The 144,179-nt window shown below is 45.4% G+C and overlaps 1 long non-coding RNA gene and 1 pseudogene across 1 annotated transcript; one reads left to right on the top strand and one right to left on the bottom strand.

Annotated features, from left to right (window-relative positions):
* Positions 1–38,866: 38,866 nt before the first annotated feature.
* LOC121491974 lies at positions 38,867–117,941 on the bottom strand. The gene is made up of 4 exons (XR_005988087.1): positions 117,823–117,941; positions 103,138–103,347; positions 102,859–103,018; positions 38,867–39,168 (listed from the first exon to the last, which is right to left on the bottom strand). It is a non-coding gene; the product is annotated as an uncharacterized LOC121491974 (long non-coding RNA).
* Positions 117,942–139,612: 21,671 nt separating this feature from the next.
* Positions 139,613–140,207, top strand: LOC121490622 (annotated as a pseudogene).
* Positions 140,208–144,179: the final 3,972 nt, after the last annotated feature.

The raw sequence follows: 144,179 nt of genomic DNA, 5'->3' as shown, positions 1-144,179 counted from the left end.
TTCCATTATATGGATGTGCTACTATCTATTTACCTATTTACCTGCACTGCACCTCTAGATTCTTTCCAGTTTTGAGTTATGAAAAATAAAGCTGCTATTAGCATTCATGTGGGAGTCTTTTTGTGGACATATGCTTTCACTTCTCTTGCATAAATACCTAGGAATGAATGTCTGGGTCATATGGTAAGTGCATGCTTTACTTTGGAGAAACTGCCCATCCATTTTTCAGGATGGTTGTACCATGTTACATTCCCACCACATTGTATAAGATTCTAGTTCTTGCCTATTTCAGCATGGTTAGTATTTTTAATTTTAGACATTTCAGTCGGTGTTTGCTGCTATCTCACTATTGTTTCCATTTGCATTTCCCTAATTACTAATGGCTTTGTGTTTATTTACCATTCCTACTGCTGTTCTTGTGAAATACATGCCCAATTCCTTTCCCCACTTATAAAACTGGGTTGTGTGCTTTCTCCTTATTGATTTTGAGAATTTTTAAAAAAATATTCTGCGTTCAAGTCTGTTATCACCTATGTGATCTGCAGATTTCTCCTAGTCTGTGGCTTACCTATTCCCCTCTATGGTATCCTCCATAGAGCAAAAGTTCTAAACATCTATGAAGTTCTATCAAACTTTTTATAGGCCATGCTTTTGCTGTCTCATCTTAAAAGTCTTTCCCTAACTCGGGAGTTGCAGATTCAGTTTCCGAGTCTCTTGGATTCGCCCATCTGCTTAGAATTTTCTTCTGTATTTTCATGTTGGGCTTATACCATTATAGGCTTTTTTTTTATTTAAGATTTTATTTATTCGTTCATGAGAGACACAGACAGAGAGAGAGAGACAGAGACACAGGCAGAGGGAGAAGCTGGCTCCATGCAGGGAGCCCAATGTGGGATTCGATCCCAGGACTCTCAGATCACACCCCAGGCTGAAGGTAGGCGCTAAACCGCTGAGCCACCCAGGGACACCCAGTTATAGGTTTTAAAAATGGGTCCCTGTGATCTATTTTGAGTTAATTTTTGTATATGGTGTGAGGTGTTCATCAAAGTCCAGTTTTTCATGCTGATAAATATTCAGTTGTTCCCCTAGCATTTACTGAAAGAGTATTTTATTCCCTATGGAGATGACTTTGAATCTTCTCTGAAGATCAGTTGTCCATATACATATGTTGGTTTATTTCTGAAATATATATTTTGTTCTATTCATCTGTTTGCCCATGTGTATGCCAACATACCCTGCTTCATTCCAATAACTTTAATATAAGACCTGAAATCGGTTAGTGCTAGTCCTCAAAGTTGTTCTTCTTTTTCAGAATCCTCTTGGCTCTCCCAGATCTATTGTTTTCTTTTGAATCTTAGGGTCAGTTTATTGATTTTGACAAACACAAAAGGGTTTAGGGTGTTTGTTTTTTTTTTTAAAGGTTTTATTCATCCATTCATGAGAGACACAGAGAAAAAGAGTCAGAGACACAGGCAGAGGGAGAAGCAGGCTCCATGCAGGGAGCTTGATGGGGGACTCGATCCCAGAACCTCAGGATCACATCCCAAGCCAAAGGCAGATGCTCAACCGCTGAGCGACCTAAGCATCCTGGTTTAGGGGTTTTTGACTGGCATTGTGTTGAAGCTACATATCAATTTGGAGAAAATTAACAATGTAGAGTCTTCTGGCTCAAAACAAGGTATGTCTTTCTATTTACTTATGTTTAAATCAATTCCTCTCAGCAATATTTGATAGTTTTCAGTATGCAGACCTTTCTCATCTTTGTCAGATTTATCTATCCCTAAGTAGTTCTGAGTTTTAGGTTATTAGAAATAGTATTTTTTTAAATTTCAATTTCGGATTACCCATTGCTCGTACACAGACATGCGGGTGATTTTCCTGTATTGATCCTATTTGCACCCTTCTAATCTCACTGATTCCTTTTAGTGGCTTATTATACATTCATGTATTTTTGCCATTTCTGTTTGTTTCATGTGAGAGACTAAATCTAGTCTCTAGTCTCTCTACCCATTTGACTGTAATGGAAGCTTGAAGGATTTGCTTTTAGAAAGTGTATCTACTAAGGTGATAGTAGAATCACCATTAGGGCACAGTGTCACCGAGCCCCATATACATGGGAAATAATGAGAGTAGTCTGCTCTCACTGTTGCCCATGAATACAGAGGGTAATTCTTAGAACACTTCCCCAGTAAATGATAAGATATATGAGTACATGTTTTGGGAGCCTCATCTGCAAAAGAGCATGCTAGACCCAATGATTTTGTGTGCATCACTAAAGGATGTTCACCAAAGTATGGACATCTTTGGAGTACAATACTCTGCAGCCACTGAAACAGACGTCAAGTAAGTTCACTGGCATGAAAACGCTTGTGGTTTATTACTGTACTCATTATCTAATGCTGCATAACAATTTAGCACAGACTTCAGCAGCTTAAAATACAGTTTGGAAGTCAGGAGTCCAGGTAGGCTCCGCTTGGTATCTGCTTGGAGTCTCATAGGCTGAAATCAGGTGGCAGCTAGTTTTATGCTCTGGAGGCTCTGGGTGAGGGTCCACTTGCAGGTTCATTAAAATTGTTGGCAGAAGTCAGTTTCCTGATTGTAGGGTGGAAAACCCCATCTCCTTGCTGGCTGTCAGCCAGGCATCATTCTCAGCATCCAGAGGCTTCTTGCGTTTCCTCGGCTTGTGGACCCATCTTCAAAGACAGCTATGGTACACCAAATTCCTTTTATGCTTCTCGACTCCCTTTTAGGGCTCACAGGATTCCCTTAGGCCAATCCAGATAATCAAAGGTAATCTCTCTGAATTACAGTCAACTAACTAATAAGTTTAATTAAATCTACCAAGTTCTTTTTGCCATGGAAGATAACATATTCATGGGCAAGATAGCTCATCATAATCCTGTGTTCTGGGGATTAGGCACAGAATCCTGAGGGGGCATATTTTGAATTCGGCCTTATACAATTAGCAAATAAAACTAGAAATTACACAAAACAGTATGTGCAATATGATAATATTTTTATAAGAAAAAAATAAAAGCAGTACAAAATCATGGGTAATGTTTGCTTTCTTCTTTATCCTCTAAGTTTGTTTTTAAAAAAATTAACATTTGTCATTAGGACACTATGAAGAATTTACATAAATCCCAAACCCATAAAAATTCATTTACAAGACAGAACTCAAGGTGCATTTTCCCATAGACACATGTTTTGGGGTGATTAGAATCCTCTGATGTTCCACAAAAGACTTAATCCTAAAGCTCTGTGCCCCATGAGCTATTTCTAGTGGGCAGTAAATTCCAAGTTTTAATTCAAGAAGCCAAGAATAGATGGCTTTTCTCTCCTCATCCCCTGACGAAGCACCAGTGGGCAAGGGGGCTGGTGACCAGGAGCTATGGTTAGGCCTACAAGAAAAGACCACCCCTGCATTAGGAGAGGAGGCAATGGAGTCCCTCACAGCACTGGCACCCTGGGACTGACTCCTGCACACGCATGTATGTACACCCGTGCAGAAGTATCTGTGCAGGAGCAAGCAGGGGAGTGTGTGACCACGCAGGTGTGCATGCATGGCCGGGGATCTGCAGCAAGTTATGCTGCCTCTTCCCAAAAGAAGAGTCCACTAAAAAACTTTTTGTCCAAGAATATAGTAAGCAATCTGTGGGGTATGATTATATACTTTATAATCTTCCCATTTTTTTTGTTTTCTCTTCTTCCCCAGTGTTCTCTCCCAGAGGCACCTGTCCCCTGTCCCCTGTCCCTCTCTCCACCTTCCTTCTCTGCACAGGCTTGCTCTCTCTGTCTCTCTCTTTCTCTCTCTCAGACTCCCATTCCATCCCTTCTTGGACCACTTTCTCCTGGATCTCCCCACCCCCAGCTAGAACTGCCCAAATGTCGTTCAGTGATGAATGGTGAAGCAAACAAACCAAGGCACATTTAAGCCTTGGGTGCTACTCAGCAATCAAGAGGACGTTGGGTCTCCATACACCGGGTGCATGAATGGATGAATCTCAGGACAGTCATATTGAGCAAAAAATGTATACATGCTATGATTCCATTTATATATTATTCTTAAAATGACAAAATTATGAAAGCAGAGAACAGACTATTGGTTGCCAGGAGTTTGGAAGGGGAAAAAGTGGAAAGGACAGAGGGACGGCCATAAAATGGCAACATGAGAGATCCTGTCAGTCGCAGAAGTCAAGTGTATCTTTTTCTTTTTAAGATTTATTCACTTATTTTAGAGAGAGAGCATGTGCACATGAGTCAAGGGAAGAGGAGGGGGAGAGAGAGAGAGAACCTGAAGCAGACTCTCCACTGAACAGGGAGCCCTACTCGGGGCTTGATCTCAGGACCCTAAGATCATGACCTGAGTTGAACATTTAACCATCTGAGCCACCCAGGTGCCCCAGAGGCAAACCATATCTTGACTATGGTGATGGACACCAAATCTACACCTTGGGTAAAACTGCATGTGATGGAATGCACACACACACACACACACACACACACAGACACTAATGGGTATACATAAAAGTTATCAGTGTCAATATTCTGGCTATGACATTATATCATGGTTCTGCCAGTTGTCACTTTCAAAGGAAACTGAGTAAAGGGCACACAGGATTTCTTTGATTTATTTCTTACACCACCTCTGACTTTACAAAGATCTCAAAAAGTTTAAATGAAAAAAGTGAAGGAGAAGTAACAATTTTCTCAAACAAAATCAGATGGTATTCATTGCCAGATATCTGCCCTGTAGAACATGTGACAAGAAATTTTTCAGGTAGAAACTCGGGTCTGCATAAAGCAGGGATGAGTGTTGGAGAAGGAAGAAATGAAAATAAAATAAAATCTTTCGTTTTTCTTGGCCTTAATTGATTTAAATTATCAGTTGTGGTTTTATAGCTTTCTTCTTATATTTTAGAGTTAATTTTTTGTTCAAATGTCAAACATGGTATTTTTGGAAAGCTTCAGACCTCTGGCAGGCCTGTGGGCCGATGGCTGGAAGGAACTTGAAGGCACCAGGTTCTCCTGAAGGTACCCCAGTCTCATCCTGCCATGATCCCAGGACCCTGAGATCATGACCTGATCAAAGGTGTCTCTCAACCAACTGAGCCACCCAGGCATCCCAGGTCTCATGTTTAATAGTACTTTTCAGGACAGCTGTGGCAGTAATAGGATTTAACACATGGGACAGTGACAGCCACATGGCGGGTGCTAAAATACATTAATTTTTTTCCTTATTAGGATGTTTATGGCTGTCCCTCCTACTGAATAAATAATTGACACATTCATACAGAAGACTCCATTCCTTAATTCACATGTGAGATCTACACAGCCTTGTTCTTGCCTAAAAGTTTATTCTCTGCAGGGAGGCAAACCCAACTATCACTTTTCAGTTCTCCTTAGGTCTTGGGCTGCAGAAAAGGTATGTAGGAGGCCTTGCAGCTTGAGGAAACAGCTCTTGATCCAACAACCTGAAAGAAACAGCAATCCCACTTTGTCCCTTCTCCCAAATCTCCTTGGGAGTTGAAGCTTCCTGCCGCCTTTCTGAGGCTCCAAATGCTGGGTACTTTTTAAATACAATTCTATAGTCTGTTTTTCTACAAGTCAAAATGTCTTTAAAAGGAAATCAGTTCCTGTCAGGCCTCGACTTCCTAAATCCACTCAGTGGCTCACTTACACTTGAACTAGGAGCTATTAATTAGAAAAGCTCACAAAGGGCTCCCTGGGTGGCTCAGCAGTTTGGTGCCTGCCTTTGACCCAGGGCATGATCCTGGAGTCCTGGGACCGAGTCCCATATCGGGCTCCCTGCATGGAGCCTGCGTCTTCCTCTGCCTGTGTTTCTGCCCCCACCCCCCACCGCCTCTCTGTGTCTCTCATGAATGAATAGATAAAATCTTTAAAAAAAGAAAAGAAAAGCTCACAAAGCCCCCAGACCTGTTCCAGCCTTATCTTTTTCTGCTCCCCTGGTGGATCACACCACTCAACCACACTTACTTTCTTTCGGTTTCTCAACAACTTGAGTGCATTTGGCCTCAGGGCCTTTGCACTTGCTAGTCTCTGGCTGGAATGCTCTTCCCTGAACTGAGCATGCTGGCCTCCCATCTTCTTGCCCTGACTCCAGTATCATCTTAGCACGCAGCCTTTCCTGACCATAGTCTAAGGAGGAGGGACTTCGTCTCCCTTAGCAGTCCTCTTTTCTCTGTCCACAATCTGAAATCTTCACATTCATTTACAAGTTTACTTGATTTTTGACTGTTTCCTCCTTGAAGAACATCAGCTCCATGGGACAAGGGACCATGACTCTGAAATCCCTGGTGTCCAGATCTGGGTTGGGCATAAAGTTTGGGTGGTTCCCAATATCTATTTGTAAATGAATAATCATTCATTTCCATCTTGGCACAAGTACTCAAGCCCTGAAAAAGCAACCATGGCTCCTGACCCCTGGAAAACCATTTGCTCCCAACCCCTGAAAAGCCATCCCCAGACCACACTTGGTGAAGCTCACCCAAGAGAAATGTGCCAGTGACCTCAGATGGTCACACATGGTGCAGGGCCCAAGAATACAGGCTTTTGAGCCTAGGCTGGGGAGCCAGGATGGGAAGCACTGGAGAGGGGGCAACCCAGTGGGCCACTAACCATGTAGGCGCAGTCACATAGGTGGGTTGCTTGCGATTAGGGAATGGTGCTAATTCAGCTGACACGAAGGCAAAGGGATTGTACCTGAGGAAGATTTACGTCTCCTCTTCCCTATCTCATGCTGCCCCCACTCCCCCGGCGGTCATAACATTGCAATAATAACCAGCTCAGCGGCCGCCACTCCGCCTGCTGAGCCCCAGCCAAGACGAGAGGGGCTGCCCCCACTCCTCGCCAATATATAGATATGTATATATATCCACAGAGGAGCATTTGTCAGGAGACTCCAGGAGAGAAATGACTATTCCATAAAGATTTCATTTTTGTTGGAGTCTATCCACGTTTCTATATTGTCATAAAAATTCAATAGGCAACTTCCATAAAAAAAAAAAAAAAAAAAGGAGGCACAATTAAAAAGAAATAGGGACCGCTCCAGGAGAGGTTGGAGATTAAAGACTAAGAGGCCCAGTTCAGGCGGGGGGATTTTATGAGCTACCAAAGAAAGAAAAACACACCACCCAGAAAAAAATGCCCAGGAGGAACCGTTCTGGCTGCTTGAGGGGAGGCAAGCCATCCATTCTGGGGTTGTCTTCTCTGAAGACTAGGTGGCAGCACCCATGGCCTCTGCGAGGCACAGTGGCCAGCCTGCTGGGTATGAGACTGTGTGCGTGGGTGCGGGCTGGCCAGGGGCCTGGACCCCAGGGAACACTGCAACTACAGCTGTCAGGGAAGCCAGAGAAACATCAAGTCTCCAAAGCACGAGAGCCAGGCCCGTGCAGGAGCCACAGCTCCGGACAAGATAATCCGCTGCATTCCAGACCTGGGGGACTGGGTAAGGAGGGGGAAAGGGCTTTAAGTAAACCTTCAGGAAGTCAGATCCCTCTTTTTTTTTTTAATATTTTATTTATTTATTCATGAGAGACACACAGAGAGAGGCAGAGACATAGGCAGAGGGAGAAGCAGGCTCCATGCAGGGAGCCTGATGTGGGACTCAATCCCAGGACCCGGGGATCATGACCTGAGCCAAAGGCAGATGCTCAACGACTGAGTCACCCAGGCATGCCAGGGAAGTCAAATCCTTAACCAACATTGGATCAGAATATTCAACCTCGAGGCCCCCATTCCCTTTTAGTGGACCGTTTTCCTGATTACACACGCAATAGGCGTTCATTGTAGAAATTTTGGAAATACAGAAAACAAAAAGATTAAAGCTGACCATCATCCTTTGACCTAACCACACGTATCTCTCATCCTGATGTTATTTCCCAATCTTTGGCAAGATGCAGTTTGTAAAGAAGAAAATCATAGGGAAAGCTTGGGTGTTGAAAATAGGCTGGGAGGGGAGAACCACCACCCAAAGTAGCCCAGGGGGGCACAGTGACCCGGTTCCTTGGGGAGAGAGCCGAACATGGAGAAAGCAATCCTGTGCATCGGAATCCTGCGTAGCTCAAAGGAGCAACCAGATGTTTACAAAATGAGGGTTGGAGGAAGAGAGAAGTGGGGGAACCCTCAGGGTTTTACCACCCAAAAGAAGCAGTAAGATTTGATTGCCCGTCTCGACATGGATGGTCTCTTTGCAGAGATCATGGATGCGCTAAGCTTTGCTATGCTACCCCCAAGTTACATGAAGTTTGTGGTGATGTTTGGTCCTGATGCAGACACCCTCTAATCTGTGACCGTGGTGGCTAGACCTGAATTTCTAGAGATACAGACACAATAAGGCAGGATCCTTGTCACTGAGCTACCCGTAGCTGTGGGGGTCCCTAGGGACCACTTTTCAGACAGCAGTGAGCCTCAGATATCTGCAAACATAATTCGAAGTTTGCAGGGAGGCAACTCTTATTACTGATACTTTTTTTGGTTCCGTCGCCATCATCATCATCATCGATATGCTGTTGCAGATCGCGGACAGGAAGTAACCCTTGCCTTACGACAGGCCTGAGCCAGGTCTTCCTGCCTGAGATCACTTAGAAAACAATAAAGTGCTTTTGAGTGACTTTTTTTTTCCTATCAAAATGAAAATAGCTATATTGAGTCCTTGTTTCAGTTTTTGGATAGAGAATCATCTCTGGAGGCTTGGCACAGCTTTCCAGACGTGGCAGTTGGTTGGAAGCTGAGAAGCAGCTCTGGGTGGCCACTGGCCTCCCTTCCAATTAGTTCAGGGCCTGCCTTGGCACTGACCCTTCACAGGGCCGAAAGGGCACCTGCCACCAGGGGCAAGGGAAACCACTAGATGTGAGGTAGACAAGGGACAGATCCGGAGTGCCTTTCCCAAACCTGCCATCTATTCCTCTTCTACTGGATATGAGCTCCGTGGGGCTAGATGGGTTTTTGTTTACCCATATCCCTGCTTCTACTATAGCCATGCGCACACTGCTGTACATTTATACCCATAGGTATTTAAAATATGTTTACTGAGATGGATTCTGAGTAAAAAAAAGAACTCTGAAGAAGATGCAGGTGAACCCCCTCCTTCCCCATTTTTCAAATGAGGAGACCAAGGCCAGGGTCCATAGGGAGGCCCACAGTCACCTGGCAATCATCTGCAGAGGCCACAGATAGCATAGGGTCATGCTGCCTCACCAGCTGTTGCCAGGGAGAGGGAGTCTTCCTGGGCAGAGTGTGAAGCCCACAGAATCAGAGGCAGGAGATGGGGTCACGTCAGTGGGTCCAGCAAGGGTGCTGGCTGAGGAGCCCAGTGATCCGAGAGACAAGGGAGACCAGACACATGGGGCCAGGCTGGGGCTGCACAGGGTCAGCCCTGGAGTCTTATGTGAGTTTCTGGGGAGCCCAGTTCTTGGCAGGCCTGGAGGTAAAAGGGAGAACTCCTGCAAAAAGTCTCAGGTTGCGGCACCTGGGTGACCCTGTTGGGCAGGTCATGATCCCAGGGTTCTGGGATGGAGCCCCGCATGGTCTCTCTGCTCAGTAGGGGTGTCTGCTTCTCCCTCTCCCTCTGCCTGCTGCTCCCCCTGCTTGTGCTTTCTTTCTCTCTCTCTCTCTCTGTCAAATAAATAAATAAAATCTTAAAAAAAAAAAAAAAAAGTCTTGGGTCAAAGAGCCAGGCTCATAGAAAGAGTCTGGAGGGATTCAGACACCAGGCCTGGAGTATCAGACCAAAGGGTGAGGGTGGTTTTTAGAACCATGCTACAAGGTCAGCCTGGGCCCTATGGAAAAATGACCTTGATGTCAGGATGTTCAACCCACTGAGCGGGCTCTTGAATTCCTTTGGGTGAAGAAAGGCCCAGCTCTGGGGTTTGCAGCCTTGGTGACCTGATGGCCTTAACTCAGAGGCCATTCTCACTCAGGCCTATGCACACAGATTCATTCACACAGCTGAACCAAAGGTGTCTATTGGAAAGTCAGAGAAGGCATTGAAAAAATAAGGGCTGTTCTAGAAGAAGCCTGGAAGTATATTAGGAAACTCTTAGTAGCAATTACCTCGAGGGAAGGAAATCAACCTTCAGCAAGAGTTGGGGGCTTTTCGTACTTGAAGTTTTTTACAATGTGCACATATCTTTTTTCTTACCATGGGCATACATCAATTGTAAAAAAAAGTTATGACAAAAGCAACTCTTGTTAATGATGTTGAAAAAAATTACACAGATACTTTCTTAAGTTGAAAGACAAGACAGGGCCCAAACCACAGTCTAGTAAATATACCTTCTCTGCTTCAACACCCCTAGTTGGGCACAGGGACAAGAACTGTGTGTGTCTTTGGCCCCAGCCAGTAAAAACAAGGGCGAGGGGTGTGAACAGGCCAGGGCTGGGGAGGTGAGAGGTAGCTAGGCTTTCCTTCCACTTGAATAATAAAGCAATTGAGATGTCTTTTAGAAATTAGTCATGTGAAATTAACAGAAGGAAATGAAGCAAAATAAGAGTTATAAAAACAGTGATACATCACACTTAAATAGTACTTCCTATATGCCAGGAGTTGTTTAAGAATTTCATGTGTAATAGTTAATATAATCTGAATAACAACACTATCATTATAGTGTAGGTACGATCATTGTCTCTATTTGAAGAAATAAAGGCCCAGGAAGTAACTTGCCCAAGGTCAGACAGCTAGTACCTGTTGGAGCTAGGGTCATACTGGTGGTCTAGTGTCAGAGTCCACACATACCTCTACATTTCCACACTATATGTCCAAAGCATTCAGCTTCTCAAATCCTTTTATTTGACGAGGAGAGAAAATACAACTCACAGATCCAAATAGACAGGCTTGAAGCCTAAAGTGTCCCATGGTCATGTTCTCACCACACAGAATTCCTTCAATTGTCACAAATGGTGACAAGGACAAAGCAGGGGCAAAAAGCGAGATTCCCCTCAGGTCAAGCTTCAGAAAAGCTGTGAAGGGGCAAGAAGGAGACTCAGATGGAGTGATGGGATCTAAGGTTCCCAGCTGGAAGCATTCAGCTTTGCTAAGAGTGCTGCAGGGTCTGGAGGAGGAACAGACCCCTTTTCACATCTTATCTGCAAGAAGCAGTATTCCGTGTTTATCTCAGCCTGGCCTTGCCCCGAGATTAGCCAGGCATAACTGGAGGAGACCCTGGCCTGGCCAGGTCTGCTCCCCACTGTGTGTGCTGGGCTTTCCATCAAAGATGGCTAAGCCTCCCCTTTCAGCCCCTCCTCAGGAGAGCCTTTCCTGCCATCTCCTTCTGTAAGCCAGTCTCTGCAGAACTGTTTTCTCTTTGCTGTGTCCTGTCACCGTTCCTGGTGTCTTTTTGCACAAGAGTCCTGGCTGTGCTGCCAGGATGTGGGATCCTTGAGGTCTTCCCTCTCTGCTAAGCTGCCAGACTGACTGGATGGAAAAATAGTAGGAAGGGGTTTTCTCTTGAGAAGAGGGGAAAAAAGCCTATGGACTGTCCTGGAGGTTAGAGGCCTCTGCACTCCCCAGGGGTTGACTGGCTTCTCCTTCCCATGTAGCAGCTGCCTTGCCTCGTAAAGGAGCTGGTCCTCCCAATCTCAGACCTCTGAGATGAGTCTGAACAAATCTGAACTGTGTCCTGGCTTCCTGAGACAAGCTGCATGCAGACCCCAGGTGGGTGTGCCCTGCATGGCCGGTCAGCCTTCTAGAGCACAATTAGAAGTGAAATGTTGGAGAGGAGGTGGAGGAGATACATGGCCAACTCATACACGCATGTTCCCTCTTAGGTAGCTAACTTCATGAATGCACACATGGGCCCTTGCACACTCACACACTCAATCTCACGTACACACACAGCAAGACAGCAAGTGTCTCCAGGTGGAGGTAATTAAATGTTGACCTAAGTTCCTTCAAACAATAAGGCTTTGCTAAAGTCTCCATGGTGTCATGATTGCTGCCTGAAATAAGAACCCTGACTTTTCTGGAAAAAATGTGGTAGAATAAACCTAAGTTTTGCAGAAAATATATACTAAGGAATATGTAGCAGTGGCCTGGGTACTGGAGAAGTTATTTTTTTTAAAAAGCAGGCTGTGTGTTTACCTTACTCTGGTCATTTCTACATGACTATAAAAAGTGGGAAGCTTTGGCTTTGGAAATTGAGGAGATATGAATCTGTACACATGACTCCAGATCTAGCATCAAAATATAAGAAACAAATCTCATAGACAAAGGAAAACCTGGCAATAGACAACAGATCTGCATTCAGCTAAAATCCATTCACCTGGATTGTGTTTGGTTCTTCTTTGCCTCTGAAAGTTAATGACTTGGAAATCCCAGGCACTGCAAGGAACATGACTATCCACCCAATCGTTAACATGCTCCCAGGATAGCTCTCTCAAATACTCTTCTCTAGGTTTTGTCTTTTATATTTTTCTCTCTGAACCATAGTAGATATCAGAATTATTCCTTCCCAGTTAAAATATGCTGCTGTGTTCAGAACGAAGTCTGAACCATAGTAGATATCAGAATTACTCCTTCCCAGTTAAAATATGCTGCTGTGTTTGGAACAAAGTCTGATCTTGGGTTTTGATCTCTGTACCCACAGTGGGAGTAAGTCTGTGTGACTCCAGGCAAGTTCTTTCATCTCTTTGGGCCTCAGTAAATAAAGGGGCTAACACCATCACTGACAAAGCTATATGAACGAAGATAAATCCAATGATGAAGAACAAATTCATCTGTGAGAAACTCCCATCACTGTACCCAGGGCCCACGGCCACCAATATTTCCTCTGATTAAATTTCTTCCCTAGGTTGCCATGTCCTAAAAGCCACACTTCATTTATCAATAATAATGTATTTTGCCACTTTGGGTTGGCCAAAAACATGCTTAACTCTCAAGCGGAAGTCCTGACCACCAAGAGACACCAATGTCTCCATGAAAAATACATTGTAGGGATCCCTGGGTGGCGCAGCGGTTTGGCGCCTGCCTTTGGCCCAGGGCGCGATCCTGGAGACCCGAGATCGAATCCCACGTCGGGCTCCCGGTGCATGGAGCCTGCTTCTCCCTCTGCCTGTGTCTCTGCCTCTCTCTCTCTCTCTGTGACTATCATAAATAAATAAAAATTAAAAAAAAATACATTGTAATTCTAATCCAAAGTAATAGCAGTTAAGGGTTTAGTTATGGGTACTTGTATATTTTAAGTTTGGAAACAGTGTTTATAACTTCTAGAGATTGCCCTTCAACCCGTTACAACCTTCATGAATCGTTTTGGAATCCAGGGACTTTAAATGAGAATTACTGTCTCTGGCAGTCTCTAAGGTTCTGGAATTCCAGGACATTTAGCTTAAAAATTCTGATTGCAAAATGGGAAGAATATCAAGGACTCTCATCTGCTGCCAGTGAGAATGTAACTTGGTATAGTCTTTGTGGAGGTCAATTTTGCAGTATGTTTTAAAAACCTTAAACTAGGTATAGAGGAAATTCTAGTTCTGATGATGGTAGAGTAGCTCCTACTGGGTCAACCTTCCTGCAGATAACAATGATAAACTCTGAACAAAATGTTTAAAAGCCAACTATTTTTAAGTATTGGGGAGCAAACAGAAACAGACACTGGAGAGACTTTGACCTTTGAAAGAAGGAACCACACTGAGTGAAATCTATCTTTAGACAGTTTTCTGCTGAGGGCTTTCCTCAGCCAGCCAGGCAGAAAGCTTATTGCTCGAGGTGTCTGAGGACAGAGTTCAGGGCTACCAGAGTGGTGGGAAATGGAGGGAATAGATCCTGAAAGGAGCTAAAAGTTTAAAAAACTGAGCAGAGAGTTAAAGTGCTGCCCATTTACTGAGAGACAGAGTTTGGAGTTTGAATCATGCCACTTTTTCCAAGAGACATTTCATAAATACCTTGGGTATTCCATAGAAATCCTGAGCTTGGGGAGGGGGGATCCTACCTAGGAGCAGAGACTATGTATCAGGATTAAAGACTGCCCTCAGGCTAAAGAAAAATCAAAACAGACCCATCTTAAACAGTATAAAAGCAAGCTTCTAAAATGTCAAAGTAATATGCCAGAATTAATTGCCTGCTGTTGTCAAAGGAAGATAACAGAATACAGAATCTCTAAACCTATTGTCCACAGAGATCAGTATACAAATAAAAAATTCCTAGACATGCAAGGAAACAAAAATGTGACTTTACTCAAGAAAAGAAATCATTCAATAGACACACTCCCAGGGAACCCACATGTTGGAGTTAGCAGAGGAAAACTTCATAGTAGCTATTGTAAATACATTCAAGGCCTTAAAGGAAAACATTGCCAAAATGAACGAATAGGTGAATCAAGTGGGAGTTGTGGAACTGACAAGACTCAGAAATGAAAAATTTGGGGTGTGTGGATGGCTCAGTGGTAGAGCATCTGCCTTCGACTCAGGTCATGATCCTGGAGTCCTGGAATTGAGTCCCGCATCAGGATCCCCACAGGGAGCCTGCTTCTCCCTCTGCCTGTGTCTCTGCCTCTCTCTGTGTGTCTCTCATGAATAAATAAATAAAATCTTAAAAAAAAAAGAAGTGAAAAATTTATTAGATAGGTCTAAGATCAAGTTGCGGGCAACAGAAGAAAGGGTCAGTGAACTAGAAGACAGGCCAATGTAAATTATCTAATCTTAAGAACACAGGATGAAAAAGACATACATACATTTATTTATTTATTTATTTATTTATTTATTTATTTATTTATTTAAAGATTTTATTTATTCATTCATGAGAGACAGAGAGAGAGAGAGACAGAGACAGAGACACAGGCAGAGGGAGAAGCAGGCTCCATGCAGGGAGCCCGATGTGGGACTTGATCCTGGGATTCCAGGATAATGCCCTGGACCGAAGGCATGTGGTAAACCACTGAGCCACCCAGGGATCCCCCTGAAAAAGATTTTTAAAAATGAAAGAGCTTCAGTGACATTTCGTAGAATATCCAACATTTTAATATATGTGTAATTGGACTCTCAGAAGGAGAAGAGGGTGAGAGTGGGCAGAATAAAACTATTTGAAAGAATATGGCTGAAAATGTCCTAAATTTGTTTTTTTTTTAAAGATTTTATTTATTTATTCATGAATAAATAAATGAACCATAGTACACACACATACACACACACACACACACACACACACAGAGGCAGAGACACAGGCAGAGGGAGAAGCAGGCTCCATGCAGGGAGCCTGACATGGGACTTGATCCCGGGTCTCTAGGATCAGGCCCAGGGGTGATGGTGGCACTAAACCACTGAGCCACCCGGGCTGCCCATGAAAATGTCCTAAATTTGATAAAAGAACATTACATATAAACCCAAGAATCACAAAAAACTCCAAGGAAGATGAACATGTATACACACCCGAAAAGCAAGATCATAGGTAAACTATTGAAAAATAAAGAGAATAAATAAAGAGAATAAAGAGAATCCTAGAGCAGCCAGAGAGGAAAATAACACAAATAATAAGAGATGAATGATATGAATTACCCCTGACTGTTTTTCAGAAGCAATGAGAAATTATGAGAGAAGCTCATGGAATAATAAATGCTGAAATTCTACATCCGGTAAAACACATCCTCCAAAAAATGAAGGTGACATAGACATTGTCAGTTGAAGGAAGCTGAGAGAATTCTTCCTCAGGAAATGTGAAAGGAAGTTATTCAGGGTGAAGAAAAATTATATCTGATGGACACTGGTGCCTTCAACATGGGAAGAAGATATCCCAAGTGGCAAATACACAGGCAAAATAAAGACGACTTTTTTTTTTGGTTCTGCGTAATTTATTTAAAAGATAACTGCCAATTGCTTTTGCAATTTTGTAGTTTATATGACATCATGCAGAGCTTATCTCTGACCCCATAGATAGGAGAAATCAACAAAATATCTAGAAAATCTTCAAATAAAAATTTAGCCACACATACGCAGGCTTTTCAACTGTAAACTTAAAGATTAAACCCTACAATTGTAAATCCCATGGAAGAAAACAGAAGGTCTTTGCAACCTTGGGGGTAGGCAAGGATCTCGTAAGACATGAAAAGCCCTACTCATAACATTTAAAAATGATAAATTGGTCTTCATAAAATTCTTCTCTCTGATGGAAAGGAAATGAAAGTGACCACGAGACAAGCTAGAGACTGGCAGAAAACATTCACAACCCATTTATCTGGCACAGGACTTGTATCCAGAATATATAAAGAATTCCTATATATCCATAATAAAAGACACAGAGTCTGGTATAAAAAATAGGCTAAAGACAAAAATGGACACTACAAGTAGCCAATAAGCACATGTAAAAGTGCTCAACATAATTAGTAATTAGAGAAACACAAATTAAAACCACAATGAGATATGATTCTCATGCACTAGAAAGCTTAAAATTTTTTCAGGACTGACCGCACCAAATGTCAGCAGACATGAAGCAGTTGCAACTCTCATACTTTGCTGGTGGGAACTCACTATTACCTCAAAAAGCTATTTGGCAGCTACTTATAAAGTCAATATTCACTTACAGTATGACCTGGCCATCTTTCTCCTAGGTAATTTTCCAAGAGAAAAAACATTTGTCCACAAAATGACATGTGCATGCTCTTCCCAGCTTTATTCATAATACTCCAAAATTGGAAAAAACTCAAATGGCCATGAACAGGTGAATGAATGCACAAAGTTTTGTATAACCATTGTCCTATTGGTTACTTCTCGGCCATTCTGAGGACAGACACAAGTCACAGCAGACCTTAATGCAGGAGCCATGGTGAGGATGGGCTGAGAATAAGCCTAGACAGAGACACCACAGCTGGGGGAACACGGTGAAGCCAGAGGTCAACACAGGAAGAGTAGGAGAGAGGAACTGTGCTTCCTTGTGAAGCTAGACCTCTTCTCTGAATGCCACAGGGCATATTGCTCCACTTTTGGCACCTGGCCTGCATCTTGGAAAAGGAAAAGGGGAAAAGAAACCTAGGACAGCATCAGAAACCTAGACCACATGCAGTCTAAATTTTAAAACAATAGAAATCGAGAAATCTCCAGTGAGTAGAGTGAAATATTTTGTTGCTACCAATAGGAAAGGGGCCTTTAGTTTAAGATGAGATTAGATATATTTTTTAAAAAATATGTAAGTTGTATTTTTTCCCACTTCTGACACACAGTTGAGCTATTCGTGTATTTCTAGAGGATCTAAAAACTGTGGCCCGACACCGCAGGGACTCCAAATCTCGATTTCGGGGTTCCTTTGCACTACCCCAGTCATAGAACATGCTAGAATGGGCTTCACTGAGCTGTGTTACCTTAAAATAAACTGTTGTTCCTTTGAGATTTAAATGAACGCCAGGGCAGTTTCTCTTCTAGAGAAAGAATATTTTCCACACTGACTCAGTACCAACTCTAAGAAACAGGTCTGCATTTTGTCAAATATGAAAATTGATTGTTGAAATAAAATCTTAGAGTTCTCATGAAATCCTAAAGGTATTTAAGTGTCCACCTTCCACTTCAGAGTCCAAAGTTCTGGAAAAAACCTTGCTTCTCCTCCAAGAGGGAATGGTGGGAGGATCTTTTCCTGCATCCTCCATACCTGCCACACGCAGGCATAACCAGTGGATGAGAGGGGTATCTCAGTGGCCTCGGGACTGAGATTCTTTCATCACTAGAAAATTCTAGAGACAGGTTGGAACTTGAGTGACCAAGCTTCCTCATTTGCTCGGTACTATCCCAGCTTTGATATTGAAGTCCCACATAGTAGGATATTTCTCAGTTCCATGCAAATAATGCTTTGGTCACCCCACCAGAAGGTCAAGAGTTGTGGATTAGGGGCTCTCCCCCACGCAGAGCTGCCTCCTGTCCCAGAGACTTCTGTTTGAAAGGCTTCCTGAGGCTGATGCTTTCATCTGTGCCCTCTTTGCAGCCTATTCTCCTGGCTTTGAGTTCTTTTGTTATCGACCCCATGCCACTCCACACCTCCTTGGATCTTAGCTACAACCTGTCTGTCTTGACTCTTCTTGGCAGTCTCATCCAGCGATGCCATTGTAGTTCTCAAGAGGACCCAGAGTTTAGAAAGGTTTTTTTTTCTTTTTAAACACCTGTGGTTTATCCATACATTTACCTCGCTACCAAGTCTGATGATAAAAAGTCTTTTGTCTTTCATTTGTTGTTGTTGTTTTATTTAGAGCTATGTAATTCCAAAATGCTTTAAAATTATATGGCACCAATGCTCACAATACTGTTTTGAGTGCTCCTATGCTCGAGTAAAAGCCCAGTTTGGGGACTGGAGTTTTTGTTTTGTATTTGGATGCCGTGAATCCTGGCAAGATGGAACATAGTAACAGAGAGAAGAAAATGAGGAGTGCTTGCTGCTCTTCAGCTGTGTTCAGAGGCCTGTCTCCCAGCTCTGAGGTGTGGCCACAGCTCTAGGTGGACTTGTCAGGCCACCAGCAGGAAGGATAATGCAGACTGTGGCATTCATTCATTCATTCATTCATCATTCAACAACTCGTGCCCAGTTTCGTCCCCTCCATGTCCTGCAAACATGAGCAACTGTAGGGCTGTAGGGAAGGAAACACTTTTTTTCCCTCAACCATCTTGGGGTCCTTGGCTGGGTCTGAACATTAAACTAAGATTGATGAACAGGAAAAAAGCATAGTAACTGGTGTGATCTAACTTCCACATGACACAGGAGCCTCCATAAGGAGATGAGGAACCAAAGGAACAGTTGGACCTGAGTGTTTTATGCTATGTTTGATAAAGAGTTGAGGGGTATGATAGATTAAGGGGTCTGAGGCAAGAGCTGTGAACGTGGTGGGCGTAGAAGGGGATGTAGCAAGGCCTGTTTGTAGGAATCTTCTTGACATCTATTTGTCTCTGGAGATTCGAATGCTCCTTTCCTCTGATTGTGGGGGGTGCACCTCTCCCACTTGTGTTTCATAACCAGTTTCAGGGAAGAAGGGCAAATGGGGGAAGAGCTCTGAGTCGTCTTCCAGCTGCCATTTTCTCAAACCTCATCAGCTTAAAATATTCAGAATGTCAAGCAAAGTGCCATATTTTGGGATGGTGTGTCTTGAACCCCATCAGGGCTCTGGCAGTAACAATGCCATCTCATGGCTCTCATAGAAGAGGCTGTTGTGCGATGGACAACTGGGGGCAGAAATTGGTGAACCCAACACCGTTCTTTATTACCCCCCTTCCCCCAATACACCGCAGGCACACCCCTCAGTGACAGAAGACAGGGTTTTGATGCCAGGACTGTGTTACCAAGACACCAACCCATTTGTAAGATGGCATTAAAAAAAAAAAAAGAATCTTCAAGTCTTCCATTCGTTTGGCACAGCAGACAATCCCAGAGTCACTGATCTGAGCGCAAGCACCAGAATCTGCATCTGCGAATTCTATCACAAAGGGCCAAGAGAATGACAGTCCACCAGCTCCTGGGGAAGGCTAGGTCATCCGGTTTGGGGAGGGGTGGGCCCCAAGGCCTGCCTGGTGGGGTCAGAGACTAGGAATGGCAGAAAGAGGCACAGAGCAGGAGTAACATGGTCAGGGGGTCACTGCTGGGCCGAACAACAATGTGGTTTCAAGTCTCAAGCAACAGCACTCAAGGGCAGAGCTTGGTGGCGTGTCCACCCGTGGCTGCACCACCAAGACAAGAGAGGAAGAGCTGGCACCCCTGACCCCCATGTATCCACTCCTCCCCATGATATCACGCAATGAAAGGAAGGCGCACAGCTCCAGAGGAAGCTGGGAGTTGCAGAGATGGGCAAAAAGTGCTAAGTGGCCCCCAGCATGCCGCAGCTCTCTTCCCAAGGTTTCACTGTTGCTTTGTTTTTTTGTTTTTTTTTTTTAAGATTTTATTTATTCATGACAGACACAGAGAGAGAGAGAGAGAGAGAGAGGCAGAGGGAGAAGCAGGCTCCATGCAGGGAGCCCGACGTGGGACTCGATCCCGGGTCTCCAGGATCACACCCTGGGCTGAAGGCGGCGCTAACCTCTGGGCCACCAGGGCTGCCCTCACTGTTGCTTTGTGACCAGGCTTCTCCAAGCACTCCTCAGAAATGCGGGCAGCTGCTCACGGGTCTTCACCTCCACTTTCTGTGCTATGTTGAGTAATGGCCTCCCCCAAATACCCATGGGCTAATCCTTAGACATTCTGAATGTTACTCTGTATGGTGAAAAGGACTTTGTCGACAGGATTAAAGATCTTGAGCTGGGAGCTCCCCCTGGATTATCTGAATGGACCCTGAGAGTAATTATTAGGGTCCTTTTAAGAGTGAGGCAAGAAGGTCAAAGGAGAGAAGGCCATGGATGATGGGTGACAGATGTCAGAGTGACATATTTTCAGACAGAGGAGGAGGCCACAAGGCATGGAACCCCGGAGACCTCCAGAAGCTGGAGCAGCCGAAATGGCCCCAGAGCCTCCAAGAAGAACCACCCTTGGGCTTGAGCCCAGCAACACTGATTTTGGGCTTCTGGCCTCCAGAACTGTCGGAAAATACATTTGTGTTGTTTTAAGCTATGAAGGGTGTTTCGGCAGCTGTAAGAAACTAGAACACAGGGACGCCTGGGTAGCTCAGTGGTTAAGCAACCGTCTTCCGCTCTGGACTTGATCCTGGGGTCCCGGGATCCAGTCCCACATCGGGCCCCCCTCAGGGAACCTGCTTCTCCCTCTGCCTGTCTCTGCCTCTCTCTCTGTGTCTCTCATAAATAAATAAATAAATAAATAAATAAATCTAAAAAAAAAAAAACAAAATAGAAACCAGAACACTTTGGGAGAGAGGCAAGGAGCAGGAGGACGAAGAGGGACCAAAGGGCTGACTTGTCACATCCAGGCCCCCAGACCTCTGCCTCCCTGCCGGGAAACACCTTCCTGGCCTCCGCCCCAAATACCTCCCTAAAATCCTCAGGAAGGAAGCACCAGGTCCTCCGGGATTCAGCAGAACGCTGGGACCAGCTGTGATCCCTCATGGGCTCCAAGTGGTTCCCGGCCGCCCCGGGCCTCCAGCCTGCCCTCCCGCGGGCAGGGCACCCGATGACCCTGTCCGAATCCCAGCCGGCGGCTCGGCCTCCGGATGGAGCGGGGCGCGAGCCCCTGAGCCTGGACGGCTTATCCATCGTCCCAGCGTGCACGTATTGGCAACATCCGATCCGAGGAGGAGGCTCGGCAGCACTGCCCTCTCAGCTGCCCCTGTGCTCCGGCCGGTGGATCACAGAGCATCAGGGACACCGGGCTGGGCCACGGGGATCTTTCAAAAGATGCACAAGCAGACCCAGGTGAAAACCAAAGGTTTCCTGCTGGCTCATTTCATCCGGGCCTCAGCCCCAGTGTATTGACCTCAACATTTCTCAGCACAGCGGGGTGTGGAGAGGGGGAGGGGAGATGCTGGAGTCACTCACTGTGGGGGCAGGTAGTTTGGGCAGAGTCCCTATTTACTGAAATGGCTTTCTTCTGACACAGAAAAAGTCCCGAAATAAAGGGACCTGCAATTGTTTGCTTCCTTTTGCTTTTTTGGTTACAACAGTAAAAACTGTCCTTCAAACGAAGTCCCAAAGGACATCAGAGCTTGACAATGACGAATGGGGAACAGATGTTTCTGGGCCATCAGAATGGCAGCTTCCTCCTCGCCACGTGGGCTCCAGGACACAGGGAGTAGGTTACTGTCCGGCCTTGGAGGCCAGACGGACGTGCCCTGGTGGCCACCGCCGAGGATGCGAGGGCATGCGGCACCCGGTGCGCCCAGCTTTCCCTGCCTGGGTTGGGCAATGCCAGGCTTTGAAACTGCTTTGGGAAGGAGAGTGTGCCTTGAATGAGGAACTAGGACAAGCCCTGATTTCCCAGCAGGGGATGGCTCAGCCGGCAGTGTTTTCTTTCCCCACTGGCCCGAGAAGCAGGTCTCAGGACCTGTGAGCCAGCTCAGCAATTCTGTGCCACTGTGGCAGGGGCCCTGCTCACTTTCCTGTGTCACTGGGCTCCCCACCCAACTGTGTGGCCGGTGTGTGGAGACTGGCAAAGGGAATGGGAGATGGGGCTAATAACCAGGGTGGTCTCCTCCTCCAGGCCTCCCCTGCCCTATTTAGCACCTGCCTCATCTCCTTGAGACCCCCAGCTTCTCTTTGCACCCTGCATCCTTGGGCTCCTGCTCCTCCTGCCACTGCACTGGAGCATTCAGTCAGGGGCTCTGGGGAGCTGGAGGGTCCAAGTGGGAGCAGTGGCCAGGTGTACTCCCAGGGCTTTGGGGGCATCCCATAGGGAGCCAGAGGAGCCAGAGGAGCCCTGCCATGGAGTCTGAGTTTCCCCTACACTCAAAAGCACTCCCTTGCTGCCAGCGAAGCAGCAGAGGGGGCTGAAGATGCCCCACACATGAACTTCCCCTCCACACTCACAACATCCCATGTGTGGCCAGTGGACTCTGGCTGCTCTGGACTCTGATTAGGAAGTGCTGAGATCTACCATGTGACAGGTTCTAGATGTGAGTTGGTAGGAGGCAGCCTCTGGAGGACAACCCCCAAGGTTCACATCCCAGCTCCAGGACTCAACCTTCATGTGCTAGAGCGTTTCACAACTTCTGGGTGCCTTGGTTTCCCCATCCTTAAATGGTGAGAAGTTTAGGACTTTCTTGTAAAGCTCTTTGTGAGGATATAGGGCCTGTCAGGTGCTCGGTGCTGGCCTGAAACAAGGGAGTGCCAGGTACAGATGAGGAAAAGAGGCTCAGAGAGCTGAGCCCCTGGCCTGAGGGATGGAGCAAAATGTGAGCCCACGTGGTTGGGCAGTCTGTCCGCTGACCCAAGGCCCCCCATACCCATCAGCCTTCAGTGGACCATGGGGGCACACACATGGGCCTTGCTGTCCACAATGCTGACACGCACCAGCTGACGTCAGATGGGGAGGCTGCTGGGAGCAACGTCATTGCACCATGGATTCTGTGCAGAGGGCAGGGGGACGAGGGGGTGGCTGAAGCCCAGTTTGCTCTTGCGAAGCACTTCCTGAACTGCACATTCGGTTACCACAAAATGAGTCAAGGTCCCTTTCAAGTGGCTTGCTGAGCTTCCCTCTGATCTGGCATAGCCGCCCCGGGATGGACAGGCAGCTAGCCTTTCCTGATGAGCTGTCAGGTCCCGCTTGGAAGCCCCTTTACTGGGCACCAGCACTAGGCCCTAGGCAGGCATTGATTCACTTTCCCTACAACAACCCCACGGGGCGAGGTCCACTCTTTTACAAATGGGGACACAGGCTCAGAGAGGGTTGGACGAGTTGCTTTGGATCATGCAGCTGGTGGGGGGGGGGGGGTCAGGGCTGGGGTTTGAACTTGCTCCTGTCTGGCCCTTACCTGCCCCGTTCTTCTGCCTGACTCACTGTGGTAAGAGGAGGCCATACTCACCTCCCCTGGCTATGTCAGGGAGAGGCCAGGAAGCTCTCTCTGGTCTCTTTTGCAAGTCAGGGCTGGAGAGGCAAGATGGTGGAGAGGGAAGGATTAGAACCAATCTCCCACAGGGGCGGTGATCTCTAAATACAGGAGCCCCACGGATGGGCCAATGTCCCCCCTGTGGACTGAGTCCCACAAAGAAAGGGGTCAGTTTGCCCGCCAAAGAATCTCATCTGAAAGATTGAGGTTTCCTGGATGAGGGAAAAGCCATGAAAGGCTTTCACTAAAACCTGGCTTCAGGACCAGGCAGACGCCTGAGTGGAGGGGAAGTGGGGAAGGGTCTTTCAGCCCCGAATGGGGGCAAGGGGCAAGAAGGGTGGCAGTTCTGCGTAAATGTACTGCCCAAGACTAGTGTGGGTCCTGCCCCAAGGGGTCCTTTTGGGTCCCTAGACAAGAAGGAGGGATTCTCAGTGGCACTTGGGAAATGAGAGAGAAAAAAGGAAGCAGGTGCATTTTGAAATAAACACAGCCTGTGGAAAACCAACCCTCGCCAAGAGGGTCTGAATTGTGCTGGTGGGGATTCGGTTCTTTGTGTTTTGCTTTGTCATTGATGTTTTGATTCAGTTTAGGAGTTTTCTTCATAATCACTACTAGGAAACTCAGAAGGCCATTGAAACAACAACAGCAAAACAAAAGGGAACAATAGCAACAGCTCAACAAATCTGACATTTTTAGCCAACTCACCCATCTGTTCAAATGGAAATGAGTTCCAACCTAAAGTCACATCTTTTTTCCTGCTGCCCTCTCTACACAACTAAGGATTGCACATAAAAGCCCAACAAGCTTGGAAGGCTTGAGATTAAGAATGTTCATCAGCATATTAAACATCCTGAGAAGCCTTAGGATGAACCCTGAGAAGGTTAAGTGTGCCCCTGTAGTCATAGAAATAGTTCCACTACCGAACCCAAGATTTCCCAGACTTACTAGTCCAGAAAACTTTTTCCTGGCAAAATGACTATGTTATCTCCCTATGGAACACATATTGAGACCTGCTGGCCTGGCCATCTGGGGGTAGGAGAAATGTTGGTCCCAGTGCTTATTAAGGCTGACGTGAACTTCTGCTGCCTAACTGTTAAGGGCTTTGACACCTAGTCTTGCACCTGAGAGTTTAGCCAGACCCAATGTTTAGAACTCTAAGGTGTTGGTAACACTTTTAATCATGGCTTAGGTTCAGACTAATGGGATCGCAAACTGAGGCCCATGGACCAAATCTGGCTCACTGCTTGTCTTTGTCAGTAAAGTTTTAATGTAACATAACCACTCCCATTCCTTTACAGACTGCCTATGGCTACTTCTCATTACAGTGGTAGAGTGGATAGTTGTGATAGAGACCCTAAAAGCCCAAAAAGCCTAAAATATTTATTACCTAACCCTTCAGAGAAGAAGTTTGCTGAACCCTTGCTTAGAAAAAAAAAATCAATTTTAGTATATGTGCTGCTGAAGCAAGCACTTAGAAAAAAAAATCAAAACTCACCTGAAATATTAATACTACAAAGCTTAAACATCGTGGAAATTCTAGATTCTAAATCCCTGTAATTTGGACCAGTTCAGGTTCTGTGGTTAAGTTGTTGATGTAAGTGGCCCACGCAAGGGTTCAAGTGTAAAGGTGTGTGTGTGTGTGTGTGTGTGTGTGTGTGTGTGTGTGTGTGTGAATGAAGAGGATGTAAGTAGGAACAGAGGTGGAGGAAGAAGAGAAGTTTTATTGCTTAAGAATATTGAATTTGGACTTAGAACAGGGCTCAGATTCCAGCTCCATCACTGGGCAAGTTATGTCACCCAATAAGCCTGGATGATTATGTGTGAGAAACATGGAGATAATGTCTTTGGCTGGACAGGGTTGTGGTGGACAGTGAATGAGACTGTATATGCAGAGCTCCCTCTGCCACTTCACAGAGGACTCAGCCTTCCTGGTTAAGTGTGCCCCTTGTGCATTAATTGCTCAACAAATATGAGTTTTATCCAGGAATTATTCAAGAGTGCAGTATTCAGGGGGCAGGCAATATCTGGGGGAGACAAAATCCCCTTTCTTTCCTGGTTGGATGTTAGGTGCTACTATGGGTCACCTCCCAAGGGTGACCGTCGGCCCCATTCCCAAATGCCATGTGAGGGCACTGATGATCTCACGTATAAGGAGAACATATCCCACCACTAGTGTACAAACCACATCACCACCCAGGAAGCAGACGGTCTGGTAAGTGTAACCCACAGACTGAAGATGGCCCATGGGCAAATGGCAAGGTGCGAATGGCTTTCACGCTGGGATTCAGGATGAAACATTTGGGATTCCAGGGGGCAAACTTGAACAGACCTGCTCTCTGTCAGCCGCCAAGGTCTGCCCGGAGAGACGCTAGTGTTTATCTGCCACAACCTTTAGTTTTTATTGCACTCAGTTGCCTTGTATAGTTAATGGGGAAATTTGCTGAAGTGGTTACTAAGCCACGAGGAGAAAAAGGAAGGGAGCGGGGCCCCCCTCTCCGACCCTGAAGTTGGCAAAGTTGCCTCATTAATCAGACCTGTGCTAGGATACAACGTTATTCATGTTTAGGGCATTAAAACTTGAAGCTAAAATTGTAGCAGGAGGTAATTTGAGTACATGCAGCCTGTCTCTCTGCAATAGATTTATGATGTTTACTCAACAATGGATGGGAACTTTCGGGGAAAGGAGGATTTTCCCCTCCTCCTTTTCAAAATACATCGTCAGCCCACAGTGATCAAGTTCCCAATTTTTGTGTGAGTGTGAACAGCCTTAAAAAAAAAAAACAGTCTATAGGGGTGACAAGAGCAAATCCTGTCTTTCTGTATTTTATCTCCACCATTCTGAGCTCAGCTGAAGGACAGACTGGAATGAGCTGTCTGTGAGACAAGTGGTTCTCACGGCACCCTCAGACTGCATTGCTCGGCCTGACATGTTCTATGCAGAGTACCACCCACCCAGGCCCTGATGCTGAATCAGGGGCATCCGGCACAGTGCCGCCCTACAAGGGACTCAGAGAATCCCCAGCAAGAATCTCCGGGTTCCCTGCTGAGGGGTTGCTTTCAGGTGCCTCATGGTTATAGTTCTTGGAGCTGATTGCCAGTGACTTCAACAGAGTGAGACCTCACATTTCCCAGGCTTTCACCTCCTTTCTATGTGCTGAATCTCAGAAAGCACGAGAGGCCTCTCACTGAGAGAAGGGAGAGTCAAGGCTGCCACTTCCTAACTGGGTCACTTTGGGCAAGTTGCTTGGCCACTCTGAGTCGTCCTTTCTCTACCTTAAAATGAGATAAAGCTATTAACAGTCCCCCAGGGCCATGGATGAGTGCATGGAAGAGCTTTGTAGGACAATATATGCTCATAGATTTTCAATAAATATTAGATTCCTGTCTCAATCTGATAGAAAGATGCATTTCTTTCTGAATTTAGGGTGAGGGGTGGGAATTAGAGATTGTATTTTATGTCAAAGTCACAAATACTGGCATAAAGCTAAAAATCCACTACACAGACACTGAGGGGATCCACATGACACTTCAACATGTTACCCTTAGATAAACGATCAGAAAGCCTGCCTAAAGTGAACACTGCAATTTCACAACATTTTCCTTCCTGGGGTCTCTGGCTTTCTAGTACTTGGGTGTTTGCTTGTTTCATCATTTAAACCAGTGTGGTGCAACAGATTTAAAGTAGGTGCTACTTTTGGCTCCCAGTAAACACTAGAATTTCCCTGTATGTACTAAATATAAAAAATCATGTAGTTAGATTCAAAGACACGACCCCCCCTCAACTACACTAAGGAAGCCCTTTTCTAATGGGGTTGGAGGTGGTGAGAAGAGGGAAACTGAGGTAGTTTTAAATGTGACCAGGAGTTGTAATGATGAAGTACTGGGGAAGATTTATTTACTGACAGAAGGGATACTTTCAAATCTACCTTTTTTATGATGGGACACATTCACATGGATATCGCAACTCACATATAAAGATTTATGAAATTTTGCAAAGAACTTTTTTTAAAGATCTTATTTACTTATTCATGAGAGATACATAGAGGCAGAGACATAGGCAGAGGGAAAAGCAGGCTCCCCATAGGGAGCCCGATGTAGGACTCGATCCTGGACCCTCAAATCACGCCCTGAACCAAAGGCAGATGCTCAACCGCTGAGCCACCTAGGTGTCCCTGCAAAGAACTTTCAATGTAGAAACACACACACACAGAGGCACGGGAATTATATTCAGCAACACTACCCAGACAGTCTTTGCCTTAAAAACACCTACTCTACTGTCTGGCTGGAGAACCACTGGCCTGATCATTATCTAGGAGCCCAGAGACGAGGGAGCCTCATAGAGACTAGAACCAGCCAGCCAACAAGAACAGTGACAACAAGCACCACTGCAACACAATGACTTTTTTAACACTCTCAAGTGCATTTGAAAATAGCCCCCAACTTTCCAATTTATATAGTCGACATGAATCAAGGGGAAGAAAAGACAGTGTTAACCACACACAACTGAATTTCTCAAAAATATCTCATTAACACAGCCTTCCCAACAAATCCTCAAACTTACCAGTCTCAACAAACTTTGCATTGACTGATGCTCTTGTCAACTAGAAATGATACAGATGGGGAAATGAATGACATTTCCATTCTTAAGTATTTACCTGATGTCCCACCCTGTTTGCCTTGAGAGAGTGGCTGTTTGCAGAGTTATTGGAATGTGTGGAACAGTTTGCTGGGAATGCCAGCTCAGGCCTTCCAGAACTAAACCTCCAAATGAATTGCAGAGGACAAAGACCTTGAGTTCTGTTTTTCTGCAGAGTTGACTCATATGTGTGTGTGTTCATAACATTTAAAGAAGTAATGTGCCTGGAGAACAGGAAGGGAGCTGCTTTACAAGCAAAGATAAGATGTGATTAGAGTATGAGGTTGATCAGATAAAGATACCACACACATAATTTGGATTTTAGCCGGTTCTTTAATTTATTCTGAAAGGAAAAGGAGGGGAGAAAGATGGGGACGAAGAGCGTTAGAAATTGGCTTCCCACGAGCTGCCTCTCTTAGACACACTTTGTGGTTTGTTTCGATCCCATCTTTAAAAAGAAGTGGCCATTCGTTTCCTCTTCTCGGCCTCCCTGTCCTCCCCTTCATCCTTCTTCTAGGAAGTCTGGTGGAAACTTCCTTAAAAGTCCTATCTATGTGCACCACCCTATCTTAGAAGACTTGCAACATTTATTCTCAATGTCCTCGGTTTACCTTCCAATGGAAGTATTACTGGAAAGAGATTCCACAGCATTCGACTAAGAGTCACAAATATTGTAGGTATAAATGGCAAGGAGTGGGAGAGTCACCCCGAGACTGGGTCTCCATTGAGTCTTTAGGAATCCAAAAGATGTGCCATCATCTGTTACAATGTTGGTGAGACCCCATCACCACTGGGCACAGAGGGGGTTTCTTTTTTCCCTCTAACCACTTCAAAGCACATTATGGATCTTGTGGTCTTTTTTTTTTTAATTAAGTTTTTAATTTTAATTCCAGTGTAGTTAACATACAGTGTAATATTAGTTTCAGGTGTACAATATAACGATTCAGAAATTCCATCCATCATCCAGTACTCATCACGACAAGCACACTCCTTGATCCCATCACCTATTTCACTCCTCCCCTCTCCCCCATCTCTGGTAACCATGAGTTTATTCTCTATATTGTTAAGAGTCTGTTTATTGGTTTGTCTCTGCCTCTTTTTCCCCCTTAACTCATTTGTTTTGTTTCTTAAATTCCACGTATGAGGAGATCATATGGTATTCATCTTTCTCTGACTGACTTATTTTGCTTAGCATTATACTCTCTAGCTTCATGTCATTGGAAAAGGCAAGATTTCATTCTTTCTTATGGCTGAATAATATCCTGTTGTGTATATATACCACATCTTTATCCATTTATCTATCGATAGACACTTGGCTACTATAGATGATGCTGCTATAAATATTGGGGTGTGCATATCTCTTTGAATCAGATCTGGTGTTTTGACAACACCTTCATGGGGCTTGAAAGCCAAAAAGTCTTATATCTTCATTTAATAGTTAAGGAAATCACAGGGCAGAGGTTGAATGACACTTGCAGGTGGAAAGCCTGTGCTAGAATCCGGGTCTTCTTTGTTCCGGTTGGTTCCCTCTCCTTGTTCTCATTGATCACAAAATATTTTTAGGCAATCCACTGGCAGGGACAGTATTTGTAAACAAAACAGCTGTCAGCCACCTGCCTGGAGAGAGAAAGGTAGCACCTCGAATATTGCCAATCTATCTTACGGCTCGCTCTGAGGCCAGGACCTCAGATGTCCGTTGACTTCCATTCCAAGACCTCGGAGGTTACAACCAGATGGAAATGGAGAAGAGGACCAGAGTCCACAGGGAAATGAAGGATGGTAAGTTTCTAATTAGAAACAACTCGGACTTTGGTTGGATTATTCTTCTTGTCTCAGAAACCTTCCACAGAATGACTTCCCTCCCTCCATTGTCTTTGTATGTTTCGCTATTTTTGAATTGGCATATTTACACATTTTAAAATTTTCTTTTTTGTCAAATAAAGTAAAGCAATTTTGAGTGGCCAAATATCTCCTGAAGCAGATTTTGAGAAGCAGAATAATGAGGTTTTCAATCATGCACATGACTGACAATTAGCTAATAAAAATCCTTTTTCCCCCCTATTTCCTCAACAGTCAGTTCTCAGAAAAACAATCATTTACTGTACATACCCTATTTACCAGCAAGGTTAAAAGTTCAGGCAAAGAAAGACATCAAAATATTTACATTAAAGCAAATCAGTGTTTCTATACCGTGTCTGGCTCTGCAGATTCAGAATCGAGCCCTGTCACGCTTTGGAGAGCACAGGAAGCTCTGGAAGGCTGGCCCTACGCTTCTCAGGCTCTTTCCCTTGAAGACTGTTCTCTTTTTCTGAGACTGCTGTCTTGGCTACCCCTGCTTTTTAGAGCTTTCCTTTCTTTTGATGTTTTACGCGTTATAGCTTGGGTCTTTAGGACACCACCAGAATGTTTTTACTGATGGCATGTTTCTATTATTTCCTTGATACATTTATTTGTTTTCTATCCTCAACTTTTATGGGTTAAGATAAGGAGGATAGTCACCATTACTGAATCTGTCCTTTGTGCTTTCATACAGTATTGCAAATATCCTCTTGCATCGATATGGTGAATTTGGAAACTGAAGTTCAGGGAGCTTCAAGAACTTCAAGTTCAAGAGCTTGCTGGAGACCATGCGGGCCAGAATTGGGGCACATCTGACTGGGTTCTGTTATTTCTGGAGGCTCCATTGCTCTGACTCTAAAGGAAGGGCCCCAGCAATGACCATGTCTTTAGAAATATTTTCCTGGGTCACTCTTGTCTCAAGAAGAGACAGGTCAAGGAAAGGCAGATGGTCTTTACCTAACACGAACAGCGCCCTCCCCGAGGAATGGCACATGAGGGCTGGAGCAGAGGCCACGTGAGCAGCAGGCCAGGTACCCATGCTCTGGGGACCAGTGAGCCACCCTCACCTGTTGTCATCATTCTGCCGCCCAGCAGATCCCTGTAGAGCTCTGGCTGTCACTGAGACAAGGACCCCAGCATCGTTGGCCTTGGCCATCTGGGCAAGACAAGGCATTGCTATGGGTGCCAGCAGGAGACACTGCGTTGGAAGCAGCTCATCTGTCCACCAGCACGGACCCCAGAGGTGAAACTTGGAGCCCAAAGCACTCCTCAACTGCCCCTATGTCAGCAAGCAGGGCAGAAGGAAGGGGCTTCTGTTCAGGTGATTCTGCCCTGGGCCCATCCTTTCTGGGGTCCTGCCCCGCCCCAGTAACTAGCTGGGTGTGAACCACCCAGCTTAGTCCTGTCCTCAGGGGCTCCAGGCATGAGTGGTTCAGAGCCGGGACTCACCAGGCCCAGATGGTATCCCCTTTCCACCCACCCCCTGTGGGAGTGGGGTCCCCTTTCGGGGGGCACAGGCCTCCCCTTCTACTAGTGTCATGAAGCTCTATGTGGGTCTGAAGAGACCCTGCCAATCACTGCTGGGGGCACACACATTTGCTGTTCCTCACATGCTCAAGAAGCACACCCCTCACACCCACTGCACACACAAACACACCCACCCACAACCTGCACACATCCCAGACACTCACATACCTATCTGCACACACCAGGGACACCCACAGGTATACACATGTGCTCCACAGGTGTACACACATATCATAGACTTCCCCCCCACCACAACCCACTCCACACGTGCACACTGCACAGATACCCACCACACACACCCCTGCAGATATGCAGGTGCTCATGTACTACAGATACCCACAGCCAGTCACACATGACACACACATACCACACATGCACACAGTGAACACACACAAACACGAGCTATAGACAACCTACACCCAGACCACACATGTGCTATACCTACAACCAGTCACATACACACCACACGTGTACTTACCATATACACCATACACAGCAAGACACATACTCAACAACCCACACCACACTCACATGCACACACCCACATGGCAGACACATGTACAAGAGATGGCCACGCTCACATCCACGCCCTACAGACACATAAGCACACATACACATACACCATAGATACACATACCACATATACACATCCCCCACATGCACACATGCACCCCCACACAATACTCACACGACCATACCACACACCCCCTTATTACACACACGTGCGTGTGCACACACTCATTCTCACATCCCCGTTATTGACTCTGATAATTCTAGGGCAGCCTGCCAGAACCATAGATGAACTGCCAAACACCTGTACTTCTCAAAGAGATAGATGACAGGTATGTGGAGGAGTTACTCTTTGTGAAGTAACTTCTTGAGGAAATAAAAATGCAGATACAAGGTAACCTAACAGAGCTGTGTTCTGCTGCCTCTAGAGGTTCCAAAAATAAAAATAATGGAATAAGGATTGTTAAAGGGCTGCCGGTGGAATACCAGTAGTTTGGGATGATACATTTCCCTCCTTTTTGCTCTTCTTCCTCAAATGGCAGCAACCACCCCTGCTACTGCTGTACCTCTTTTCATGTTTCCTTAGCCCAATCCCCTTCTCCAACCCATTGACTCTCAAACAGCCTCCCTGTTAGCTGGGACCCCTGGGCACCTCTGACGGATTCCTTCCGGATCCCCCAACTAGCTTCTCAGAAGAGCAAAGACCAAATTCACTTTACCAACATTTACTCACCACCTACGTAAGGCAGGCATATGTTGGGCTTTGGAGGTAAAAGGTGTTACCACAGAGCTCTGACCTCAAGGGGCCCAGAGAGCAAAGCTAGCAGCTGTGCTCACCAGTCTTCTGGGATCTTGTCAAATGCAGATTCTGGTGCCAGGGGGGCCGGGGGCAGGGGGGCTCTACCTTTTTGACCCTCCAACCGCACTTTGCGTAGTAGACAGTTTTCAGAAACAAAGTCTGCCCACATCCCGGCGCCTCTTGCAAGGACCCTCACATGATTGTGGCACAGGCCAATGCCAACAGGACCAGTGTTTACAGAGAGGTAGGGGCTCAGGACCACATCTGCCCGCAGTTGTGCGGTAGCCGTAAAGGGGACCCTGGGAATAGGCGTGGATCACTTGACTTCCAGTCGCCCTCTGTTTTCAGTTATGCTCTGGTGCTTTCTTCCAATTGTCCCTTACTGGTCACACTCCTTTTTAAGGGAAAATGGCTTAGCTTTTACATATTTATAAAATATGGAGAAGCAGCATGGTAGGAGAGTGGGGGGGACCAGACCACTCTGGATTTAAATCCAGGATGCACTAATTTTATGATTTAGAGCAAATGGAAACTCAGTTTTCTTTTCTTTTCTTTTCTTTTTTATTGGGGTTCAATTTGCCAACATATAGCATAACACCCAGTGCTCATCCCATCAAGTGCCCCCCTCAGTGCCTGTCACCCAGTCACCCCCTACCCCCGCCCACCTCCCTTTCCACCATCCCTTGTTTGTTTCCCAGGAAACTCAGTTTTCTTAACCAAAACCAAAGAACAATCATCCCATCTCTGGAGCCTGTTACGGGGACTGGAAATATAGCTGACCCCATGGGTTTGAATGGAGCAGGTCCACTTATACGTGGACTTTCTGTGGTATACTACTGCAATGTGTTTTCCCTTCTTTATAATTATCCCAATAAGATTTTTTTCTCTAGTTTGCTTTATGGGAAGAACAGAATGTATAATACACATAATATATAAAGGATGTGTGAATCCACTGTCATGTTATCGGAAACACTTCTGGTCAATAGCAGTCTATTAGTAGTTAAGTTTGGGGAGTGGCAAAGCTAGACCCAGATTTTCAATTGTGTGCATGTGGGGGGGAGGAGTTGGGGCCCCTACCCCCATTTGGTTCAAGAGTCAACTGTAATATGTGAACTATCAAAAGTTGTGTCCTAAGCAAATGAAATCCTCAGATGGTAGCTGGAATTATTCTAAAGACACGTTTATTAACCCATATACTTATATCACTGGAAATGCAGTACCTGTAGATTTGGGGAAAGTGAGGCAGGGACACTAGGCTGAAGGAGTCCCCTTCCAGTCATGAGGACTCAGAATGGCTTTTGAGGTCCTGCTAAGTTATGTAAAAAGGGAGACAGAGCCATGATTACAGAAGTGAGAGCATAAGGCATAGGCAGATCTTTAAGGGGTGACCCAAAACTCATTATTTGGTGACATCGGTCCTCCCTGGACACCCATGAGTCAAAGCTAGACATTCCCCAGGTTGACTCTCTTCTGTTGGATAAAAGCAAAAGTGACTCAAAAGTATCTCAGTACTGACAAGAAGACATTTAGATCCAGAAATCTCGAGTTGAACCATTTGTCAGAAAGCCTCAGCAGAGAGACAAGCATGTTGCAGCTTGCCCAGACTATGAAACCCTCACTGCTGTTGAAAACTGAATCAAAGAACCCAATGTGGGGATTCACGTGAAGGAAGCCAGGCCCAGCTGTTTTGATTATAGTGCCTTCCTGAGCCAGGTGCCCACACGTGGAGCAGGGCAGGAAAGTGGATTGCTTTCACTCAGTTTTTATCTCCACTGGATGCGTGTCTCTTACTGGCACACCTGATGGAAAGGAACCATGTGGGCCAAGAAGCCTGAGAAGGTAGCTACTTCACGTCCATGTGTGATCACCTAACCCCAGGCACGAGGACGGGGCCAGGTTTTGGCCGGGCTTGAAGTCTGCGCACCCTTAATTTCAGAGCCACTTGCAAACATCTTAGAGATACTGGCGTGAAAGGGAGAGGATCTGGAAGGCCGGGAAATAACATCACCATTTTCCAGAGGAATGGGTTCTAAAAACTACAGAAGAGCAGACTCACTCTAATTTCCCAACAAACCCAGAAGAGGCATTTGACAAGGCTCTTAAGCATTTGGGAAGAAAGTGGTGGTCTCTAAGAGGCAACACGAGTTCTCTAAGAGAAAGTCATTCCATGCTAACCTCATTTCCTGTTTTGACGAGCTTCACCAGAACAGTCGATTAGGGGAATGCCCCAGAAAGTGTGTCTTGCTTTCAGTAAAGCATCTGAAAACCTCTCATTGTATCCTATGTACATAAGATACACAAGCTGGGCCAGTTGATGGTATAACCGGGACAATTCACAGTGGCGGGGGTGACTTTCCCAAAGAGGTCAGGCCATGGCATGCTGTTGGTCCTGCTACGCCTACTCCCATGCCCACTGCCAGAGATGACCAGGCTGGCCAAGCCATCCACTTGATCTCAGCTCAGACTAGCCAGTGTTTTCTCCCCACTGGCAGGTGAGGTTTGAAATGATTTTCTGCAGCTCTACACAGAGAAGGTTGAAGGCTCCAAGGTGACAGGAGGGGATCTATAGCTTCTTCAGTTCCAGTCACATCCTTTAGAGGGAAGCAGGGATATTGCTTCCATGGAGACCAACGGGGTCCTGTCCCACATTCCATTTTAAAACTAACTTGGAGGGAGACACTGACGGCACATTGGTCACATGTGCAAATCACACAAACCTCTCAGGACAAAATGAACTCACAGCATCAACTCACAAGAGTGAGAAGGCAGGAATGAAACGAGACAGGAGCAACGGTGAAGCCTAGGTTTTTCTGAAAAAACACAGTTCACTGGAAGAGTCCAAAATTCAATTCTAGCTATGCTGCTACATACTTGAATGTGACCAGAGATGACAAAGTAGAACACTTGAGAGTCTTCACCTTTACTTTTTAATTCTTTCCATAATATTGAACTCTTTCTTGGGGTGTTAGACAGGCACTAAAAATCCTTTCCCTACTTCTGATATGGCCTTGTTGTGAGGACAAAATAAGTCAGAGGTGGTAAAGTGCTTTGAAAAAGGGAAAGCTCCGAAATTCAAAATAGTATTATTATTTGTTGTAAGGTGCTTTCCCTCCAAAAAAAGAAAAACCTCTGACAGCCTGTGAGTGATAAGCAGAAAATGATTCAGCTTTGGCTTCTGTTTCTCCAGCTGTAACCCCAGATTGGCTGAGCTTGCGGAGTGGCCCCAATGAGCCCATTTCAAATCGTGAACTCACAAAATTCCAAACTCCTCCTTTGGCCATCTGCTTTTCCAAAAGTTCTTCCTGGACAGTTCTTCCCACTGTCCTAAACTCTGGTAATTAAATCATCATTCAGACAGCTCCCTTTCCAGGGCTAGGGATGCAAAGATGCAAATCGAGTAAATAGCCAGAGTGAATGCCAAGTGACTTGGGTCAGAGTGCTGGACTTTTGTAGGTATTTTCAGTTCTTTCAGATCCTACCATGCAGTCCTTGGAAAGCATGTCACTCTTGCTACTGCATATCCCTGGCTCAAAAGGTAAATGAAAAATACACTGCAGGAGAGCAGGCCCTGGTCAAATTAACTTACTGAGATAACCACCTTATACTTCTCTTGCATTCAGTGTGATTTCACTTGGCAGTTACAGGCACCAGAGTTCACCTAGACAGAGCTCTCTGGTAGACTTTCTGTGATGACACATGTGTTTTATATCTGCACTGCCCAATATGCCAACCATAGCCACGTGTGGATACTATATTTAACTTAACGAGAGTAAAAAGGAATTAAAAATGTAGTTCCTCAGTCACACAGCCATGTTTTAAGTTTTCATGAGACATGTGTAGCTAGTGGCTACCATATTGGACAATACAACCCCAGACCAACAGTTCTTAATCTTGGCTACATGATAGAATTACCTGGGGAGTCTCAAAAAAATACTAATGTCTGCCCTTGCATCCCAAATTCTGTTGTTATTGGTCCTAGGGGTGCCTGGGCATTGGATTTATTAAAATTCCTGGGTAATTCTAACATCTGGCCAGAATTCAGAACCATTGCCCCAGCCGCCGAGAACTGTGTGTTCCATTCTTGCTTGTTCCTCTTGTTATCCTTGTGAACTAATTATCCTGCAAATACCACATGAGTTATTTCTGCTTCTCCCTGAGCCTGTGACTTCCACCTTTTCCAGGTCATAAATACCCTTAGTGGGTTAATTTCTGATAAATGGGCAGAGGGTATAATTTAGTTCTGCTCAAAAGCACAGGTGAGAGGAGATCTTCTTCCCAACAAGATCCCCTGGTTCTGGGATAGGGGGATGTGTCTTAAGGGGCTGACTTAAGTCTGTGTGAGCAACCCATGAGGCACATCCACAAACCCACAACTGGGCCTATGCTCCATGTACTCTCAGGGGCTTTGTCTCTGCTTCCCCATGACACATTTCTGTACTACCTCCTCCTCTTCTAGAACTCTGAGAAACAGATCCAGCTGAGAGGAGGGAAAAGAACCTCAGGGCAGGGTGAGATCTTTGGGATCATCCAGTCTTCTTGGTGTTCTGCAGAGGAAAGCAGCATCCAGAGAAGTTAGGCGATTCACCCAAGCAAGAGTTGGCAGAGCGAGGATGAGGGTCTCATACTCCAGACTCATCATTGAGGACACATTTCTCTGCTACTTGGTTGCCTTTAATCTTCCAGGACCATATGCAAATGTAATTTAATTTAAGGACATTGATTAGCAAGTCAAAGCTTGGTTTCAGGTGAGAATCTGATTATTTAGACAGCAGACAGTTTATGATCAACTTTCCTGCTGGGTAGTATATTGACAGAGAGCCTGTGTCCTCACCTTAACTACTCCATTTACCTCCTCACATCATCAGAGGTAAATGGGCTCACAATTTCCTCATCCACCAAACATTGGTTTGGATACTGGACTATTCAACATCACAGTGTCACTATGAGAAGTGATAAGGCAATGGATCCAGTCAATATGTAACTATTGAGTAAAGTGTTAGGTGCTGGGATGGACTGGGAAATAAGACCGACTAGAATTTTCCTCCATAGAGCTGAAATTTGGAAGGCAAGTGAGAGGAACACAGCTAATTAATAAATGAACAAACAGGATAATTGTTGCTATTGGCAAGTTCCATGAGGAAAATAAAATAGGGTCATGAAATAGAAATAGCGGGGGTAAGGGGTTGTCTCAGGACAGGTGGTCAGAGAGAGCCTCCCCGAGGAGGAGGCATTGCAGGACACACTGTACCATGCTCTAGAGAGGGTTGAGATTATCATCGTGGTTGACTGAGAAATTAATTCTGAGAAGCATGAAACAGTACAACACCATCATTTTAAATCATTCGTGGACATCCGCTAAGCTTAAAAGTGAAGGCTGACAAAAGCGATGAAGGCAGCTACCATCGGCCTCTCTGACCAGGTCCCCAGGAGGACTGAGTTGTTCCATTAAGGGTTGGGGACGAGGGTAGTACTCCACTGAAGGAATGCTTCGACATTTACACCCATTCTATAGAATGTTTGGTTGCCATCCCAGAGGCTCAGATTTGAAGGGTGAATTGAAGAAACCAGGGCATCTACATGAAATGAGTAGGCTGTACATCCATGATGACTGCATGATGCCACCCTACACCTTGTGAGCAAAGCCCCAACATTAGGCTAGAGGCACTGGGAAGACCAGGGTAGAGTTGGTCCTATCCAAATTATCTCTAGAACATGGCACACAGTATGCCCCAAAGAAACCTTGTGGAATGAAGAAATGAATGGGTGACTGATGGGTGGGGGCAGAGGAGGCAGCTGAGAAGACAGAGGCCTCTAGCAGAAAGCTCAAGGTTGGTGATGGTTTTGGGGTCACCATTTGCAGACCATGATCAGAATATGAGTGAAAAGAGAGTTCCAAATGTCTTCCAGGGTTTTCCTCAAATGTCACACGGGCCAATACTGACTCTAGAGAGGTCTTCTAGAGCTGTGGAAGAAAAAGGCAGGGCAAACAAGGCTGAGTAATAAGAGATTCAAGTTGAACGCTCTTCTAAAGATGTCATCGTGATCTGGGTGGTTACGGCAGGGTTTACCCGTGGTGCTATAGAAATTAATCTCAAATACTATTTGTTGTTCTTCCAGCTAATGCTCGAGTATAGCTAATAAGCAAACAATTCATTTTTCTTGAGTTTTGCTTTTAATGAAGGAAAAGGGATTAAGACACACAGGGACTGGTCAGATCAATAGGAAACTGGCTAGACGAGACTGTGACCACGACATCACAAACACATCATCGTGGATGTGGAGGACCTTGGAGTCCACAGCAGTTAGGATCAGGCCCCAGGGGAAACCCTTCACCTGCACTCCGGCTGTGGGCAGCAGGTAGAGGCACTGGAGGGGGCCGAGTCCTGATTTTTCTGTGTCTGTGTCATTTTCGATCAACTGTGTCATACAGCTTCCTGTTTCATCTCCCAGTTATTCTGAAACAAAAACATGCATGAAAAACACAGGTCACTGCCAACCGCATTGAGAGACAGTCACTCCAGTACATGGAAACCGAAAAGGGAAAGACAGATCATAAATGCCACAGTAAGCTGGGGAATCAAATTTATCAGCATCTATTCAAATAGTGATAATCAACGAAAATTGCGGGTGGCAATGGGGAGGGGGGCAGGGCATTCGTTTAAAAATAATTCACAAGAGACTGAAAAGGCAGATGTTCCCAGAAGCCCACTACCTGTTTACTGAAAATTGAAGTTAGTTCTGACCGTCCGGGTCAGGGTCTACTGCTGGAACACACTGAGGCTTTCCCCCTACTTGTTTCTGTTGGTCTCCCTAAAGGGTCACACAGGACTTTCAGGACAACTCCGATGTTTGTCCAGGTGATGCACGAGCACCAGTCTCCAATGGTCCAAAGGGATGTGAGAGAGAATTGTAGAATTGTAGCCCAATGAGGATGGACCAGGAGGATGGTGGTTGAACTTCCACTCCCCTATTATTTCCCCATCTCAGGAGCATGAGCCTCCCAGGTACATGGAAGCATCGTGAACAGATGGGCTTCCACCAAGAAGCCTTAGTGAGTTGGAGGGAAGAAAAGAGAAGGGCAGCTCGTGATCAGATAAAGGAGTGGGGAGGGTGGCTGGCCAAACAAAAACCTTGACATGGCTCAGACAGCTCTAAGGACTATGGTTCTAATAAAAACAACTTTGCTACTTGAGACCAGTACGATGTGGCTCCTAAGCAGCACATTGTTTGTGGAAGCTTATTCTCAGTTCCCAAACAAGTGAAAGGATGATTCCAAAGACAGGCAGAGGTCCGGGTCAATTCAGAAATACAGACAGTGTCACCTCCCCCAAAGATGGTGGCCCTACAAGCCAGCTTTGTGCTTACATTTGTGGCTCAGACATGTGGGGGTGGAAGACAAGGCAGGAGACAGAAATGCCATGGGAGGGAGGTCAAACCTCACACCTGCCTACACTTTCCAGCCATCTTCTCTGACCAGGTAGTATTTATCACTGGTTAGGGAAGGAACAGGCTCTGTCTGTCTACTCAAAGCCCCCGTGGGTACTGCTGTCCCCTCCACATGCGACATGCCCAAGATGCAACCCTGAGTTCACCAGGAAAACCAGCAGCCCTTCCCCATTTCCTGACTTTTGTTAATGGCACAAAATTCTCTGTAAAAAGGGAGGAAGGGGCACATGATTTTGGAACAACCCCATCCTCCCCCTAGAGACTCATTCACAATGCACATACAAAAGACCCTGAGAATTTAGGAAATAAAGAAAGCTGTTGAAATTCATTTATTGTGTGCTTCCCAAACATATCTGGAGCAGAACCCTTTTCACACTAGCAGCCTTTGCCAGCGGGGTTCTGCTGAGTGGCAGAGGTCAAAGCTTCTCTTACCCACTCTTCGTTCCTGCTGTCCCGACACTTCACATGGCAGTTGTGATAGTCTGTATTTATTTCTTGAGACTCTGTATTGTTTTTCCTTATATCTTTCCCCTAAACCTTCTGTACAAGTGAGTTAGCTTATTCCCATCAACCCCTGCAGCCTTAGTTTTTTCCTCAGGAGCCCCATTTGCCAGTGGCATTCGGGCTTTCTGAGAGGTGATAAGTTTGGCTCTGTGGTTATCTAACATTCTAGGAAGAATGCTGCCCAGATGAGTCTGCTGGGAAAACCAGCTTCCTGATTTGTGTCCTATGAGCTAGCATTTTCTAACATGACTTAAAGTCTGGAAACTGGACATAAGATGTCTTATGTGGTGCCTCTCTGGGTGGGCAAAGAGAAACAGGAACGAAGAAATGCATCAGTGATGGGCATGGGTACAAGGGAAAACCTGGTTCCTTTAGTTTCACCATTGAAATAGAGAGGTGGCTAAGGAACTTGCGCTCTCTGGAAGAGATTCCCCACTTTTGAGGGATTAAAAAAAAAAATAGTACAACAGCCCAGGCAGATGTTAGCAACAAACACTCAACCACGCAGGTCTTGACCTATATCACAAAGAGTGAGACATGGCCGGGCCTTAAGGATCATCTGGTCAACCTTCATTGTACAAGCACCCACATGGAGGAATTCAGCAATCTTCCTAAGGTCACACTGGAAGCTGACACTGCTGGGACTGAGACCTGGGGTCCCTCCTACTTAGATTCTGAATTCCAGCTTCCCCTATAAGACCTGAGCTAGCTCATTTAGGAGCTTTTGCATGGATAAGTAAAATCCATAATGACTCCATTTTGGCCTGGCTGTCTAGCTATCATTGAAAAAACTTAAGATAACCCATTCAGGAACTTTAAAAGATTTGTCCCTCATTCAGAGCCAATCACACATTTGGCTTCCCGTTTGCTGGCATCCACTGGGAGTGGGTGGAAACTGCCAGCCCGGTGTTGGACAGTCCCAGAGGAGCTTCAGGTCACATGTTACCCCTTTGCTCTTACTCCCCGTTTGGCTGAATTACACTATTCCTGCCTATCTCTAATATGCAAGGGGCCCCAATTAGTTCTCCCCATTGTGTACACAACTTCCCTCTCCCTCAGATCCAAAGGATGGCCTCAGGGTCAGACACATCACACCGCAAATACAAGCCCTCATCAGGGACTTGATTTTCTGGATGTTCCCTGAGCTAGCTCCCAAACCTTGGCCTTTCTGCTCCTAATGGCAGAGGAACAGCTCTAGACATGGGAAACTGAGAAGGAGTGACAAAACAGTAGCTCAGACACCCACTCCCAGACTGGAGGGTTCCCTGGATGGCTTCACCCAGGCCTCTTTCCCAGGCAGTAAGTATGAGGGCACAGGGCTGGGGAAGCAAAGCCATAGACTTCAACTGGCTGTAACATTCACGGCACTGCCAATCCCTCACTGCTGAAAGGCCAGACCAGTGCCCCCAGTCACCAATGTGTAAAACGCATTATTCTACACTGAAGTCTTTTCAACGCTTGGGAAAATGACAAGCCAGGCACTCACATCCTGTTCATGCTGACTCACGGTGGATTCTGACAGTGTTGGGAGCCAACTTTTTAAGATTTCGAAACAGCTGCCCAGGAGGATAGGATGTATTCAACAGCACCAAGGTGTCCAGCTCTCAGAAGCCCACTGTTTTTATTTTTCAAGAAGTTAAAACTGAGAGGGCACAGCCAGGAAACGTTCGTTGCTTATCACAGACTAATTTCAGAGATAAGTGATATGGGTCCCTTGTGTAAATTATTAGGGTTCTATGCTGCCAGACGTATCAGGGCAGAGGAGAGAGAAATCTACTCTTGAGGGGCCCCCCTTCCCTTGTTTCTGAGGGGGGCTCCCATTTCTCAAGCTAAAGCCACGTAACTCTGAGCAGACTTAGAGCCTTTCCTGAGGGGATCTCCCTTGAGCAGCAGTTTTCGCAAAGTGTTCCACACATCATTACAGACCTACACGTGGTTCAGAAACACTCTGTGTCCTTCAAAATCCCTGCAGCAGAACATGAGCCTATCCCAGGGAGGCCCCAGAACACACCCAGATTCTCTTGACCATCACTTATCAAGCACATTCCATATGCCAGACACCATCCCAGAAGTGCTCTCTCCCTTTGGCATGACATTGGCCTCTCAGGTTGGTGCCATGAGGCTCATCCCTCCCACCTGGAAGGCCAGGGAGGGCACCACAACTAGTTGGTAAACAGTGGCACCCGGATTCCCACCTAGCATCCTGATCAAGATGTTCTGGCCCTCTTCTGAGAGGAACAGGAGCTCACAGGTGATTCACATACCTTGTCCCCCTGTGGATCCTGGGAGTTTGTCCACCTTCTGGTACAGAGAGGTGCCTATTAAACATCTCCCCCCAACTCATACCAAAGGTGGGAAGAGAGACCAGAGTGGGCAACCCAAGGATGGCCCTCACTGGATTATTGCCTGTGGCAGTCAGGCCATCGCCCCCTCACCCTGGCCACTTTCTCTAGCCTTAACATAAAACCCACTTTTCAAAGAATTAAACCTCAAAACACTTTTAGCAGACCTATAGTCTGGTTAGCACTGTGAAAGCTCCAAATTACAGGTAAAGTTGTCTAGTTACCAAGGGATGCAAAGTTCTGAAGGGCTGGATTTCCCGCTATGGCTCAGCTGTGCAGGGCACATGAAGGCACCAGGTACTAGAGGGAAGATGGATGCAACCAACACGTTCCATCAGACGTGGCCCTTTAGGTATTGCAATCACCCATGGCTTATGGCCCTCACCAGGGCTTTTCAACACTGGCCTCTGAGCCAGCAGCATCACATCACATGAGAATGTGTCAGAAATACAAATTCCCAGGCCCTTTCCCAGATCTTCTAGACTGGAAACGCTGGCCGTGGCACCCAGGGATGTCTGTTTTCATAAGCGCCCAGGTGGGTCAGGTGCACACCCAAGAATCACCAGTGGTGACTGAAGTTCAGAAGACCCAGTGAAGCTCTTGGACATGGGGCCATGGGCTTGGTCCCTGGTGACTGTGGGTCACCACAGGTTGACCACATACTGATGTTCTCTGTTTAGTTAACTGTTTGCAAGTCCCTCACCAGATGGTTCTCTCCTGAGGTCCCCACAGTGGCAGGAAAGAGCCAGCAGAGGCCATCTGAGACTTTCAACAAGTTCTTGGGGTGACTTGGGGAGAAATGTTGACATGATGGGTCCCTTAATCTCTTTTTCTGGATGCTGCTCTTCTGCACAGCATGGGCTGAGCACTGTGGGATACTAAATCGGCTTGAGTCACTCCCCCAGCTCATCCTTTTCTCTTCCAGCCAACCCGCCCGCTCCCTGACCTGCCCTGACATCTGGTGGCATTTCTCCCCAATAAAAGAGTAGGAGCTGTTTTCACCAGCTTGACCCTCCTCACCACCACCCTGGAAGGAGAAGTGGGGGCAAAGCCCCCGGTGCTTCCGAGCTCTGCTCACGCTGACAACACGCTGGTGGTGGGCACCTGCACCAGGCCCACGGGCGGACAGGTAGGCGGCAACATACAACCAGCTACCCTTCCCCCCAAAAAAACATTAAAAAGGTTTATTATTTAAAAAAAACTAACCTCATACAGGAAGTAAGAAAAGAAGAAGAAAGAGGAGGAGGAGGAGGAAGACAAACCCAGGCTACGACACTGAAAGTGGCAGAGATGGAGGTGCACACAGATACCACGACATTCCTCAGTTTCCACTGTCCCCGTAGTAGGGGCGGTGGGAAAGGGCAGGGGGGACCCCGGGGAGGGGGAGGCGAGGACTTACAAGGCTGGAGGCGGCAGAGTAAAGAAAGGGACTATGAGTCACGCCGAGGCACAGCCTCGCCAGACGCAGGGCAGGGCATGCGGTGGGACCACGTCCCATTCAGGGCCCTCTCTGCAGGTGTGGCCACGCCAGCCAGACTTGGAGGAGACACCTAAAATGGAAACTGCCATTCGAGATTGTCCCACGCACCGGCTGCCTCTCCTGTCCCACGCTCTGCCCTCCTGTGTGTTTCAGGTGAAGACACAGGAGTTGCCAGGTCACGATCAACTCCCCGCCCGCCCCCTCCCAAGGTGCAAGCCTGGCAGCAGCCAGCTAGAGAGGCGCCCCCACGCCGGGCCCTACAAGCCGGCCCGCGGCCGTGCAGCCCTTCTGGACCGCAAGCCCAAACAGGCCTGACCTGCTTTGGTTCCATGGACACTGACACGAGGCCACTCCAAGACAGGCAGCAGGAGGCAGGCCAGATGCTTAACCCAGAGTCACCGGCCCTCGCCGAAACGTAGCCCAAGTGGATTTTTAAAAAGAGGGGTATGGGACTCACAGTATCCACTCAAGGATCAGAAGGAGGAAAACCAGTGACACTAAAGAACATTTCCTCTTTCACAGCACCAGACAGTAGGAGAACAGGAAATAGGAGCCCTCCCTCCCCGTGATCAAAAATAAATACAAACACTGTAAAATATGCACGCGTTGAAAAGATATCAATCAAGAGGATTTCAAGTCATTGCTATCGCTGTCAAAGAAAGCCCTTGGTCTTAAAAAAAAAAAAAAGAAGAAGAAGAAGAAAGAAAGAAAAGAAAAAGAAAGACAGAAAGAAAGAAAAAGAAAAAACTGTACAACAAAAATCTCAAAATAGAACCAAAACCTGCAAATCATCCTCAAGAGTGTATTAGGAACCCATGTCTTAGCAGGCTGTTGAAAGGTTAATAATTTTCCTACCGAAACTGAATGTGGGTTGTGAAAGAACATTAAAATGAAGAAAATTTCCCCGTGGCTGCTATTTTATTATCACCAAAGCCATCAAGTTTCAGTTTGAGTTATTTGTATTTATTTGTGAAAACAAAGATTAGATAAGTAGAAACATAAACCTCATCCTAATTATTGCCCAGGAGTATCTGATTTTTAAGACAAAAAAATAAGACCACCCCCCCACCACACACACACACAGTCGAGGCAGAAGTCAAAACAACGGAGATCAGAGACTGTACTGCTGTCTCCTTTTATCACTTGAAAAAATGTATTGTCTCGTGTCAAACATTAACATTTCTGTACAGTCTGAGAAGATAATTTGAGAGTCTGTGTGTCCAACTGATGGCTGAAATTTTTCTCAACTGCATGCTCGGGTAGAGAGCTTTTTTTAAATTACAAACAGTGATTTTTGTTTGACTCTTGCAAAAAAAAAAAAAAAGGAATAAGAGCCACACCATTTAATGTTGCAGGCCTGAAACAATGCCATTTAAGTGCTGCCTTCAAAGATCAAATTCTCAGCTTTGAGACATTTATGACCAGGTGGAGCCTGGATGAGACATGGGGTTTAGGGGCAAAAGCTGGATTTCAATTCAGATGTGTGTCTCAGATGCCAGGTGAGCAAGCTTTGTTTTCTGAGGTTTTAAAAGAAATTCACTAGATGAAATGGTTAAATCAAAATCTATGGGTGAGCAAAAACTTCTCTTCACATACTTCCAGCACAACATAAACATCAGAATGAAAAAAAAAAAAATAACATGCAAAAAGACCTTCAGTGGTCTCACATCACCGAACAAACTGTTTTTCTACCTATTTTGTGTTGCTGGCTTTTGTTATCAGCCCAATCGGCAAATTGTGGCCAATTTTGTCATGGTTTAAGCAGACATTTTGTTCCCAAACTGCTTTCAACATTTGAGCTACCAAATACAGTTTATGAGAAATTGAACAAGCCACAATACAAACAGAAAAGGTATCTATTCTTGCTAAATTAACCCCTTTTAAGGTTAAAATGACACACACATAAAAGATTAAAAAAAAAAAAGAATTCTAGTAAATCCAAATTTGAAACAACCAAATAAGACTTTCCTGGAAAAAAAGAATAATTAATGATTAACCCACTGATTGGATTTTGAAACCAACTACATGACATTCCCCAATTCTGATCACCATTACACCATAAACTTGCTTTTAATGAGGCAACATGTCATTTTTACTTTACACACACACACATCAAATATTGTCTGAATATGCAGAGCAAAACCCTAAAGGAATCGATTGAATTTTGCTAAGGTAAAATAATCGGTTAAGCAGTTATTTACTACTGAAAATAAATGACGCCCACGTAGTTCATCTTATATATTAATATTGAAACCAAATGGCAGTCTTATACCACAAATCATTTCATAAAAAAAATAGTGAAACTAGTTAAAATGAAAACATAGGGTTTTAATTTTATGAAACATTAAATATTGAAATCAAAATAATAGAAAACTGACTTGGCTTTTTAAATTTTGTTTTTGCTGATTTACAACAACAAATTGAAAATGAAAAAAGAATGAAAGAACCCTTGCTAAAAATTCGAGAATCACTACTTGGAAGAAAAGCAGAATGTCAGAGAGAAGACTGAAGAAAACTTCTGTTTGCAATCCTACCTCGTATTTGAAGGCACAGCAATATGTACACCATTTTTAGCCTTTTAAAATACCAGCATGCCCACACACCATCTCAGATTAAACCAAGGAGAAAATGACACATTCTGAAACCATTTTCTAAAGCTTCTTTTCCTGATAACACTCAGACGCTTACAATCAAATTAATGAGTTTCTAAAAAGCCCAAACAACTCTCCATAAAGAGACAGAACTGTTCACAACAGCCTGCAGACATTTCTAAATTTTTTCAGGCAATCCTGAGAGCATTAGTCCTGGCTATTTATATTTAGAAAAAGCTAAGCTGTTTGTAACATCTATATTAGAAAGAAAAGCTACTCAGTGCTTTGACTAATTAAATTGAGACACCATTGGAAAAACACCAGTAGATTGAGCCCCGGATCCCCCTCATTTCAAACAACTGAAAAGTTAGTTCACTCTTTTTCTCCACCTTCTTTGCACCAATTTGTATTCTCACAATCTCTTCAAACTTGAAAATTCTTTAAGTAGTAAAGAAAGGAAACACCCACAGCAGAAAGCAAGTCATTATTTCTTCTGAAAGTGGATTTCTTCCTAAATCATCGACCAACAAATAAACAGTAAAAAGAACTAAAAAGAAGAAATCACAAAACTCAGAAGGACACTGAGACTATACCCTGGCTGACAAAAGTTTAGCATGAGGAATTTTAAATCACTGGACACATTTGTGGACCCTTTACAATAAGCTTCTTGGTGAGAGGCAGGCATTGCTTTTGGGGAGCTTGAACCCAGGACAGGATCAGGGTAATAATATCTTCTGGCAAGGTCAGGGGTTACGTCGCTTCACTCCAGACCTAAAACATGTGATTCAGACTTGACCCTTTATGTTTTTCTGTTCCAAGTCTTTCAGCGCTTGGTGCTTTAAAGCAAATAGCCTGACTGAGGCAAGACGAGAGCATTTAAGAACAAACAAACCAAGATCCCTTGAGGGAACACGACAATTTAATTGGGACAGGGAATGAGAAGGCTGGGGCAAGCACCTGAATCTGTGACCTTAAGAGATTTTTCTGTCTGAGGAATTTACCCTAGAATCTCTGCCCTTACCCTCAGCCAGCATCATCGAATGCTCACAGGCAGGAAGAGTCTGACCTTAGCTAATACTTGCCCACTCTCTTTAAACCACACGCATCCCCTGCCCCCGATGTCAGACCTGGGAAATGATGGCGATTTTAGTCATCTGGAAAGAGTGAAACATGACATGGTCCTGAAGCACTTTCTTCATGACGGCTGTCATTTTGACTCTGTTTTTACCACAACTAAAAAGGCCGAGCTCACGGAACAGATTCAGGTTCGCCCTCGACTCTCTCTGCAACCCGGGAATTTCTTAAGAGCGGAGGGGCACCGTATAGAAGCTTTCATTGGAGAAACAATCACAGCATTAAAGAAAGAAATCCCCCACTTTGTTTTTGCAAGTGGATAAATCAAAATGTGAACTCTTCCATATTAAAAATAGTTTGCAGCCTAATTACTGCACAGGCAATCAGCTAACCTGTTCTTCCTTTTTTTGCTTTTCACAAAATGATTTGTTAACAGCAAGATTTTAAAACACCCTTATGATCTTCAGAGGCATTCCCAAGTGGAAGTGAAATCATTACCCCCACCCCCACCCCCATTTACTAGATATACCTTTTATTTGAAGCCATCTATCATGTATGAAATGAAGACACTTTGGTAAAGCAACCTGGCTTTAAGGGTTAGGGAAGGTTCAGCTGTAAAATTAGAAGACCAGGCTTTTAATTTTTTTAAAAAGTAAGTAATAGTTTTCCAGAGTCTAGAAATAACTGCAACTGGGGAAAAGAAGAAGAAGAAGAAGAAAAAGAAAAAGCTACATAGACAAGGATGAGAGAAGCCTGGTAACTCAGAATTCTTGACCTAGAAATAAGTGTCTCTCACATTTTATTTTCTATTTTTCACAAAGCAAACACAAATAGCTTTCCAGTCACAAACTGAAATGTGTTACACGAGTAAGAAATCTAAAATATGTTAAACACCATTGTCTCTAAGTGAACACAGAAACAGGAATTGCATGTCTTGCTAGTGTGAATCTAGTACACCGTGCTGCTGGCACAGAGAGTGAACAAAAAGGCAGAACAGACCATCGAGAACAGGATAATTTTGGTCGTCAGCTCAGGCTACAGCTAAAGAATTCTCCTCTGACAGGGTCTGTTAGCACAATTAAAAAGCATTGTGGATACCCTTGGACTATGAAGAGCAGAGTATGTTTCTGAGTCTAAAACTTTTCATTGATGTTGGCTTAAAAGCTGTTTAATTAGCTGTAGGATGCCAACCAATCTCTTTATCAAAGCCAGCTGAAAACAAAACTGAGAGAAACAGCTTGTGGTTTCACAAAAATGTATTTACATGAATATATTTTAAAGGGAGTTCGATCATTAGGTACGATGTCATCTGTGATGTGTGGTGGATTTGACATTTAAAGATGTCAGGGGTTGTCAGATTTATCTCTAGTCTATACTTAGTTTAGAAGTCACCGCTTTTGTGAGCAGACCTTGTTTTGCTAAATTCCAGCCCAGAAATCCGAAAAGACTTAATGCTTATTTACTGCACACAAATCCTCCTCATGTCCTCTCACTTCCTTACCTAAGACCTACTAAACAGAAAGTGGAGCCTCGGGTGACAAGTGGAATATAAGCCCACTTTCACACCTCGTCACAAGGATGGTGACAGAGGCGAACAAACCACAGTGAACAGAGCGGCCAGGGAGAGTTATTGATAAGCACAGTGTTTCCTGAAATAGAGAAGGGTCCGAGTCCTTTAGCCCACTTCTTCACGGAGACTTGTCTTGGAAAGAACATTCTGATAAGACGGGCTTTCCTTCCCTTCACACTTAAAATTGTCAACGGTGAGGAAAACCCAGAGCGACACCGAACGCTTTACCACGATTCTAGCTGCTTCGATAGAAGTCATATCAAAGGAGCCGAGCAAGATCTTGGATAAACACCCGCCCTCGGGTACCTTCAGCCAGGGCCAGGGGTCAGTAGATTTGGTCTGTTGGTTTAGCAAACCAAGAAGTGGTGCTTTACATTTTACCGAGAGATAGGCAAGTGAATCACCACCACTTCACTATCACAAGAACGAGGTTTGGCGAATGTATCAGACACTCGTCCACTCCTTTCCGAATGTCACTTTCCATTTTGCCTCATCTTTTGGGAGTGGAAATTAAGCCCTAAGACAAACGAAGCCGAAGACAGGCTGTAGCAGCCCCAAGTGAAATCACCACACTGTAGCCAACACCACCCCTGAACCACAGAACCTCATGCAGGGGACTGTGCAGATCTCTCAGAAAGGGAAATGGTTGTTGGTATGATGTGACAAAAATGTATATTCAAATGGGAAACTCTGTTCCCTACCGCGCTTCCACCTTCATTCACACCCTGTGGACCTCAAGGGGTATCTTGGGATAGTGCAGCTGGCAACGTTGTTTTCAGAGGGTTACAGAAACAAATGTTTTCTAAAACTGCACTATTCATCAAGTTACTTTCTATAGTTTGTTTTAAAGAAAAGGGTTTCTCCCCAAACCCAACTCTTTCATTGTGAATCATTTTGTTAAAAAAAAAAAATGAAGCAGCAAACTTATTGTGATGACAGAAAAATTAAACAAGATGACAAAAAAAAAAAAAAATGGAGCATTAAAATCTGCCCACATAGGTTGCCGTTCAACCCCAGGAGAGCCAGGCCAGAGGAAATCCCCACCCGGGCTCTGACAGAGCAGCTAGAAAAGGAAGCAGCACAGGGGCCCCGGGGAACAGGCCGGGGACGGTCATGATTGTAACCTGTCCCCTGCTCTGCAACTGTCTTCTTCGTGGGAGAAGGCAACCTCGATTTATTCTATAAACCCAGAGCCCCTGGATTTCGTTTATTGGGAGCTCTCTTCTTGCCTGTGCCATGGCATTCATCTGAGAAGTCACAAAAACGAGGGCACGAAGAACAGGAAAGCTGCTCTCCGAGGAGGAGAAGTTTCTTTCTCCCTTGGGCGCCAGGGAGCTCCACTTCTAGATTCTGAAAGGGCCCGTTCTATCAGCTTCTTGGAGCACCAGGCTGAGGTTCGGAGCCAGCACACAGAGGTCCCAGGGACGGCTTTAGGGGCTGGTTTGGAGAAGGACAAGTAGAGAAAAAGAGTCACGATGCAGGGCCCCAGCACTCCTGATGGAACTGCTCCAGAATGGCCAGGCTAGCCTGCAAACTAAAATGTGAAGTCTTCCATTTCAGCAAATCAAAGGGACTTCCCAGCTTGCCGGGACCTCCTTCCCACCTGCCCACGGCCACGGGCAGGGACACGGAGCCAGTGAGGCAATGCGCGCTCTGCCTCCATAGTTTCTCCCTCCGTGGCGGCCTTTGCTGTAGACGCAGTCCCCACGGCGTCTGTGAGGCGACACCCCTCACAGAACCTTCTCTCTGCTGCTGCCCGTTGCTAGGGGATGAGCCCTAACGCTCCTCCTGGAGAACAACAGCAGCGATCCTCACTTGGCGAGTGAGTGAGCAAGCACCAACATTTCCCTTTGGTGGAAATAATCCTTAAAAACATCCTCATTTACATTTCCTCTCAGAAAGATGGCAACATCCGTCCCATTCTGAAATGTAGATTTTCTTCATCCGAACGAGCATTGGAGTTGATGCCTTCGGGATGGATCTCATGTCCCTATTGGATTTCTGTCCTCGCTCTCCAACCGCCTTGCCCTAGGTGACTGTGGGCTCTTAGAATACTTGGCTGTGATCTCACTCAGTTGTCAGCCTTTATTTACTTTTTTTTTTCTTTCTTTCTTTTTTTTCTTGGAGAGAAACAAACCACATTGTCAAAGCATTTGAAAACACAAACCAAAGGAAACTTGCTTTCCAGGCTTTAGCAAATGGTATTTGCCCACAATTTACTTCCAAGAAGTAACTTGGAATCCATTGCCGTTTTTCATTCGAATTCATTTAGAGGCACAGCATCATGATTGTACCAAGCATCTGGATTTGCTTTTTTGCCAGGGATAAGTGAAGAGCATATTCTTGTCCTCAGACCCAGATTCACCTCTATTCTTGGGATGCGGTTTCCCCAACCTTATTATGTGCCTTTTGGGGAGGTGGCCAGAGTCTGGCCCCTGCTGGCCACTGTGACTCAGGAGTTGGTGGAGATGGTGAGAGTTGTTCTCTCTCTAGCCGCTACCACCCCACACGTAATGGAAGTTCAAATGTCACTCTGTGGGTCGAGAGCACCTATTTCTACTTCTCCTTGGGAGGATGGACCTTGTCACCAGGCAACCTGTAGGCATCTGGGCTTCAGGCCTCCCTTGTGTGGTTCCCAGGTCCCACGTGTCTAGACTGGCTCCTTCAGGCTCTTGGGGCAAGAGGGCAGGGCATCCCTGAGTCCCTTCCCAGAGCACGTTTGATGCAGAGTTGGCACCAGGTGAGAAACCCCTGAATGGCTTATGAGTGGTGGATGGATGTAGCTGGTCAGGTAGCATGAGCTCAGGACCCAGCTGCAGTCGTGGGGTTGACACAAGATGACTGGCATAGTGAGATGAAGAAAGTTGACAACTACCATTTGCCGAGGTGCAGTCTTGGGTGTGCTGTGTCAATTAGAAAATTTCCCCCCACCCCACGCCCCACCCCCAGAGACAGATGAAGAGTATCTGGCTTATTATCTTTGTTTAGAGAGAAGCAAGCTGGCAGAAGTATGGTTAACCTGCTGCAGATGCCAGTGGAGACTTGGTCTTTGCGGGAGCCATCCCGCAACCCACGGAGCCCATTCCACAGAGGCTTTCTGTCTGTATCTCCATGTGTCTGGCTGGACTGAGGCTTCTCCGGGACAGATTCTGTGGCTGGCTGACCCTGTCTCGCCAGCACCAAGCCCCCTGGGTGGAGAAGCATGTGTCTCCCCCTGGGCGGAGGGCCCGTGTGAGAGAAGTGGCTTGCCATCTCCTGCACACGAGATCTTCTGGGGCAAAGAGGAAGCTGTGTTCAGTACTGCGTGTTTGAGTGTATGCTACAAGCAAAACATCAGCGGGCCTGGAGAGAGCTCATCACTTCCACTACGCATGTTGGTGAGCCTCAGGCTTCGCTCTGTAAAAAAGACAGAGCACTTTATGGAGGGGCCAAGTCCACCTGCCCCATGGTGAGAATAGAGGATGGATCAGGCTTGTTCCATCGTGGTAGGGTGCACCCAGGAGAGGAGAGGGACTTGCTCCTAGAAAGTCATGAAGAGGACTCACTCAAGGGGGCAGGATGGGAAGATGGCCCTGGTTGAAGCATCAGACTATACCTCTACCAGGCTCTCTAACCCTACCTTGCAATCAACATCATCCTGGGGGCTTGCCTTTTCACGGTCATCCCTGAATATGCATGCATTAACTCATTCTTTCATTTACCCATTCCACAGCCCGTCCAGGTGACTACTAGGATGCGCCAGGATGAAGCCTTTCACACCGAGGCAGACTCAAAAATCATCTCAAAAATTGCCCCGTTAACCATGTCAGCAGTACCTTGAAATAAAACAGAGAGGAAAAACTACACAAAGGTTGTTTATCCAGTTAAATAACATTTATCTTTGGGGGTTTGTATGTGTATAATCTTCATAATCAAGGCTAGAACATGTTTGGCATACCTAATCTAATGTTCTGCTAAAAATTCTCATGGGCAGCGGTCAGGGCGCACATGAGGGGAGGGCGCCTGTCGGTAAAGCAGGAGGAACCGCTTCTCTATTCCACACCGCATCTATTCTCAGATACAATAACTTTGTGCCACATGCAGCCGGGCTGTGGTGGAGGAAACATAGGCTTTCATGCCAAGGAAGGGATCCAGGGTGTCTTTCATAGAGATGAGAAGCTTATTAGGTTGATCATTCCAATACCACTCTTATTTTCCCTTTGGGTTTGCAAAGTAGCTCCCTGCTCACAGGGGCTTTTGTAGATATGATTGCATCTGAACTTCAAAACTGCACAGAGAGGCAGGCAGGGCAAATGGACTCGGGCCTATTCATTTGTTTATTTAACTCATGCTGGTTTTTAGAGACAGAAGGACCCAGGGAAAAAGTGGCTTAGACAAATCACAATAAGAAGACTCAGGGGGGATCCCTGATGGCGCAGCAGTTTGGCGCCTGCCTTTGGCCCAGGCGCGATCCTTGGAGACCCAGGATCAAATCCCACGTCGGGCTCCCGGTACATGGAGCCTGCTTCTCCCTCTGCCTGTGTCTCTGCCTCTCTCTCTCTCTCTCTGTGACTATCATAAATAAATTTAAAAAAAAAAAAAAAGAAGAAGAAGAAGACTCAGGGCCAGGCCCCCTGACTCCCACATCTGTGCACCATGGCCTCCCAAGGCCATACAGTGGTGCTGTCCGGGTAATCTGGGCGGAGCTCTGGTCCTGTAAAATACACAGAGGCCTAAGGGCAGAAGGAGAAGTGGGCACAGAATCTGGTTCAGGGTCAAGGTGCTGGTTCCTGGCGTTAGGTCTTGATTACCTCCAAGATGCCATTCATGCATCTGGTCTGTTCCACAACAGATGTCCCTGAGCTGGGCACTGTGCTTGGCCTGCCGTGGGCATTCCACATGTGCAAACTGAATTCACCACTCCTGTGTGCTAAGTGGGACCCAAGATGGTGTATCCCTATGGATTTTAAAGACACACAGGTCGTGATCCCAGGTCAGGCTCCCCACAGGGAGCCTGCTTCTCCATCTGCCTATGTCTCTGACTCTCTCTCTGTGTATCTCATGAATAAATAAATAAAATCTTAAAAAAAAAAAAGACACACCAAAATAATATCAATCACCATAAAGATTTGGAAATTATTAGCAGGGTAATTCACATGAATAAAAATCATACCATTTAAACACACACACACACACACACACACGCACACACAGGTAATCAGGTTTCTGGGCCCCCTCTCCCACAGTATCACAGTAGTACTGAACCAGACAAACTGGAAGCTGAGAGTGAAATACTTTGTATAGCAGGAATAGAAGGAAAGGGGAAAAGGACAGAACCTACTTTCCCTTCCCTGATAAAGGCAAGCCTGGGTCCAGCCCACTTTAGATTTCCTTTGTCCCTGAGTTTTCCCCCAGGGATCCCTCCCACCCGATGCCTGCTCCAACTCCTAAAATTACCTAGAGTGGTTCCTTTCCCGTCTGCCACCACCCCCCTGCCGCCCCTGCTTCCCTCCTCCTGCCTCTGCCATTCCCTGGAAAGACTGGGGAGGTGGAGTGTGGGCACTGGGTCACTGAGCTCAGCCTCTGGACCAGTGGTTAGCACACTCCCAAAGGAGAGGCTCGGAGCATGTTCACAAAACCCTAACAGGGGGATTTCAGGTTTCATTTCAGGCCAAACTGTGGGGGTGGAGGTTAGGGAAGTGATGTTTGCAGATAGGCCCATTCCATCAGCAGACAAGACTTCTCCCAGCGGAACCCTTGGACTGTTTCTCCTTAACCAGGCTTCTCCTTAACCAGGCTTCTCCTACTTGGAGGGAACAGATAACTACTGTCACCAGGAAGGCCAGTGGGCCCCAGGTGGCACCTCCTCTCAGACCACCCTGGGCATTGTGGCTTCTTTATTCCTTCCACCTGCTGGTGTTCTGATATACCTCACTCCTGGGGGTACCCTAACGCAGACCATGTATCGTCCACTTGGAGGAGTACAACCCTCTCCGAGTCACTTCCACAACTGAAAAAAATGATAAAATCATCGTTGTTTCTGTTGTTTGCTGCTTACCTTGGCCTTCTTTTCTTTCTGTAGACTAGTATAATAAGGAGTAGTTCCACTGTTAATTCATGTTCTTTTCTTTAAGAAAAAATATAAAAATAACTCTTTTCTTGTTTTTTAAAGCAATGTATGTACATTGTTTAAAAAAAAAAAAAGTAGAGAAAAGAGAAGGTGGGGACCCAGAAAGAAAAGCAAGAGGAAAAGCAGAGGAGAAAGAGAATTTTGGAAAGGAAGGAAGGAAGCAGGAAAGAAGGAAGGAAGGAAGGAAGGAAGGAAGGAAGGAAGGAAGGAAGGAAGGAAGGAGAAGAAATCACCCTGAAGACTAACCCTAACCAGACAGAGCCTGGAGGAAGCCATAGCCTCCTTTTCTTTTCTTTTCTTTTTTCTTTTCTTTTCTTTTCTTTTCTTTTCTTTTCTTTTCTTTTCTTTTCTTTTCTTCTTTTCTTTTCTTTTTTTAATATTTTTATTTATTTATTTATTAATGAGAGAAGAGAGAGAGAGAGGCAGAGACACAGGCAGAGGGAGAAGCAGGCTCCATGCAGGGAGCTCAATCCCAGGACCCCAGGATCCCGCCCTGGGCCGAATCAGGAGCTAAACCGCTGAGCCACCCAGGCATCCCCATAGCCTCTTTTTCAATTCGGATACTCATTCCACACAGTTTTAAATAAACAGTTGTAGAAGTTCAGGAGAAACAGAGATTGGGGTGCCACACACTCTCTGTTCTATGGAGCACTGTCCTTTCACATTGGGGAAAGTTGCTCTTATGCTGTTATAAAAATATGACTTTGCCTACCTAGCATCGTGATAGAACTATTTTAAAAACAGGTCAGTCAGTACATGAAGCCAGCAAGAAGTATCGCTAGTCTGTAAACATGACACTGGAAACCCCTGCTATGGAAATAAATCTCTTTGCCTGCAGGGGAAGAACGCATCCTGACTCCGGGAGGTGGCGGGGGGCATCTCTAGGCACCTGTTAATAAACTAGAGTTTTAATAGGCACTGTTTCAGTATTAATAACAATTCCACACCTTATGTAGAAAGCCAAAAGATTTTAAATAAAATGCAATAAAATAAAAGCCACACCCATTATGACTGTCTATGCATTTCCTGGTGCAATCCCATATCACTGCCTCATAGTAACAAAGAAGCTTGCAGAGAAACACTGACTGCCTAGGTGGGGAAACCATGGTCTTCCCAAACCAGGGGCAGATCTGTGGGGTGTCACTTCCTCTGCCCCTAACCATCTGCCTGTTTGGATGTAAAAAAAAAAAAAAAAAATCCATCACTGTCCCTCGAGCCAGCAGCCTGGGCTGGGCCTAAATGCTCCGCCAATACACACCCCATTTGCTAGTGCTTCCTGTTCATTAGGTTTTTATTCGAACCTTCTTTGCAATGTCACTGGAACTAGTCTGCCCGTTGTTGTCGTTGTGGGTTTTTTTTTTTTTCTTCTGATAAGCCCATTTCACACTCTGATGGACATGCCCCTGTTTGGAACTTTATTTCTCATATTAAATTCCAGGACGTCCTCCCTTGGTTTCGCCCCATTACTCTGGTTACCCTTTGTACCGTGCTAAACACTTCTTTTACCTCCCGGGTATCAGTAACCTTCACATATGTCAGAGTTATATTCCTTTCCCTGCTCAAGCTCCATTCACACAAGCTCAACATGTGTAATTCTGGGGAGCCACTAGATTGTTCTCGGCAACTCTCCTTCAGTGAGTGACTTCAGATTCTCTGCCTTCCTCATTCCTCCATGTCAGTGTCCCCAAATGCATGTGGTCCACTTCTGAAGGAGCTCAGGATCAGAAAAACACTTATCAGAGAAAGAGACCTTAGCCTAAAATTCCCACACTTAATGGGATTACAAAATGAACCCCAGAAATAGCCTGGACCAGCCTGACCTGGAAAGGGATGTTTAAGGCTTCCCATTGGGATGGCGCTTGATCTCCAGTGATAAAACCACCAGAAGGATTATCCTTTGTGCTCGTTTTTCTGAACAGCGCTTACATGAGCAATGGATGAGATTGACCAACCATTTTATTCAGCAAGATGCATTTTGAAAAGCAAAAGGACCGCCTCACTTGGAAAGAAATAGTATATCATGCCTGTCTCACACATGAATGCTTTCTAGTCCCTTGATCAGGCAATTTCTTCATTTTGCTGCAGCCTCCACCCAGAATTATGAATGCTGATGTCAAGCACAAATGTGTAACCATCAAATGCTGTGCTGGTAGGGTATTTGCTGCCAGGAAGTAGGTAAGTCGTCTACAGCTCGGACTTGAGTGGAACTAATATAGTTAGTGTTCATTCCACAGAGGTGGAATTTTTAAGAGAGATCAAGTGTGGCTCAAGCTTTTTTCTTTTTCTTTTTTCTTTTCTTTCTTTCTTTCTTTTTTTTTTTTGATGGTAGGGGATACAAATTGGAGTTTAAAAAAAGAGGTAAAATAAAGGTATATCATAGAAAAGGCTAGGGACAGTATATTCCAAGGCCATAGAGCATTTATTGAAATTTGTTTCATGAGGGTTTAGCTCCCTGGCTAATTTAAACCATTTCTAAAAATCTCATGAATAGTTCTCACATGCCTACTTCCTTTAGTAAACACAGAACATTTAAGAATAGGAGCTGTAAACTAAGCATGAATTAAGGTGGTAAAAGCATGGGAATACCCTGTCAAATCCAAAGCTCACATAAAAGCAACAGCAGGGAGAAGCCTCACATTGCCCACTTGGAGAATCAGTGGGCTGAAGGCTGCCACCAGGGAGCCACTTTGGTTTCAAACATGATTTTCCTGTGAAATAAAAGCCCCTGGTCTAATGGCACTTTGAGGTCACAGGGTGTCGTGGAGTCAGCCTCCGGTCTGGGAGCCTTCCCCTAGAGACACACCCGTCTAACTCAAGAACCGTCCAGATTAAAGGCTGTAGGATTAAAACACCCTTGCTGCAGGTCTTTATCACAAAGCTAATCTAATCAACGGCACGTTTGCTAGAATGAGAAGGAATGACTGGTCTAGGGAGAGGCAGCAAAGGGTCAGCAAAGAGCCGTGGCCTGGCTTCGGGGGAGGGCCTGGGGTACATGGTCCCTCAGGGCCTCAGCTCCCAGACCTGTGAAACTAGAGGTCTGGACTCACTGGAGCCTCTTGAGATCTTTTCCCCCTGTAATTTCTTGCAAATCACATCTAGCATCTACTTTTATTATACAAAGTAATTCAAACACCTTGTTTCCATTCCTTGCATGTGTTTTGTTTTGTTTTTACTGTGGCAAAACACACATAAATTTTAAAACATTTTTAAGCATACAGCTTAGTGGTATGAAGCCCATTTACATGGTTTTGCAACTATTACCACTATCTGTCTCTAGAACATTTTTCTCTTCCCAAACAGAAACTCTGTACCTCCTAAACACTAACCCCCAGGCTTCCACCCCAGCCCGGGCTAACCTCAAGTCTATTCTGAGTTGTACAATTCTAGGTATATCTCATGTGAGTGGAATCATAACAATACTTTTTATATCCACAAACAGCTTCAGCATCATAAGAGCTGAGCAGGGTTAGAGATTATTTTCTCCCGCGTCTCTTTTATGTTCTGCTGCATGTAAATTACACTACAACAGAGTGACCCTCCCTAGGGCTGTTGGCAGGAGCAATTCTTTCACAGATTTGCAAAGTGGAAGTTGAGTCCAAACATCTAATTGCATAGAAAGCATCCCTGCAGGGAGAACATCCAGCGAGAAACATCAGGGACACACTGTTTTGGTTTGGTAAAATACACTTTTAAACTGATATTTTAAAAGTCATTTCAGAAGTAAAATAAACCAGGCTGCTATCTCATACCCACTCTGAGCACCCTGTACACAAACTCTCACCACTGAGGAAAGCTTTGCCAAATAACAGGAAGCTCATCGTGAATTCTGACAGTAGCCCCCTGTGACCTGATTGTAAGCAGAAAATTCTGTGAGTAATTCCCCCAAAGATGGGAAGGCTGGGTTGATAATTTGTTTAGATTTTTTTTTTATGTTTAGAAATTTTAAAGAACCAACAAAAAGGAGAGGGAGGAGAGAAAAAGAAGTTTCTCTTGTTGATAGAAAAGGCAAATTTTATTTTTAAAATTCATCTGTTAGTACCAAATTGTTGATAAAGGCAGAATGTGTCATTTGTTCTGTACAATAAGGAACGACAGGCATCTTGCTAATTTTCTTGATTCATACACTACAAGATGAGCTGCAGCATTGCAGAAAAATTAATTGCCTAGGCAGGCAAATATGAAGTATGAATTTCATAGGTAAGCTTATATAAAACATTAATTTAATAGATAAACAATGAAATATTAATGTCACGAAATACAGATGAAGATGGAGATAAAAGTCACTGATCCGGGATGTAAATTATTGATTAAAGAGCATTGTTTACTGTATCATAACAATGGCAAAACATGTGAGTGGCCATATGACAGCTCTAATTTGAAGCATAATTCCAAATCACATTTACCTTAGATCTGAAAAGGCCTGACGTCATGCAAAAACTATGAAGGCTTGACAGAAAAAAAAAAAAAATGAAAGCCAAATGTTGCATTTTAATTCAGAACTGGGTACATGTCAACTTGTTTTAACTTCTGAAGCTTCTCCTGCTGGGGTTATTACCCAGTGCCTTTTTTGACATGGAAAAGAAACTGAGATTCATCAAAAAACACACTCTCTCTAAAAAAGCCTCATGTAGTTTATGTGTCATCATGTGTGTGTGTGTATATATGATATCTGAACTGTTACAATAACCACGAAGATTTATTAACAAGCTTGGTAGAAAAAAAGGGAAGAATCTTGCAGAAAAGCAAAGTCTCCATGCGACACAGTTAATTGTAGGCTCTGTTAATTATCTGGGGGAGAGGTTAGAGAGGGTATGTATTTATAGATATTTATAGGACAGAATGGATCTTAGGAACCAACCACCAAACACCAAGGCTCTAAGGCTATACCACTCGGGGCCTCCACCGTCTGGACCCCGTGCCCGCCGAGCGTGCTGTCTGCTGCACGGGCAGGCTGCCCGACGGCCCAAGGAGCAGCCCCGCCGGACCTGACCCAGGCTCCACAACCAAGTCCGCGGCACCGTAGGATTCTGGAATCACCGAGTCACTAGACCACACACCAGGCAAGGAGCGATCACTGAACAGAGAGAAAATAGCTACGTGTAAAATGAAAGCATTACCAACGTAGCTCTAGAGCTTTGGTAAAATGACCTTTGGGGGAAATTCCAAACTGAAACAGATCAGATTCATGTCCAATGCCTCCTAAAATATAAAAATGTCAAAAATACAAATCTGCTGATTAGGCTCAGTGCACTGATGTTTTTAAAAGACTAAAATAGCATTCATTGTGGAAATCCCTACAAATTCACAGCAGGGCCATGGAGAATTTGTGTATAGTCACATTGCCTTTTTTTTTTTTTTTTTTAAATAATCGTGTCCAAACATTCACGTCCCGATGACAGAATCCAAGGGTGTGTGACCTTCACAGGACTCTGGGGTGGATGTTTTATCTCACACACACCCCGAGTGGGGATGAACATGCTCCGAAAATACCACTCACCAATGACTGCAAGTCAACTCACATTTGACTGTGAAAGCCACAGGGGGGGGCCGGGGGGGGGGGGAGGTCTAAAATGTCTACTGGAGAAGGTAGAGCGGTTGTATTCTGGAACCCCTGGCATCTGTGGGTGAGCAGATTATTTTCTAATGAGTAAGACTGAAATCAGTGAAAACACTCAGCATTAAAGAGAAAAATAACTTATCTGCTCTCTAACCACGGAGCTCAGTCATCTAAGAAAAGACTTAATAATTCATGAAATCTGAGCCCAAATATCTTCTGTTCACAGACATGGCGGGGTTATTTAGATGCTTTAGTGCTGGAACCTTTTCATTTCCTGACAGGGGCTGACTTAGGTGGGTACAATTCTTGACTCTGAACAGAGAATAAAATATCAGAAATAGTAACAAGAGTACTGAATACCTCCCTCCTCAACCCTAGAATGTGCGATGTGCTAATGAAAAAAACACCGCTCACTGTCTCCAGAACAATGGCTGCTGCGCTCCTAAAGGAAGCATGGTTAATCCTGTAAAAACCAGGCTTCTTTACAGCGATGCCATAAAAGGTCCTGGAAACACAAAACTCAATACAGAAACCCTTTCCCCTCTGGACCCTTTCCCCCGAACCTTGGTGACTGTTCACACACTTACACAGATCCCACTTCTTCCCCAAAGAGGGCTAAACTCAGGAATGAGCTCGTGGGATGTCTGATTGGTGAAATCCTAGTATGCCCAGGAGGTTTGCTTTTCTCCAGGTGCAGAGTAACAGAGGAGACATTTATTTAGTCCCTCCTATTTTTTGACATTAACAACAATTTTTTTTACAACAATTTTTTTTTTTTTTTTTAAATGGCCTTGTCGCTCAGAGCTGTGGGATCTCTGGAGGCAGGTCCATAACACTTGGCCACAGGTTTCTCCCTTTGGTTCCTACCCGGCCTCCCGCCCCTGGGATGGCATCTCTACCTTTTTCTTCTAGTTTTTAACATTAGTTTTGCTTAATAATAAACACAAAAACAAAAAGACAGAAGGGCAGGCCAGGGACAGGCAACAGTCTGAGGTTGTACACGCTTGACTGGAGCAGGTGGGGGAGTTTAGATGAGGCCGGGTGGGAGTAAATGAGAAGACCCACTCGGTGGTTGGTGGAAGGAGAGTTCTGGGGGCTCCTGGAGAGGGGTGGCTCTCTCTGTCTCCATCTCCCTGTCGGGGTCCCTGGCTCCCTCCCTGAAATTCTTATTTCCTTAGCTCTCCCTTCCTGCAACTCTGCACCCCCATTTCCTGCCTGTCTTCTGTAGCCATGGGAAACCCAGAGGTGGCATCCCAGTAAGCAGCAAAAGGCAAAGACTAGAGGGTCCAGGATTCCAGGCCTGGGTCTACAAGTCCTCACGCAGAGGTGGGAGGCTGAGGGAGACATAAAACCCCACAAGTGCAGTGTTACAACAGCCGAGGTGGCATTACACTGGGAATGACAACTGCTCCCCAACAATGAGCACATCCCTGTGCTTCCCCAGTCTGGCTTCTGGTGGCTCCGGAGGCTGGAGCTTCCAAGCCCAGGTCCCCCAGGCTGGGATTTGCTACAGGCAGAGGGCTTGGGGAGGTGAGAGTTACTCTTAGGGGTGTCTATTCTTGCCCATAATTCTGTCATAGCTCGTGCCACTGACTAACTGTTGCTATGAGTATTAAAGTCATTCTTTTTAAAAAAGGGAACAAGATTCGGGTTTTCTTACCAACTTGTTCAAATGACAACAGACCAGGGTTGTAGCTAATTAACTGTCTTAAAGATAAACAAAGGTTGCACATTCTTATTTTGTATTGTTCCTGGCTTTTACACACACACACACACACACACACACACACACACTCACACACACACCATTCAAGGGAAATAAAATCTCATGAACTCAGCATGATGAGTAAAGAAGAAAAATATCTTTCCCATAGGAATGGCCTAACTTTCACCTCCTTAAAATTCTGCAACTTGGTTCAGGACAAATAAAGAGGAAACTGCTGGAATGTCTGAACAGCCCCATTAGTCCTGAAGACTGAGGCCTCAGTGGGAGGCTTTCAGCTGCAGAGCAAGCTCCGAGCAAGCTTGGCTGTTTCATTTCTTTATTAACACCACCACCTACAGGGACTGCTTTGAATAGGACGGTGTGGCGTGGCCCATAAAGCCTCTCTAGAAAAACAACATTCAGAACAATTGCACCACATTTTTTTTCAACTTCCTGTTTATTAGTATTTTATCTAAGAGCAGAACAAAAGTCTGTATAAATGGGGGAAAAGAAAACAAAAGCGTTCACTATAAAGTCTTACAATACACACAAAAAACACCTTTTCAAGTGCTGTTTCATTTGGCTTTTTTTTAACTGAACCCACATCAAGTCTTCAAATATCTCAGAGGACAAAGATTAAGATGAAATAAATGGAATTCATGATTTTACAAAAATTATACATTATTAAAGATTTTTTTAAGTGGGCTTGCTTTCTGCACATCTGTATGACAAGTATTCATTTCTGTGGGAAAAGTCCACATTTTATCAGTAAGACTTTGCATTTTGCCAGATATACCCATAAATGTAACGAACACATGAATGTCTCCTATAACCTTTGTGGCAAAGCTCGATGTGTGGGAGAAGGATGGGGGCAAGTGATCAAATGGCAGGGTCTCCTCTGAGGTTCGCAGGCTCAGAGATGGACAGAGGGGCTGAGACACCCGTATTTCTCCTTGTAAGAACAGGGCCCAGCTAAATGTCGTTCCAGCTAAGACTGAGATCATTACCAAATCATCAGCAACTTCTGTGAATCCTCCCTTTCTCTCTTAATTTGGCCACCACATTGTTCCTCAGGACCCTTCCTCGCCCACGTCCACACAAGGATCAGGGCCAATGAGATGGAAAGAACAGAGAATGAATGACCAGAGGTTGACCTGACGTGATGGCCACCTTACTCTTGAAAACAGCCTGAAGGGAGCAGTTTATCTTTGTGTGCAGGTGTTGGCCCATTTCCCTGGAATTTTCCTTAACATCTCTTGTCCTAAACCCCGTGGAGTCTCATTTACTTTGAATAGTTTCAGTATCATGTTTTCCCAATTCAAGAAGGACATCAAAACATCAAGATTCTCAACTCAGGGAGTTGCCTGTATTTTTTTTTCTATGCCCCAGCAATCAGGAATTTTATTATTTACCCTCCACATCCTGCTCTCTCGTGATACTAGCATGCGTGGCATTGCGAGGTATTCCTGATACCAATTACCTTGTTCACATGAAAATGAGAAGGAGCAAATGAGAAGAGGCCTCTCCTGTATGGGGTAACGAGGAACATATCTGCAGATAGGGAAGGCATAAATCAAGGCTGAAATGTGAACTTAGCACCGATCAAGACCAGTTTAATCAGAAACAGACTCTGAGGGCTCTAGCAGAACAAGTAAGTGTCTTTCTAAAAAGCGCAGCAAGGGACTGAAAGTGAAGTAAATAATCATGTTAAACAGTAAAATCTACCAAATAATACAGCAGTCAGCATCTGCTTGCTGCTGGTAATCATTGGGAACTCACTGGATATGCCTGGAGCATGATGACTACGAAATGCGGGGTTGTTTTGTTTGCCCAGGGGCCTTGGTCAATACTCTTAGTAGTCACCTCCGGGAAAGGGGGCTGCTGCTGGAAAGAACATCCCTGTGGCGTTCTTGACTAGCAAACATAGATGAACTCGTAGGTGATACTTTCTGTTAAGGGAGGGCTTGCCCCTTGGCCGTAAGAGTGGACAAAACATTTCATCAGCATTGCTAAGTACTTTTAAAGCAACTCACTGCCTCTAGCTAAATGACACAAAGAAAAAAATTAGAAAGACAAAGCTCCTGTGTTTTCTTCACAGGAAATAAACAAAACAAAAAACTGTGGATGCATAAAATAAATCCTCCTCAGACACCAAAGACAACATTTTATGCCAATAAGGAAGGAGCTTAGGCGCCTGGCACCAGGAGCTGGGGTTTGCTGGGAGGGAGGCAGGAGAAATGATGAAAATAGTCTGTGAACAGGAACTGTCCTGCCGCTGATTTCACACTGGGTTTAGGAATAATGGATATGATGCTCAATTATTAAAAGGCTATCTTGTAGGCGACCAAAAGGCTATCTTGTAGGCGACTTCCAGCCAGCTGGTCCAATCAGAGGGAACCATAGCATTTTTGCAGGGGATGCTGGGACAAAAGCTCTTTCCTGTTGCATCTGGATCTTGAAGGACAGTTAAATGGACACCACCCTGAGACCATGAGAGTTGAGTCTGTTTGAGAAGGGAGCCCACACATGGGAAACTGAGCCAAAAGAGGAGAAAAAGAAGACCAAATGTCCTGACCTCATTTGAGCAGTGCCTATGCCAACCAACCCTGCTCTGAGATGCCTTACTTATGTGAGCTGGTAAATTATAGATTTTGCCACAACCACTTTGAGTTGGGTTTTCTGACACTTTTAACCGAAACACTTAATTAAATCAGAAAGGACTCTGCGGTTGAATACTATCCACTCTTAAAGCAGAGGGCTTCCAAGTACCAGTTCTTCCTTCGTGAAGTATTTCAGCATTATTCAATAGTCTGTCTCATTTAACTAAAAACACAGAAGCGTATACTGAGAGATCCAATGAAATCCAATGGAATGCAGCTCGTATCCTAACATGATGACAAATCCTACTCTGGGAGATGTCACCTCAGGCTTCCCAGGTGTGTCCCTCTGAGACTCCTTTTTATGTTTTTATAAAGGAAATTGGAAGTCAAAACATACAGAAAATAACAGAAACCCAAGTTAAACAGTGGGTTGACTAAGTAATGACTGGGGACTACATGATTTAATTATTAGAATTCCTCCAATTTTCAAATTTATTTCTCATCCAGCCATTTTACAAAACACCAGTTCCCTCTTCCCCAGGGACTTTATTTTGGGGCTCCCAATATTCTTTGCTGTAGAATCTGACTGAGTAGGATAGAATGATGTTTGAAGAGCTTAACATACAAAGGCTCTTGATTTTCGTATTAGAACAAATAACGCTTATGGTTTTCCTGACGTTACTGGTTTCTTGTTTAGATTCAGAAGAGCTCAGTATAACAAGGGCTTTCAAAAGGTGTTCACAGAGACTAACTCTGAAATAACAAGAAATATGAATCCAACTTTGATCAAAGTGTACTCTTTAACAATGTTCTTGATACTACAAGCTTTGATTCACTTTGTAGAAACAACTCTAATTATAAGGGCATCTGCTGAGATTTGACATTTGATCTGCCCTGATCTTTCCTTCATTCATCACTGTGCAGCTCTGACTACAAACAAAAAGTGCCATGACATTGAACCAGGAATTTAATGTGAAACCAAGATCCGCCTAAACTAAGGACCAGGGAGGGAACCCCAACCAGCCTCCCACCCCCAGTGGCTGAAGACCAAAGAAAGCTAGTGGCATTTGAACACCAGAGGCCAGGACACCTGGGTGGCTCAGCAGTTCGGCTAAGCCTTCGGCTCAGGGCATGATCCCGGGATCTGGGATTGAGTCCCACATGGGGCTCCTTGCAGGAAGTCTGCTTCTCCCTCTGCTTGTGGCTTCTGCCTCTCTCTCTCTGTGCCTCTCATGAATAAATAAATAAAATCTTTAGGAAAAAAAAAAAAAAAAAAAACACCAGGCGCCAAGCCATGCCAGGGAATCCATCAGGCTGAGAGGGGATTTGCTGCTCATGCACCTCCCCCTTCGTGGCCTCTTTGGTCTATGAATGGATTCTGATCATAAATACCCACCCCCACATCAGCCACTCTTTGCTTTCCAGAGTGAAAAGCCTGTCTGGGAACACACTGGATCCACCTAAAATTTTACCTACAGATAAAATGAAGGTGAGTATTCTGAATTCCTTAGAGAACAGCTTATTCACTTTCATTTGACAAGTGACGGGAGCTGGTCTCTGTCCAATTCGATCAGAGCCTTTGTGGGCTTGTCTCCAGGTAGAGTTCTAATTTTCTGGTCCATCACAGGTCCTTGTCTGCCCCTCCCGGGAGAGCACTAACATAAAAGGAAGGCAAGAACTCTCTTCATTTCCTCATTGCCCATCAGTGACCCACTAGCCCCTCGTCAAGACTTCTTGTGGTTCCCAGGCCTGGTTCCTCTCACTAGCTCAGAGCTCCAAAGCCAGTGTTCCTACAAGGTCAGTTTGGTCGTGGGATTCCCCAGTTCAAGGACCTCCAGTGTGCCCTACTGCCTCCAACACTGAATTTAAATTCTCTGCCCAGGTTGAGAAAGACCTGTCTGGTTTGCTCTTACCCTAGCTATGAAACATTTCCTTCCATCCATCTATCCTTGCTTTAATTCAACAAATATACATCGAGCACTTGTATGGGTTTGCTCAGGCTGCCACTACAAAGTACCACACACAGGGTGGGGGTGCGGGTTTAAACACAGAAGTTTATGTTCTCACAATTCTGAAGTCTAGAAGTCTGAGATCAAAGTGTTGGTAAGTTTAGCTTCTTCTGAGGCCTCTCTCCTTGGCTTACAAATGGCTGCCTTTTCCCTCCATCCTCACGTGGTCTTTCTTGTCCCGTGTTTGTGTCCCAACCTCCTTCTCTTATAAGGACACCAGTCACAATGGACTGGCGTCCACCTGAATGATCTCATTTTAATGTAATCATTAAATCCTCTATAGAGATCCCCCCATCTCCAAATATAGTCGCGTTCCGGGGTGGGTCAGGACTTCAACACAGGAATTTGGAGTGGGACACAGTTTGGCCTATAACAGCACCAACAAGATAGCAAGTGATGGGGTAGGGAAGGAGAGGACAGGCCAGAGATGGGGACAAAGATGGATGCACATGGTCACTGCTCTCACGCAGATGGAATCTCCCTGGTCCTGCAGGAGGTCAGCCCAACGTTCTCCTGGCTCACACCTGCCCCAGCCCCCTGCCTTCACTTGGCAGCCTCTGAAGCTCCCTCACTTCCCTCCATCTACTCAGGCTTTTAAGGTTCAACTGCAGCTTTCCTTTCTGTGGAGCCCTGACTGCCTTCCCCCCAAGTCTTCACTGCTCTGAATTTCCTCCCCATGCCCACTCCTTTCTGCCTTTCAGGCATGGAACTGCCCAGGAGGAGCCAGCGCAGGGCTGGACGCTGCAGGCACTGCAGCCTTAGTTCTCATGGGATGAGATTCTTCTCTGGCGTCTGCCATCTAACTTGCAAATACCACCAAAGGACAGGAGGGACACCTGGCTTCTCCACAACCTGTCCCTGCGTCTTTCGGGTGATTGCTGTCTATGTCAGAGCATTCCAAAAAGCACGTTTTTCATGACTTAAGGGAAGGGTTTCCAGTGCCAATAAGTGAAATTCCTAGGCAGCATATCTTGATGAAATATTCTCTTTAGCATTATATTTTTACCCGCTTTATGCCCCAAACTGTGTGCATGAGAAGTCACATCTCACAATGTAGGAAGGGAATGCCAGCCTCAACAACGCTGACCTTATAACACTGGATGAGACCTAAGAAGATTGCAAATAACCAGGGTCCTTCAAAATATGATGTGTCTTTAGGTGTGAGTAAATGGCCCTGGTTTACACTATTTTTCTACTGTCAGTGGCAGAAGAAGCCACCAACCAACACTGAAGCCCCAATCCTCCCTGGCTTCCTAAACATCAACTCCTTTTCGAACATGCTGGGGATGCCAGCAGACAGAAGCCACAGAATTAGCATCTTTGCTCCCAGAGTGCTTCATTCATAGTGTGGCTTTGTGACTTGGCCATTGATCCTACGCACTCTGGGATCCAACAATCTGGCTTCAAATCCAGGCCCTGCCATCTACTTGCTGTGTGACCTTGGACAAGTTACTTAACCTCTCTGTGCCTCATTTTCTTCATCCCTAAAATAAGGATCAAAATAGGACCTCTCTCATGGATTATGTGAGGATGAAATGAGATCATTCCCCCATGAACCTGGTCCAGAGCCTTGGCCCTGGGGAAACATGAGCATCAATATTACATTATCTTTCACAACTGCCTATCCTTCCAAACTGTGAACTTCTCAAGGACAAGAGCACTATTTGCTAGGGTGGCATGGTACCTGGGACTTAATAATCATTCAGGTAATGTTTGTGGAAATAAGCATACAAAATAGCCCGATTCCAGTTTTAAAATGGTTCTTTCCTCCTTCTTCCAAAATGTAACAAGAAGAGTTAATACAAACCAGTTAAAAATGTAAGTTAGCTACATAAAGCCCTCCTGCTCTTATCTTTTGGCCTCATCCATAAGGTTTCAGTGCAAACACCCCACAAATGCCGATAGGAATTGGATGTACCTGTATTATCCTCTTTTCAGTGTTGCATAAAACCAATTACTTTTAAGTAAGCAGTTCATGGGAAAAGCTATACCCATTATGAAAGAATGAAAAGTTAGTACCATGATGTTCATTCTGGGGTCAAATGGACAATGATTTAAATTTATAACTGAAGGTTCCCAGAGAGCACCTTTCTTGTTACCACCACCTCCCTGCAGCCCTCCTGCCCATGCCAAAGCCCATCTAAGGGCTGTCATGCTGGTGCTCTGCACCCGACTTAGACCATCCCCCATGCCCCACGTCATGATAGTAGTTATATTTTTATTATCTGGAAATTAAAAAAATAGGAATTTAGGTACACATACAAAGGAATTTGTATAATTTATATTGAGAGAGCACCTCTGTCACAGAATACATAACACCAAAGCCATCTGTTATTTCGCTGTTTGTGATGGCTGACATGCAGGTGGACTTGAGTCCCTGAGAACATCCCGGGGTCCGAGGCCTCCAGGGTGGGGACCCGCTCCTCCATCTAGCAGCAAGGGTGCGGGCCAACCACCTGCTCAAGACAGAGCCAAAAAGAAAAACGGCTAGGAAAGCCTTCTCTTCCTACAACTCTATAAGGAGTATGTATATCTTCGCATGGAAAATCTGGTACTTAGAGTAAATCACTCCTGTGTCAAACACATTCTGGTATTATGCCCCCAACTCACTCTGCCACTTGAGAGACATGAGCGACAGCAACTGTAAGATGGGGTGACTGGGTGACGGGCACTGAGGGGGGCACTTGACCGGATGAGCACTGGGTCTTATACCATATGTTGGCAAACTGAATGCCAATAAAAAAAATATACCAAAAAAAGAAAGAAAGAAAGAAAAAAAAGAAAGAAAGAAAGAAAGAAAGAAAGAAAGAAAGAAAGAAAGAAAGAAAGAAAAAAGAAACTGTGAGGTGGGGTTAACAGTCAAGTTACTGCTAACCCCCAACGGGTTGCAGGGGGATCAAGCCGGTCAGAGCTGCAGGTCCAGGGAGACCCCCCCTTTAAAGGGAGGCCCTTGGGGTGCTGAGCCCTTCTGTCCAGCCAAGGGTGGGCCAGGAGCACACGGACCCTCGGGCATCAAACACTCAAGCTGAGTCAGAAACTGCCTGGGGGGGGGGGGGTTGGTGGTTAAGGAAACAGCAAACAAACAAAAAAAAGCAGCAGAAGCAGCAAAGTCTTTAAAAATGATTTCTCCCCCTTATCAAGACGCGTCCTGCCTGCCAGGCCGAGAGCCCAGGGAGCCGGGCTCCAGGGCGCTCAGGCAGCGCGGCGGGGTCCCCTCCCAGGCTGCGGGGGCAGGGCCGCGCGCTCCAGGTGTCCCTCGGGTTTCACACCCGGTGCCCCGGGCACCGGCCTGGCCGCGCCTCCGCCCCTGCGGGCGGCCCGAGGGCCATGTGCGCGGGGGCGTCCGTGGGCGGCGGCGCTGACGTTAGGAAACGAGGCCCCACCCACGCAGCCTGGGTTTCAGTTTCGCCGGGGCGGCAAACACCATTATGCAAATCACCTCCTCGCCCCCAGCCCCTCCCCAGCCCCCCCAGGCAGCCTGACAGCTCGGATCTCCCCTCCGGAGGGTGAAGGCGCCCGGGAGGGGGAGGCCAGGAGGCCCGCGAGGTATCTGCCTTCATGCTTAACCCTAACATGCCCAGGTGCGATTCTCCTCTCCAAGGGCCACTGGGCCTGTGAAGTCATGAATTCCTGGTGGGGGTGGTGGGGGTGTCGGAGAGTAGAGCCCCCCGGGCGGTCCTGGGCGCACGAAATGAAGGAAGGGGGGCTGGGGGGGTGCTGGCCCCTTAGAGTTGGTTCAAGGTGGGGGGGCAGGCCCCCATCAAGAGTGGGCTCCCCCCACCCTACCCACCCCACCCCGGCCCTTCTTTTTTGTTGTTGTTGTTGCTTTTGTTGTTTTAAAGATTTATTTATTTATTCATGAGACAGAGAGAGCGGGAGAGCGAGAGGCAGAGACACAGGCAGAGGGAGAAGCAGGCTCCATGCCGGGAGCCTAACGTGGGACTCGATCCCGGGTCTCCAGGATCACGCCCTGGGCCGAAGGCAGGCGCTCAACTGCGGAGCCACCCAGGGATCCCTTTCTTGTTGTTTTTGTTTATATTTTTTATTTATTCATGAGAGACACAGAGAGAGAAACACAGGCAGAGGGAGAGGCAGGCTCCCTGCAAGGAGCCCGACGTGGGACTCAATCCGGTTCCCAGGATCACGCTCTGAGCCAAAGGCAGACGCTCAACCACTGAGCCACCCCGGCGTCCCAACCCCTGGCCCTTCTGGGCGCCCCTGCCCGCTTCTAGAATCCCGTGAGGTTTGGGAAAACAAAATGTCTGGTTCGCATTCGAGTCACGTTTTTGAATTCGGGCAGCACACGTGTGCGTTCCGTGTGGTTCATTTCGCAGGTTAGCTCAAGTGACCTGAGCTGACCTCCGTGCACACACACAAAATGTCCCAACCGGAGAAGACAGGGTTGGTGCAATCTGGAGGGCAAAGGGGTGCCACAAAGGCATGCTTTCCTTTGCCCTTCTTGTGACATAAACTATTTAGGGACATCCTCCTGTGGCTTCTAGACCGAGTAATGCTTTGCCGCCAAAATCATTATGGTTTCGTTTATGAGGTTCACAGAGGCTTAGTGAAAAATTTTGGATGTCTTTCTAGAGGGCGGCCTGGGCTCCCATGGCCGGACACGCAGGAGCCATTCACAGGACAGTCACTTCTTCCCTCAGAGCCCGTCTCCCTTGCTCCCAGTGGTAGCTGGTTTCACTTTCAAGGTGCACCGCGGCTCTGGCAGGGCTCACAGCTGCAGTGAAGTGACTGATGACTCTGTAAATTATCCCGAGTGCAAAGGAAATCTAGCTCATGTATAAAAAGCTCTTAGAATAATTATAAACTAAAACTGCAGGTGGGAAACTTTTATAAGACCAAAACTACTGAAGCACAGACGCTTTTCGGAAAGCCCCGAATAGTAAGAAATCCTCAAGTGACTTGTCACTCCAACTTCAAGCGACCCGCCTTTGAGTGTGGCGTTCTCATGCCTTCACCGTAAGATCAATCACATGTAAGGCCAGACAAAGCCCACACTTCCTTGCGAGGGATTCTGAGCAAAGGCAGAGGCTGCTGGTGCCTCCGCGAAAGGTCACGGGCACGAAGCCAGGTTGCCGAAGCCTATGGCTGTAGCTCGGGGCTGCCGGCTAATTCCCTGCCTGGGGCGTTGGCCTGAGCACTGGTCCCCGCAGGAGGTATGGAACCCGAGATGGGTTCTGTCTCCATTTCTAGGTGATAAAACCCAGGCTTTAGAGAGGTTAGGTAACTTGGCTGGGGTTCTGAAAAAGCCAGAACTTAAGGCATTTAGTTTTGACCCTTCTGCACTATTGTATCTATGGGCGAACAAAACGACCAGATGTACGCATTCGGCCCAACCCCGGAAAGGTATTTACTCAAGGATGGTCATCCAGCCCTTCCTGGTCTGCAGGGACACCGCTGGCTAGTTCTGGGGGGTGGCAGGAGGGACCCCTGTGCTTTCAACACACCAAAATCATGTTCTCCAACATAACTGTCAATAAAAATAGCTGATGTCGGAGGGGGTCGTTGATCTTGGCACGGGAGTCTCTCCAGTGTCCTGCCCTGCCGAGAACCCCTTTCCCTTTCTTACTCTGGGATGGAGTCTGAGAATCTGGGTCTCCTTCCCACTCTACAAAAGACTCTTGTCCTCTCCCTTCTCTTCCTTCTTTCCTTTGAAGCTTTGAGAGTGCCACTCTGCAGCTGCGGGCCGATGCAGAAAAGTGAGAAGGGTCTCTGAATCCCTGGCGGAAATACCAATGGAACTCACATTGACTTGCATGAAATGGTACATACTGGTGTTCACAGTTACGAGACGGTCAGATCTACTAGTCTCAGAGTTGCTCCCAGGGGAGAGTGAATAAGCTTTCACTGGATGCCCTGGGGACCTTCCCTGGGACCTGCCTTCTGTGAGAGTGTCTGAGGTTCAAATAGCTCTCCCCTGGGCCTGGCCAACAACCTGTTCTCAAGGTAGAAAACACCTTCACCGGGACTTACATCAACCCATCCGCTCAGGGTAAACTGGGACAGAGGTTTGAAAGGATCAAACAACTCAGGTATAGTTAGCAAATAACTCTGATGCTTCTGGACCTTACTGCTATTGATCCAACAGAGAAAGACTGAACCCCATCAAATAAGTGGAACTTCATTCTTTGTGGTAGGAAAGATTTATTAGAATTTCACACTAACGATTTTCGGAAAAAAATCAATCACTGAAAACATAAAGAATTAAATTGAGTCGTATAAAATCCCCCTGCTCATCCCTTCCAACGAAGGTGGATTCTGAAGATGTCAGGGGTAACCATCAGTAAATTTTGGAATGAGGAAGAAATAAGTTGGAGCAAAGCAAAGACACCTCCCCAGACATCTGCCTAGGAAAAGGGACAGGGGTCCAGAGGGTAGGACCCCAAGTTGGAGTGAGGAACAGGGAGACATGGAGGTGAAGCAGAGTGGACCAGAAGAGAGGTATGCTGGGATAGATGGTAAAAGACAAGGGTGCCTCAGAGAGCAGAGGTGCAGGAGGAGAAAGGTGGCCAAGGGAAGTTTTCGAGAGGCTCTGCCAGGCAGGTGTGATGTCACCTTCTCCAACACAGTAAGGAAAATGCAGTGAATGCTCTTCTCAGTGCACTCAGGGGGGCTTTGAATCCAGCTCAGGGTCAAGCCCTAGACTGGATACTTGGCTGTAGTGTTTCTCTGGCCATTTTCCAATTATAGCCAATATGAGTAGATTAGGCAATTTCACTGCCTGCCCCACATCCCTGTTTTTAATAAGAAGTTAAACTGGAGCATTGAAAAGATTTCCCTCAAATAACTCTTTAGGAATCTAAATATGTTTCTATTCATATATACATTTTTTTTAAGATTTTATTTATTCATGAGAGACACACACATACAGAGGCAAAGGCAGACACTCAACCACTGAGCCACTCAGGCATCCCACATGTATACATTTATGTAAATACATTCATAATAACAAATGCTACTTATATACTACAGAGGTAAGGATGGTATTGGCTACATGATTTTAGATAGTCGTGATTAAGGAGGGTATCGGTCAGAGCAGGCTAGGCTGTGCTGCAGTAACAAACACTACCTCCTATAGCTTATCCCAACAAAAATGTATTTCCTCCATACAAATATATCCTGGATTCCATACAAATGTATGTTGGAAGAAAAATGTATTTTTTCGACAAAAATGTCCAACACTCATTTCTTTTGCCAAAGCAAGTCCCATGGCCATGTGTAACTTCACAAAGGCTGAGCAACTACAATTTTGCCCTGTGTGTGCAAGAGGAAAGAGAGGGAATAACTGTGAATGATACCAATGACTGCCAGAGGGTGTGATGGGTGAAGAGAGGAGAGGAACAGCTCAGAAGGCCTACGAGGGTGCACCTGATGAGACCAGGAGCCACCCTTCCCGGGCCTGGCACACTGCTAAGGAATTAGCTGCCTCTTCTCACTTAATCCTTATAACCACTACATGAGGTGAGCACTGTGAAAAGCCGCTCCACTAATGAGGAAACCGAGACCCAGGAAGGTTTAAAAGTTTGCCCAAGATCAGACTGCAAGCAAGTAGCAAATTTCAGATTAAGCCCAAGGGTTCTCTGGCCTGGGACCTGGGCTTATAACTACTCTTGTGGCTGCGTTCAGATGGATGAAGGAGAAGGCTCTGACAAGTCAGGTGTTCCTATGACTCTAGGAATGCAGGCTCTCAAAAAAAAAATGCACGCTTGTGTAGACTAGGGAAAGGATGGCTCAAGAAGGCTGGGAGGCCCTCAGATGCTTAATTCTCCCCTAGAGCAGGATGTGTCCCTTATGAAGAAGAGGAGCTCAATGGAGATTGTCGTAGCCACATGACCAGTGTAGTTCAAGTGGAAAGGACATGAGTGAAAGACGGAACGATGGTGCAGAAGGGAGCCAGTGCTCTGCATGTAGTAGGTGCTCAGTTCATGTTTTAAAATGGAACTCAATAGAGCCCTGGTGGAGCACTTTTAGGAAGGAACAAACCAAAATGGGCTACAGAGAAACAGAAGAGTGTCGTTCATGATAGAAAGCAGAACTCTTCCACTTCTATTTTAAATATTTTGTCAGTCAAAATAATGCTAATACTGGCTAGAGGACCATAGTCGTCAGAGTTCTCCAGAAAAACAGAACCAATAGAATATGTATAGAGAGAGAAAAAGGAAGAGAGAGAGAGAAAGAAAGATTTATTTTGAATAAGTGACTCATGTAATCATGGAGACTTGACAAGTGCAAAATCTACAAAGGTAGGCCAGCAGGCTGGAGACCTAGGAAAGAGTTGCAGTTTGAGTCTGAAGGTCATCTGCTGGAAGAATTCCCTCTTCTTCAAGGAGCCTCAGTTTTTTCCTATGTAGGTCTTCAACTGATTAGATGAGGCCCACCCATGTTATGGAGACATGTGCTTTACTCAATGTCTACAGATTTAAAAATTTTTAATAACTTTTTAAAAAGATTTTATTTATTTATTCATGAGAGACAGAGAAAGAGAGAGAGACAGGCAGAGAAACAGGCAGAGGGAGAAGCAGGCTCCTCGCAGGGAGCCTGATGCAGGACTCGATCTTGGGTCTCCAGGATCACGCCCTGGGCCGAAGGCAGACACTTAACTGCTGAGCCACCCAGGGATCCCTACGATTTATTTATTTATTTATCTATCTATCTATCTATCTATCTATCTATCTATCTATCTATTATCCCTACAGATTTAAATTTTAATCATATCTTGTAATAACCTCACAGAAACATCTAAATAATGTTTGGCTAAATTTCTGGGTACTGTGATATAACCAGGTTGCCACACACACACAAATAAAGCATCCCAAGGACCATAGACAGCATATGAGCCAACAGGTCCAGGATGGGGGCTGGCAATGGTGAATGGGTACCTAGATGATGCAAGTGGGGTCCTGCCTCCCACCTCAGTGACCTGCATCTTGCAGCCAGCGCAGATGTTCTGGTGAGCTGCTCCAGCATTCATAGACATGAATGGTTCTGGTAGCCAAAATGGGCAAGAAGGTAATTCCAGAAACTCTGACCCTTATGTTGACCCTTGGCGAAGTTCTAAAATGCCAAAAATGATGCTTTAGAAGACCTCAGAAAAAGAAATAGCATGTCCCAGTAGCCAGGCAGGTCATAGGCAGGATCATTTTCTTATGGCAGGGGCTTGAGAGTGATAAATCAAGGAAATATGGTGAGCAGCTTATCTAGGCTTTAGCAAGACACCACCGAAGAAATCGTAGAGGCCACATGGAGAATTATGTTCAGGACCAAGTTTAGTAGTTTTCACAGTTGGTTAACTGAGCCCAGAATTCTACTTGGCATCACATGGTGGGCTGTCTCCCTCCAGCCACCCTCCAGGCCCCATTCTCTGCCCTGTCCTCCACTTCTCAGTGACATGACAACAATATAGTCATGTCTCCATCAGATCTACAGATGACCCATCCCCTCCAGGGAGTACGTTACAAACAGAACACCCAAAGATTTTGATGGGATAGGATCATGGCTTAAATATTCCATACTAGGGATGTCTTGGTGGTTCAGTGGTTGAATGTCTGCCTTCAGCTCAGGGTGATCCCGGGGCCCTAGGAACGAGTCCCACATCGGGTTCACCGCAGGGAGTCTGCTTCTCCCTCTGCCTGTGTCTCTGCCTCTCTCTCTGCATCTCTCATGAATAAATAAAACAAAATCTTAAAAAAAAAAATTCCATACTAACATTTAATAAAGGTAGTACTTTTGCATGTTAAAAGCCCTAACTTCATAAGTTTAGAGTATAGGAGACTTGTCTTTTGCAGCAGAAATTAAAGAGAAAAAAAAAACTTACAGGATTATGTTAACAATAAATACAATATTGATGAAGGTGTAATGTGGCCACTATATAAGGGAAAGGGCTCCAGGGTGCTTGGTATGGTTTGGGGCTATTCTGCCCTGGGCTGGCCAGACCTCACCTGAAGCATCCTGTCTCTTTCTAAGATCCACAGTTTTAGAAGGATGGAAGCAGTGGACAATATTTAGGGGAGAGTGTCCATATAGCAAAGGGAGTTGTTTATTAGATGTCAAACAGTCTACGGAACTTTGGGCCTAGGATTGTCTTGGGGGAACATGAGAACAGCCAGAGTGAACTGTGCTGCACCAAAGAGCAAAATGGGGATCAGAAGTTGCCAAAGTTCCAATAAACAGACTAGTTCAATGAAAACCAGAATTCTCCAGCCATTAGAGAAGGCGGTGGTCTAGCATTTGTCATTGTGGGGACATCAAAGAGTCAAGAGATAGAGCAGGTCTGTACGAGGTGAGCCTAGGAAAGGAATAATAGTTTTGCAAAATGCCACAACATGTGCAAATATGAGTAAAAATAATCATGTAGCTGACATTTCCTGTGCACCTACTCAGTACTGAACTCTACTTTAAGAGTTTTACATTTAACATTAGCAGCAGCCTTCGAAATAGGTGCTATCATTTACCTTCACCTTATGGATGAGGATGCTGAGACCTAGGGACGCAAACTGAATTCTCCTACTCACCTGACCAGTAAGCAGTAGGCTAGAGATTCAAGCCCGGGTGTGTGGGACTCCAGTGATCAAAGAACCAACACTCTTAAGGGAAGGGCCAAGTAGATCGTGTTTAAGAGCATAAAACAGAAGAAAAAGTCTGAGAGAAAGAGACCTTGTCTCCACTTGGTCCTCACTTTAGTCAATTCCTATGTGAATGGAACTCATAGGAGAAAATGTCAAAAATTAAAAAGCAAGATAAGGCCCATAAATCCAGGGCAGAATTCAGGCCAAAAGCATCTCCAAAGATAGCCAGTGCTTTGGAGGATGATCATGGACAATATCGGAACCTGAGAGATGTAAGGAAAAGACCTATGGCAGGTGGGTAGGATAGAAACCTTCCCATGGTGCCAACAGAACTGAGTTGGGAGCAGGAGAATGAAGCCATGACAGGGAATGGCCAGGTCTCAGTGAGGGGAGCCCCGACTGGCCAATCAGCTGACCCCAAGAGCTGTCTCCATCAGAGGGAACGATAGGTCAAGCCATTAGGCAGGTGAGACTGCCCTCTGCCACAGAAATGGAAGGTTTTGCTCAGAAAACTAGGGCCCCTGTGGTCTCACAAACATGAGAACCATACCCCACCTACTTGCAAGTGGCCAGGGGTTAAAATTAGTAGAGATGAAAATGTGCTATTCGAAACCAGAAAGAGATTTGACACTCTAGCAGAATTTTGAATTTTTGTAGCTTTCAGATTTAAAGCACAGGAGCCAGCAAGGAAGAATGCAAAGGTGAACATATTTTGTCTTTATAATTGATCATGATGATGTTAATTGGCTGGACATTTCACCTAGCTGCTGACTGTGTAATTCATCCATACGTGAGATAAATCCATGGAAATGAGTCTTAAATACATTACCTAAAACAAATTGTTATGGGCTGAACTGTGCTCCACAAAAGTTTGGATGTTGAAGTCCTAACCTGCAGTACCTCAGTATAGTACTATATTTGGAGATACTGTCTTTCCAGAGTTAATTAAAGCAAATTGAGGTCATATGAGTAAGCCTAATCCAATATGACCATTCTTATCAGAAGAGGAGATTAAGACACAGATGAGCACATGCACAGAGGAAAGACCATGTGGGGACACAGGGAGAAGGTGGCCATCTGAAAACCAAGGAGAGAAGCCTCAAAAGAAACCAAACCTGCCAACACCTTGCTCTTAGACTTCCAGCCTCCAGGAGTGTGAGCAAATAAATTTATGCTGATTAAGCCACAGAGTCTGTGGTATTTTATTATGCTATGGCATAATAATAAAGAAGCACATTTTTTAACCAGTTTGGTTTGAAAACCACTTTGGTTTTTCTGCTTGGTCACAAACAGTTGCAAGGTGTCCAGGCTTTATATATCTTGCGCCATCACATATCACTGAGGCAGCCCCAGCCTGCAAGCTTTCAAAGACCCTCAACGCACATAATCTCAATCAACATGTGAAATTTGATTTCACAAAACTTAGTAATGTCCTTCCAGCAGGATCCTAAATAATAAGGAAAATGGTATAGAGCCAGGACTTCAAAATGGACAACGTAGAAGCATACAGACATACACAGAGACAGAGAGAGAGAGACAGACAGACAGACAGACACACACACACACACACACACACACACACACACAGAGTTAGCTTGGAATAGTTGGAGAGAAGCAATTACATTCAGGTTGAAAACTGTGACAAGTCTCTGATGATAGAAGAAGTTGCTACCAATATCACAAAAGGAAAGACCACAATCTGGAGTTATATTAACACTATGATATGTGATTAATAAAAAGTTTTCCAAATGGATCTGGTTCTTAAGAGAATTTTCCTACTACTTGGAACAGTGGATCCCACAGCTCCCAGACTGCCTGTCCTGGAATCTCACATATTTGCACATTGACATTGTTAATAAAGGACCACGGAGATAATTCAAACAAGCCCTGTGGTTTGGAAGTCACAGTTTCTGCTGCTCAAGGTTCAATTTTCAAGCTCTTCTTTTGGAAAAGCTTTTCAGACTCACAGTGCATTTTATGGATGCTTGATAGAGTGACAAATTCCGTGTGCGAGATTTTAGAAACTGTCAGGTGAAGTGAGCCAGCTGGGGCAACGAGGGTTCTTTTCCCTGTGGCTGCTGCATGGGCTCTGAAAGTAATCCCCCCAAAGGAATTCCAGCCATGGTTTGGGCAACATCAACCTTGGCAGAAACATGTGCCCTGAGGGCTCTTGTGTGAGAGGCTGTACTCATTTGTGTATTTGTGTCATAGTAGCCAGATGGGAACCAACTCACTTCTCCCGCTGAGTCCTGTCCCTCCACCTGTATGTTGATTCACCAGCCAAAGGCACACGATGGCCCCTGGGATGCCCACAGCCTGGACACGCCCACGGCATGGACACACCCACAGCCTGGACATGCCCACCTCCATGCCTTTGGACACTGACTAGCACCCAGACGGCCTCCAGCGTCCACCGCTGCACATCCAAAGCCATCTACCTCTCAAGGCCTGGTCCAGATGCTGCCTCCTCGGTAAGCACCACGGGCCTCTGGGTAGGTCATCCTCCAACCCCTTTCCAGTGTTCTCCTTGATGGCCTCATTGCTCAGATCTCTCTCCTTCAAGGCTGTAAGTTGTTTCAACCAGGATGTCTTTCTGATTCTTGGCTGCATTGTCATCAGTACCTTCGTGCTCACTGAGATAACTGACCTTTCTTTTCTTTTCTTTTCTTTTCTTTTTTTTTTTTTTTTGAAATAACTGACTTTTCACCCCATTCACAGCTCACTACTTCCTCACACGATGCACAAATATTTCTCATAGAATATTTTGGTGTTCTTTGTAATGTAAGATGACTATCATGTCTGATATTTCAAGTGCTGAAAACTTTCTATCAGTCTATCCTGGTTAGGTACCTTGACTGAGGATGGATTCAAATTGCAGGAACCCAAAGGCTGCATATGAGGGCACACTGGTGCATGTTCATTCATAAATGTGAATACACATAAATATGTGCAGGGGATGAGGCGATAAGGGGAAGGTACAGACAGAAGAAGCCAACTGAATTTCTTCCGGAGATTGTCTAGAGTGGTTGCATGTGATCCAAACATAAAGCCTTGGTCTAGGAAATGTTCTTCTAATGCCCTTTGTCTTATGCATGCACACTAAGTGCCAAAACCTGTGACTTCCAAACCACAGGGCTTGTTTGAATTATCTACTTAGTCCTTTATTAACAAAGTCAACGTGCAAATTTGTGAGATTCCAGGATAAGCAGTTTAGTGAGCAGTGGATTCTGTTGGTTCCAAACAGCAAGAAGAGCCAGATCCAGTTGGATGAGGCCTTACTAAAGGCACGTGACCTAATACTATACTCTTCAGGGTTGTTGTTACTGACCAGCAACAGTACGCTGTCCGTCACAGTGAAAGGGCCTGCTCATGCACTTCTCCTGGTCATGACCCATCCTCCACGTGGACAACTTTTGAAGGGATGGGCCACAGGGTGCTCTTGGCATGCAGGTGTTCCCATGTGCTATTTGGTGGCTGCTCAGCCAGTACACACTTGAGGGAAAGAGGGGGAACCCCCTTTGTAATATTCTTAATGCTCTGGTGGGAGAAACTATTTCCACTCCGTGCCTACCCCTCACATGGTCACAGTCATCCTCCTGACCCATCTGTATAGGCTCAGGTGTTACCATCTGTTCTGAGTTTTCGAAATGTCAGCGATGACGTGGGCGGCCTGGAGTTTCAAAATTCAGCCAGTTGTATCGCTGCTGCCACTTCTACCTTGATCTGTGTGTCCATCTGCTGCCCCTGCCACCTGGGTCTGTTCCTTCCTGGCCACGCCCAGCTTCTGTGCTTAGGCTGCCTTCCAAGAGGGCTACAAGTCTCCAGGATGTCTTTAGTTCTTCCCACAAAATCATTTTTTTGAAGCTGTGCATTCATCATCCCAGCCCCTGCTCAAAACCTTTAAGCACTGACACACACACACACACACACACACACACGAATGTTCCCTGCAAATGAAAGGCCCAACACTAATGGTCTGCCTCTAACAAATTGCCATAGCCAGCCAGCCCTGGATCTGCCACTTGTCATTATACTTTGCCTCTTACCATGCCACTCTTCTTATATTAGAAGATCTGAAGGTCTTCTCTCATTTTTAAGATTTTGATCCAACTGTCACTCTCTTTTAACCCATACTAACATATTCATTCTAAACTTCTGTAACGTTGGTTTATTTTATCCCAAACTGCATTCTTTGGAATTCTGGTCCTATAAAATTCTCCAAGAAAAAAAAAGGGGGGAAGGTTCCATCACCATCTACATTTAGCATATACTGTCTATGTTATGCCATTTTGGATATTTACAAAGCACATTTCAGACATTTACAAAGCATGGCCAAAGGCTCTGAAAAGCCCTGCAATAATAAAAAAAAGTTTCTGTTGAATCAACCTGGAGTTTCTCATTCTATACTAGACTGTGGATTTTCTTGGTGTATAGCATTTATTATGTTCTATACCACTCACTGGTGTCCCCTCACCTCCATTGCCACATTATCAATAATGGACCCATAGGTGGCCTGAGCATAAAAATGGCATATAGGAAGTTTTACTGAAGCTTCTGCTTCCGATGGGAGCAACTGCTACCAGATGTTCTGGATGTTCCATTTCATAAAACATCATGTTGGGTGAACTACCAGATTCCAAGAACCCTGTAGCAAGTCCTGACTTCAGTGGGCTCTCCTTGTTTGGAACCTGATCTGTCAAATCCTGAAGGAAAACTCACCGGAGAACTGTGTGTTTAGAATTTCAGTAGGGATGTTGAGTTGGCATCACGTCCTGCGGTGCTTTCTTTATAACTGGGCTTCAAGTTTCCCTGTAAATGGGAATGCCTGGTTCTAATGGGTAGGTAGTGATAGAAGTGGGTCTGCCTCTGCCTGGTGCTTTCTCAGTTTTGAATGCTGCTGCCAAGCTAATACTTCTGCCTAGGGAGCTCCTGCAGGGGCAGGACACTGTGGGTGAGGAGAGCAGAATCGCAAAGAGAAGATTCCTTCAATCTACGGGAATCCCCAGAGACCAGTGGCTAAACTGAAAGGTTGTCCAATAGCTCCCCACCATGGAGCTGGTCTTAGATAGGGACAGAGAGGCCTCCTACAACTCATGTTTCAGGGCCCCTGACTCCTAGTTCTGGGAACCTTTAGGATAAGCATACTGTTGAGCCATCAGTTCAGTAGAGCACCTAGGCCTCCTGCTGGCAGACTTCTTTCTCTGTGGGTCTTTCCAGTACAGAGAACATGGCCCAAGTAGCAAGTCATGTGGCTAGAGGTTCTTTAATGGTGACAGAATTTCACAGAAAATTCTATCCCTACACTTTCATTCCTGTAAGTTGCTTTTAAGCCACATTTCATGAATCAGGACCCTGCACTACATAAGGCAGTAGTGAAGAGTCCAAGTCATAAAAGGCGACTGCATTTCAGCTCCTGCTGCCTCTGCCTCCTGGCCAGGCTCACTGAAACACTGTGCTAGAGGATTGCAAGCAATGTCTGGACTCCCAGGAACAGTGCTGGGACCCATTACCTATATCCAGCCCGAATACAGAACATTTGGACCCCAGTGCAAAATGACCACGTGTGGCCTCTTGTTCAAAAACTATTCAGAATTTCAAGATGGTGACAGCAGAGTCAGAGCAGCTTATGGTCTGTGCAATTGTTCACGGCTCAGAGTGGTGAACAATTGCACAGACCATAAGCCCATGATGTTGGTTTAGCTGGTATCTGCCACGGACCTGGAAGGGAGGGTGCTGGGGGCTTTATGGTCTCCCCCTAAGGACTTCATGGTGGCAAGACTGAAGTCACAGCATCCTGGAAAGACTTCTTTGAAAGGTGGGCTTCAGGCTGGCCATCCAGGTGCTCTTTCTAGATTTATAGCCTCTAAAACTGTTAGCAGACTCGAGCCCCACTAAGTCTTCTGGTTTGACTCCAACTCCATGCTTTGGTGGGTTCGGGTTCCTTCTTGTAGGCTTGGTCCCTATTCTACTCTTCAGGTTATTTTTATTGATCCAGTTTCTTTGGCCCCAGAAAAATCAGGTTTCTTTTCTACCTGGATTGCAGGTCTATTTTTCACACTTGAGATCAAATTTTTCAGTATGCAAATATCCAAACCTGATGCTCCCCATTCCCACAAGCATGGGGGCTGGCCCAGCCTGTCCTGCATCCAGCATGAGCATCTGCCTTTCCATGAGCTGACTGCCAGTTGGGTCCATTTATTGCGAGCTGCTTCTTAGCTCTCCACTCACATCCCCCTCTGCTATGGCTCTACTGTCTCTCTACTGTGTTCACCATCCACTTGTCTCAGGTTATCCACCCCAACCCCTCTCCATTTCTATCTCTTATTCTCTGAAAGCCATATGCTTCCCTCCGTCCCTTAGCCCCAATTTCAGACAGAGATGTGATGCTAAAGCACTAAGTTCCACATTCCAACCAAAATTGCCTACTTCACCCCTTCCAACTCCGCCAATGTAAAACCCACACACTTAAAATATTTTTAGTAGGAAAAAGTAGGCTGCTTAATAAATGGTACTAGGAAAAACAGCTGTCCATTTAGAGAAAAATTGGACACCTCTTCTTCAAATTGTAAATGAAATTAAATCCCCATGAACTTGGCATTTTGAACCAGAAAGATAAAACTATAAAATACCTCAAGAAAAAAAAAAAATGAGAATATTTTTGTAATCTAGATTTCCTGAGCAAGCCAAACCTGGGTCTCCAGAAAATCATAATGGATTGGAGTACATAAAAATTAAATAGTTCTATAAAATAAAAGACACAGTAAACAAAGTAGAAGGTCAAGCAATGGACTGGAAGGAATGATTTGCACCATGTATATATTAAAGATTTTTTAAAAGTTTTTATTTATTTATTCATGAGAGATACAGAGAGAGACAGAGACATAGGCAGAGGGAGAAGTAGGCTCCCTGTGGGGAGAGCCTGATGTGGGGCTTGATCCCAGGACCCTGGGATCATGACCTGAGTCAAAGGCAAGATGCTCAATCACTGGGCCACCCAGGTGTCCCTATATCAAAGTTTTAAAACCCAAAATATGAGGAGTGTTCTGATAGCTCTTTTCCACCAAAAAGGAAAAGAAGGAAGGTAGGAAGAAAGGAAGGGAGTGGGGGAGGAAGAGGATGCAAAGAATATGAACAGGCTGAAAGAAATGCATAAACTTTTTTCTAAATAAAAAATTGAAAATTAAATGAAATTTTAATAAAAGGAGTGCCTGGGTGGCTCCTTTGGTTGGGTGCCTGACTCTTGATTTTGGCTCAGGTCCTGATCTTGGTGGGATTGAGCCCCATGGCCAGCTCCATGCTGGATGTAAAGCCTGCTTGAGACTCTCTCTCTTCCTCTCCCTGTCTCCTCTTTCCCTCCCTCTCAAAAACAAACAACAAAAAAAACCCCAAAGTTGAGACAGTGAGAACACCATTGCTGCCATGAAGTCTGGGATGCCATAGACACCATGGATGAGCCTCCATCCAGCTGCTGAGGATAGGCCTGGCCTAACCACAAGAGTGCCCCCTGGGGGGGTCTCCTGGGAGCTTTGATGTGGAAGCACCTACACACCCACTAGGTTCTGCTTAGCCCCACAGAAGCCTTTCTCCCCTGAACTTAAAAAAAAAAAAAAAAAAAGAATATGAGCAGGCAAATTATAAAAGAGTCATTATTAACAGGCCATAGTCCTCCTGTAAACAAGCTCCCCCCAGAACAATCTGCTAATATATGTATTTGTTTTTAAAGTCAGTATTTCTGGAAGCTGAGTTTAATCCTTTCCATTTCCCTTCAGTGCATAGTTTATTGGATTTACATCCTAAAACTCTTCAGGGAGGGCAACTTTCTTTTTAAAGATTTTATTTTTAAGTAATCTCTACACTTAATGTGGAGCTTGAGCTTGTTTTTTTTTTTTTTTTTTTTTTTTTAGATTTTATTTATTTATCCATGAGAGACACAGAAAGAGGGGCAGAGACATAAGTAGAGGGAGAAGCAGGCTCCCTGTGGGGAGCCCGATTTGGGACTCGATCCCAGGACCTGGGATCACAAGGTAGACTCTCAACCACTCAGGTGCCCTGGGGCTCAAGCTTATAACCCTGAGATCAAGAGTCACATGTTCTATCAACTGAGACAGCCAGGCGCCCCAGGGAGGGCAACTTTTAATTAATTAATTAATTAGTTAGTTAATTTTTAAAGTTGCAACTTAAAAAAAAAGATTTTATTTATTTATTTGAGAAAGAGTAAGCGTACAAGCAGGGGGTGCAGCAGAGGGAGACGGAAAAGCAGGCTTCTCGATGAGCAGGGAGCCCCATGTGGATGTTGCTCAATCCCAGGGCCCTGGCGTCAGGACCTGAGAGGAGCCAAAGGCAGACGCTTAACTGACTGAGCCACCCAGGTGCCCCTGGAGGGCAACTCTTCTATTTACCCCCAAATGCAGAGCCTTCTGGAGAGATACCAGTTGTGTGTAGCTACAAAATAAGGTGACCACAAAAATGGGGCAAAGGGTGCTATGTGAACTGTACTAGTCTACATTTTAAAGATGGTTGAATTGGGCAGCCCGGGTGACTCAGCAGTTTAGTGCCGCCTTCAGCCCAGGGCGTGATCCTGGAGACCCAGGATCGAGTCCCACATCAGGCTCCCTGCACGGAGCCTGCTTCTCCCTCTGCCTGTGTCTCTGCCTCTCTCTCTCCTCTCTCTCTCTCTCGCTCTCTCTCTCTCTCTCTCTGTCTCTCATGAGTAAATAAATTCTTAAAATCTAAAAATAAATAAATAAATAAAGATGGTTGAATTATGTGATAGATCGCCCAGGCAATTATTAAATAATTACGGAGGGAAAACACTGGAAGAAAACAAGCCTGAATGGGAGCAGCAGCTAGCTCTGCAGGGTGGTGGGAGTGTGTGTGTGTGTGTGGGTGTGTGTGAGGGGGGGTGAGTAGCTTGTTTTTAAAGTCCGGCTCCTGGTGTCATAACGCTGACCAGGCACTGCCGCCGGGTTGGCCGAAGCCCTGCGCCTGGGGCAGTCACACAGCAGCGCTACCCTGTGGACACCTTCCACCCTGGAGCGCTGAGGGTTGCTTCAGTTGCTTCAGGTATTCCCTTAAGGTGACAAGCCGCTTACAGCCCACAGGGTTTTGCTTGCTTCCCATAACGCCCTCAGTTTTACAACAAAGGAGTTATTTGAAGAAGTTCAAGCCGAAGCTTGTGGCAAACTGCAGCGTCCCGGGCCAGCCAGGGGTGGGTGTGTCCCCTGCTGTCACGAGGGCATCCCAGGCAGCGCCTCGGCACCCCGGGCTGGCGCCTGTCGCCGGGCCCAGGCCTCAGTCCCTGCTGCACCGCGTGAGCGCGCTCAGCCGCCCTGCGGAGTCTGGCTCCTCTGCCTCCTGGCTTTGAAGTCAAGGTTTCGCTCTCTTGACGAATACTCATTGCTGAAGGCTACCCCTGCTACTAAAATAACTTTCCATGAAATGCTCTTGACTGTAAATGCCCTTATATTATAAGAAATGCTCGTGTTTGTGTGTGGTTTATGTCTTGTGTAACCGACTCCACCGGGTTTTCGAGGTGAAGATTGCTCGTTCTTGTCATTTCCAAAACCTGACATTCTTTCATTATAATGTGGCAATTTCTCAGTTCTTTAAACTATTTTTTTCTTTAAGTTCTCATGAATTGGCGGTTCCTGTTTTTCTGAACTGCTTGTCAAAGCCGTGTTTGTGTTCGGCTCATAGTCACCCTTGCTCAAGAACTAGGAAACACGGAGAAAAAGCCCCACAGAAAAGCGTGACTTCCCGGGTCCTTGGGAGTGTCCCTGCTTGTCCTGTAAGTGTCATCTGCAGGGATGCGTGTGAACGCTGGAGGAAGGGAAAGGAGCGGGCCAAGGACAACATGGGTGAAAGTTCCGATGGCCGGGGAAGGTCCTGGCGTGAGGTCAGACTGCGCTCCGCTCACGTGGAGGCGGTGGCTCAGTCGCCAGCCCTGCCCGGGTCACGTCGTGCGGCCCACCAGAGCATGGATCCCGTCACATATAAAGATGAAGTGGCTTCTTCTCCCCCACCCCCACCCCCACCCCCACCCCTGTCCCTCACCCTCTTTTTAAAAGCTAATGTGAAGACCAAATTCCGCTTTTTTGACCTCCGCATTTCTGCAGTCCGGGAAAAGTTAAGACGAAGTGAGAACGTTCTATTTGCTTAACTAAAGCAGGGCTGCCTGGGCACAGGCGCGGCGGTCCCCGGGGCCAGCAGGTGCCTCTTGAGCGGCTAATCCAAGCTGAGCTGGAAGCCCGCTGGGAGCAGCCTCCTTCGGCATCTGGAAGGATGTGCACTGTTCTAGTTTCCTCGAGTTGTCGTAAGGAAGGACCAGAAGCAGGGGGCTCAAACCACAGAAACGCATCATCTCATAGTTCTGCAGGTGAGTCTGAGATCAAGGTGTGGCGGGGCCACGCTGCTGCCGGAGGCGCCAGGGAAGGATCTGACCCCTGCCTCCCTCCCAGCCCCCCTGGGTTGCGGCAGCCTCGCTGCCATCTCCACCTGACCTTCTCCCTGGACACCTGTCTGCGTCCAAACGGCCTCGTCTCGTAAAGACACCGCTCGCGTTGGAAAAGGGGCCCCGCTACTCCACTATGACCTCATCTTTAATTGTGTCTACAATGACACCATTTCCAAATAAGGTCTCATTCTGAGTGACTTGGCGGGTAGGGCTTCAACATATGAATTCTGGGGAGGCGAGATTCATCCCGTAACACATACAGAGGCCTTGAATGATGACTCACAAAGTCTGGACTTCCACTCACTTTCTCCGTCATTTCTTCTGCAGTGTCTTCCCCCAAACTCTTTCCCCTGAAAATAAACTGCCTTCTTGTTAAACACATTTGCTTTCTTTTTGTCAGTGCCAAATTAAAGGTTGTTATAAAGTGTGCCATTCCATACAGCTCAGAACTCTGCTGCCGACAGTCCTGATCTGGAAGTGCCTCTCAGGGAGGCTACCAGCCAGCGGGCCTCTGGAAGGAGCAGGGCCATCCGGAGGGGCCCAGGGCTGTCATGCCTCAGCACAGATGTCCTGCCACCCTGGGCTCCGTGTTGCTTTCTGTGCTGCAACCCCTTAGGTGCTCTGATGGTAAAATCCAGGAAGCCCCTTGGCCCTGGGGAGGCTGCTGTGAGGGTAGCTGTCCACCCAGGAACCAGCTGGGGGCCGGGCAGCTGGCTGTCTGGCCTGAACTCTGGCTCCCCCACTTGTTAGCTATGTGACTACAGGCTCAGCTTCCTCCCTGAAAAATGGAGATCCTCACTGAGGGTTATTCGGTGACACTTGGAACAGTGCCTGGCTCAGAGAAGACACTGTGAAATGACAGCCATAGCCATTTGGGGTGCTTGCTGACATAGCCAGAGCAGAAACTTTCACTAGGGGGATTTGTTTGTTTTGTTTTTTAAAGATTTTATGTATTTATTTGACAGAGAGAGAGAGAGAGAGAGAGAGAGAGAGCATAAGCTGGTAGGAACAACATGCAGAGGGAGAGAGAAGCAGATTCCAAGCTGTGCAGAGAGCCCCACGCGGGACTTGATCCCAGGACCCTGAGATCTTGACCTGAGCTGAAGGCAGATGTTCAACCAACTGAGCCACCCAGGTGCCCCAGGGCATTTGTTTAAAAGAATTTGGAGATGGATTTTTTTTTTTCAATTCTCAATCTCCACCTCTTCATTCATCTCTTTCGTAAATAAAATTTGATGTCAAGCTTGCTGTGAGGGTCCTGGACCCTCATGAAACCCATGGAGCATCCAAGTCACTGTTCACCTTTCTGGTCCTCCGCCAGTTGCTAGATCGCCACCCTGGGTCAATGGAGTTGCAAGCCATGAGAGCATGTCTCAGTCCTCCCGCCCCTGGGACCCTCATGATGGCACTCCCCGCTCTGGCCTGGGGCTTCTCTGGGGATGGGAGCCCATACACCATGTCCTCCCCAAGTGCCTGCTTGTCCTTTGAATGCCTGGACAAGGCTAGGCCTCAGGATGACAGAAAAGGGGATGCCAGCCCAGCAGCCCCAAATGCAGGGAGGGAACACACAACCCAGTCCTCTCGACAGCACAGAAGTGGTTTATCAGTAAAAACGATTGTGACAGTTTTTGCGGAAAGTAGGAAAGAAAGGAAAAAGATTCATTCAAATACCTGCTTACATTTGCATAAAGAAACCCAGGACTGATAAGCAACAAAGAGTAGGGTTTCAGAGGGGTGGTCAATGGGAACTGGGTAGGAGACAGGGGTGAGAGTGTGCTTTTCACCCAACCCCTTATTTACTTTCACTTTCAAACCTTATTCAAAAAATTAATTAAAGCTGGAAACTCTATTCCCCCTTCGCATTTGCAGATTAAATGAGACATCCCGTACGCTCATCTCGAAAGATGCTGAAAAGCATCAGCTGAAAGTCACCCTCCGGTGAGGGTCCCTTTCCAAGCGAGTATTTCCAGGTGCCCCTGGCAGGAGTGCACTCCCCATGCCTAATCATAGAGCTTCCAGCAAGATTCCTTGAGGTCGTTGGAGAGCTGCTCAGGCAGGGGTTATGCAAAAGTTGTCTTCCTTTGGGAAAGATTTATTTGAATGATCCAAAAAAGCTTTAATCTGGTTGTGGTCTTGGAAAACAGAATTCCGCACAAAGCCTGACGTTTGGCCGGTTGGAGGTTCGAACTGGTGTTTTAGGATGAGGCTGGTGGGAATTCTGGCTCTGCCTTGATCGGTGCACACTGAAACTCTTAAGAACTTTAGTCTGTTCGTCTGGAACATGGGTTAATAGATCCTAGTCCACATGGGATGGATATGGGGGTTGAACAAGTTCATGGATATAAAGCAGCCAGCACACACCGGGCCTCTGGAAAATGCTGCATAAATATTAGTTTCTCCATTCCCTACGGCTGCCAGGAGGCCCTTTCAAAATTGATTTACTACATACTGTTTAAGCAGCATGGTTAATCTCCCCTAAGTCCTGCACAAGATATAAATTAAAACCTCCAACATGAGACCTGGGGGCCTCCCCTTTTCCACCAGTGGAGCACTGAGTAACTGTAATGATTCTTGGAAGCTGTTTGCTCAGAAAGTTCTGGAACTCTCTCCTTCCTGAAACTTGGAGAATAATTTCCATTTCAATAAGAAGTCCATCTCTTTTGCCACTCACTGGCTATTCATTTTTCACAGAGAGTGGGAGAGATGAGAGTTGGAAGATTCTGATAATTTTGGCAACCAGAGGGCAGGTGGAGGTGGGAAGGAGCTGAGAGGGGGACTATACTCCTTTAACGGCTGTGCAGTGTCCAGGGGAGGCAGCCATCTGGCCCCTCTTGAGCATTCCTGTTCTGTGCAAGTGCCCCTGGTGATGGACTCACCAGATGCACACAGAGCAGGTGCTACTCACTTTGGGAAGGTTGCGACAGTGACTGGGTGGCTCAGGTTCTCACTGGGAGCATTCTGGTTTGCAGTCACCTCTTGTGCTGCTGGGTGGCAGTCTGCACTCATTCTGCATCTCTCCTCTCCCCTCCACAGAGCAAGCTCTTCTGGGGACTTCAAAGGGACTGCTGCACAAAGACAGTCACCCATCTGTCAGGCCGGGCCCAGAGATGCCTACTGGAAAGGTCTATCTGAAGCGAGTCAAATGCCTTCAACCCACAAACCCTGAGGATGTGACCATGTATAAGCAACTAAATCAACAATCCCCAACAACTGAGCATTCAAATGTTCTAGATGTTTAAGGTGACTTACTGCTAGCATCTAACAGCGGACCTAAAGGTTAGCTAGCCTCACCAAATGCTGAAAGTATTTGAGGGTGGGGGGAAGGAGAATGAGACAGAAAGAGGATGGCTACCCATCGGGAGGAATCTGGCTGAGTGTCTAAATGATCAGTACCTACCATGTTTGTCAGTGAGGTCACATCACACATTTGATTACATGATGTATTTCATCATGCACTCATCTGCATCAGTGAAACCTGCAGCAAGGGGAGCTGTTTGTATTCAGTGAGTGCCCCAGAATGATAGATGCAGGCCACCTGGGAGACAGTCCCTAGTAGAGTGCCATAGGTCTCTGCCCTTGGTTTATGCTGAGCCAAAGGGTCTTCTGGTGAAGATGTAAAAGGGAGGGACACCTCCCTAAATTGCAGATGATGTCAGGCTTCATATTTTATGTTAGAGAACATATGGGCCAAATCTAGGAGATTAAACCAAAAGTCTGTACCTAAAGAAATGAGAGGTGGCTTTGCACATGTCCCCACGCAAAGAGGCAGGGATGTTAACCCACTGCCAATGCATGGACCCAAACCTCAGCCCAGCATCCAGGAGAAGGCAGGTCACCATGCACATGTGAGGGGGACATCAGAAAACAGCAGTCCCTGACCAGAAGAGCAGCACGGGGGGTCAAGGCTGCCGAATACCTCAGCGCACACTTTCAGGAGCTGTGCAAAGAAGGAAGAGCTCGAGCAAGTGGTGACAGCCATGCAGCTGGAAGGGTTCATTGTGAAAGAAACCGGGATTTGTGTCGTAATTCAGCAGTTTCTGGGACAGAATAACTGCCCAATGAATGCTAATGAATGTGCTGAATTATGAACATAGTTTTGACCACGGATATGACTGAATGGCTTCAGGGGGGCAGAACTAGGTCCAAAACGTGGAAGTGCCAGAAAACAGGCTTTGGATTATTTATGGAACATCTTCTCAGTCAGTGCTTTGCAGTGATGGGCTGGGCTGTCTCTGGAAGGAGAGAAGGGTTTAAGTATAGATTGAACGGCCCTTATGGGGCTCACCTCGAGGGATGCTGTGGTGGGGCAGTCCCCAAAGTGAAGAGTGTCTTTGTAATGGTGATGACCCCAAGTTGGGTCAACTTGCCAAGCTGCACCAACTGTCAGAGGCTTGGTGACTCACTCACGGTCACACAGCTAGCCAGGGGGAGCCAGGAACCTCCTCTAGCTGCCTATCCATACAGAGAAAAGAAAACAAGACACAAAATGTATAAACCGACTTTCAGATCTCCACTCAAGTGGAGGGACCTTCAGAGACCACCCCATATATACAGGGCCCCTTGCCCTGCACCACTTGCACCCCACCCCCCAGCAGCCCTTCTAACAGCTACATTTGCTTATCACCTGCCTCTAGAGGTAAACATTTGATGAATACCGAATGAATAAACGACGGGAGAGACAACTGAATCTCTCTCCCCTAGCCTCTAGGCTGTACGGCTCACGCTGTCCCGGGGCCTGGAGAAAATGATGTGGAGGCAGGATGATGGATTCCTCGGGTGCCCAAGCTGGACTGGATGGACCATGACTGGGGGGAGATCAGGGCCCCCAGAGAAAGGTGTCCGTGGTCAGGAACACACAGCAAAAAGGCAGTCATTCCAGTGACAACAGCCAATACTATTGAACACCTACTGTTTGTGGCACTTTGCTAAGAATTCTCTGCAAAGCGAGCCCTTTCATCCTCAAAAGCACCACCCCTGGGGCACTGACTCCTGTACTCCTACTTCCCAGGCTAGGAGACAGAGGCCAGGAGGCACTGAGCTTGTGCAGCCAGGAGCCGGCGGAGCGGAGGTGGCTCCCTCGCCAGGCCTCCTGGCCTCTCCCCAGACAGACAGTCCACGGAATCGAGCAAGCAGCACGGCCCTGGGTGGGTGGCTTCAGGGGAGGGCAGGCGGCGTGTTGCAGCATCCGCACCCGTGGGAGGACAGCATTTTGCCGTGCTGCTGTGGAACCGGGCAGAGGAGAGGAGAGGCGGGGGCCTGGGGCCTGGAGCCTGGGTTTGCTCCCTGCTGCCCATTCAGCTCATCTCCCCACCGCTTGTGTGCTTCCTGTCGATTAGGGCTGAACATGGTTTAACACTTCTCCCTTAAAAGCCAAAAGAGTAGCGGTTCCTGAAGGCTCAGCCGGTGAAGCATCTGCCATTGGTTCAGGTCATGATGCCAGGGTCCTGGGATCGAGTCCCAATGTGGGGCTCTCTGCCCAAGTGCCCAGTGGGAGCCTGCCTCTCCCTCTCCCTTTGCCCCTCCTCTGCTCATGTTCTCTCACGAATTCTCTCAAATAAATTAATTAAACTCTTAAAAAAAAAAAAAAAAGCCAAACAGTCAAAAAACACACTTGGGGGATTTGTAGGATGATAGTGACAGGGACCTGAGGTGTGCCTTAGCCAATCTAGTCAGTCCCCGGAATGGCTCCACACAAACAAAAATAAGGATGCCTCTCCCCAAACAGGAAAGTTCATGATCAAATACCACAAGCCTGGATGGTCTGTCTGTGTGGGCCTTGCCTGAGGCTCTCGCACCCAGAAGAAACCATCAAACAACTGGCGGGAATGGTCTTGGTGTAAGGTGCCCAGCCTGGGCCACCTCCTGGGCGGGTGGTTCCCTGGGCACCTTGAGCTTTTGTCCCCAGAGAGGGGGACACTGAGGTTTGCACTGGTGACAGAGACGTGAGACCCCCACCTGCCTGGCCCAAAGCTACTGGCCCAGAAGCTCTCCATTCTTCTGAGCACTGAGGGCCAAGTTCAACTTGACCCCTCCACCCCAAGGCCACATCTGTCCTCAGGGTGACGGCCCATCTTTCAAAGCTGTCCAGAGTAGGAAAACATGCTCTAGATGTGTGCCCTCTAGAATGACAGCCACTAGCCACGTGAGGCTATATACTTTTAAATTTAAATTAACTGAAATAAAATGTAAGTTTTATTCAATTCCTCAGTCACATTAGTGACTTTTCAAGTGCTCAGTAGCCACACGTGGCTTGTGGCTGCATATGGCACAGATGTAGCACGGTTTTATCATCGCTGAAAGTTCTGTTGAATGTGTGCCGGAGGTGTTGGGAAGTCACAAGAAGATACCATGTGACCTCCACAGGTCCTCCGAGAGTGCTATGTTTCTGACTCCTCTGCTATCACTGTTCTTTCTAGCCCCCCAAGCAGGCCAAGATCGGGGACCAGGTTAGGAGAGGCCTGCAGCAGTTAGCAGACAGGATGCGGCCACCAGACACTCCACAGCTGTGTGTGTGTGGGGGGCACATTTCCAGGAGGGGCCTATGGTCAGGGACAGAGCACCACGGCATGCAGGCCTCTCTGGCTGGAGCAGGAGCCCAAGAAGCTCTGGAACCCCACACACGCTGATCTTCAGGTGTCCAACAGTAAGGGTGGCGGCCACCTCAGAGAGCAGACTGCCCCACCCCAGTTGTCTGGCACCAAGAACCCTGAGATTGGATGGTGACAGGAGGGGCCCTGGGACAAACGAGGATTCCCTATAATGACAGAATCTGAATTTTCCCTCAGCCAGGTTGAGGGGGTAATGTAGGGGCAGGGTGAGCTTAAAGCGGATCTAATATAATTTAGAGATTTAGAGAATAAAGGAGTGTTATATTTTTGATACCTTAGCACTGTAGACTGAAATGCATACTCACAAAACAGATCCGTTGGATGAGCAGAGAAATTATAGGGGAGATGAGGGATGATGGAAAAACTGCACAGGATGGACAGATCTGCTCTGAAAATCCTCATCATCATTTCCAGAGGTGACATGAGTGTCGTGGCTGTTGAGGCTCAGCAGCAGTATACAAGAAGCCATCTGCACCCACTGTCCAGAGGCACCCCTCCAGGGACCAGCCTACGTGCTCCATGAGGAGACCCCTCTGTGGTTGCTCTTTGCCCTCCCAGCACCAACCTCTGCTTAATACTCTCAAAAATTAAATGTTTTCATTTATCTTAAAATCAGAAGAAAACCCAAAATATAATGAAAATGACTATGTAATAATAAATCCAGTTTGGAGAACATTCATCTTTATACCAAGACAGTCATAATACAGTCTTACATGAGGGAAGGGCCACGAAGGCTAACGCACCTGTAATGGTCACAATGCAGCCCTGAGCTCTCGCTCCTTATACCAGAAGCATAAAAGGCCGCTCCACACAAAGGGAACAGACATTCCCCTCCTAGTTGACCTACAGATTGAATTTCAGCAGTGATTTCTCGTACCTCCCTCTGCATCGTGCAGGTAAACCCACTGCCAAAAAAGTCACATCTCCAGGCATCTCACATTTCCAGCCTCCCAAAACCCTGTGGCCATCTGTCTGCTCTGCCCTCCTTAGCGCTGCCTTTCTTTCTCCAAGTTGTCTTGTGATTCCAAGGTGGCTGCTGGAGGTCCAGCCATCACCTTTGCATTCTACACAGGAGGACAGAGGGAGGTAGAGGACAAAAGATTAAGCCTCTTAGATGTCAGGCTCCTTCAGGGAGCTTTCCCCAAATCCCCACTACAGGTTGCAGCCTATGTGTTTCATCAGCCACTCCACCTGCCTGTCTGAATTTTCCATCTGCAATGGCGTAAATGCGGCATGTAATGTAAAGGAGCTGGAGGAGGAAGATGGAGGGAGGCCATGAGGCTCTGAGATGGTGCAAAGCAAAGAACACACAGAAGGGGACTTAGTCCAGGGTGGAATTACAGCAAACACCCCCTGCTGAAAAAACCCACCCTGTCCTCATGCATCCTCATGGCCCTGGTTGTGTCACCAGATGATGGGGTCATGTGGAAAGGAGGGTGTGACAGGTCCACCTTCTCTGGCCTTTGATGGGACTGAATGCTGTGAATAAACTCCATGTCCTTGGAGCTGAAACTTTTCTACTTCGGCCATCCTGCTCTTTGCTGGACCACTGCCGAACCTTTGAAGGCCAGTCTGGATGAAGCCCAGGCTGTAGCCTCAGGGCTGGAAGGGCGCGGTCCTGACTCAGGAGCTGACTCTGGAAAAGCCGGCTGCAAGGGAGGGCGTGAGTCATGAACCCAGACATAGCTGGGATTCCTGGTCTGTGCTCCGGGGTGGGGTGCGGGGGAAGAACGCTAAGCTTGGACTGCTCTCCTTCTAGGCAGGAGGTGCTACAGGATGTGAGGGCTCCCGCCTCCCTGCACCCGTCCCCTGGGGCGCTGAGAGCGGCCTGGCAGTATTGGGCTCACGTCTATTTCACCAGAAAGACATAAATAGGAAAGACCCGGTCTGCTGGTTCACCTCCTCGTCCCTGGGCCAAAGAACCAGACTGTCGGGTTCAAAACGAAGTTCCTCTCCTTACTAGCGCTGCGATCTAGCCATCTCCCCTAACCTCCCTGTGCCCCAGCTTCCTTGTCCGGATGATGGGGGGCGATGACGATAGTCTGTCACACGGTTCTGTGAGGACTCCAGAAGATCATATTTGCAAAGCATCCAGAAGAGTGCCTGGCACCAAGCAGGCACTCAGTAAACAAAGCAGTGTTTGAATTATCATTATTTTATTGGGTAAATGTGAAGTATTTGCTAATGCATGAATGAAAGGAAATCTTATTTGACTATTAATACCAAAGTCAAACAAATGGCTTCTCTCCTTTTGAATGCCGTTTTCCAAGTTGTTCAGGGCTCTTGAAGCCACAGTCTCCTCCTGAGAGTTCTGATGAGAGCAACGTGGTTATTTCACAAAGTAGACCCTGATCCCAGCCGAGCTAAGCGACTTGTCCTGGTTCCAGTCATGGGACTGAGAATGCTGTAAAACATCAATCTAGCTGTCTTCAGGAGCACTCTGTTGTGGAGACTGCTTGTTGCCTATCCTACATCCATTCTCCTCTACTTCCTGTGTTGTCAGCAACTGCTATGTTGTCAGGGGCAGCAATGTGCCTAATTAAAAAGCTGCATTCCCCAGGCTGCTTTACAGATACAGGTGGCCAATAAAAGATATAGGCAGAAAGGGTACGTTGCGGGTTCTAGGAAAGCTCTTTAAAGGAGCCTGACACGTAGGCTGCTTAGCCTTCTGTCCCCTACTTTCCTCTTTCTTCTTATGTGGAATGCACAGGTGATGGCTGGAGCTCCAGCAGCTCTACTAAAACCAGAAGACAACTTTAAGGAAGGAAGCCAACGCTAAGGAATGCAGAGAAGAGAGATGAATGAACTGGCTGCCCACTGACCTTTGCACTGGACAGCCCGCTTCTAATCTTTTTCTGTCTGAGGGAAAGTAAGCCTGACACTTGCTGGGAGCACGGCTATTTTGTAAAACTTTCCTTTATATCTACCTAAATTGATAGAAACCCATGCATCCTTCTCACACCATGTAAATGTCCAGGAATAACAGCTAAAATGATACATTTATGCCATTGCTAAAAACTCCAGTATTAAAAAAAAAAAAAAACTCCAGTATTTTAAGTATGATAGACTTTTGAAAGGACAGCACGGAGGGAAAGGCTAATGCTAAAAGTCTCTGGGGAGAAGCCCTCCCTTGCAGGATAATGGATCCTAAAAACAAAGGATGCACGGGAAAACCGCCATGGATAACATTTGCCATCACCGTTAGCTTTTTTGATTATACAAAATGCAAGGAAACCGGGTGTTTTTAGCTTTTCTTTAATCAGAGGAATCATCTGAGACCAAACAAGCCTCCCAACCACTCCTCCTTCCTGTGGACCCAACTTCCTTCTGATCCACTGCTGGCTTCCCCTCGCCTGAGCTCTGTGGTCTAACCAGAACCCTGTTGAAGTTGTGAGGAGCCCAAGTTCTGCCCTGAAGCACTGGGCCAAGCACACGACTGTCCTGCCTCAGCACTGCGAGCAGAGAGGGTCCTCTCGATTTTGGCACAGGTAGCAGTTGCAGAACAAAACCACCCACAAAGTGGCACCATTTAGAACAGACAAACAATACAGCCATGCTGCACATGCAAAGCCTCGACTTTCAGAAAGGAGATGTATGAAGCACCTGATGCCTTATGTTGGCAGGGCAGTACCACAGAAGGCTGACTGTGTCAAGGGACACAACTGGCATTACTTCTGGATCCCTGTAGAATGAGTGTGAAGATTCAGCTCCTGAGGCACTGCGTGATCTTGGATATCTTCAGATTCGGCAAGGAAAGGACATGTTATGCTCGCCCTGGTTTTAGTTTTAAGTGTACCTTACTTAATATTTTCAAAATGACTCAGCCCCATATACTGTGATGATTCGCAAACAACCAGAAATTGACAGTAGCTGGCCTTAGACAGGAAGTGTGAGTACAGCATCCAGCTGCTTCCACCCTGGAAGCAGGTCCGAGGCCAGTGGTCCTGGATTCTCTGGCCCGCCGTCCCATTCTGCCGGATTACAGACAGCACCCTCCTGGTCCCCTGCTTTTCCTGACTCTCCTCTCCTGATGGAGGTGAAGGTCCCGCCCCCCTCTGCCAGGCACTCCTCAAGGCAGCTGCTCAGCCTGATATACCTGCCTAGGACTCCTGCACCTTGAAGAAGTTGAGTAATTGGCCATCCTTCCTATCTTCCAGGGTGGGTATGTGTGTGTGTTGGGGGCTGAGGGGTAAAGGAAATGCACAGAAATTTACTACCACGTGGTTGGGCTGAAGACAAGGGGAGCTGTCCCCACTGTGATGATGGGGACAATAGAAACCATGATGGCCACGATGACGGTGACAACATCTAGTACTCTGGGTTTTCCAGGAGAAAACCATGAAACATTTCCCATTTACCTAATCAATAAATATCTTGCAAATGCAGAACACAACACAGATGGGATCTCACTTCAGGAACCCAGAGCCAATTCTTTATGGATGCCCACAGGGCCCAGGGCCCGGCTAGAGACAGAAAGGAGTCTGGGTCTATGTCTGAATCTGTAATCGTGTATTTAACAGCTATCAAGTCTCACTATAACTGGTGTGCTAATCATCACAGATCTTTACGAGGACCCAAGAGGCCAGTACTATTATTAACTCCCTTTCACAGTGAGGAAGGTGGGACAACAAGACGCTATGTAACTTGCCCAACATGAGGGCAAGCTCTCCATATGGCAATAGATGGTGGGGACCATGCTAACCTCTTGGCAAGAGGGATAAAAGCCCAAGTAGGGGTCCTGATGAACTGTGTGGAGTGGGAGATGGGGCCAGCAGCAATAGGCCAGTCTCGAAGCTCAGGGGGCCATGACAACAGGCCACCAGGCCATTTCCAAATATCATCAAACTGTCAGCATTTTCTTTTTTGCTGCAGGTGTCCTTTTAAAATATCTGCTCCGTTTCTCTTGTAGTTTGTTTCTCTTTTTACTCTTTGCCTGCATCCTCATTAGAATCAGCATCTTTCTTAGTTGGAAAATATGACAAAGCAGCACATCATATTAATGAATGCTCTATTATTCAGACCTGCCCATGGCCTTATTTCTGGCCTTTTTAAATGACTCTCCTGATTATAAAAGTGATTCTGTCAGTTCACCACAGGCTTATTTCTCATGGGTAAGCGGTAAATTGACTTCCAGCATTCATACGACTGCCTGAATTCTACATCAAAGAATACAATCAAGGTCTCAAATAAAATCAACCACCTCAAAACTACTTCCCGCCGGCGCTTATCCAGGGGAATTGAAGACTCCGCCCGGTAACAAACACACATTGACTCCTGGTGTGTTCTCTGAAATGGGGACAAGAGAGAATGCTAGTGTGCATAAGCCACCACGACACTGCCTAAGGCATTTTGCCTTTTGGGGCTCTTCTCTCCAGGAAGATGGCATTTCTCTGAGCGCTTACAAAGATTACTCACCGAGAGAGAGACAGACTGGGCTGGGCTCCCACCTCGGAAACCCCTGTTGTCTGCCTTGCTGAGGTCCTGACTTGATCCGGAGACTGTCAGCCTTGGAACTGCCACTGATTACATTGAAATCACAAGATCTTGCTTGGGAAAGTGATGTCACTAATTCTGGGGCCGCAAGCCCACATGCCTTGAGAGTCCAGGTAAGAAGGGAAGCTGATAGAGCTAACGTCGATGGGGGCTCCTCAGTGTCCAGATGCTGTTGGAAGCCCTTGGCAGATGTTTACTCTCTGAGCCCTCCCAGTGGCCCTCTAAGGCAGGCAGTGTCATGGTCCAGAAGCCCAAGGCTAACAGAGCCTTGCAGTATTAGGGTTCAATGGGGCCCGTGATCCAAAGAATATAGGACCCCATCATAGTGATCTGAATACAAAAAAAAAAAAAAAGAAAGAAAGAAAGAAAAGAAAAAGAAAAAGAAAAAGAAAAAGAAAAAGAAAAAGAAAAAGAAAAAGAACCCAAACACCAATCCTGGGCAGGCCAACAGAATTTGAGAGGGTTGGGGCTAGATTCAAATAGGATGCATTTGGCCTTAGAGCCACCAGCCTACAACTCCAGGTTTGTTTTTGTTTTTGTTTTAAATTTTTTCTTGGCATTTTTCTCAGTTTATAAGAGTAAGGTTCAAGGGAGGATTTCTTCCTTGGAATCCGGCTCTCTGATTTTAATGTGACACCTTCCCACCCCCTACCCCCTTCCCCGCTGCATGCTACATGCATGCTACATGCATAACGCCTGCTTTGAAGCTCAAGCTGTGACCCTTCCGGCTCCCACTTGATGCCCCCCGCAGGTGTCACATCGCGGGACACTAGATGTAGCTTTAACCCTGGGCTATCCCCACCCTTCATACACTCTGGATTTTTAATTTAACAAATCGTATGCTCAATCAGCTCTGTCAAGGCAGACCCTAAAAGTCAACATCAGCCGAAGGGGAGGGTCCGGTGTAAGGACCCCTTAGCAAAGGGGCTTCACAAGGACACAGAAGAGCTGGGACTGAAGCTGGGGGCGAGTGGGGGGGGGGGGTGGTCACCAAACAAGGGAGGCACCCAAAGTTGATTTTCAACAAAGACCAAACAGTCAGATCCTCCTGGAGGGCCAGCCAGCCACCATGCTGTGCTTGGGGGCAGATCGCTTATTCTCTTAGAGCTGCTCCAATTATAGAAATCTGGTGCTGACTCATTATTAACCCAGAAAGCCCACACACTCAAATGACTCTACTGAAAAAAGCTCCCTGTCATACCCTGCCTACTGATGTGCAGGTTTTTAAGCAAATTCAAAAAATGTTTATCACAAGGTATTTATGACATTTTAACCGTTCATTTACAGTAACTAGAATGACATTAAAAAAAAAAGTTTCCTGTATTTTACTTGACTGTAAAGCTAAGTCTCTTCAGAATAGTAACAGGCTGACAAACACATTATCAAGGTCATATCAGGCCTCAGGGACTCAACAACCCAACCCTCACCCTCCCCAACCCCAGCCCCTAGGCACCAGCCCCCAGACCCCTGCATATTTTCTTTCTGATTTTACTACAGTTTGGGACATTCACTCTCAAGCAAAAAGAAAAGACATAAAGTAAGTTCCCAGAATCATTCATATGCCAAAATTCTGCCTCTCTATTGTATTTCTTGCACTTAAAAACTGGGCAGCTCAGACCACGCGGCCAGAAACTTCTCGGGGGCTGTCTTCCCTCCACCTCTGAGAAGCGGAAGCTGGCCCAACCTCAGTCCCCCTGGGTGAGCACCGATTCACCCACCTCCATCTCTGAACTTCACTGGGGCTCCAGAGCGGAGTCTGGAACCGCTTAGCTTCCAACCGAGCATCACTGCCTCTTCCAGGACGACAGTGTAGCACGAGTATGGACATTCTCCCAGCTAAGCCCTGAGACAGCAGGCTGAAAGACAGTAGCGATGGGGCAGGGGCAGACGCAGCAACTGCTCTAAAATTAGGGACCCTCAAAGTCTCGAATGCAGTGTCCCCTCCAAGATGCAACAGCTTTAACCCATCTAGACTCTGAGGCAGACGGCAGAAATGATGGTAAAAATGACAGAGACGTACTCACCAGGGACAAGCGGCTGACTCCACCTTCCCGCCGCCGGGGCCCCGAAGGTCTGAAGCAGACACCGACTCAGGCACAGCCCTTCTGGAATACCAGCCTGCGGCTCAGCAAGCACCAGCCATGCAGTCACTCTTTCCCTCCATTCCCAATGATGTCCACATGACTGAGACCAAAAAAAAAGAAAATGAAAAAAAAAAAAGAAAAAAGAAAAAAAGAAGGAAAAAGAAAGAATGAAAAAAAAGAGTAAAAAAAAAAAAGGCAGAAAAAAAAAAGCGCGCACACCTCAGTCTTCGTTCTCATTGGAACGAGATGACTCATGCTGACTCACAGCCACCACTTCCTCTCCGACATTCTCTTCATACTTGTGAGCTGGGCTGGTCCCGTTCCCAGGGTCTCTGCAGCCCTTCCTGGAAGAACAGTCTTCTGACCCTGGCAAAGCGACCCAGATGCTGACCTCATGTGGAGCCCCCCAGGGTGGGGGGGGCGGAGCGCCTACACAGGGGAAATGCTTTATTTAGGAGATCTGAACCACAGAAAAATAAAATGCATGACTCTCATGTGCATTTGAATTTCAAATATACACTGACATTTTGTAATATGTTGCAACGCTCCTGCTCCTACGAAACTCTTGCTCTTTTCAAGGCATTTCAGAGAAGGCAGGAGAACGGGATATTGCCTTATTCTCTAAGGAGGTGGGGTCTACATTGCCCTGGCAAGACTTGTTTCAGTGCATGGTTTCTTCTGCATCTCTTCCTCTGACATAACCAATTCGTGGGCTCTAAAATCATGATCTCTTCAAAGTTGTTTATTAGGAGGGTGTGTGCTCTGCTTTGGGGATTAAGTGACTTACAAAATCTTTTCTCTCTGTCTTTTAGACTGCAAGAATTTGCCAGACGTGAATATTAAAATCCCAAGAAATGAAATGAAGGTGTAGCAATCGAACTTTTAAAAATTGTCGGTGCATGTTAAGAGGCAAGAGCAGAGAGTAGTCTCTGCCACCCGGTTTTTCTTTGGAATGATACCGGGGGTGGGGCAGTCTTCCACAGCTTCCTGCATTTTTCAATTATGAGAGGCTATGGAGGAGAGCAGGATCTGCCTGATGCTCAGCCGCCTCTCCAGAAGCCCAGAAGGGTGGCTTGATTGCATCAGGACAACCATGGTTTCTGGAAGGTCACACACACAAGGCCATGAGTGAACACTGGTGCTCTTAAAAACACGTTTTGACTTAATGCCTACTGCTGGGTAGGCCACACTCTGATACCCCTAAAGGATACAGAGAAAATATGGAAATTACATTTTGCTGGATGACAGGAGACACAGGTAAGCCACATGTGCAATGTGCAGTGGGCCTCACTCCGGAGGGGTCAGAAGACTCAGTTTCCATTTACAGCAAAGTTCATCTTAGGGGAAAAAATACTTGTTCAGTATTCTATTAGGTTCTTTTAACAAGACAATCGTGGCATTTTCTATCAGGACCAAGTGCTTTGACTTCCCTTGAAAGCTGCAGTGTGCCAACTGGCCAAATACTCTCATTTCTTGCAGGGATTTCTTTCCCCCCAGGAGAGTGGAAAGCCTGTTGGTTTTCTGGAATTTAGGGATAGCTTTGTTGTGCAATTCATCGCTGTATTTTTCTCTAGGGGAGAATGGGGCTTGGGGACACCAGCCTCATGAACAGCCTGAAAACAGGGCTTTAGCAAGGCTGTATGTCATCCCCAAGGGACCTCTTGTACCCGGTGGGGACCCAGCAGCCATGGGAAGTCTACACTGATGCCAAGAGTCCACAGGGGTGTAGGCTGTGATTTTTGTCCTATATATAGAAAGCCAGACCTTATTTTATTTATGAAGACTTGTATTAAGTCAACTCATTAGTCTCTGAGAAGGAACTAAAAAATAAATATTAATTTTTAAAAATCACCAGGAATAAATTAAAGAAATTTGAAATAATTGGGAAATGTAAGCTCCACGTGGTGGCCACACCCTCCCGCTGGAAGGACCCTGCCAGAGGCCTCATCACTTCAGCCGTGGGTTCTTCCACAGTAACACTGTTACAGTGAACCTTTTGGAATATTCTAGAGCAAGGCCTCAGACATGAACCTGGGTCTCCTCCTAAAGCAGCAATTTGAGCCGTCACCTTGGAAGGTCACTGGAACTGTGTTCTATTTGGTGCTGCATTGAATGATCCTATGAATGCTGTCTCTTAATTCCTGATTGCACTTCCATCCAGAGCTCTTCTCATTTGGGCTGGGAAGTAGGGAGAGAATATTGAGAAGGAGGAGGCCATTCCCAGCATATTCATAAATAAAACATTCATTAAGGTGTATCAGTAGCACTGCCTCCCATAATTGTTAATATGGAATGTTCTAGAGTGTATTCTCTATCAACTGGCTAATTTTTGCATACTCCATCAGAAAGGAAACAATGGTGACACCCTAAACATGGTGAAATGGAAACAATTTTTAAATGTCTACGTGTTCTTTTGCCAATGAAAATAGCATTGTAAAAATTTAGGTTTCATTGAATTAGTACAATAAACAAGTTTCACTCCAGAAGAATGTACAATCTGAGGACAGTGCATTCTAGCATGTCATGAGATTCTCATAAATATTGATGACTTACATTGAAGAGTATTTGTTATATGTTAGTAATTCTCCTAAACGTGCACAATCTCTGATCCTCAAAATCTGAGTAAGGTCATCCCCACTTTCTAGCAAGGAAACTGAGGCCCAGAGAGAGCCAGGAACCTGCCTAAGGTTGCAGGGCCCAGATGTGCACTCAGGCCACATTCCTAACCCTCAGGCCATGTGGAATTCCCACAAAAAGCTTTTCAAATACTTTTTACACACACGTCCTTTCATATCATGGTATAGTCTCCCAAATTCTGCAGGTGTGTGTAAGGGAGATGTGTTTTCTAATTGTTTGAATGGTAAATCAAAATCTGAGCCTTGAGTGACCTATCCCTTACAACATTAAGAGTTCCCACTGATGGAGAGAGCGAGTTAGAATTACTCACCAGCACATCCCAAGAAGTACATGCCACCAATGCCTGGATAGACAGCACTATTCTCGATCAGGGACGTGAGTGCATCAGGGAATGTCCTTCATGATCCTTCCATTATTTGAGCAAACAGGTCTCCCCACTACCGTCTTGCTCAGGAGAGGATCCGTTATTCCCTTCTTGCAAATCCAGCACCACCGTTCACTCTATCCTCACTTTTTCCTAGGATTTTGTTCTTAATCAAATATAAGCCTCTTCTCTCCTTTCCTGTCTATGGGCCTCAACACAGGCTCCAGTCACTTCCATCTCCCACATATCTCCCCTGGCTTTGACCTCATGGAGTAGATCCATGATGCCCCCCGTTCATCTTATCCCTCCCCTATTAGTCATAGTCTTGACACTTGGTTGACTCCATACCCAGGGCAGAGCTTTGATTAGACTAAGCAAAACAAGGGAATATCATCCCTTGTCACTATGACCGGTTCCAGGATGGGCTCTCAGATCTATGCCAGCTACAGCCTGGCTACTTTTAATCACATTGATAGGGTAAGGGGTGCCCAATTGGAGCAAAGCCCAGGACTATGGCCATTGTCTCAGGGATGACAGGGAAGAATGCCCAAAACTCAAGAATCTCAGTCTTACTCTGAAGTTTCTGAAGTTTAGGAAAGGGTATTATGAGGAAAGAAAAAAAATATGGAAAATTGGGTGAACTCAGACAACAATATATAGTTGTATAGGTTGTACACTGTGCAACCCCAGAGAGTAAATTTACATAGTCCATGATATGCACAATCCTATGTGGTGGGGCTCATTGTAGTACCTACCAGGTGATACCTCCCCAAGACCATATAGGGATCCCACAGGCTGGGAGGTAAAGAGAACTGGGAGGAAAAAGTAGAGGAGTCTGAATCCTGTTTCCCCACAGAGGAAGCATTTCCCACCCAGAGAAGCATTACTACTCACTCCAGGGCAGCCCAGGGATTCTGAGAGCAAAGGAACACCTGTGATTAGAATGATGGGATGTAAGAGTTTAATTGGCAGTGTTGTTGTTTTTTTCCTTCCGTGGTGGAAGTTGAACTCGATGGTGCATCTTAAGTTAGATGGAATATAGCCATGAGGGTGGATGAGTTCATCAGATGAATGAGTATAGGAAAAACAAGCAAGAACTGAGGCCTGGGGTGCTGTGGCTTTAGCAGATTAGGGGGTGAAATGAGCCAGCAGAAAGGGATGGTGAGGGAGGATAGGGGACCAGGGACCAGCGAGGTGGGAGGGAAGCAAGGAGAGAGTGTAGTGCCTGAGGAAACAAGTGAACACGAATGCTTTAAGAGGAGAGAATGAACACTCGTGCAAGCATGGCTGTGTGGCCACGGGGGGTGGTGGCTGGAGAGCATCTTGCATTTGGTGAGGGAGGTCCATGTGGGGAAGAGCTGGTGAAGATCTGAAAAGAGACAAGAGAGAAAAGGGGAAGACAGGTGGAAGACAGTGAGGAGAGACATCACTTTCTGGAAATAGCTAGAACTGGAGAGGGAAATGAGGTCCAGAGAAATGTCCTTTGTTGTTGTTCTTAAGAGAAATAACAATTTACCGGGATACTTACTGATAGAAAACACTTACTACAAAGGGAGATCCTAATGACACAGGAGAGGATCAGAGGAAATTTGGCGGAATTGGGAAGAGGGACCGAACCTAGTGCTCAAGGGCAGGCCTTGGCCCTGGGGAGGTTTCCCCTTCCATAGCACCGGACACCAACCAGTCGAGGAGGGACTACTACGGGCATGTTCCATACGCTCTGGTATTTTCATCATTTGTAGCAAAAGTGACATCAATTTTTTAAGTGTAATGACAAGTAGTATCTGATTACAGTCTTTCAACTAAAAACCTGAAACAACTACAAATCCAACTAAAAGTCCCCTTTGATGAAGAGGTGGTGTTTTTCACTAAGGTAATGAGGATGGCTGAGAGGGATAGAAGAGGCAGGATTTAGGAAAAAGAAGAAGATGCATGTGTTTGCAAGAGAGGAAGAAAAACACGAGAGAGCAGTGTCTACGGTGGCACAGGTTGGATGGTGGATGAAGCCTAGCTTCCTCAAGAGGAGGTTAGTGTGAAAATATCAATGAAATGGAGTGTACCTCGTCATGGGGGTGGACCCCACGGACTGACTTCCATGGGGATTAGCCTCTCTTTGCCCAGAGCTGGGGGAGGCCAGCAGTGCCAAGTGGGCTTCGTTGAGGCCGCACTTGGAATGCAGAGGTACACTCTGCTTCAAAATACCCCCCAACACACACACACACACACACACACACACACACACACACACACACACGCTCTTAAGATTCATCCAAATTGTGCATGCTTATATTTATTCCTTTATTTATTTATAAGTGTTGTTCCATTGTATGGATATACCACAGGTTATTTATCCATTCACCTGTTGAGAGACATATTCGGCTATGACAAATAAAGTTTCTGTGCACATTTGCATACAGGTTTTTGCATGGACAGAAATTTTCATGTGTCTATGGTAAGTACCCAACAGTGGGATTGCTGGTTCATACGGTTAACTGTATGTATATCTTTATAAGAAACTGCTGAATTGTCTCCCAGAGTAGCTGGACCATCCATTTTGCATTTCCACCAATGCATGCCTGAGAGACCAGTGCTTCTCACCCTTGTCAGCACAGCTATTGTCAGTATTTTTTAAGGAGGGAGGATGGGGCAAACGGAGAGCGAGAGAGAGAATCTTAAGCAGGCTCTGCCCTGAGTGAGCAGCCTGTCTCAGGGCTGGATCTCATGATCCTGAGATCCTGAACTGAGCCAAAATGAAGAGTCCAACGCTTAACTGACTGAGCTGACACTGCCAGACATTTTTTTTGTATTAGCTATTCTAATGGGTGTGTAATGGGATCTCCTCAGGGCTTTAATCTGCATCTCTGTAATGACAAATGATGTTGTGCATCTTTTCATGTGCTCATTTGCCAACTGTGTGTCTTTTTTGGTGATATGTCTGTCCAAATACTTGCCTCCTTTTTAATTGAATTGCTTATTTCCTTACTGTTGAGGTTATACCTTCTGTTATACATTTGGATGCAAGTTTTATTTGTTTTAAAGACTTATTTATTTTAGGGAGAGAAAATGTGTGAGCAGGGGAGGGGTAGAGGGAAGAGGGAGAGAGAGAGAGGGAGAAAGAGGAAGAGAAGTAGATTCCCCACTGAGTACGGAGCCTGATGCAGGGCTCAATCTCACAACCCTGAGATCATGACCTGAGCTGAAATCAAGAGTCAGATGCTTAGTGGACTGAGCCATACAGACGCCCCATGGATGTAATTTTTAAAATCAGATATATGATTTGCAAATATTTTCTCCAGTCTGTGGTTTGTCTTTTCATCCTCTTCAATAGTATCTTTTACAGAGCAAAAGTCTTCATTTTAATGAAGTCCAATTGATTAATTTCTTTCTTTTGTGGATTATGCTTTTGGTCTCATATCTAAAAAAATTTTGCCTAATGCTAGGTCTGGGTATTGAATATTTTTTTCTTGTTTTCCTCTAAAAGTTTTAGTGTTCTACATTTTATATTTAGATCTATGACCAATTTTAAGTTGTTTTTTTTTTTTTTTTTTTTAACAAGGTACACAGTTTAGATCAAGTTTCCTGATCAAAGTTCTTCTTTTTTTTTTTTTGGCCCGATGTCCAATTATTCCAACACCCTTGGTTAAAACACTATCTTTCCTCCACTGAATTGCTTTTGAAAGTTTGTAGAGTATCAGTTGGCCTTCTTTGTGTGTCTCTGTATTTGGACTTTCTGTTCTGTTCTGTTGATCTATGTATTCATCCCTTCTCCAATACCACACAGTCTTGGTTACTGTAGCTATGCAGTAAGTCTTAAAGTCAGGTAGTGCAATTCCTCCACCTTTATTCTTCTTTCTCAAAATTTCTTTAGCCATTCTGGTTTCTTTCTATATAAATTTTAGAATCAAGCCCTCTGTATCCACAAACTATCCTGTTGGGATTTTAAACGGAATTGCAAGAAACCCATTGATAATATACATCAATTTGGGAAGAATTAGCATCCTTTCTATGTTGAGTCTTCCAGTCTATGAACATGGTATGTTTCCCCCATTTGTTCAATTCTCCATGTATAGTTTTTATAGCTTGGTGTCTCCTCTATATGAGGTAGAAATTTTAGAGTCTAGTTTTGGTTTTTCCCAATAAGTTCTTTTATCATCTTCATAAGGCCCCAAATTAAAGAATCCTTGAGGTGTTAATTTACCGATAGCTACTGAGACTTGATGCCCTCACCCTATTAGTCTTAAGATTTGGATGCTGGTTGTGGGCTGAAGCACATAATTGTCCCTCACTCCTATCTTCCCCTCTTTAAGGGATTTATGACATGTCATTATGCTCAGTGAGCCAAATGTTATATCCTAATGCCTCCAGTTTGCTAATCATCCTCCTTCCGGGCCATTCTTTTCTCTCCTCCCTTTTGCCTTTGCTCTGGGCTATTTGCCAAGATTCCTTGTCCAGATTTCCCCTTCTATGTCTCATTAAAAGACTCCACATCCAGAAAGGGGAGCCCTCTTGCCCTGTTGGTGGGAATGCAAACTGGTACAGTCATTCTGGAAAACAGTGTGGCGGTTCCTCAAAGAGTTAAAAATAGAGCTACCTTACGACCCAGCAATTGCACTACTGGGGTATTTACCCCAAAGATGTAGATGTAGTGAAATGCCGGGACACCTGCACCCCAATGTTTATAGCAGCAATGTCCACAAAAGCCAGACTGTGGAAGGAGCCTCAATGTCCTTTGACAGATGAATAGATAAAGAAGATATGGCATATATATATATATATATATATATATATATATATATATATATAACTCAGCCATTAGAAAGGACGAATACCCACCATTTGCTTCCATATGGATGGAACTGGAAGGTATTATGCTGAGTGAAGTAAGTCAATCAGAGAAGGACAATCATCATATTGCTTTACTCATACGGGAAATATAAGAAATAGTGAAAGGGATTATAAGGGAAAGGAGGGGAACTGAGTGGGAAAAATTAGAATGGGAGACAAACCTAAGGGACTCCTAACTCTGGGAAATGAACAAAAGGTTGTGGAAGGGGAGGTGGGTGGGGGGATGGGGTAACTGGGTGGCGAGCACTAAGGAGGGCACTTGATGGGATGAGCACTGGGTGTATACTCTATGTTGGCAAATCAAACTTCAATTAAAAAAAAAAAAAGACCCCACATCCTAGCCCACAGGGCCATTCTCCTAGGCTGACACAAGCAGTTGTCATAGTCATTCTGCAAGGCCCCATAGGCACTGCCAGCACCTTCATGCTTCCAGTCATAGAAATAGGAGCCCTGGGCTTTCCTGTCTGTCATCCCCTCCATCTTCCTCCATGTCCACCTAACAGTGTGCTAATAGGCTTTCCAAATATAAATGAATACAACAAGCCCTGATTTGTAGTGTTTATTGACTTCTCTGATATAAACTCTCCCTCTAGTGCTAATTTCAAGCTACCAACATGATGTGACTGAAAGTTAGTTGGGAAGAAAGGCACAAATTAGCTCTTTCAAGCTGGGACAAGCCACCCTACCGCTGCATCCATCCATCACCAAACATCCTGAATGTCCTTGTCCCTTGAATTTTTCATACAGTGACTAACTGGTCTCTTATTCAGGATCCTCAAGAAGGTACTTAGTTCTGCATTTGAAAAGGGTTAGATTAGACCAATTGTTCTTAACTTTGGGTGCACAAAGACCACTTTGGGGGTCTGATAAAAGCCACACATGATTCTTAAGAACAATAAAATACACACAATGTAATGGTTTGTACACAAAGATTGTTTGTGCTAATTCTGGACTCCTCAGGTATTCAGGCATGTTGGGGTTGGAATTGGTTGGACCAAATAATCTCAACAAAAGCATACTCCACTTTCAACCTTATGGTTGGCAATGATTCACACCATGGCTTGAGGTGACATCTGACAAATTAGTAAATAATAGGTGCAAAAAGAATCCAGATTCTCAAGTTTGCATCTATTTCTCTTGTGAATTAAAATATGAAGGAACCTCAGAACTGAGGATATCATGGCTGATGGCATGGACCAACAACCTTGTGGGCACCAGCTTTCTAAGAAAGAGCAGCCTACATGTAGTGCAGAGGGCTATTTCTGAATGCCAGCTAGAAACTCTGGCCATGGGGAACTGGAGCTCTGACTTCTGATCTATACCGCAGGGAGTATGGGCACCCAGGGCCTTTCCAAGGAGGCAAAGTTCAGGCAGATGTATGGAGTAGTGGCTGTCCTCCTCAGACACAGACACTCATCTCTTGGAAACATCAACTCAAATAAATCATATTCTCATGTGTCTGATTCATTCACTTGGAACAAGATGTGCTTCTGCCAACACCACGACAGGAGAACAGAGCCAGGAGCTGTATCATACAACTGCTCAAGGTCAGTCCTGGCACCTCATCTTTTACCCCTAAAAAGCACCATCTTAGACTTAAACTGACAATCTCAGTGCTGTTCCTGTCACTGCCAGGTGGTAAAAAAGAAAAAAAAAAGGAAAAACTAAACACTTGATATGGCATTTCTAGAACTTTTTCTAATTAAAATCATTTGTGAGCATGGATTGCAGTTTGGGCAACTCATTTTTGCAGAGTAATGATATTCTTATTCCTGGTTATTTAGTCCAACATTAAGTACTTCTGGGAAGAGATCTTCTGGAAGGGATGTAATTAAGGTCACATCCATTGACCATAAGATAAAGGTGGGCCTGACCTTGTCAGGTAAGCTTTTTTATTTTTATTTTTAAAGATTTTATTTATTTGACAGAGAGAGAGAAAAAGAGAATAAGCGAGGGGAGCAAAAGCAGCAGGTTCCCTGCTCAACATGGGGCTCAATCCCAGGACCCTGAGATCATGACCTGAGCCAAAGTCAGATGCTTAACCAACTGAGCTACCCAGGAGCCGTTAGGTAAGCCCTTTAAAAGCAGAGATATTTTTCTTGGCTGCAAGCAGAAGTCAGAGACTCAAAGCACAAGAATGCCCAGGCTGAGGGCAGTCTTTCTGAGCTGAGATCCAGCAAAGAAACAGGGACCTCAGCTCTACAGCCACAAGGAACTGGACTCTGCCAACAACTCAGATGAGCATTGAAGTGGATTTTCACTGAAAGGCTTCAGATAAGAGCTCAGCCCTGATGACACCGTCATTTCAATGGGTGAAATGTGTGTAGAACCCAGAGAACTCAGACTTCTGACCAACAGAACTATGAACTAATAAAGGGGAGCCATTCAAGGCACTCACTTAGCATTAGAAAACTAATACACTCAGCCCATTTGCACATGGAGGCAAAAACAGTTCCAACTTCACAGAGCTACGTGAGAATTAAAAGTTAATAAATGTTAAATGCTTACATAATCAGGATGATTTCTAAGTATCTATTATTCATAAATGCGTTGACTTGGTAAAATGCCAGGTATGTGTGGTTCATTATTTGAAAGTTTTCCTTTCAATACAATATTTGAGTCATGGGATATAATCAAAAGTCTAGAATTTTAGGGACACCTGGGTGGCTCAGAGATTGAGTGTCTGCCTTTGGCTCAGGGCGTGATCCTGGAGTCCGGGATCAAGTCCCACATGGGGATCCCCACAGGGAGCCTGCTTCTCCCTCTTCCTGTGTCTCTGCCTCTCTCTCTCTCTCTCTCTCTGTGTCTCATAAATAAATAAAATCTTAAAAAAACCAAACATCTAGAATTTTAAATGAATGAATCAAATACTAAATATGCAGCATCTTATGAAACTCAGTGACTCTGAATGAGCTGCAGGATTACAAAACATCACTTAACAAAAAGACTCTAAGAGAGAAGATAGCAGACTGCATGGAGCAAAATGCAAGAAGTTTGGAACTCAACCATCCAACAAACATTTAAAGAATGCCTTCCAAATGCTAAGCACTGAGGAAGGCCCTGGGGCCTGACAGGGAAAGACACATGAAAGGGCCCTATTCTCATGAAGCTTATGTTCTAATGCAAAAAGACAGAAAATAAGGGCACAAGAAAAATACAAGCTAGTGACATGAACTGTGAAAAATTAGCATGGGAAAGAGAAAACTACTTGAGACGAGCAGGCCATCTAGATAGGTCACTCTGAAGAGATGTCATTGAAGAGAAGAATTGTATGACAGCTAGGAGCCAGCCAGCAGCATTCTGGGATGAAGAATCAGCTAATGCCCAGGCCCCCCAAACCAAAAGGAGTCTGAGGTGCCGCAGGACACAAAAGAGGCCAGCATGGCTGATGCTTGGTCAGCAACAGGAAGAGAAGATGGGCCAGGGAGGGGGCAGGAAAGGAGCTCAGATGTTATGCTAAGTGCAATGAGGAGGCACTGAAAGTTTTATTATTTTTTTTTATTTTTTAAAGATTTTATTTATTTATTTATTTATTATTTATTTATTTATTCATGAGAAACACAGAAGCAGAGACATAGGCAGAGGGAGAAGCAGGCTGCCTGTGGGAAACCTGATGCGGGACTCAATCCCAGGACTCCAGGATCACAGCCCAAGCTAAACACAGATCCTCAACCACTGAGCCACCTGGGTGCCCTACACTGATGGTTTTAAACAGGAGAATGACATGGTCTGATTTGAATTTTCTAAGACTAACTCTTACTGCTAAGTGTAAATCACTCATGTAAGACCAGGTGGAAACTGAAGTCCAGTGTGTCCCTTTGGGTCTGGTCTGATGATGACAGCAGTCTGATGATGACAGCAGGGATGGAGAGGTGGGGACCTACTAGAAAAAGGTTTGAGACGTAATGCTGATGAATGGTTTGGGCTTGGGGGTAGTGAGAGAGAGAGAGATATTAATCAAGCATAACCCTCAGATTTTTAGTTTGACCAACTGTGTGGTGCAAAAGGAGGCAGTCTAGGGGAGGATAAAATCATGGGTTCTGTTTTGGTCACCTTTATTTGGATGTGCATATCAGGCAGCCATGTGGAGATGTCGAGTAGGCCTGGAATTCTGGGAAAATGTCAACACTGGAGGCAGATTTGAAAGTTAATGTTCTAGAGATGGAGTTAAAGATATGCTCTGGCTGAGAGATAGAGAGGGAGAGAGAACATATAAACACAGGAAGGGATCTGAGCATCCTTGGCCAGTGAGGTTGGAGGAAAACCAAGAGAATTGGTGCTCAAATGGAGAAAGCATTATAGCCTGGGGTTAGATGAGTGCTTGTAAAGAGTGCGTCATCCATGAGTAAGTGTTCAACTTCCCATGATATTATTTAGTCCTGGCAAACCCGTTAATAATGTTCTGAGTTATTGTCTGCATCAGCTGTTTCTGGTTTGGTGAAGACAGACTACATTGAAATGTTAACAAGAAAAACATAAAGCAAAATTATTAGGAGTCAAGGCTATCAAATTTCCCATTCTTGGCTAATAAGAAGAACTTATGAATGGCTTCTTTCCATTGTAAACAATGGAGGATGATAGTCTTCATCATTTTTGCATGGTTTGGTGTAACTGGGAAGTTTCTTAGGCTTGATAACTGGAAAAACAAAAACCAAACAAAACTCTTAATGTCCAAATAATTCTTTGGTCTGCTGAAAACTGCCAAGAGATCGGGGGAGCCTATTCTGCTGCTATACGTCTTGATTTGGAGCCCAGTGATTTTTTTTTTTTTTTTTAGCAGTAGTATTAGCTTCTCAATTTTCACTTCATGGACACATATGCCTCAAGCAATCTGAGTTTTCCCTTTGAAAAAGCTCATAATCGAAAATTTTAACTGTATTTTTTAAAATAATAAATTTATTTTTTATTGGTTTTCAGTTTGCCAACAAACAGAATAACACCCAGTGCTCATCCCGTCAAGTGCCCCCCTCAGTGCCCACCACCCAGTCACCCCCACCCCCCACCCTCCTCCCCTTCCACCACCCCTAGTTCGTTTCCCAGAGTTAGGAGTCTCTCATGTTCTGTCTCCCTTTCTGATATTTTCCACCCATTTCTTCTCCCTTCCCCTCTATTCCCTTTCACTATTTTTTATATTCCCCAAATGAATGAGACCATATGATGTTTGTCCTTCTCCAATTGATAGTCAATCGGAAAATTTGAACTGTATTGAAAAAATATGAGCACACTTCCTAATGGCCACGGATGGGTCATTAATGTTGTTAATCAAACATGAACTTAAGAAAGTTCATTTAATTTAGAATGGCTCTTTATGGAAACTTCCAAGTTAAATCTCATATATAATAGGGATCGACCCCAGTGAAGGCTTGGGAGAACTGACATGGAAGGCATTTTGGCCTGAGGCTCCCTCACCCCAACCTTACCCAGAGGCACTGCCCACCCACACTGCAGGAGCAATGGAATGGCAGGGTCTGCCCATGTCTTCCTGCCTCCAACTTGCCATGTACCACTCCCTTCTCTGAACTGCTTCTTTCACTTTTGTGATGAGACAAAGCCACAGATCTGATTAACCCACTCTTCAGCTTCCACATATACACAGCTTCTTGGGGTCTGTGTAGGGTTCAAAGGTTTGTGTCTTGGTCCAACAGACCCAGATTGGAACCTACCTCCCAACTAAGTGGTATTGAGAAAGTGACCATTCTGGGCTTCTGTTCCCTCATTTGTAAACTGAGAATAACTGTGGTCATAAGAGAGTCTTGTCACACCATGTTGGTGTGGATTCAATAATGATGCAGGTGGAGTGCTTAGCAGAGGGTTGGTTGGGCCTTTAGTAAGCACTCAGCAAGTGGAAGCACTTTGGAGTAGATATGCTGTCACTTTACCTAACAGCCCCCTTTCCTGGTGGACCCTCCCCTTCCCCTTTCATGTGGTACTGGCAGTTCTATCATTCTAGTGTGCCTCACCACCTGTCACACAGTTGGGCAAGTACATCAACTAGGATTTGGTCTGGGTGCATGTTTCTGAAAAAAGTAACAATGGCTTAAGTTGGGACTTTGTTTCTGTCTCAGGTAAAAGGAGTCTGGCACAGGGACCACAGGCTGAAGTGGCAGCCCCAAAGTTCACTAGGCATGTGGACACCTATCTTTCTGATTAACCATGGAGAATGGCTTTCAACCTCCACGTGACTTCTGGGTCCAAGATGGCTGCTGGAACTCCAGCCAGCAAGTCCACATTCTCCAGATGAACAGTAGGAAGAAGTGATGGAAGATGGGGAAAGTGCATAACACCACTCCCAGCCCCACCACTATGAATTCTCACTGAAAATCTTACATAAGAATTCCACACGTAGAACTAAGTCACACGGGCCTCTCCTAGCTACAATCTAGTCTCAGAAATGTAGTCTTTCCACTGGACTCTTTGTCACCTGAAATAGAATGTGTTTTTGAATTAAGCAAGAAAGGGAAAAGGGATCTCAGTTGGCAAGTAGCAGTGTCTGCCACAGTATGGGTCCAGGATGAGCCATCAATGCCCTTCCATAGCATCTGATCTGTGACATGAGGAAAGAATGGGTCCATGTTCCCAATGGAAAGGCATAATCCTACATATATGGAAGATATTATTGGCACAGAGAGGAACTGAGCCAGGGAAAGGACAGGGTGTGCACAGGAGTGAGGCGGCCAACTGCTCCCTGTTTTGCTTTCATATTTTAGTATAATCCTTTACCCCTCCCACAAGACTGAAAGGTCTTGATGGAAAAATCCTGCCATACCCACATGCACACTCCTACAGGTGACCAAAATGTTTGTCACTGGATGACTGAATGAACAGCAGTGTACTAGAAAAAAGGAAGAAAGAAAGAAAGAGAGAGAGAGAAAGAGAGAGAAGGAAGGAAGAAAGAAAGAAAGAAAGAAAGAGAGAGAGAGAGAGAAAGGAAGGAAGGAAGGAAGGAAGGAAGGAAGGAAGGAAGGAAGGAAGGAAGGAGAGAGAGAATACTATTGTCTACAACAAACATAAATATTTTAAAATATGACGATTTAAAAAAAATTGATCAAGGCACTCACAGTTTCCAACAGGATGATTTCACAATTCCATGTTAGAAATTGCAACAAGGAGCTTGCCAAGTTCAAGCAAGATGGTCATCCTTGAGCTGTCTCCCTGGACACTGGAGTTTCTAGACAGATCTGCAAAACAGTAAAGGAAAACACCATTGAAGACTGTGTATCTTTCTGCTCAGTTTGTGTTTGAAAAATGATTGTAAAATACTTTCATTTTACCTAGGAGGCTTCTTAACCTGCCCCAAGGAGGATAGTCCTCTTCTGATGTAGTTCGTGTAATGTTAATTTTTGTTTTTATATTGTTTTTGCTTTGTTTTCATTTCATAGGTGATTTCATCCACTGATTACTGAACTAACAACAGCTCCCACCAGCTTCTGTTTAACATTCATCTGGTTAATGGTGAAAGAATACATATTAATCAAGATAGCATCTGCTGAGCAGTGTAACCGGGGTTTCTTTTATCAGATGTTCTTTTTCTTTTTTTTTTTTTTAAGATTTTATTTATTTATTTGAGAGAAAGAGAGAGAGAGAGAACAAGCAGGATGAGTGGCAGCAAGAGAGGGAGAAGCAGACTGCTGAGCTGGGAGCCTGACAGGATGGATTCCAGGATCATGACCTGAGCCGAAGGCAGATGCTTAACCAACTGAGCCACCCAGGTGCCTGCCACTCTTATATCAGATGTTCTTAAAACTGCAGGGAAAGTGTTAAGATCTTGAAATCATGTATGTCTTCTATATAAAAAGTTCATACAGTTTTTATTATAAAAGTTATAAACACTGGGGATAATCTAGACAATAGAGAGGAGTAAAGACCATTCATCCCACTTCCAAAGCCAAGCACTATTAATGTTTTGAAGCATTTCCTTCTGCTCATTCCTGCTCTCTCCCTTAATCTTCTAGTCTGTTTACATAGATGTATTCACACTGTATACATAAGTGTGCACTGCTTTATTTCACTTAATATTACAATGTAAGTATTTTCCTCATTAGTAAAACTCCCTAGAGCCTAGAGTGGGGACCATTTTCAGGCTGAAGCTTCCATGGTCCTCAGTGGGACTGTCCCACCACAACTTCAGTACACAAAGGCAAGTTCACTCCAAAGTTGTGGGTCTGCTCCTCATCCACTGAACAGAAACCAGAACTAAGACAGTTACGGAAGGCAGGACATGCCCAGACTTGTTCAGCTGCCTACTCGCAGGGCCAGTTGTTTGCCTGCTAAGCAGCCTTACCAATCCAGAAGTTCTTCCCTGCAGAAACACACACCAGCTTTGAACTAGGGATCTGTCCCGAGCCGCAGCAGGGAAAAATCTAGACACAAGAAGAAAATAGTAAACTATGCTAGCAATTGCAAGATGAGATAGTGGGACTGCTCTTTTTAATTTCCAGAAGAAAGAGTTGTCTCAACTCACACTCACCTCACAGCAAAGGTACTCAGCATTTGCACCCATGTCTGGAATGCACAGCAAGTGGCCTTGAGACTGCAGTGAGCTCTGGATTTGGATGAGGGGAGACAGCAGCTATAGCAAGCTGAGCAGCCTCTGGCATTGACCCCAGAGTGGATCCCCTGCCAGGCTCCCTGGGGTCTGATTTGGCTTTTGTGAAGCAAAACATCTTTTTTCCAAAAACACAGCAACATGAGAACAGGTTCTGCCTATTTGATCACTTCTGTATCTCCAGCACCTAGCACGTGCCTGACACATATTGTACCATTTGATACAGTTTACCTAATAGTGACTTTTTACAAACTCCCTTAAATGTTGACAGTTACAACTCAATTTGAGTTCAGAAGCATTTTTTTGGGAAGGAGCCAATGACTCCAAAGATACATACGTGCTTAGCACTCTTACTGGGTATGGGTCAGCCTTCTCAGCTCACTGTCCCTTCATTGACCTTTTCCCCATGGCTTCAGCAAAAGAAGGGCAGATGGATGGGGAGGTGGACCCCACGTTGAGAACCAGTGGTATAGGTGATCATTGATAAACTTCTCTATTTCAAAGTATTGCTTCAGCATCCCTGCCCTCCAATCTCTTCTTCCCTGTTTCTTATCCTTTTACCTCCCTCTACTTCCCAGGACTGGGAGCTCAGGTTGGTTGTATTAGTGCTATATGCAAGTCATGTTAAGAGTTAAATGTATCTTCAGTGGGCAGACCTACGGGCAATTTATATCTGTTTATTTCTGGAAAAATACAATGACAGTTAACAACTTTAAAAGAATATTTTGGACCAAATGTATGCTCCTAAGTTAGGAGCTACTTTCTATAGAATTGTATGGGCATATGCACCAATCAAGAGTTGTTCTGAAACCTCCCCTACCCTGAGAGACAGGGAGGCAAAGCGGTCCATCTGTAGTGTGTTCTCTCTCCCATAGGAAAAATAGACAAAATGCATATCTTCAGAAGTGAGGAAAGTATAATCAAATTCTAAAATGGAAGCAATCATCATCATTGTTGTCACCATTACCATCATCTTCATCAGCACTATCATCTATGTAGTTGACATGTACACAGCTTTTACTGTGCCCCAGCCCTGGGCTAAGCAACATGCATCTTCTCACGTAATCCTCCCACAGCTTTATAAGGCAGGCACTTTATAAATGAAGAAACAGACCCAGAGACATTCAACAGCTCACCCAAAGGGATGCAGGAGTGGCAGGGAGGGACTTGCACCTAGATAATCTTGCTCTAGGACCCTGACTTTTAACTACTCACTATTACAGGGAAGATGCAAGTGAGGCAGACAGGATTCAAGGACTTTGACTTAAGTCCGTGGCAAAGCAGGGTAGAACCATGTCTCTCAAAGTTGCCCACACACTTGCCTCTCTTATTCATGCTGGTGGGCTCAGGCAGTGCCATACACACTCCAGACACTCAAAAGATAGTTGTTGAATGGACATATGAATGACCTCATTCTTGAGTACATTTCACACGATCAACTTCCCTGAGTTGGTTTCCGATATCTGAATTAGGCTTCCCAAGTTGTACTTAAGAGGCTGCACTGTGACTTCTGTACCTTCATTCATAATGATAAAAGTCTAATGCTGCCTTCCTTGTCAGCTTAAAGTGGGCAGTGTGCATGTGCCTGCAGGTGGGGGCAGGACTGAAGTCCCTCTTCCTGGTCACACAAACTCCTAGAACACAAAAGCAACTACTAACAAAGGCAATGATAGGCTTGGTGGGCACAAGATCAGCTTAAAGGACAGGCATGGTGGTAAAGCAGGTAGCCAGGTCTCTGTAGCCATGAGGTGGTGGAAAGGCTGGAGGCAATGAGCCCTTCAAGATAATGGTTCATAAGGTTATATTCCCCAGGCTTTACAACAGATAGGGATGGTCATGGAAATGTGAATTGAGTTTGTTGAGTGGAATTCCACTTCCTGGAATGAAAGAGGAAGAGACTGGGCTGGTATTCTTTTTCCTTCTTCTCTCATCCCCCACTTTTCTGCTACTTGGAATGCACACATGAAGGCAGGAGTTCCAGCAGTGATCTTGGGGTCATAAGCAAAAACTAGAAGAGCCACAAAGCCCTAGCCTCTGAGCAAAGGCCATAATTATCAGCCTCTAAATTTCTCATTATGTCAGAAAAAGAAATGCTTATATGTTTAAGCCACTTAGCAGCTAAATCCAATTCCTAACTGACACACTATAGTTGCTAGCCTCTGAGATGGCTCTCATCTCCTGATAGCCCATCATCTCTCCTAGGAGAATACTATTTGTAAGATGAAGTTAGAATACCACTTGATAGATCCCAGCATTTATTAACAGTTTCTTACTGTTTCTGGGTCTAAAAGTAAACAAAAGTTTTATTTATTAATGTTATTTATTTATCAACTAGACTACACATTAATATGATGTATTAAGGCCAGATGTCACTTCCTGGTATTCATACTTCTGTATAATTCATCTCCTTGAGGTTGAGCTGGACTTCTGGACTCACTTTTAACAAAGAATATGGCAGAAGGGATGGAATGGCACTTCTGAGATTAAGGTATAAAAAGACTGTAGCTTTTGTTTTGTGTGCTCTCACACTAGCTTTTATGTCACGAGGCAGCCCTATAGCGATGCCAATGTCATGAGTGAACAAGGCCTGCCAACAACCACATGAGTAAATCTGGACACAGACACCACCAGCCCCAGCTGAACCTTCAGATGAGACTGCAGCCCTGACCAACAACTTGACAGCAACCGTATTAGACATGTTGAGCTTAAGATGTTCATTTAAGCTGTGTCTAGGTTCTTGTCCCACCATAACTGTGATAGGAAATGTTTGTTGTTTTAAGCCTGCTTTATTTTTTTTAAAGATTTTATGTATTAATTCATGAGGGACACAGGGAGAAAGGAAGAGACACAGGCAGAGGGAGAAGCAGGCTCCCTGCAGGAAGCCTCATGCAGGACTTGATCCCAGGACCCCAGGGTCATGACCCAAGCCAAAGGCAGACGCTCAACCACTGAGCCACCAGGTGCCCCTTTAAACCTGTTTTAGGTAACTAATACATCCGCCAAACAATTTTCTTGGATTAATATTCAAGTTAGTGTCTATTCTCTAAGCCTTTTATTGTATGTCTTTGCCCACACCATCCTCACTGAAATATTGCTCTTGAATAGAATGCCTGACACAGAGTCTGGCACATAGTAGGTACTCAATAGATGATGAATGACTGGATAGATGGATAGATGGGTGAATGGTTGAATAACAGACACTGTTTCTTACTGTTCTGTTCTAAAGCACCTTGAGCCTCAATAGATACTGAACAAAATACACAGGTAGAGACAAGGGGGAAAAAATAACAAACTGTATCAACTCAGCCAATCGTGTTTAGAGCATTGGTAATTTTACTTGGATGGCCTGTAGACCCAGTTCTGTGATTTACTGAAGGCAAATTCTTTCCTGGGAGACCTTATTAAGTTAGAAGAGTATTTAACAGCTCCCAAGATTTATCTTTGGGTCTAAAATTAAACAAATGTTTTATTTATTACTGTGCTCAACTAAAGTACACATTAATGTGATGCGTTAAGGCCAGAAGTTACAAGTCAAATGAACAGACTGACAGCAAAAGCAAAATCTCACCAATTTCCCTAATAATTTATGAACTGATGCAGAATCAAGAGCTGATTTCAGCATCAGCTTCATAGGTCATGGAAACAATGATTGCGGCTGTTTGAGAGGCAAAGAAGGATCATTCTTTGCCATTCAGTGCAGATAAGATGCTTATTCTAGTCCATCTGGTTTTCCATTTCATTATCCAAGTCATTTAAATGGTGGCCTAAGGCAAACTATAAGACCCATTGTATGCTTTAGTCTAAAGTAAGTCTGTTATTCGAAAGGTTTGTGCCAACAGGTGCTTGTTTGCCAAATTCTACTTTTATATTAAAAGAGATCAGGGAAAAAGGATTTTGCAAAATCGAGATAGAAAGTATGTGGGCTGGTAGGGATGGCCACGGGTAGAAGAGAGTGTGGGCAAGGCCAAGGGTGAATGTCAGAGTGGGTGTCTGGGTTGGGGCTCCAGGCTTGAGCTTGCCCTCCACCCTCACCCTGGAAAGGGCAGGAAGGATACACTTAAATGGTTAGGAGGCAGGTTCTACAGCACTTCCATGCAATGGGGACACAACCCCATGAGAAGTTATTTACATGGCAAGGAAAATATTTCTTACTCTAGATTCAACCTAGTTTTTAAATTCAAAGGGAAACCTGTGCAGGCTTTTTATACTATTTGCTTCAATGCATTAAGTTGTCCCTTGTGTCTTGGCGGAGAGCTCAAGGAAATTCTCTCCATCCAGGAGCCTGGGGGCTTTCTCTGGTATTTATTTTGGCAGCAGCTTGATTCTTCCCGTGCTCTCAGTGCTCCTTCCTTCATTCCCTCCTATAGAGCACTACAGAACAAGGCTCTCATCCTTTGCAACATCTCCTATGTTTCTCAGAAAGAACTGGGGCATCTAGGTGGCTCAGTGGTTGAGTGTCTGCCTTTGGCTTAAGTCATGATCCTGGGGTCCTGGGATCGAGTCCCACATCGGGCTCCCCACAAGGAGCCTGCTTCTCCCTCTGCCTATGTCTTTGCCTTTCTCTGTGTGTCTCTGATGAGTAAATAAATAAAATCTTAAAAAAAAAAAAAAAGAAAGAATTTAATTCCAAGTAGCAAGATCCTGGAAACATAACTGGATTCTACTACTGGCCTTGGAGAAGAAGGGATGTTCACAACATCAATGCAAGGGAAACATGAATGTTGAGAAATAATCTCTTCAAAAAAAAAATCTCTTCAACAGGTCTCCTGGCGGAAGATAGAATGTTCTGAGAGAGCCAGGCTTGCCTGAGAGGGGCAGACCTCGACATCCCTCTGTCAAGGCCCTCACCGGCACACAGGACAAAAGGAATTCTTCGGTCACACAGGCTGCCGACTTCCTGGCTATCAGTGAGTCTTACTGTGGTCCATCACCCTCCTCAGCCACCCCTGCGCCCATCAGTGCCAGCCAGGAGGACGGTCCCTTTCCTCAGGTCTGCTGGTCCCTTCATGTGACAAGTTCATTCCTTTGCTGGCAAGAGGGGAACTTCCCACGCTCCCCATGCATGAAGGTTCTCTTCCACTGCAGAAGCCAAGCGCTCCTTCAAAAGGCACTCAGTTCTCACGGCTTTCTCAGGCCAAGGTGCCGTGCCTGGGAAAACAGCCAGTCCCCAAAGAGAGAGGCGAGGGAAGCCTGTGTGAGAACCAGCGGGGGAAAAAAAATGTGGTTACAAGAAAAAAAAATCACAAACACACACACATATGCATGCACGCACACCAGAAAATGGTCAGTGTTGGGGGGTTGTGGAGAAACTTGAACCTTTGTGCACTGTTTGGAGGAAAGTAAAATGGTATAGCTTCTATGGGAAACAACATTGCAGTTCCTAAAATAATTAAAAGTAGAATCACCGTATGATCCATTCCTCTGGGTATTTATCAGAAAGAACATGAAAACAAGGCTTCAAAGGGATATTTGTACACCCATAGCAGCATTCTTAACAATAGCCAAAAGGTAGAAGCAATACAAGTGTTCATCCAAGGTGAATGGATGAACAAAATGTGGGACGTGCACACAATGGAACAGTATTCAATCTTAAAAAGAAAACGAAATTTTGACACACCTTACGTGGATAAAGCTCAAGGATATTATGCTGTGACATAAGCCAGATGCTAAAGGACAAATATTGTACAATTTTAACTTATATGAAATATCTAAACTGGCAAATTCGTAGAGACGGCCTGGGGAGTTATTGTTTAATGGGTATGAGGCTTCAGTTTGGAATGACAAAAAAAGTTCTGGAGTAAGACAAGTCCATAAATTAACACACTGATTTTAGTGAGCAATTATTGTGTTTCCCCTTTTTAAGGGTTTATAATATTTCATATTTTGGATTTAAAAATCCAAAAGATTAGCCTAGTGGTTATAAAACATATAGTCAAGTGTTTGATTTCAGAATCTGCATATAAGTTGAAAGGTATAACATGATTTGTCTACGTTTGTACATAAACTGAACATGCATTGTAAGTTTCATTCAGCAGAGTTACAAAATATTTTAAATGTTTGGAAAGTTCTGCTTGTCACAGACATCGGGAATGCCTAAGAAGACTATCAAATATGTTAGATGTTTAATGTTGTTTAAAATATTTAGGGGCAGCCCCGGTGGCTCAGCGGTTTAGCACCGCCTTCAGCCCAGGGTGTGATCCTGGAGACCCGGGATTGAGTCCCATGTTGGGCTCCCTGCGTGGAGCCTGCTTCTCCCTCTGCCTGTGTCTCTGCCTCTCTCTCTCTCTCTCTTTCTTTCTCTCTCTCTCTCTGTGTCTCTCATGAATAAATAAAATCTTTAAAAATAAAAAAATAAAAATAAAATATTTAGGACATATAATTAATGAGTTGTAAAGCTAGAGTAGTTAAGTAAAATAATAAAATTTATAAGCTGAATTCTAAAGCTTTAGGAAGCCAGGTTTTTGGAAGTTTAATAATTCTAACATCTTTCTAAAATTGTAGGAAAAAAGGAACCCTCGTGCACTGTTGTGGGAATGCAAACTGATGCAGCCACTGTGGAAACAGCATGGAGATTCCTCAAAAGGTTAAAAATACAGCTACCCTATGATCCAGTATTTCCATTACCAGTTATTACCCAAGGAAAATGAAAACACTAATTCACTAATATGCATCCTTATGTTTATTGAAGCATTGAAATGTAAGCACTCCAAGTGTTTATCCATAGATGAATGGATAAAGAAAATGTGGTGTATATAAGTACAGAAACACACATCCTAGAATATTTACTACTCAGCTATAAAAAAGAATGAAATCTTGCCCTTTGCAACACCATGGATGGAAGTAGAGAGTATAATGCTAAGCGAAATATGTCAGACAGAGAAAGACAAATATCATATGATTTCACTCATATATGTAATTTAAGAAACAAAGACAAAAAACCTCAAACAAACAAAAGGAGGAAAATAAAAAAAAAAGGACTGTTAAAGACAGACAAACTGCTGGTGGCCAGAGGGGAGGCGGGTGGGGAGTGGCGGAAGAGGTGATGGGGAGTTAGGAGGGCACCTGTTGTGAGGAGCGTTGAGTAATATATAGAATTGTTAAATCACTATACTGTCCTCCTGAAACTAATACAATACTGTATGTTGATCGTACTTCAATAAAAATATGATACTACTTCTGACATCCTTGTAAAAGCCCACTCAGTACCCACTCTTCTCTGTGGACACCACTGTCTTTCCACATGCTGCCCCGTCGGCACACCGACAACACCTGGTGGGTGAGAGAGTCTGCGAAGGTCGGAGGGGGGGGGCGGATAAAAATTAAAAAAAAAATAAATAAAAGAGTGGGGAGTGAAAGATGTATTCTAGGTAAGGGGAGTCTGAGAGGGAATGGGGTGAGTTTGGAAAGCAGAGCAGGGAAGACAGAGCCAGATTTTTTTCATGAACATCTGTGGCTTCAGTTAGCTAACTTTTCGTTCAATCAGATTGTACTGGAGTGAGCTCATGGGGAGGAGAGGGAGCTAAAGGAATAGGATGAGATGAGCCTGCAGGATGCTGGCTGTCAGAGTAAGGGCTTCTTTCAGCCTCAGGACACTCAGAGCTGGATGGTCATCAGCAAGCCTCTCACCGGGTGAGCAGCAGGCAGCGTCCGTTGGCTACTAAGGGCAGAAGAGTTGTAAGAAGATGCATCTGGCCTTGAAGTGGAGGGTGGACTAGAGCCATCAAGGATGCAGAGGAATGTGGGGAGGCAGGAAGGAGACTACTGGAGAAGGAGGGAGAAGAGGGAAAGGGAAGTGGGTCCACCCAGGCACCTGAGCAATGGTGACAAAAGGAAATAGGAAAGGAGAAGGCAGGAGGAGACGCCCTGTGGGGAAAGAAGTTGGGAATTAGGCACATGTTTCAGCAGAGTCAGGGAGACCCAGAGAAGGTGCCGCAAAGTCAAGAAAACATGGGGTTCAGGGCAAATAAGCTGGGTTAGTTAGAGATCCAGGTCTGGGAGTGAGACTGCAATTACCCCCACATGATGGTCAGAGCAGTGAGGAGGGGGCTGAGGAGGAATCGCTCCCCAGGAGGTGGAGGTAAGATAGAGGGAAGGAGCACACTCAGTGGAAATCATCTCCCGGCCACCCCTTGGGAGCAGCCCCCATACCCTGTATCTCCAGCCAACGTGGCAACTCTGCAAAGTGCATGATTTTGCTCCATGTCATAGATAAGGCAGCTGAGGCGCAAGGAACTATGGTTCTCACCCAAAGTGTCAGGTGGTAGAACGGGGTGAGACCTGAGTCGATGGGACTCTACTGCTGGATTTTTCCTTCTAAGGCCCCGTGTCTCCAGGCAAAAGGCTTTATCCCTCCCAGCTCTTATTAATGTGATGTTTGCACTCAGAACAAATGAGATGGGGGCTGTGTTTTGGTTATTGGATTACTTATAGTGTCACAAGAACTTGGTACATCTATGTTTTAGGCTAAAAACAAAACTATTTCCAGAGTCCAGTAAAGTTATGAAGTCTAAGGAAGTATAAACAGCACAAAGCAGGCTTGAGTCCTAGGTCAGTTCTACAAAGGTTTAGTGATTCCTCTGGAACCCAGAGAACTGGGTCCAAAGTAAATCAGATGGTGGGGTGCACAGGCTCCATGGCCCCTGCAGCCCTGAGTCTTGTTTCATTAGACAACAGGCCACAAAGCTGCTTCTATGCATTTAACTTTTTTTGCACTTGCTTGCTTTTTTTTTTTCCAAATTAAAATCAATATCATAGTGATGAAAAAAAGCAGACTTAGCAAAGCACAGGAAGCCCCTAGGATCTTCATTTCTCCTCCCACATCTGTCAAAATGCAAATAAATTTCCCTAGGGCCTCAATTCACTTTCCATATGCTAAAGATACCACCCTCACTCAGCCTTCCACGTAGGAAGCGTTATAGACATGTTAGAGGAAATTTGCTTATTAAACCCTTGACTAAGCACAGAAGGTGTGGCAGAGAAGGCGTTTTGTCAACCTTTCTGTACTGAGCTGTGGCCAAAAACCTGCATGGCTCAGCCCCTCTGTGGCCTACTGTGGCCATGAGTCCTGTTCTCACCAATGGGAGATGACAGGAAGAAACATAGGTCACCTCCAGGCCAAGGCTTTGAGAAACAGAGGGAATTTCTCCACTCTCTTCAATAGCTGGATGGAGAGGCCTCTAAGGTCTCTGAAAATGGTGGAGGACTGTGAGATGGAAGGAGCCAGGGTCTCTGAATCACTAGGGAAAGGAGAAGGCCTGGCAAGCAGGAGGAACAGTGCTGGATTGTTCCCCAAGTCTCAAGCCACTGGCATGTTGGGGTTTATTGGTATCGTAGCTGGTATTACTCTATCTGCTATATCTGTGTATCTACAAATGTATTTATACATACATGTGGTATGTGCGCGCTGTTTTAAGAAACTCAGAGATGCCACTGTAGGCTTTTATTAGGTTAACCGCATCACTGGAGGGTGCTTCACTACACAGATGATATGCTGCAGGACAGCCCTCCCCCAGCGCAATTAAAATATTATTCGGCTTACAAAAAACTGACTTCCTTGCAGCTTGAGAACACACTGTCCACATCATGAATAGGTGCACCGATCCACACAGGGGGCAGGGAAGCCACAGCTTACCCTGAAGCCCCTGGAATCCCCTCTCTTGTCCCCTGTCTTCAGGCTGATGAGTCTAGGGTGGGTTTCTTCACACCCCCTGGCTGAGCTTCCCACGGCACAATCTGATCTGAAAAAACATGGCTGGATCCCTATGAAGCTTTTTCTTATGGGACCCTACCCTACATATGTCATTTCCATGAGCGGCCATAAAACCAGCAGAGCAGGGGTGTGAGCTGCAACAGGATCCCTTCCTGTTGGTGAACAGGGAAGTCAAGTTGCTCAGGCTTTTCCTTTTAGAACATGAGACTGAGGGCCCAGTGAGGAACATCTGGGCACAGGGTATCTGGCCGCAGTGGGCTGGGGACAAGTCAGGGTGAGCAGCCACAGATGGAGGCTGCTGGAAGGGAAAGGTGGTGAGGGAAAGAGGGCCTGAGAGTGATCTTTGCAGCAAATTTACACGAGAGCCACAAAGAGCAAATTTTACAAAAAACACCGGATTCAAGTCGGGAACAGTGAGATAAATCCAAGAAGGAAAGAGATCCTAAAAACTTCCTGGCTTTTATATTCATTAGTCATGTATGTAAAAAGTCAAAATTCCATGATTGCATTTTAAACAATTTTTTAAAATCTAAACTGGGGAGGGAATTGTCTGTTTTGTATCACACAAGAAAAGGATCACAGGGGATCCCTGGGTGGCGCAGTGGTTTGGCTCCTGCCTTTGGCCCAGGGCGCGATCCTGGAGACCCGGGATTGAATCCCACGTCAGGCTCCCGGTGGATGGAGCCTGCTTCTCCCTCTGCCTGTGTCTCTGCCTCTCTCTCTCTCTGTGTGACTATCATAAATAAATAAAGAAAAAAAAAAAAAAGAAAAGGATCACAAATGATGTAGACAACTACTGGAATTAAGGCAGGGTTGTAGATCAGTCGCAAATATTCTGCTACCAGACCGTAAGTCCTGATGGCATCCTGTCCCGGAGACATCCCTCAGACAGCCCCACGTGCGGCCAGGTCCTGCGAGCTTCCAGGGGTTTTCTGGCTGCTGTAATCCCATTCTGTCTGTAATTCTGCTCTCCAGACAAGACCTTGGTGAGCAATGTGGTGAGAAGCACATCTCACCAAGAAACCCCAGACTACAGATATGTTGCAAAGCAGGCATGAGCAAGCTGAACAAGTTTTAAAATATTCAGTCCCTAAGTATGTTTAATTATAAAATCACCAAAACAAGGATCTGAAGCATAGAAATACTCTCAAGAGAGAAGAGACTGTCACCTGCATATGTCCTACAGAGCAGTGTTTCTCAGCCTCTCAAATACCCATGGCTATTCGGGTCCTCAGAGGATCCTGATGAAATGCACGTCTTGATTGTTTAGGTCTGGGGTGCAGCTTGGGATTCTGCATTTCTTACAAGCTCCCTGGGGAAGCACTGCTGCCCGTCCAAGGACTGCACGTTGAGTAGCAAGGGTCTAGGGCTTTTGGAGAGCAATGGACTTTTGAGGCCCGGCTTTTGATCTGAAACTTGGGACATGGAGAGAAATTGGGGTGTCAGCAGAGCTCTGCTCACATCCTTGAGATCGCCAAGGGCTAAATGAACCACACACACACGTTCATGCTCACATCCGAAGGAATCTATTCAAAACCTGCGCTACAGATTTTTATTCATACCCTACATCACATGGGTGATACATTCAATCTGGAAGTTCGAACATTAATTCTTGAAGTTTCTTTTTGAGTCTTGGTCACAGGATTAACCCTTAGAGGCAAACACCTGAAATACCCTCGGATATCCAGGCATGTGCACCGAGTCTCTCAATTACCACTAACCTCAGCAGGTGGGTATTGGTGTGTTTCATCGATACCAACATGCTACATGGCACTCAAGTGCTCCTAGTCCAAAATGAGTGTGATTATCTCATTCTTCATAAATCTGACAGCTGTTGACTGCCAGCAACTTGGAGGGAACCAGACACTTTGGAGGAAAGGAGCTGCAAGGACATGGAGTCTGGGCCAGGTCCCAAGACGCATTTCTCTAATCACTCAATAGTTAACCATCACCTTGAATTACCTTGGAACTTACAGGGAGGAGCTGTCCTCATTGTTCTCTGTCCTCCAATTGTATCATATGATCTTCAAACCGAAAGGACTTGCAACAAAAATGTAATTTATAAGTTAAGAATAGTTAACAGCATCATTTCATTGAATAGCTGCTTTGTTTAGGATTTAAATTACATTGTGATTTTTTAAAAAGATCTTATTTACTTATTCATGAGAGATGCACAGAGAAAGGCAGAGACATAGGCAGAGGGAGAAGCAGGCTTCTCTCTGGGAGCCTGATGTGGGACTCGATCCCCGGGCCCTGGGATCACAACCTGAGCTGAAGGCAGACACTCAACCACTGAGCCACCCAGGCACCTCACATTGTGATTTTTCTTATGAGATACCTGATTCGTACTCTGAATGAAACAATACAGAACGCGTGGCCACACAGGAGCCCTTGCCGGAAAGAGGCAGGGAAAGAGCGGACACAAACCTGTCTGAAAATTACCACTTTCTTCTGGAGCCTCCCTTTCTAGGATAAGGGAAATGGCTCATCCACCCCCTCTGGTTCTTCCTGATTCTTTTAACCTTCTTTATCACCCAGGTAAAGAAAATTAACTTCTGTACCCGATATTACAGTAATGTCATTATTTTATCCATTTTTTTTCTTCTGTGGTGCTTTTGGTATTCTCATTAAGAAATTTTTGCCTTTGCCAATATTGTGAAGATATTCCATATTTTCCTGTAAAAGTGGAATTGTTTTACCTTTCACATTTAAATCTGCCATCCATCTGGGACTGATTTTTAGTAACATTATTTTAAATATTAATCTTATGTTTAAATATAATGTGAATATTAATCTGGTATTATTTGTCATAAATGTTTTCTCTTTTGTTTTTCAATAAGACACCAGAAATTTGGAAAGTGCTAATTTCCTGGGTGGAAAAAAATTGTAAACCCTAGAATTATAATACTGTTCTATTTTTTTTTTCATTCTATTTTTTTAATGTCAATGTTGTCCTATTTTAAATTTAGGATAGCCAAAATATGAGAAAATAATTTTTCCATTTTATGAGGTGAAATGAAAACCATTTTGCCATAAGTATTGATTATATGCATAGGGAATGCTCAGAGGAGATGAATGAATCATGGTGGCAACGTTAGACACTTAGACTGTTTTAAGGAAGGAGTCCTTCATTCATTTGGCAATGTGTTATTGATATTTATATTATAAATATACATTCATAATAAATACATTTATATAAAACATGTATACTTGTTAGCTATGTTATATTCATTATACTTATTTGTACATATTTATTAGTATCTATTATATTAAGTGCATTTATGCTGATGTGCCTGTGAATGCATATGATTTGCTTGGGTGAGGCTGGGGACACTCCAAAAACAGCTAGACTTAACCACCAAATGAACACACTGGGGGATTGGTTGAATGACACCATTCTTGCGCAATATCAAGCTTTACTCTTCGCCGCTGAGCACAGTCATTATTTCAAAGCAGTGTCTTTCAGATTATGTGGCTCCATGTGCCCCAGAAAAGAAGTTCAGTCTTCATGTGGTATGAAAGACCCTGGCCTTTACGGTGTCGCTGCTACATTTACAGTGTGGCATCCTGAGTCAGAGCCAGAACATCAGAGACTGATTTAGGTAGATGTGGTGAAGCACCATTTCTCCCACTGGGAACTAATTTCAGATACTGGGCTTTTCAGATGGCCAAGCTGCTGAGCAGCAGGGGAAGCAGTTTATTTATTCTTCCTCTGAATATGAAGGTAAATGCAATTGTGAAGTAACCTGATAGTCTTTGGTTAAAAACAAACAAACAAAAAAGATTATATGCTGTTCTATTTATAGCACCACAAATCAGTTTTTGTTCCAAGCTGTAAATGTTATCATCGGTGGTCTTGGCAGATTCACATTAAAACAGAAAACACACTGCCTGAGCTAAGGGTCAGGCCAAGCAAATCAGGGTTTCCATATTATTAAAACTGGGACAGGCTGAGGGGCAAGCACCCATGAACCAAACACTGCTTCTGGCTGCATCTGAATTCTGGCCTTCTTGAAACAGATCTGTCAGGCTCCTTTGAAAACTTTTAGTTTGTCCGTATTCCTGCCTAATCAAACGATTAACTTAATTATATATCCACATGGCCTGTGGACATCTGAGAGGAACCATACTTCCCCCCCACCCCCACCCCATATCACTTAAACCAAAGCTCCTGGGTTAGACTCATGACCCAAAAAGCTGTCCCATGCATTGGTCTTGAACATGATTTTTGAACAGGAAAACCTTTTTCAGAGACAAGATTACTCATGACTGTCTCTAGTACATAGGCATGCCAGCCTGGGATGTGCCAGCTTCAAGAGTGGTGCCCACATGGGGGTCACAAATCAATATATGATTTGTATGTTGTATGGCTCTACCATCCGGGCCCATCTTGAAAATATCTACTCATACCCTGCTTTTATTTACTTATAGTGGGTTCTAAGCCACTCTACCTCATAATAATTTACTTGTATGACTTGTTTCTTTTAACTTCAAGTTATAAATGACCAACAGAACTCTGACTTCAGCTCCAGGGAGATGCTCACCTTCTGGGCATCTGTCACCCACTGGCCATTCCAAGGTGTCAATCCTAAGTCAGAAGGGAGGAGAGTTGGTCCCTGGCCCCTCTTATGTGGTATTGCAGACACCCGATACCACTGTCTGTTGCTGGTTTTTAGCAGAGGTGTCCTACTCCACCACCAGCCAAACAAGCAGGGTCAACCCTAACAGGACAGAGGAGCTCTGGGAGCAGCCTCTCTTATCTTTCTGGAAATTAAAGAGAGGATGGAGTGAGATGTGCCAAACCCATCTGCTCTTTACGGTGGTGTCTGTGGAAAGACCCCACTCTATCTATGGGTCTCTCAGAGTCTTCAGGACCCCAGTGCTTATCAAAGAAAATATCAGCATGTCTACCCCTTCTGGGATGGGACCCTTCACAGCAGAACAGGCCCCAGTCAAAATTCTAGGAGTGTTAACATTTTAAAACTGCATCAGTGAATTCAGCGCCCTGGCCTTTTCCTATCCAGCTTGAGAAAGATGTGGTTAAATCTCAACATTACTCCACGACCTGCCTAGTTCAAAACTCCATCCTCTGCAAAGACTGTGGCACCAGTGATTGCTGCTGTGGCCAAACCCCTTCCAATTCTGATAGAAAATTTGGTTTGATTGGGGAGGGGGTGGCAATAACAGCCTGGAAATGAGAAGATGGAAGAGGCGGGTACTAGAGCGGTTTGCCCCTTCGTGGCCTCAGCAATAGGAAGGACATAAATGCAGGTCACCACCACACAGGACGCACGGGCGGAAGCCCATAAGGGACAGAGGGTCACACTTCACTGCCACGTTCCTTCTCACGACCAGGCTGCGTGGAGGCCAAGTGGCTAGCCGGCTCCCTTGCTCACCTCTCTGGCCCTTTGCGAGTCACAATGTCCTGCCACATGGACAACGAAGGGACAAAACATCAGCAGACCCATTTTCAAACTTCAATTGCCTGACATTCAATTGTGGTTATGCTGATTTTATTGCTCTTGGCAAAATCTTGTCCTTCCTGCAGTGTGGCCGAAATACAAGGTTGTATCAATTGCCATTGAAAACACAACCCATTAGATGTCAGACACAAAGGAAATAAAAATCGCTGACGCTCTGTTTTGCAAGGACAAATTAATTTGCCCCAGAAACACGGCATTTGCCACCGATCTCATTAAAAGTGCCGTGAGATTATCAGGAAAAATTAATACAAGCTGTTGGTTATCAGCTACATCATTTCAGCTCACAAAGGCAAGTCCTGGTTGTCAGTTTGCTGCTGGGGGCAAGGACAGGCGTTAACAAAGAAAGTCACATTCAATTAGAAACCATCACCGGGGTTGGCATTTGCGGTTATTCTGCACGGATCAGCTTGAAGAACAACCACACTACTTTTTGGTTTGAACTTGAAAGCAAGGGCACTTTTGGCAGCAAGGGGAATCAAGTCCTCTCTCTAACACGTTGATTAGAGAAAGAGCAGCAGTTTGCCTGGAAAGTTTGTAAACTGAGGCTCCATGGTACTGAGCATGCTCAGGAGATATAGGACTAAAGAATTATTTTTCGAGCACTTTGGATCCTCAATCATTCAAGATGGGCTGGTGGGACCCGCAAGCTACTAGTGATGCCTCCTGCTGTCTCCGTGTTCGGGTCCTGTCAGAACCAGCCCCGGCCCACCTCCACTGGTAACTAGCTCATGGTCTCCCAGCCTGGCTTCCAGGCAGTGCTGCTCCTGCTCCTGCACTGATCTAACGCCCGGGACGCTCACTGACAAGGGCCGTGCTGCAGGTCCTCACATGCTTCCTGAAACATCCATTTAACGAACCCTTACTGAGCTGTAGCTATGTGGCCGGCACCACCTGAGGCCCGGGGAGTAAGCAGTGAGCAAGAACACGGGAGAAAGGGAAATCATCTCAGTCATTTTGTTGCTAAATAAATTTTCACTGGTTGTCAACTTTGACAGGTTGGTCATTTGGTCTGTGGGTCATCACTGAGTTAAGGGCATCCAACACTTCAGGAATGGCTCATTTTCCAGCTATTCTGCATGGGTATCTGTTGTCAGTGTTCGTTTGCTCCCCTGAGACCAACCCAGACTCAGACACGTCCACTGACACTAGGATAAGGCCATCACCACACTGTCAGCACCAGCCTCAGGACCTTTGTTCATGCTACTTTCTCTGCCCAGATTTCTCTTTTTATTGGTAATCTGATCGTGTCATTTTCTTATTTCCTTCAGGTTTTACTTAAAAGTCACCCTGTCCTGGGTGAGGCCTTCTTTTTAAAGTATTCCGCAGATTTGACTTCCTCACCCCTTCCCTGCTTTGTTTTTTTTTATCCTGGGTCCTTTCCATTGTCTACACTCTGTATTTTATGTATCCTGTTTATTCCTGCCTCCCTCCCTAGATTCTGAACTCAATGACAGCCGGACCTTGATCTGTGCCTGGAAAAGTTGTTTGTACACATAGGCACTCAACTGATATTTACTAAGCAAGCACATGCATGATGGAACAAAAGCCTTCAGTATTTCCTGTGATTTTCAACCTGGTCTCCCCTCTATTAATGCACACAGGTGAAGCTTTGGTTCATTCAATTTCCTGTTCATTTTGATAAGATAAATGCAGCAAAATGCAATAGGCCATTCAAAAAATTGCACCCACATGCCTTGGAGAATGTTGCTGAAACTGAACTTTGATGGCTTGGGGGGCAGCACTGTCATGAAAAGTTCTCTGGCCAGTTCATGAAAGAATAAATTTAGTTCCTATTAAATGCTCTGGTATATTAATGGCCATATATATAATTTATATATCATATGTTAAAGGCATATATTAAAGTCTAGGAGGGTCTGCATCTGACTTAGCTTTGGTTAGAACTGGCTTCTTGGCTTGTCTTTCCTACTGGACTTTCATGTTCTGGGGCAGGGGTTGGGGGAGCAGGAATGGAAGATACCATTGATCATGTCATATCTCCCATAACATTTTGGAAACAACTTAGCTATAATAAGTGTAAATTTTTTTAAAAGTGTGGTTGAAATGAATTGACTATGGAATTTCCGTCATTATCCTGTGAACGACGGGGCTGTGAACCCCAGTGTCCACAACCAGGACTGGTACCCTCAGTCCATTGGCAGTCCTCACTTTGTTCTGAGAGGCCCCGGTCTGGAGGTAGGAGAGCCAGAAGCCAGTCACTTCACTGAACAAAGAATTGTAACACAGTCTTCAGATCCTGCCTCTGGCCTGGGCCCAAGAGCCTGAGCCTCACTACCAGGGAAGTGTGTGGTCAAGGACACAAGTACTAAAAACAACTCTATGCAACACAGAGGCCCATTCAGGTGGCTTCCATGAATCAAAAGCTTCTGGAAGCTCTTGGGGGTCCCTTGTGGCTATGCATTGTCAAAGTTCTGCTTACAGAGGGAGAGCAAACCCTTCATCTCAAAGACACGCACTCCAGAGAGCAGGTGGTCCTCGACGGGAATGGAGGGTCTACACCCCATGGAATTGGAAGGGAGTCGGGTATGGAACTGTGATTGTCCCTGAGGGTCCTTTGAAAGCAAGCTCTTAAACCAGATAGGATCATTTTGGATAAACAGCCAGGAGGGCATCCCTGCAGACTGGGACTCTGTGTAGGTGCGATTCCAAGGGGCAAGCTGGACTGTCTTTACAACAATCAGATAGAGGGAGAGACATATATTACCCCAGTTGAAAGAAACACATTAATAGCCAATATGTTGGAGTATATATTTTCTTGTTCATTCTAGAGAAAGCAAACAGGGGACCAGGCCAGGCCAGAGCTGACCATGGTGAGTGGTGTTTACAGTGCTGTGGGGCAGGAGCTCTAACACTCTCTGATGGTCACTCATAAAGCAGCTCTTAACATATGGGTGCCAATTTTCCCTTTCACTTGACATTCCCTGATAAGCTCTCTAAACCTTCTTCTGGCTTAAGGTCTGGGAAAGCCATAGTGGTGAATACACATAATATGGAACTTCACTTCCCACCCAGCATTCCCTTGCGAGGCTGTGCCTGGAGGTGGATGAGCCTCCATCGGTGGAGGTTGTGGGCCAGAGCACGATGCCCTGCTGTGGTCACAACTCCATAGGTGTGCTGTGTTTTTCTCAGTATACCCATTTTAGGCTTGTGTGGTATTAAACTTTTCTGCCAGTAAGTAGAAAAGGCAATTTTTGTAAAAACTGAGAAACGACTTGCAGGCGAGGGCAGATATTTCAGAAATGACTCAGAATGGTGTTTTGCTAGAAGAATGCTAATGAAGTGCAGAGCATATATTCATGAGACTGATAACACGCCCTCGGAAAGAAAATGACTCTTGTTAGACATCTGAACTTGAGCAAAACATTCATGTCATTGATTATGATATAATGGATTGGCTCCTACGTTGGCAGCAAACTTCAGTTTCAAAGTAACTGCGGAAGGAAAGATTTTTCTCTGGGAGATATGAGAGAGCATATCTTTTTGATCATCTGAAACGGTTCATTCACCTCTGAAACTGAACTGTAAACTCTGGTGAAGAAGGTTCTCAGAAACATCTGACCCAGTAAGCTAAGAGCCAACTCCCTGGTGCATCACCTTCCACACCCACGACCTCAAATTCAGGGACCCACATACAGACAGCTTTTACAGCATCCCTCGGGGACCCTTAGACAGTCGTGTGATATCCTCCTAGAGCCAGCTGCCCACGGAAAACCAAACTCCTAAGCTTGAACATGATGACAAGAAGCTTTCGACTTTCTGACTGTTAGAGATTAATCAAGGCAGAGCGTATTTGTGATTCATATCACCTACACAGGGCATCTCTGTGGACAGCCAACTCCTACTTGGGAACCAGTCGGCTAACACTGTCTGGATGTCAGACGTATCTCCTGTTTTGGCAGCTCTTTCTCTCCCTTCCCAAGAGATAGTGCTGGCAGACACTTGCCCTTCAACTGCTGCTCTTTTTTTGACAGTGGCTGTTTTCACTTCTGTGGCTGTGAATAGAGATGGTTCATATGTGAAGAGGATCAGATGGACAAAATTCTAGAAAGAGGGCAGGTGCACTTATAAAGCCATGTCCAGAACTCTGGGTCTCCTTCCAGAATTCAGTGGCTCATTCTCACATAGCACCTCCTACTTCTCGAGGAGCAGCTTCTGGAAGGATCAGAGTCAGACTGCAAAGCAGGCTTTAATGACAGAGTCATTTAAAACCAAAAAGTAATAAGTAGGGTGTGCATGCTGGAAATTTCTTTTTTAAACCTCATGAATTTTTCTCAAAATCATTCCTTAAAATTATAATCATCATGGTTATGTTTAAGAAAAACAAGAGTTCTTATATTTTAGAGATGCATACTGACATACTTACAGATAAAATGATAATATTTGGTATTTGCTTTAAAAAATCCAGAATGTGATGGGGTTTTAGATGAAACAAAATGGACTCTAAGGTGATGACTGTTGAAGGCAGGTAATGGATATATGGGGGTTCATTATAATATTCCATTTTGTATAGGTTTGAGATTTTCTGTAACACAAAGTTAAAAATTCAATAAGAGATAGTGAATGTCTTTTTCAGGGATAATTATCTAGTTTGAGACTCAGTTTCCTTCAACTTTTAAAACTTGTTTCCCTAGGGGCTCCTACCTGGCTCAGTCAGTAGAGTATGCAACCCTTGATTTCAGAGTCATGAGTTGAAGCCCCATGTTGGGCATGGATCCTAATTTTTTAAATTAAATTTGTTTGCCTAAATCTACATCCCATGGTTTTTGTCTTGCCTAAAAGAAACCGCAGTGTTATAGCTCTCTCCATTCCCTACTCTTCTTCTTCTGTCCTATTCTCTCCTCTCCTCTCCTTTTGGCTCTACTCCCTTCTCAAGGATTCTAGATGATGGGGCGCATGGCACAAGGCCTCACATTCAGCAGACACACTCATGAAATCCTGTGACTTCACCCTCACCACCCAAACTGCTGTTCACTGAGTACCAGTCTAATGGGCCCAAGGATACGGTGCCACATGAAATAGCCTGGTCTCCATCTACGAAAATGTCCTTTAAAGAAACAATCACAGACCCTGCCGGAGTCACCTCTGCCAGCAACATGTTCAAGGTAATTCGGAGGTCTGTGGGGCCGGCCAGCCTGAGTCTGCTCACCTTTAAAGTCTATGTGTCACCTAAAAGGGACTCACCTCACAAAGCTTCTGTGAAGGTTAATGAGCTTTCACTCTACTCGGTTCCTGAGGGTCAATCTAAATATGTGGAGGAGCCAAGGACCCAGCTTGAAGAAAGCATTTCACATCTCTGACATTATTGCGAGTCATATACAAGTTGTCAGGAAATGTACTCACAAACAAAGCCCAAGATGCAGAGCTTGGTTCAATGGGGGTTAGACAGCTATGAGTATCTCCAAAATGCACCTCCTGGATTTTTTCCCAAGACTTGGCGTTATTGGTTTTGCTGGCATTGTTGGACTTCTTTTGGCTAGAGGGTCAAAAATATAGAAGCTGGTGTATCCCCCTGGGTTCATGGGACTAGCTGCCTCTCTTTATTATCCACAACAAGCCATCGTATTTGTCCAGGTCAGTGGGGAGAAATTATATGACTGGGTTTTACAAGGATACATAGTTGTAGAAGATTTGTGGAAGGAGAACTTTCAAAAGCCAGAAAATGTGAAGAATTCACCTGGAAATAAGTAGAATGCTCCATGCTCTGCCCATTTTAATCAGTTATAGGTAAACATTGGAAACTCCATTCATTTTCTACAGAAAAATGGCAGAGAAGTCAGTACTGAATGTAGTAAATTGGCTTTCTTCTTCAGGAAAAACTATACCAGGCTTCTTTGTTATCTTGGGTGATACCATACTACCAGTGGACTAATCGGAAATCCTTTTACCTAGAGATAATGTCCAGCATTAGAACTCCTGGTTCTCATGTCGCTATTCATGTACATAATTAAAATTCTGAATTAAAAACAATAAAGTAACAATCACAAGGCTTGGCTATTCACAATCTTCAAAGTATTTTCAAATTATTGAATGGGAAAAAACACATGGTGCTATGGAGAGACCCAGAAAGAGCCCACCTATCTTTGCCCCCTGCCCATTTGGACTGTCCCTCCTTCCTCAATGGCAGGACTGGCCCGTTCTGGACAGAGCAGATGCCCTAAATGTGAGCAGAAGAGAACTGAACTCCCGCCAATTATGCAGACCTGCATGGGCTCTCTGTGAGAGACACCTTTGCATCCCCCACTGAATCCTTTCCATACACAAAAGGCAGTTCCCTAAAAACAAATGAACACAGCTGAAAGGAATCTATTAGCTAAATTAAGAAGTCTAAAAAATGAAACAGTCCTAAAAGATCAAATTTCTAGAAAGAAGCTGATGGCAACTCCCTGGGACCGGGATGGGTGTCACTTTTAATGTTTATTTGTTCCAATTATAATAGCCGGGTAGGTAGACAGGAAACTGCCAAAAGCCAGAAAGAATGTCTGCGGGGTCAGTGTAACAGAAGTCAAGGTGGCTGATAAAAGCAAGGAAGGAAGGCTAATGACCGGCTGATGTGAAAGTGAACTTGGCCAGGGGCCATGCAGAAAAAGTCTCATTAGTGTGGTACCCTACCTGTCGAGGGCTTAGTCACTGTGCACACTGCTCCCTCCCGAAAAAACTGTGAGATCCACTTTGCCAAAAAGCACTACATTTTGAATAGCCTGGTGGAATTTTATTTAAAGGAAGTCTGTTGCAAGTTATCTTAGAGAACTTTTGGGGCTATCTGTGTGAACTCAGCCATGTTACTCAATTTGTAGCAATTTTTCTAACTATAAAATGGTAATAATAACAGTGCTCACTTTATCGGGTTATCGTAGGGATTAAATGATTAACCCACTTAGGGGCACCTCAGTGGCTCAGTAAATTAAGCTGAACTTCAGCTCAGGTCATGATCCCAGGGTCCTGGGATTGAGCCCCACATCGAGCTCCCTGCTCAGTGGGGAGCCTGTTTCTCCCTCTCCCTCTGGACCCCCACCCTGCCCTGCTCCTGCTCTCTCTCTCAAATAAATAAGTAAGATCATTTTAAAAAAATGATTAACAGGGACACCTGGGTGGCTGCATGGTTGAGTATCTGCCTTTGGCTTCTTAATATAGCTAATAGATTCCTTTCAGCTGTGTTCATTTGTTTTTAGGGAACTGCCTTTTCTGTATGGAAAGGATTCAGTGGGCATCCTGACATCCTGGGATCCAGTCCCGAACCAGGAGCCTGCTTCTCCCTCTGCCTATGTCTCTGCCTCTCTCTCTGTGTGTCTCATGAATAAGTAAATAAAATCTCTAAAAAAAATTATTAACACATCTGGAGGGCTGAGAACCTGCCTGGGATCTGGTCAGGGCTCAGCAAAGCATAACTATATTGCTATTTGGAATTTCAAATGTCAATATGTTGAGTTTTCAAACATGAAGAAAGTTCACTATGTTCTGTGTGTTCACTCCCAAAAGTGTAAATGAAATATATATACAAGCACGTGTGTTATATGAGGTGCATGTGCTGTATGCTACAACCCCACTGCAACATTTATGGGTGTTCTTCCTCTGTCCACATGAACACAGCATCTCATCCCCTGGCCCTGTCAGCTTCACTCTGCCTCCTGAGTCATTTTTCCGGCTCTGGCTCTTCTTCTACATAACCACCCATAATCTCCTAAAAGATCAGCTCCATGTCACCTTCTGCTCAAACACTTTCGGTGACTCCCCTTTGTCTACCAAAACCCTAAGCTCCTCAGTGGCATCTGGGACACTCCAGAATCTGACCCAAACTCCCTTTTTTACACCTTCTGGAAGCCCCTATCCTCGTGGCCTTAAAATCTAACTGAGCAACACGGATTTCCCTGAATTCTTCACTTCCTTTCTCTTTTGAAGCCTCTGCTAGAATCTCAGTTAGTCTCCTGGGCTCAGCTCTAAGGACATTGCGAGCAGCTCGCTCGCCTAACTCAGCCCGACAGAAGGACGCTCTTCCTTGCCCGTGTCCTCTCATGCTCAGTGCGTGGTCGGTCTGGTGGGGCCTCTACTCCACACACATTAGACCATGGGGCGGAGGGGGGAGGAGGGGGTAAGGTCATGTCTCATTGATCTGCTCCCCCCATGTTTGGCACATGCTAGACACTCTAAGGACTTTCTAGGAATGCAGTGATGAATGAATGGGCAATACACACACAAGATTCACCCACGTGCATTCTCCACCATAGAAGATCTAGTTGTTACTGGGCCCTGTGTCTTGGAGGGAAACAGTGCTGTCCTGTTCAGTTCCTTTGAATCCCTCTGACCTCATCAAGGAGAAAGAGTGGCTGCTTTAAATGGTTCAAATTCCTGCTGAACTTCCTTTTCCACAGCGGGAACAAGCCGTCCATAGGCAAGAAAATCAAGAACACTGCTTTGTTTCAGTGTAGTCTTTTGCTATCAATATAAGGTCACTCCCACGCTTCAATCTAATATGGTCTATTAATGGCAAGTAAGTCTGTTTTTTCATATCTGATCGCAATGTAAAGTATCCATTCTAGAGGTATTTGAGTGCCGTGAATGAATCACCAAGAAGACCACAAGTGAGCACTGGCCAATACGGACAGAGCAAGCATCATGAGGATATGATGTGATATGTGAGAGATGTGGGTTTGCACACCCTTTCCACCTCGTTGAGCCGACAGTGTAACCATTTCCCCATAAGTGTGTCCTTTGTCCCACTCCCCACCTGGTACCACCCTGCCTACCCCCTCCCCCCCCCACGGTTATCAGTGGTATCAGCAAGTGTGTGAAGGGCCATCTCTCCCTGCTGTGGGAGCTCTCCAGGTCTGGAGCCAGCATGTGTTCTCACCACTCAGCACGATGCCCACCTGCTACAAGTCACTCAATGGGCATTTGAAGTGAACACCACCTATTAGAAACCAGCTGGCCAAATGCTAATGATGAGGGCCAGATTCTATAGGCATAACTGCTAAAGACCATCCCTGCCAACTCTTTATTAAAGTTACCTTAGACAGTGCTTTATTCAGGGTGGGTTCCCAATGAATATTTCTGGGTTGATAAAATGCTCTTTTTATTCTACATGACAGTAGATCTTTCTGTTTGATTCTCTTAGTTTTATAAGCTAAGAGTCTCTCTCCTGACTTTGGGGTAGTCCAGTGAGCATGCCAGAACTGACCACTTCAGATGTTCTTCTGCTTGCTTGCCTTGTCCAGGCTATGTGAGATCACTGAGCATCTTTGTGCAAAGGAGGAATGGTGCCCCTGGCTCTGGAAGCAGAGGCTCATCCAAGGGAGCACGAGTGGTGAGGTGACCGGCAGCTGAGTTTGGCCAGAGGACCTCCAGAGTCACCCTGGTGCACAGCGTGACCTAGAAAGGACTTGTTCAAGGTAATACATTTCCCTTCACCACAGGTCCCATTTCCACCCAAACCAAGGTTGTGTGTGGAATCCTATTTGCCATCACAAGTCAGAGAGAATCTACCATCAGCCTAGTGTCCTGTCACCGGACCCCGCCCCAATGTCAAGTGCTCTCAGAGCTCACAAATGGATCCCTTTTCAGGGCCGGCTCCCTGATGAGACCCAGCCTATGTTTAAGCCACATAAGCACTCCTTAGGGAACCAAAAATGTCCTCCACCCTTCCTTTTTCCTTTCCTTTCTTTTTTT

This window comes from Vulpes lagopus, chromosome 5, assembly GCF_018345385.1.
Source record: "Vulpes lagopus strain Blue_001 chromosome 5, ASM1834538v1, whole genome shotgun sequence".
Lineage (NCBI taxonomy): Eukaryota > Metazoa > Chordata > Mammalia > Carnivora > Canidae > Vulpes > Vulpes lagopus.
This window is presented reverse-complemented; position numbering and strand designations above follow the sequence as displayed.